General features: G+C 35.9%; 1 protein-coding gene across 11 annotated transcripts; it reads left to right on the forward strand.

Annotated features, from left to right (window-relative positions):
• Window positions 1–6080: 6080 nt before the first annotated feature.
• UBE3A (ubiquitin protein ligase E3A) lies at window positions 6081–108330 on the forward strand. 11 transcript variants are annotated; one of them, XM_072737033.1, is made up of 14 exons: window positions 6081–6296; window positions 31152–31215; window positions 33384–33503; window positions 35002–35202; window positions 36663–36707; window positions 65347–65654; window positions 72191–73434; window positions 82124–82268; window positions 85099–85304; window positions 86007–86171; window positions 87733–87888; window positions 87974–88047; window positions 101548–101691; window positions 102667–108330. In XM_072737033.1, coding segments are annotated over exons 5-14 (2565 nt in total). In that variant the 5' UTR covers window positions 6081–6296; window positions 31152–31215; window positions 33384–33503; window positions 35002–35202; window positions 36663–36705; the 3' UTR covers window positions 102788–108330. The 11 variants fall into 11 exon arrangements, with proteins under 11 accessions (XP_072593134.1, XP_072593135.1, XP_072593133.1 ...); XM_072737034.1 differs by having other exon boundaries at window positions 35053–35202; XM_072737031.1 differs by having other exon boundaries at window positions 6101–6296; window positions 35053–35215.
• The last annotated feature ends 35849 nt before the right edge of the window (window positions 108331–144179 follow it).

Consider the following 144179-nt stretch of genomic DNA (forward strand, 5'->3'; position numbering starts at 1 on the left):
TCTAAGGATGGGTTCATTGATTCCAGTGGAACTGTTTTATTCAGAACAGCTCAGATTAGCAGCAGTAGCAGCAGTAGCAGCAGCTGGTATTCAATGAAACTCTTTTCCACCTACTCTCCAACTGGGTTTAAGGTCGGCACAGAAACTGAAATGACCAAGGTCAAAGCATGATAGTACTTCCAGGCTTTTTTCTTGAATGACTTTTTTTTAAAATCCCAGTAAACATACAGTATTATATTAGTTTCAGTTGTACAATATAGCACTTCATGGGACACCTGGGTGGCTCAGTGGTTGAGCATCTGCCTTCAGTTCAGGGCGTGATCCCAGAGTCCTGGGATCGAGTCCCACATCGGGCTCCCTGCAGGGAGCCTGCTTCTCCTCCTTCTGCCTATGTCTCTGCCTCTCTCTCTGTATCTCTCGTGAATAAATAAAATCTTTTTAAAAAATACAATATAGCAATTCAACACTTCCATACATCACCCTATGCTCATTACAAGTATCCTCCTTAATACCCATCACCAATTTCACCATCTGCACACCCCCCTCCCCTCTGGTAACTTACAGTTTGTTCTCTATTGTTAAGTCTGTTTCTTTTCTTTTTTTTTTTTTTTTAAGTCTGTTTCTTGATTTCTCTCTCTCTCTCTCTCTCTTTTTTCCCATTTGTTTCTTAAATTCCATATGAGTGAAATCATATGGTATTTGTCTTTTTTGATTTATTTTGCTTAGCATTATACTCTGTAGCTCCATCCTAGTCATTACAAATGAAAGATTTCTTGCTTTTTTAATGGTTGAATAATATTCATATACGTATATATCACCTCTTCTTTATTCATTCATCTATCCATGAACCCACTTATGCTATTTCCATAGTTTGGCTACTGTAAATAATGCGATAAACATAGGGTGCATGTATCCCTTTGAATTAGTGTTTTCCCATTTTTTTGATAAATAGTAATGCAATTACCGGATCATATGGTAATTCTAACTTCCTGAGGAACGTCCACACTGTTTCCTATAGTAGCTGCACAATTTGCATTCCCACCAGAGGCACAGGAGTGTTTTTCTCCACATTCTTGCCAATACTTGTTTCTTATGTTGTTAATTTTAGCCATTCTGACAGGTGTGACGCAATACCTCGTTGTGGCTTTGATTTGCATTTTCCTGATTGTGAGTTATGTTGAGCATATTTTCAGTGTCTATTGGTCATCTGTAGGTCTTCTTTGAAGAAATGTCTATGCATGTCTTCTGCTCATTTGTTTATTGGATTACTTGGTTTTTGGTGTTGAGTTGTAGAAGTTCTTTGTATATTTTAGATGCTAACCCTTTATCAGATATATCATTTGTAAATATCTTCCATTCCCAGGTGGTCTTTAGTTTTGGTGTTGAAGGGGATTAGGAGTGCATCTGTCTTGATGAGTACTAATACATGGAATTGTTGAATCACTATATGGTACACCTGAAACAAATATAACACTGTTAACTACATTGCAATCGGAAAATTAAAAAAAAACAACAACAACAAGAAATTGCATGTAAAAGGGCTTCAAATGACTTTTTGAAAGTGTTTAGAGAACTGCTCCAGCAATGGATTCATGTGCGGAGTGGAAGAAGTTGGTGCTGGAAGGGAAAGCAGGGCCCACATCCAATGGGGCTTGGTCTTGGAGTTTGGACATTTTCCAGAAAGCTGTAAAGAACCAGTGACAGATTCAGGCAAGGATGCAATGAAATCATATTTGTTTCCTTAAAAAACATTCCACAGTGAGATTCAGTAGCGAAGTACTGTAATATGGACCAGCATTGTGTTGCATTTGGAAGATATAATAATGAATAAGGTAGTATGATCTTGCTTTTCCAGGGCTTACATTTGAGTTCAAGCGAGAAACACTAAGGATCTAAATTAAGGTAGTATCCGTGGGATTGTATAAAAGGAAATGGATGCTATAATAATAATAACCATCATAGGTAGTAATAATAATAGTGTTTATTACCACTTATCGAACATGTCCTATATGTCAGGCACTGAACACTTCACACGTGCTGTCTGCCCATTTCCACACAATAGCCAGAATGATTCCAATGGGTTAAGTTTGTTGTAACTCTCTCAAATACTTCTAGGATGTCTCCACCTCATTCAGTGCAAATACCCATGTCCTCAGGATGAGGTACATAGCCTGGACTGTGGCCCACTCTGACTTCCCTGAGCTCATCTCAACTCTCTCACTTTGTTTCAGATACTGTGTATGTGTGTATGTGGAGGAATATACAAATTTTCTAGGGAGTCCTAGGCTGCTGTAGGCACCTTTCTGCTTCAGGGCCCTCTCTGCCTGGAATGCTCTTTCCCTTATACCCTACATCTCATTCTGTCACTTCTGTCAAGCTTAAATGTCACCTTTTCAATGACACCACTCTGGCCATCCTGTGGCATTCTCTGTCGTCCTCACCTTGTTCTACAGTTCTCCTTAGCATTTATCACTTCTGATATACCAGATTTGTTGTTTTTCTCTACTAGATCCTAAATCCCATGAGGACAGGCTTTGTTTACTGCTGTATTATTGACACCTAGAACAGTGCTGGTCATTGTATCTGTCTGATAAACATATATTAAAAGGATGCATGAAGACTTACAGTGGCCCTATGAGATTAGTATTATTATTTTACCCACTTCATTGGTGAGGAAACAAAGACATTAATTGGAGGTTTATTTAACTGAAGGTTCTGTGTCTAGTAATTGTCAGAACTGGGATTTGCATCAGATAAAAAAATTAAGTGCTGGGCACTTTAATTATGCACCCAGCACTATTCTAAAACCTTTACATATATTAACACTTAATCCTCACAATAACCCCATTTTCAGATGAGAAAAATAAATCCAGGGAGGGATTTATGATTTTGCCTGGCATTTTTGCATTTGCTAATAAATTTGGAGCCTGTGCTCTTAAACATTTTGCTATGCTACCTATTTTTAAAACTGGTGCTTTAAGGAGTATGTGACTTTCCATCCTAATTTGCCAGGAGAGTGAGGAAGAGGAAGAAATCCTGGATTACTAACATTATTGTAATTGAGGACTGCCACAGATGAGAGTCATCAAGTCAGGAAATGTAGGATGAGTTGGTTTCATTCTCCCTTAACTCCAGATATCCACATCCAAACGCCTCCTTGATTTCTTCATTTGGATATTAGGATACGAGTTCAGCTTCAGTAAAAGGTATCTAGAATAACCATGCAGATTATAGAAGTTAGCTGTCTCACACTAAAGCTCTGTGACTCACGAAGTCTTCAGGGATCCACCTTGTACCTACAAAATAGCTCACATTCCCATCATCAGAAAGGGACAAAGGGAAAAGAGGCATCCCATTTATTTTAGAGTATCATCTAGAAATTGCTCACATCGTTTCAATGGCCAGAACCTACTGACATGGCCACATTTAGAGAGTTTATTATAGGCAACCATGTGTCTGGCTAGATAAATCCATTATCATGAATGAATAGGAGAATGTATATTAGGGGTCAACTAGCAGTCAATCTCTATTACAGATATCCACTACAAGGATACAGGCATCTCTAACTTAACATTTGCAAAACCCAATTCCTGCTTTTTCTTCCAAAATCTGCTCTTCTCCAAAATTATTCCTGTTCTAGTTAGTGGTGGAAAATGAACAAATGAGTAGTTTGATTTTAGACATGCCGAGTTTTGAGGTGCTATAGAACATCCAGTATAGATTTCCAATAAGGGGTTGAAGATATGTCTGGTTCTGAGTGAGATCAATATTCAAGATTCAGACTTGATCCCTGACTGAAGTAAATTAAGAGGAAGAGTATATGTATATGGAACTGTCGGAGACTGCATAATACAGATGGCAAAAAGAAGCAAGGATGGAAAGGAAGAACATTCTGCAAAGAAGACTTCAAGAAGAGGGCCCAAGACACAGGGGAAGAGGCTGGAGAATGTGGGGTGATGGAACCAGTGTGTGAGCCTGCAACAAGGTCAGATACCATGAACACTGAGAAGCAACTTTCAGATTTGGCCATTGTGCTATTACAGACATTAACACAAGCAGTGTATACAGTAAAATGGGGGCAGATGCTAATGTAAAGAGGGACTTAGAAATGACAAGTAGAGAGAGCTCTTCCAAATAGAAGGAACAGAATTAGTAGAGGGAGAATTTATGAAGAAGAGAGGGAACAACTAAGGGATTAAGAGTCTTGAGATTCTTTCCCACCTCCCACCGAAGGGGGAAAAAAGGCTGTAGAAAAAAGGATGGCTCACACTTTACGCATAAGACAACATAAAGACTCCTAACTCTGGGAAAGGAACTAGGGGTGGTGGAAGGGGAGGAGGGCGGGGGGTAGGGGTGAATGGGTGACGGGCACTGAGGGGGGGCACTTGACGGGATGAGCACTGGGTGTTATTCTGTATGTTGGTAAATTGAACACCAATAAAAATAAATTTATTATTAAAAAAAAAGACAGGAGATCAGGGTGAGTGCAAATTAGGTAAATCTGCAGGAATAAGGGTGAAGGTGTGGAGTTCATGAAGTGTGTAATGCTAATCAACGGTATTGATAATACTATTATTACTAAGCCCTAACATTTACTAAGCACCTCTCATGTCAGTCAATTTGACACAGGCAGAGGGAGAAACAGGCTCCTCACAGGGCGCCTGATAAGGGACTCTATTCCCGGACCCGGGATCACGCCCTCAGCCAAAGGCAGGCGCTTAACCACTGAGGGGATCCCTAGGTGGCGCAGCGGTTTGGCGCCTGCCTTTGGCCCAGGGCCCGATCCTGGAGACCCGGGATTGAGTCCCAAGTCGGGCTCCCGGTGCATGGAGCCTGCTTCTGCTTCTCCCTCTGCCTATGTCTCTGCCTCTCTCTCTCTGTGTGTGACTATCATAAATAAATAAAAAATACCTTTAAAAAAAAAAAGAGAGACCCGGGATCGAGTCCCACGTCGGGCTCCCGGCATGGAGTCTGTCTCTCCCTCTGCCTGTGTCTCTGCCTCTCTCTCTATGTCTATCATAAATAAATAAAATATTTAAAATAAATAAATAAATAAAAATTAAAAAAAAAATGTGTTTAACCACTGAGCCACCAAGACGTCCCCACAGTGGGTTCTTGAATCAGGTCTGACACTAATGTCACACAAAATACCAATTCATGAACTAAAAAGGCCTATGTGCAATTTCTCCATATTCAAAGGATGACTTGAGATCCTTTATTTTAAAGACCTAGATAGTCATTCCGAAGTTTAAGAGCAGATTTATTTCTCTTCAGTTTTTAACTTTTTGAGACTCAGGAATTTGTTCCATTTTGATGCACCAGGTTATATAAAATCACATTTCATTTATTCGGGCAATTTCTACTTAAGAATAGTTAGAAGTATCTTCACAAGCCAGGTACTGCAGGAACATTTTGCTTTGATTATTCTAACAAAAATCTTTAAAGATTTTCATCTTATTTGCTCATTTTATAGGCAAAGAAACTCCTTAAAAGATTACGATTTTAACTATCCCATTAAATACAACTGCAAATTGTTTTCAAATGAGGATCTGTTAATGGGAGAAAATGAAAAAAAGAGTGAGGAACCGAGTTAAAAATCGGACATGATTTAATACTGTCATTTATCATTAATTGTTCTGGAATAATTTAAATTCCACTAGCTTATTTTTTACGTTTTTTTGTTTTTTTTTTTTACAGGTTATAATTGGGAAGCCGTATACATATATCTGACTTATAATGTTCTAAGAATGGCAGTTAAATACGGTGCTATGTAAGACTGTTGATTTAAAAAAAATTGAATATCAGATGAATGGGATCTATATAGTATTTCGGGGCTTAGCGAAGTCGCAAGCCATTAGGAATATTGTTTGTTAGTGATCCCACTACAGCTTTGCTAAGTGTCGCAGAGCCATAAAATAAGCCCTTTTAAATAAAAAGGTGACCTTGATAGTATGAAGACGCATGGCTTTAAGTGGCTTCAATTGTCACGGGGTGGAATCAGCATCCCCCCGGCTGGTGTGGACCACGAGGCCACCATCTCCTAACAACCTGCCAAGGGATGGGCTTTCACCTTCTACTACAGTGATGACATTGTGTCGGCGGGAGGCCCAAGCAGATGACCTTGTCCCCTGAAGGTGGCTCACGCTCTCGGGGTACCTCTGCAGGACCTACACAGGCCGCCTGACGCGAAGGGGCTGAGATCGAAGGCCGGTGTCCGGAGGCGTCGGCCCCGCTATGCGGGGCTGGAAGCCATCACAGCCCCCGCCCCCCGGCGGACCCATCCCGGCTAACATCGGGTGCGTTTCTGTCCTAGCACGTCCCCGGACTTGGGTATAACAGGGGGCCGTCCAGCCCTCCCAGGGGCTCCAGGGGGCTCCCGGCGTTACCCCCTTCTTTCCGCGGGGGTAGAGCCACCACAGACAGAGGTGGCTCCATGGAAACGCGAACTCCTCTGCCTCGTCCCAAGATGGCGACCAGCCCTGGTAGGACTCCAGGGAGCCCCGAGCCACTTCCCCTTCCCAGCAGGCCCTGCGCGGGCGACGACGGCCAGAAGGCAGGGGGCAGAGCCGGCGTGAGAGGGCGGGGCACAGCGCTGCGCCCGCCCGCGCGCACCCCAGCCCCGCCTCACGTCGCTGCGTCCCGGCTCGGAGCTCTCGCCCGGCCGGGCGGCGCGCGCTGCCTGCTGGGATACTCGGCCCGCCCAGCCAGTCCTCCCGGCTTGCGCTGCGGCCGCGAGATCCGCGTTTTTTTCCAAGATGGTGGCGCTGGGTTCGGGGTGACTGGCAGTAGACGACAGAGCCTGAATCCCCTTCGCTGGAACCTCGACACACCGCCTTCCCCCCGCTCACGCACCCCGCTGCCACTTAGCCATCCGCCGGCCTGCGCGCTCGCCTTCCGCCGCCGCCTCGGACTTGGGCTTCATCTTTGCGGACCCAACGCTTCGGGCAGCGGGCGGCGGCGCCTCCCTCGGCGCGTCTCGGGGTCGCGCTCGGAGCAGTCCGCAGCCCAGCCCCGGCTCGGCGGGCCCCGCAGCTCCCCAGCGCGGACAGGCGGCGGCTGGCGGCGAGCCTCGGGGTCTCTTGCGGCCCCGGCGCCCCCTTTCCCGGCCTCCGTCTCCGGAGAAGGAAGCGCGGGTCCCGCATGAGCCCCGGCGGTGGCGGCAGCGACAGGGAACGAGGCGGTGGCGGGCGGAGGCGGCGAGCGAAGGCTACTGCGACCAGTGAGGCAGCCGCGGCTGCGAGGGCCACGGCCCGGGCGCGGGGGCGACCGCAGGTCAGTGTGGCCGGGGGCCGTTCCCGACGTCGTCTGTGTCGCCGAGCCGCCTTCCGGGGCTTGGGAGGGAGGGTGGGAGGCTCCCGGACCGCGCGGCGGTAGGGGCGTGGGGGGGGGGGGCGGCTGCTGCCAGGACTAGGCCTCTGGTGGCGGCGGCGGCGGCTGCCTCCGTAACTGTCAGTCCTGGCCGAGGGCCGGAGGGAGGGTGGTGTGGCCGGAGGGGACGCGAGCGGGCCCGGGGCGGGGCGTGCAGGGCGTCGAGAGTTGGCCTCGGTGGAAGGGCTCGCGGAGCAGGCCGGACCCGGGCTGGTAGGGCCGGCCCTTTCCTCCCGAGGGGAGAGTTTTTCTTGAGGGCTCGGCCCGGTGGGTGAAAAATGCTGAGCCTGGCGCTGGGGTGGGTTGGGATTTGGGGGTGGACAGTGGCGGGGGTGGGGTTGGGGGGGGGGGGAGGGTGGATGAAGTGGGAAATCAAGCCCCGGGTCGCGTCCACAGATTTTCCGCGTTTTCATGTTAAACGTGAGTTACCGGGTTTGCCAGAAATTCCCTAAAATGCAAACCTGCAAACAGTTGGCATTTTTTACTTTCCCTTTTCAGTTGAGAAAATGAAAAGGACTCTTCGTCATGGCGTGGAGGTTTTGTTGGTAAAGTGAGAATTGAACGTGGCAAATGCTTTAGTCAATAAAATTGTTAGAAATGATTTTAATGTAGACTTAGACTCCTTCAAAGATAATTTAGTCTCTGAATTTTTAAAAACGACCAATGGGCATACTAAAATAGAAACATTACTAAATCTGTCTGGGATTCTATTTATTAAGTGGCTAGGGTGCTGTTGAAATGTGAAAGAATAGTAATATGGGATTTACAGTCCATAGTTACCTTCCGTAAATATGAGGGGAATATGGATATAACCCATAATTTTGGAGGATTCCACTGCCTGCAATATTGAAAGAAGCAAGAAATTATTCCAGAATATTCTGGGGGGAAGAAAAGGGCCTGAAATGGAAAGGACCTAGAGTTTGGAAGTATAACTGTTAAAAAGTTACCTGTCAGAGTCACTGTGTGGATACCCAATAAATATCTTGAGTGAATTAGACAAGAAGGATAAGAAGTGTTTATTCATAATCTCTGACTAATAAGTACTCAGATTATTGTGTAAGCCATGTAAAAATTTAGAATTTAGAAAGATAAAAATATGATTTTGTCATGATGTATATAGAAATAATTTGAGGTAGATAGTGCTTATAAATCGGGTTATCACGTTTGTAATAAAATGAATACAATATTCACGATGATGCTGATAAGACCAAAGAATGAACCTGAAGCCATTTAAAGAAACTAATAATCATGACAACAAAAGCAAGAAATAAATTCAAGAAATAATGACCTTCTCCTTACAAGAATGGGATTGGAAACTAAGGAAGTCTTGTATCAATATATATTACCTAGTATGTTAAGTATTATGTACACTGTTGTCTGGACATTGCCTAGTTCTTGACTTTACAGAGTAAATTACAATATTACAATGTTTTGGTTCCTTTTCAGGGGTTTTGTAAGCTGTTTTTGTTTTACTTCTCTGAAATTGTACATTTTTTTCATGGCTTAAAAAATACCTTCTTAAGTATGCTTAATAGAAGTGTGAGGAAGACACATTCTCATCCCACTTGCCCAGCTCATGTAATAAGGTTTATTGGGTATTTAAAATTGGATTTTAACATTTAATCAGTTGTATTTCTTAAACTTTAGATCATTTTTAAAGTGGTATTCCTCTCTCCCCTCCAAAAAAGAAAAAAAAAAATCACCTCACACATCTGAAATGATTTGCCATTTCAAATAAGCAGTCAGTGGAATAATCCAAAACTATGCATCATATCTAAATTTTTCAACCCAAACACTTGAAATATTTACAGATGTTTATTTTCTTAAATGATTATTGGTTATGTTCTTGTCATGTTGCACGTTTTTGTTTATATCTAAACTAGTATCGGTCAAAACAGGGACATTACATTAAGTACATAGGTATCTGTTAAGAAATTAGTTTTTTGGTTTTTTATGAGCGAAGACAAATTTTCTCTTTTTAGGATAATTCGGGATAACAGAGTTTTGGCTGATTTTTGACATTCCCGCTCTGCCCCCACTGCAAATGAAAAGATAAATTCAGACATTATAGTGTATACAGGGAAGATAGCTTTGGAATTAGATTCCATTTTTAGTTCTGGGCTCAACCTTACTTGTTTGATCTTAGAAAGTTACTTAGTCTTGGTGAACTGCAGTTTTGTCATCTGTAAAATGGGGTGGTGAAACTAACTCAGTTTCAAGGATTAGAGTTCGTAAAATGTCTGACACTTCAGCCCTCAATAAGTATTATCATTTGAAGTCTTCCTGAAACGCCGTTTTTTTATTGTTCTTAATATTATTCTCACCTTACACACAGTGAACTCTTACCATGTTATCTTTTACAGTATTTTCATTCTCACTACCTATGAATTCACTTTAAGGGCAGGGACTTCTAGTGTTTACTAGAAAGTGTGTTGCCAGAGTATGGATGAATTAGTTACCAGTAAATAGCTAACGTAATTGGGTACCTACTGTGACTGCTGTGAGGGTTAGGTGTAGGAGCTACAAAGACAGGAAACTGTGTGTCCTTTGGAGGCTTATAGTCTAGAGGACTTTCTCCACTTAACACCATGTTTTGTGAAGTCTATCACACAAGGGAGCCTCATCTGTGCTTTCGGTCATAGGGCAGTTCTGTGGACCCAACACTTCCTGCCTGCAGCTGCTATTCTAAAGAATATTGTTTTACGCTTTTATACAACTATTTGGCACATGTGATATACTTTATATGTCTTTATACCTTGGTCCTACTCCATAACCCAAAATCGGGCACAGTATGTGTGTGTATGCGTGTGTGTGTGTGTGTGTATGAAATTTACTTTGGTAGTTGTCTATAAAGACTTTGATATTTTTCTGGGGTGATTGTCTTCTGGTTCTAGATTTATAGAAGTTTCAAAGGTGAGTAGGACTGTTCTTGAGGCCAGGCACTCCATTTTACACCTGAAGAATTTGAACTGCAAAGCTTTAAAATGATTTTTCAAGGCCACCTGGGTAGCAGAGCTAGAACCACAGTCTGAGTCTCTGGACTAGAGTTCAGGACTCTTTGTACACAGTGGCACATGTTCTCTCCTACCTAATGGGAATAGTTTGCTTCTATTTGAGTGTTTTCTACACTATTATAGGAAGACAGACTTCATAAGATGCCATCTTTGGGCCTTCTCTGAGCATAACAGTGCAGGAAATGGGGCTTTTTCTTCTAATAAAGGAAGTCAATTAAAACTACAGTAAATAGAAATGATGTTAATGTACAAACATATCTTGTGTATGGAACAGGTGTTTAAAATATTTAAAAGTGCTATATAATGTCATAACTTAAATACATAAATACATATTTATAAATAATAAATGTTTATATCAGTTTTCATTTTCATTTACTCTCAGAAATGTTACCTATAGTGTGCTTTTATCTAAGTTATTTTTAATAAGTAAACACCATTATGGATAATAAGTTAAAGTTTTTTTTAAGTTTAAGGCCAATCTGAGAATGAAATAAAACTAATACTTTTTTTTTTGTAATATTGCTGTTTGCAAATGAGATTAAGCTGACAGTTGTTACTGTTTGATTCTAAGCTTCATGACTGTGAACTCCCTAAATTATATACAAATTTTAAGTTTCAGAGTCTCAACAGGTTCAGTGAACAAAAGCCACCAAGAACCACTGATGTGGAGGAAGAAGCACTTACTTTGGTGTCAGAAGATCATGGGTTCATCCTTCCCATCTAGCTTCCTATCTGGTCCCTAGCAGGTCATTTATCTTTCAAAGCCTATGTTCTGTTAACTTCTGTTAAATAGGGTGATACTTGCTTTGTCTGTTTCAAAGGATTGTTTTTCAGATGTGGTCATTCTCAAACATTGGGATAATACTGTATAAAGTGACCTTATACATGATTTAGTGACTTGCCCAAGAAAACCAAGTTGGTTAGTGGTAAACACATGATTGGAACCTTGGTATATTTACATGCTTTTCTCTATAAACATTTTTAAACTTTTCATACTTCTAGAAGTATTATTTTGGGAAATATTTAGTGCATGAATTTATTTTAAATTTGTTAACTACATTTGAAATAAACAATAGATCTTAATAATTAGCGATGCGGGGGCAGCCCGGGTGGCTCAGTGGTTTAGTGCGCCTTCAGCCTGGGGCGTGATCCTGGAGACCCGGGGTCGAGTCCCACGTCAGGCTCCCCGCATGGAGCCTGCTTCTCCCTCTGCCTGTGTCTCTGCCTCTCTCTATGTCTCTCATGAATAAATAAATAAAATCTTTAAAAAAAAATTGTTGATGCACTATTTGGTATCATTAATCCTTAGTCAGATTCCTTCTGTGATTACCTTTACTTCTTGACCTCTTGTTAATTTGATAAATGGCAGGTGAATCATAAGGTTGACATAGATTCTTACTTGGTAAGATTATTCCTGAAGTCAAACCTAGGAAGTCTGCTGGAATCTACAAGATCAATTGGATCACATTGGATCATAGAAAAAAATCCTATATAAGACTTTATTAAAGTCAGCATCTGTGCCACAAATAAAAGCATGGAAGTTGCATTTGATCCCTTGACACTTATTATACAAATAGGATAAAATGTTCCTTAAATGAAACTCCTTGGCCAGTATGGAGCTTAATGTGACTAAGATCTTAACCGTTAAGTGTGTTACAGAAGTTGACTTTCTATACTCTTCCAGATTAGTTGAGGTTAGTCAAGCACAGATCCTTTTATATTACAGAAATAAAACGAAAAAAAAAATTGACCTGTCTCTGCAGTATGCAGGCTTGTAACTCTTTGTTGCTAATGCGATGACTTCTTGTATCAAGAGGGATATCTTATCCATTTCAAGCTTCTAATATAATAGACTTCTATTCTTGGATGTGAGAGGATAGTTTTAGAATTGTTTTTGTGGCCTGTAACTACTATCCTAATATATTTACTTTTATATTCTTTGTAATTCAGAATAAATTCTGAATTTTTCCTCTGAATTAAATATGCAGACAGTACAGAGAATAATGTAACAATCATGTATCTACCATTCAATATGGATAAATGTCACATTTTGTCTCTTGTACTCTTTAGCTCCATCTTTAAAACTGGTGTTATTCATTTTCTTCTGAGATGATACTTCTAGCACTGTAGATACCACTATGGGAATTTTCTTCGTACTGCCAACAAATACTTCCTTTCTCTTGTCAGATGTAAAACATAATCCTTTTCCTTGGAAGGGAAAGAATGAAATGCCCACCAATGTTTTCTCTATAAAGGTAATGGGTCATAGGGAGAAACATGAGTATTTCCAGCTTATTAATTATTTTAGTATTTTTTCTTATGGATTCTATTTATTGTGCTTCTGTGTGTGTATATGTGCCAATATTGATTACCTTATAATGTGCCGTAAATGAGGATGTTGATTATTTACCCTTGTTAAATAAAGTTTTTGGGGAAAAATATAATCTTTTGAGCACCTGTTGTATGTGATATGTATACTGATCTATTTCACACAAAGAGTAATTGGGTAACATTTTTCTTTTACAGTTTTTTTTTTTTTTTAGATTTTATTTATTTATTCACAAGATACACAGAGAGAGACAGAGACATAGGAAGAGGGAGGAGAAGGAGGCTCCATGCAGGGAGCCTGATGGGACTCGATCCCAGGACTCCGGGATCATGCCCTGAGCAGAAGGCAGATGCTCAGCCACTGAGCCACCCAGGCATCCCCTCTTGCAGTTTTCTGAAGTGAGCTGAAATTGCATTATATTCCATGTTGATGATAGAAACTATGCTGTTTAAGATATTCTAAATTTAAAACTTCTAAGAAATGAAAGTTTCCCTAATTAAGCTGTTTCATTCATATTCAATTTCTTACACATTTTTCTATATCTGTGACATATTACTATAGACTGAAAGATTATGTCCTTACAAAATTTAATATGTTGGTATTGTAACGCCCATTTAAATGGTGTTAGGTGGTGAGGCCTTATAGAAGTGAGATCATGAGAGTAGAGTCTTCTTGAATGGGATTAGTGCCTTATAAAAGATTTCAGAGTTCCCTCTTCCGCCATATGAGGACCCAGCCAGCAGACGGACAGCTAGCTGTCTGTAAACCAGGAAGGTGGTTCTTGTCAGATACTGAATTTGCCAGTTTCTTAGGCCCTAGGAATTTGAGAAAGAAGTTTGTTTATAAGCCACCCAGCCTGTGGTATTTTGTTTTAGCAGCCTGAAATGGACCAGGACACATTAAATATATTTAAAAAAACAGAGAGGGAAAGTAGGAAATTAAATGGATAAAGTTTGGTAGGTAAGGTAAGGTAGGGATACATTCTGCTTGACAGAATGGAAATGCTTAAAAAGTGGAGGATAGTATTGAAATGTGAATGCTTAAGGAAATATATTAGAAAAACCAAGCTAATTTTAGTTTTAAGTACATAAAACTAGATTTCTGCATTTCAGATATTATTGTATATTTCTTTACTGCCCAGAGTACTGTATTTCAAATTATCAACATGAAAAAGTCTAACTGGTCTCATTTAACTTTAGAAGGGAGTCAGTTCACTCCTAAAATTCTTCTTATAACTTGTGGGCTAGATGAAAGGCAAGGAGGGGTGAACTTAAAAATAGTTGGATCTCAACTGGAAAATAGGTAAGTCACTTATCTCAACTGAAATTAAATCTTTTCTTTCCTCTTGGATTGAAGATTCTATGAGAACAATAAACATTTGCTGCCTGTCTCATTTTTTTCTTTTCATGTATAGTTTTATATATTTGTAGGTGCTTGATGAGTTCAGGACTACTTTTAGATATCTACTGTGGGTTGATGAACTAAGAAAGAATGGTCAGGAACAAAATCCTCTAGGCTTCAGAACTTTAATTAATTTTAAGTAGATATAGGACTAGGGGTCAGCCTAGATAATGGGCCAAAGACCTATCTATGTATGGCCCCACTTTACTGCCTCTGCCTGTACTGAATTTGACAAGGTTTTCCTAGTAGGAAGGGTATGTTTGTGTTTTCCATAATTCTAGCTGACATCAGACTTTGAGAAATTGAGGCTTATCCCTACCTTACAAGTTTCTCTTAAGTGATCAAGATTTAATTCCTCTAAGTGCTATATTAGACATGTAGCATGTGTTTAAAACTGCCATGAGTACAATAGTATTTATTTTATGTTCTTATCTCAATATCTTCCTTTAATAAGAGTAGATTGGGTTAGATGATCTCAGAGGTAACTTTCAGTTTAGATACTATATATATTCATTTTTTCTCTTTGAATATATGTTTTAATTATTATACTTAACACATACAGTAAATAATATAGGAAATATTCATTCCATTCAGAACTGAATTCTTCCACTTTCGATTCTTTGAGAAGTAAATGCAGTCTTACGTATTCACTTACAGCAACATCGTCCTAATCTTTCCCAGTCCTATTACCCTCTTTCTACTTAGATAATAACAATCCTGAGGTTGAGTATACATCATATTGTTTATACTTTTACTGTACCCCTGTACGAGTATCTATAAGTGATAGATGTTCTGTTTTAAATTTTTACAAATGGTACTGTATTGTACAGAATCTTTCATCAGATTCTTTAAAAAAATTTTTTTTTTTTGAGATACATATATTGGTGGATGTGTGTCTAGTTTATTCAGTTTGCCATATGGTACTCCATCGTATGGCTATATAAAATGTATTTCACTATTGATGGATATTTTGAGGTATTTCCCGTTTTGTTATAAAGAATGCTGCAGTGATTGCGTTTACACATTTATTTGGTTGAGATACTGGGCAGACTCATTAAAGTGAAATTGCCTGGGAATAGGTTGTGAACAACTTTTACTTTATTAGATATTTTTAAATTCTTCAATAAAATCAATACGCCAGTGTATCCTTTACTACCAATATATGTGTATTTTGTTTTCCACCATCCTAGCCCATACTTGGGATTGTCCGATTTTAAAATTTTTGCAAATTAAAAAAAAAAATTTTTTTTGCAAATTTGATGGCTGTGAAATGATACCTTTTTTTTTCCTACCTCACTTTAATTTGCATTGAATGGTGAAAATTGTGGGTAAATGGATATTAATTTTACTATTTTTGGTATCTTTTAAGTTTTGTAAATTAAAGAATTGTTTTAAAAGAATGAGCCATTTTCATACAGTATATTTGTTGTAAGGGACCTTGAGGATCATCTCATACAACCTTCTTATTTTGCAGTGCAGCCATGGAAATTATCAGAATAAAATATTGCTTTTTGCCCATTATGGTATTCTCTTTTGGGATATAGAATCTCAAGTTTCACTGTTGAAATCATGAGTCTTTAACTTTATGATTTGTATTTTTTGTTAAAATCCTCTTTTATATTGTCTGCTAGGGGTTGAGAGGTTCATGTTATTTGGGATTTTGTGGGTTTTTTCTTTTTTAAGATATTTTATTTATTCATAGAGACACAGACAGGCAGAGACAGAGGCAGAGGGAGAAGCAGGCTCCACGCAGGGAACCTGACATGGGACTTGATCCCGGGTCTCCAGGATCACGCCCTGGGCTGCAGGCGGCACTAAACCGCTGTGCCACCGGGGCTGCCCGGGATTTTGTGTTCTTGTGAGTTTTTTTTTTTCTTTTTTTCATATAGGTCCATGTGGGAGGGAGTCAGAAATCAGATTTTTTTTCATATGATAAGCTAGTTGTTCCAACATTAAATATTGAATTCTTCCCTCTTTTTTTTTTTTTTTGGTCTGTATCACCTGCCATGTACTTGGGTTTTAGTTTCTTTTTTTTTTTTTTTGCTTTTTAAAAATTTTTTGATCTTTCTCTTTAAAACACCAGTACTACATTGTTTCATTTCAAATAGGTTTATATTAAGCTTTGAAATCTGAGAATATAGGCCTCTCTTTTATTAATTTTCAGAACTATCCTGGCTCTTAGACTTTCATTCTTTCATAATCATTTAAAACTGGTTTATCAGATTCCTTTGGAGATATTATTTGGAATTGCATTGAATATATATTGAGAATTGATGTGGTTTATCTTGTTATTTATTTGATTCTTCTGTATTTTGCATTTTTCTACATAAGTGCCTTTTACACATATCTTATGTTTGTTCTTAGATATTTGATTAATGTTTTTACATTTAAATAGCATCTTTTAATGACATTTGGTTGTTGCTGGTATTGATTTTGTATCCATCAATTTGGATGAACTCCATCATTTCTAATAGTTTGTAATTCTTTTGGATTATTGTGAACAAATTACAATTCTGTCTTTTCAAGTGATCTTTTAAAAATATAATTTTAACCTTGTTACTTTCTATTTAAAATTTTTCTTTGACTTTCCATTGCTTTTAGAGTAAAATTCAAAAACCATTATTAGTTAACAAAGTCCCGCGTGATCTAGATTTTCTATTTCTTCAGCCTTACCTTTCTCCACACTCCTTATTGAACAGAACCATCCAACAGTACTGACCTTTTCAGTGTTTTGAGCTGTCCAACCTGTTTCTTTGCCAAACCCTTTGCCACTGCACATTTGGGCAACAAATTTCACCCATCCTTTAGGTCTCAGGGAATACTGCTAAATATTCCAAAGTATTACTCAGGGAAGCCTTCTCTGAAGAAGAATCCTCTTGTACTCACTGATTTTAGTGCTTCCTTGTATTATGCTGTTATTGAATCCTGCTTTTTCTAAGTACATAATAATTTCAACTGCAATTATGTAATTTCTTTACTATTGAGTTGATTGTATGAGAAAAGTGGTTCTCTATTTAAATGATTTTTTAACAGTAATCTTTAAACCAAATATGGGGCTCCCACAACCCCAAGATCAAGAGTCGGTGTTCCACGTTACTGAGCCAGCGAGTTGTTCCCTCTTTTTTTTTAATGTGCAATTTCAAGCATTTGTGAGTGTTGGGTGAATGAATGAATGTACTGGTTCTAGAAATATTACTCCAGTTGGTAGCTAATCAAAAGAATGAAGCTACTTTGAGGTATTTTACTGCATATTAATAGAAAATTAAATGCCCTCAATTTTTACTATTTATGTCCTTCAAGTATGGATGGTCTTTAGAACAACAATTTTCTGTTTTTAATAGAAGCAGTCTAGTTCACTTAAAATTATATGTGGTAAGTTTTCTTAAAAGCAGTTTGAAGTTAAATTAGAAGCCAGTGGTCTTTTGTTATCCTTAAGTCAGATTTTATGAGTTTGATACACAGGTGAAATAAAATAAACCTGCAAGTACGTGTTCATGATTATTTCAAGGAAAACCCACCTACCTTTAGTTATTTTAGTATCTTGTACTATGCATCTTTGTGTGTGTGTGTGTGTGTGCGCGTGCGTGCGTGTATAACACAGGCTAAAAGCTAGCATAATTCTGGGTTTAATTTTAGGTTAGGCGCTATATAAGATTGAACTCAAATGAACTATAGTGCAAAAAGAACCCAGGGGAAAATTTCACAGTAGCAAGCCCTTGGGACTACGTGGCACATTTGCTTCTATTTTCATTTCATAGAATAGTTGACCAGAATGAGTGATTTTATCATTAAAACTAGGAAATTGAAATAATTCTGGTGACTTAGAATTTCTAAAGGATCTCTGTAGATGACACTTGATCTACACTTAGGTAAGATATGCTCACTGCTGGTAAGTCATGTGATAAAATAAGTGTGTAAAGATAACCTTATTGGGGGAAAATAACATTTTATTATTGACCAATCATGAGTCTCCTTTCTATAGTTATTCAGATAGGTAAATAAGCATAATTTAATTAATTTCTAAAATGTTCACAGAACCCAGAGGGAGGGCAGACCAGTTGTTCTTTTAGAGAGTTCATTTCTTTTCCAGTGCACAGTGATTGTGATCCCAGAGTTCTCCTACGTATAACTGATTGTACAACGTAGATTTGCAGCACACTCTCAATTTTAAGTATTAGATTATTCCTATAAATCATAAAACCAAAAATTCCAACATTTTCATATTTCCAGAGAGCCTCCTTTATTTCCTGGTTGGTTGTCCCCCTCCCCCCATATTGGTGTGTAGAATTATTTTCGACTGAGGAAATACAGGTAGATAGCTGTATATTTTTAAGTACAAAAATAAATGAACGTTTCCTCTCCCTTTCTTAGCTAATTCTAAAACATAACAGTTGTTCAATGTAAGTGTGGAAAAACATAAAATTGCCTGGCAAATACCAAACAAGTATATCCGTAACTACAGGTACATGCAGCTTTTATCCTTTCTTGAGAAATTAAAAGACAAAACAACACTGTAGTTTTTACAGTTTCTAGCTTTATTGAGATATAATTCACATAACCATAAGATTCACCCTTTATTTTTTATACAGATTTTATTTATTCATGAGAGACAGAGGCAGAGATACAGGCAGAGGGAGAAGCAGGCTCAGTGCAGGGAGCCTGACATGGGACTTGATCCCGGGACCCCAGGACCACACCCTGAGCCAAAGGCAAACACTCAACAGCTGAGCCACCCAGGCATCCCAGATTCACCCTTTTAAAGCATACATTTCAGTTTTAGTATATTTGGGTTGTAGTATATTCAGTATATTTGGGTTTTAGTATATTCACTGCCACTAATAGAACATTTTCATGATCCCCAAAAGAAACCCTGTACCTGTTAGTAGTCATTCCCTATTCCCTTGTTCTCCAGCCTCTTACAAACACTAATCTGCATGTTTTCTATGAATTTGCCTGTTCTAGACATTTCATATACAAGAAATCATGAAATACGAGCCCTTTTGTGTATGTATGGTTTCTTTTTACATAGTATTTTTAACTTTTTTTTATGGCTGAATAGTATTATACTATGAATATACGAACTGTTCAGCCATCAGTTGATAAATATATTTGGTTTGTGTCTTTTTTCGTATGAATCACATTGCTATAAACATTCATATACAAACTTTTGTGTGAACATATGTGTTCAGCTCTCTTTGGTATATATATCTAGAGATACTGCTGGGTCATGAGATATCTATGTTTAATATTTTGAAGAGCTACCAAAATCCTCCAAAATGACTGCATCATTTTACAGTTGCATCAGTAATGTATGGAGGTTCTTTCTGATAGCTCTACTTCCATGCCAAAGATGATTGTCTCTATTTTAGTAAGTTTTGTGTGTGAAGGTTTTTCTTTGTGGTTTTGATTTGCATTTGCTTAATGATTAATGATAACATTTCATGTGCTGATTGGCCCTCTTTGGAGAAGATCTACTCAAATCCTTTCCTGTCTTTTAATTGGGTCATTTTTTCTTTTTACTGGGCTTTAAGCATTTTTTATATGTTCAGATGCAAGTCCCTTATCAGATAGATGATTTCCAACTATTTCTCCTCATGCTATAGGCTGTCTTTTCACTTTCATGATTGTTTCCTTGAAGCACCCAAGTTTTAATTTTTGATGAAGTCCAACTTACATATTTTTCTTTTGTTGTCTTTGGTGTTAAGAAATCATTGCCTAATCTGAGGTCATAAAGGTTTATGTCTGTTTTCTCTAAGACTTTTTAGTTTTAGTTCTACATTTAGGTCTGTCACCTGTTCTAAGTGAATTTTTGGATATGGTATGATAAGTTTAGAACTGGAATGCATTTGGGATGTTTTTGGATATGGTATACAAATACCTATCTTTCATTTTTTTCCACTTGGGTAGCCAATTTTTTAGACCACTTGAGGGATCCTTTGCTCATTGATTTAAAATGCTGCCTTTTTATTTTATTCTTTTTTTTTTTTTTTTAAGATTATTTATTTTAGAGTAGTGGAGGAGCATAGGAAGAGGGAGAGGAATTTCAAGCAGACTCTGTTGAGCATGTAGCCCAGTTTGGGGCCCAATTCCACGACCCTGAGATCATGACCTAAACTAAAACCAAGAGTTGTATGCTTAACCAACTCAACCACCCAGGAACTCCAAAATGCCACGTTTTTTATAAACTAAAAAAACGAAGTATAATTTGTATCCTATAATGTATACATTTTTTAAGTATACAGTTTTATGTATTTTGATGCATGTATATACTGTAACAACTACCACAGTTAAGATACAGAACATTTGAGTTACTCCCCAAAAATGTTACTTTGGTAGTCATTCTTCCCTTTTTTTCTTTAATTTTTTTTTTTCATTCTTCCCTTTTGGCTCCGGGCAACCATTGATCTGCTTGCTAGTTTTCCCTTTTCTAGAATTGCATATAAATAATATGGTAAGTTATGTACTCTTTTTTTGTTTGTTTGGCTTTGTTCCTTCAATACATATTTGAGATTCCTCCATTTTGTGTTTATCAGTCTTTTTTTTTTTTTTTTTCAAATATAGTGTGGCTGTGCCACAGTTTACTTATTTATTTGGTGAACATTTAGATTTTTTCCACCACTAGGCTGTTGTGAGAAAAGGTACTGTTTACATGTGTCTTTGTGTGAACATACTTTATCAGGGTAAACAACTTAAACTGGAATTACTAGATCATATAATAAATTTATGTTTGAATTTATAAGGAATTATTTTCCAAATAGGTATGCTATTTTGCATTCCCACCAGCACTGTTCTTTCAAATCCTTGTCAGCATTTGATATTCTCAAATGGCAGACATTCTGATGGTTGTGTAATCCCATTGCAGTTTTTTTTTCTTTAACTGTAAAATACACATAACATAAAATCCACCATATTACACCATTTTTATGTGTACAGTTCAGTGGCATAAAATACATGCATGCTGTTTTGCAGCCATCACTCTTACTTATGTCTGGAACTTTCTCATCATCCCAAATTCAAATAGTAACACTCCCTCGCCTCCTTGTCTTTTCCCTCTCTCCAGCCTCTGGTGACCACTGTTCTACTTTCTGTCTCTAAAAATTAGACTGTTCTAGCTACTTACATAAGTGTGATCATATAATATTTGTCCTTTTGCTTCTGGCTTGTTTCACTTACTGTGATATTGTCAAGGCTCACTTATGTTACAGCATGTATCAGAATTTCTATTTTTCTTTTAAGTTTGATTTATTTTTGAGGGGGGGAGCATGAATGCTGGAGGAGAGGGGAGAGGAAGGTGCAAAGCAGACTCCCAGCACAGAGCTGGGCTCCATCTATCTCATGGCTCTGAGATCATGACCTGAGCTGAAATCAAGTCAGGTGGTCAAATCACTCTGCCACCCAGGAGCTCCTCCTTCCTTTTAAGGCTGAATGTTATTTCCTTGTATGTAAAAATACCACATTTTGTTTAGCCATTCATTCACTGGACACTTGGATTGCTCTTCTTGTATGTTTAGCTCTTGGGTATATACCTAGGAATGATATTGCTTGGTCATATGGTAATTCTGTTTAATTTTTGGGGGAAATCAGTGTATCATTTTCCATGAAAGCTGTACCCATTTTTCATTCCTACCAGCAATCAGAAAAAGATTCCAGTTTCTCCACATCCTTGCTAACACTTGTTATTTTGTTATTTTTTAAAAATAATTTTCATACTAAAGGGTGTGAAGTATCATGGTTTTTACATTTCCCTGATGAAGAATGTTGTTGAGAAGTTGTCATGTGTTTATTGGCCATCTGTGTATTACCTTTTGCGAGTACCCAAATACTTTGCTCATTCTTTTCGGGATACAAATGCTTTATTAGATACATGTATTTCTTCTGTGTCATTACTGATTTTTTTTTTGGTCAATTATTTTATTAATTACTAAGAATATTGAAACCTTCAACCATAATTGTGAACTTGCTGTCTTTTCTTTCAGGACTGTCCATTTGGTCTCATGTATTTTGAAGCTCCGGCTGTCATGTGCATTCATATTTAGGACTGTTACATACCTTTGAATTGATTCTTTATTGTTATGAAATATCTCTGTGGTCCTCTATTGTTCATTGTCCTAAGGTTTACTTCATCTGGTATTAGTATAACCACTCTTCCTTGTGATGATTCATGTTTACATATTACATCTTTTCCAACTTCTCTGTATAGTGTCTTTCTTTTAGACTGTGTATAGTTTCATCTTTTTGATTTTTACAATTTCTTGCTTTCTGAGTGTTTCGTCAATTTACATTTATTATACTTGACTACATGATTGGGTTTAAGACTACCAAGTTACTATTCATTTCTATTCCATCTACGTTCTTTTTTCTCCTCTTTCCTGTTTTCTTTTGGATTGAGCATTTTTATAGAAGTCTGTTTGATCTTTGCTATTAGCTTATACCTTCTCTGCCCCCAGAGTTTGTACTAGTATTTACAGTATATCCCTTAATTGATATCAATCTATTTTCAGAAATATACTTCTTAGAGTATATTGTGAGAATTCTAATAGAGTATAAATTTGTTTACCCTCCTCTGTCATCCTTTGGGTATTGTTGTCTTATATTTTACTTCTATGTAAGTTATAAATTTCACAATCTTACTTGTAATTATTTATTTTTAAAAATTTTATTTATTTATTCATGAAGGACCCAGACAGAGAGGCAGAGACATAGGCAGAGGGAAAAGCAGGCTCTGCAAAGGGAGCCTGATGCGGTGCTTGATCCCAGAACCCTAGGATCACACCCTGAGCCAAAGGCAGAAGCTCAACCACTGAGCCACCCAGGCATCCCTGTAATCATTTCTTTTATTTTTTATTTTTTTAATTAGTTCTTTTAAATGGCCAGTTGTTTTGTAAAGAAATTTAAAAATTAAAAATTAAAAAAAAAACAGGTTATTAAACCAGATTTATCAACTTTTTTTTGGTATTTATGCTCATCTTTGCCATTTTTATTTTCCTTTGTGTAGATTTCTTTATGTAGATGCTGTTTTCCTATCTTGTGTTATTTCTCTTCTACTTGAAGAATTTAAAATTTTTTGAAGTGCAAATACATGAGCCAGAAAACTTTCAGGTTTTATTAGCATGAAAATGCCTTAATTTCTTTATTATTTTATTAGGAAAATACTCCAACTCAAGTGTGAAATAATTGTAGAATATAATTCCACAATTAACATTTTTCTTTGTGTTGTATCTGTCCATTATTTGTTTTAATTCTTAGAGGCTTTTCAAAGTAAGTTGCAGTTATTTTTCCTCATCCTTAACTTCAGCATGTATGTTGTTAACTAAAGCTTAGTAATTTATTATTAGATAACTTTAGTATATTGAATTTAACTGATTTTAGTATATTATTCCAGTTATTTATTTCTGTGTAATAAATCACCCTTAAACATCAGCATTTAGTTTGCTTATGAGTCTGTGCTTTGTGCGTACTGGAAGGCACAGCTTTGTCTTGGCTTCAAGTATGTCACAGTGGCTTGATAACTGGTGTAACTTGATAACTGGAGGCTAGAATTATCTGAAGGATGGTTCACAAATCTGGAGATTGATGCTGGCTGTTAGGACTTCAGCTAGAGTTCAGATCTAGAACACTTAAATGTTGCCTTTATATGTGGTTGCTTGGCTTCCTTACCAGGTGGCTGACTTATTCAATATATGGTGACTAAATTCTAAGAGTATCTTAAAAGAGCAAGGCAGAAGTACATGGCATTTTTATAACCTAGCATTAAGTCACACAGCACCATACTCTTGATTCAAAGATCGCAGAGGCCACTCATATTCAAGAAGAAGGGACATAGACCCCACCACCTGATGGGAGAATGTCAGTGTTAAGCTTGTAAGAATAGCATGTGTTATGGATTATATTGTGTGGTGACCATATTTGGAAAATAAAATCTGCCAAATATACATAGCATTCCATGAGAGTTTTGACAAACGTGTACACCTTTGCAATCCAACCTATACCCATTTCTAGTCAGTTTTTTCCTCCAAATCAACCATTGTTCTGATAACTTTCATCTTAGATTAGTTTAGCTTGCATTAGAATTTCATATGAATGGTATATTAATTCATACAAATTATTTTACTCAGCATAGTATTTTTGAGATTCATCCGTGTTACTGCATGTATAAGTTGTTTGTACCTTCATTCTTATACTGTTTTCAGTTCTTTTTTTTTTTGTTTTCAGTTCTTAGCTGTTATGAATAAAGCTAAAATGAATAATTCTTTAAAGTTTGTGTGAATATAATATCTTTTCTCTTGGGTAAATGCCTAGGAATGTAATTTTTGGGTTATAGGGTAATTATAATGCCAGATCTTTTCCCCAAATTCATTTGTTTTGTTTTATACTCCTACTAACAATCAATGAGATTTCCTGTTGCCTAGTGTTGTTAACATTTAGTTGTTTTGATATAGCCATTCTAGTAGTTGTATAGTAGTTTCTCTTCATTATTTTGGAGGGCAGTTTCACTTGATACATAATTCTAGATTGACTTTTTTTTCAGTCTTTGTTTCTTTTTTTTAAAAAAAATTTATATACATTTTTAAAGATTTTATTTATTTATTTATTTTAGAGCATGTGTGCATAAGCTGGGGGAGGGCAGTGGAGGAGGAAGAGAGAGGGGGAAAGAATCTCAAGCTGACTTCACAGTGAGTGAGCCTGGAGCCCAGTGCAGGGCTTGATCCTGTGTCCCCAAGATCACGACCTGAGCCAGAAACCAAGTCAGACACTTAACCAACTTAGCAACCTAGGTGCTCCATGTTAGCCTTTGTTTCTGATGAGAAGTCTGTGGTTATGCTTACCTTCTTTCCCTGTATTTGAAGTCTTTTCTTCCCCTCCCTCCCCCTTTTAAGATTTTCTCTTTATCACTGATTTAATTTGTGACTATCCTGCTTAGGATTTGCTCAGTTTTTCTTTTTGCATGTGTTTTTTTGATCTGTACATTTATAGTTTTATCAAATTTGAAGTGCCAGTCATTGTTTCTTTTTTAAATCACCTCCCCTCCTCTTACACAGTCTCTTTTTCTTGGGACTCCAGTTACATGTGTATTAGACCAATTGATCTTGTCTCAGGTCATTAACATTTTTAGTCTTTGTGTCTCTCTGCTTCAGTTTGCTTTGTTTTCGGTTTCATTGTTTTTTTTCTTCCTACAGTGTCAAATACTTTCAGATATCTTAGTTTGTATTTCTAAAACTTCCATTTGGTTTTTATGTTTTCTGTTTCTTACTCATTCAGCCTTCAATTTTTGAGCATATTTATAATAGTATTTGAAAATCTTTACTGGTTCCATCAGTTCTTTCATTTCAGGATCCATTGATTATCGGTTTTTCTTTTGGTTCTAGGTCATTTCTGTTTTCATAGTTACTTATTGGATGCTGCGCACTGTAGTCCCCCCCCCCCCCCTTTTTTTTTTTAAGATTTTATGTATTCATGAGAGACAGAGAGGCAGAGGGAGAAGCAGGCTACATGCAGGGAGCCTGATGTGGGACTTGATCCCGGGACTCCAGGATCATCATGCCCTGAACTGAAGACAGACGCCCAACCGCTGAGCCACCCATGCATCCCAAGGATGCTGCACATTGTAATAGTCTGTTGTTGAGTGACTGGGTTTTGTTGCCTTTTTAGAGTATTAAATTTTGTTTTGGCAGCCAGCAAAGTAACTTGCTGGCCACTTTGATCAAGGCTGTATTAGGGTGTGTCTACAGAAGGCTATATTTAAGGCTAGTAGCTACTATAAAGGCATGGCCCTTTTAAGTTCTTTACAAAATGTCCCCAGTGTTAGTATGTTCTCTTCACTATGGTTGGGGGGGTGGGGTGGAGGTGGAGTTTAGGGATTTCCCAGTCCTGTATGAGCTGGGAATATTTCAACTCACTACTCTTCTTTGTCTAGCTTCAGGGAATCTTTTGCTTTACAGTTCAGGTGCAGAACCAAAGGACTGCCAAGTGGCAGATTTCTGGAACGTTTTTTCTTTGTAGCTGCTCTCTTCTCACTCGGTTTTGCGAATTCTATCCTTCAGCCTCTGGAATGCTTGAGTTCTTGGTTTTCACTTTAGTGATACTGTTGTCCTCTGATTAGGTTTTCCCTACATTGGCTACATATTGAAAAGTGCCTCTAGGCAGAAATCTGAGCACGGAGTGAGGGGGCTCATTTTATTTCTGTTGGTTCTCTCTTGAATCACAGTCCTGCACTGCCTGTTATCCAGTGCAGGGTCTGAAAACAGGAGTTTCATATAGGTTGTCCAGTTGTTGTTTTCGCGTTTTGTTTTGACAAGAAGCAATTGTTAACATACTTTTGGATATTTCTCTAGGCCTACCTTCTGTTCCACTTACCTATTTATCTAAAGCTTGTACTTTACTGGGTTTTTAAAATAAACATTTGATTGAAATATACATAGAGAAGAGAGCACATAAAATGTACGTATAGCTTGTGAATTTTCACACACTAAACATATGTTTAGCCAGCATCCAGATCAAGAAATAACAGCAGCAGCAACTCTGAAGCCTCTTACACTGTTTATTACCTCTCTTCCTCTGGGAGTAACTGCTATCCTATTATTAATTCTAATAGCATAAATTAGATTTGCCTGTTTTTATGCAGTATATCATTAGAATCCACATTTAGTTGTGTCTAGCTTCTCTCACTTAATATATTTGTGACATTCATCCACATTGTTGGTTGTAGTCATTGGTAGTTTATGGTAGTTGCTGTATAGTATTCCACTTTAGGAATATACCAGAATTTATTCATTTTACTGTTGGTGGGCATATAATTTTGTTACTCTTGGTCTGAGACTACTTAAAATATTGCTATGCTAAACATTCCACTAAATATGTACTCATTTCTGTTTGATGCATACTTAGGAATGGAATTTTTAAGTCCCCGAGTATGCATGCACTTAATTTTAGTAAATATTGTCAGTCTTTTGAGAGTTGTACTGATTGTAATTACACTATTTAATATTCTGTGGTTTAATCTCTGGTAGAATGATTTTCTTGATTATTCTGGTATGCTTGGTCTTTAGAATTTTATTAAATTGGCATTGGATTAAACTTGTGTTGATCGGGAAAAAAATAATACCCTTGTTTGTTTCTACATGAATTCCATTTGGAACTAGCCCAAAATTCTTCAGCAGGCCATGGATCCTGATTTTTTTTTTTTTTTTTTTTTGAGTTGAGGGGAGATATGTTGTCAGGAGAACATACTCTCCATTACTATAAGAATAAAAATTTAGATAAAGATGAGCCCTATCATGAACCAGTTTACAGCTGGAAGGACTGATATATGTACACAGATAGCTATAAGGTAGAAAATTATACGTATAGGATAGAAATTAATGTGTGTATAGTAAGACCCAAAAGACAGTGGTTATTTACAGAAGAGTTTAGAGAACCCTGTGAGATACAACCTTTAGAGTGAATAGAGTTTTTAATAAGGTATGATAGATTGTTGGGGGCTGGAGTTTAGTTAGCAAAGGATAGGGAAATATGGAGTGAAGTGACCTGAAAAACAAAAGCTTTGAAGTCAGAACTACCAATGGACAGTATGTAATAACCAGTAATCCAGTGATAGTACTAGATCATCAAGTAACCTGGTAATAATATTATGTAGTGGGCAGTAAGACTTATATGAATGGGTCGGGGTCAGTGGCAAGGATTTCATATGATATGTGGAGTTTGAAATTTATCTTCTAGGTATTGGGGAAGCATAGAATATTTTGAGCTTTACAGTGATATGGCCTAAGTCTGGAAGATAATTCCAGTAGAGGGAGTAAAGGATAAAGGCAAATAGGAAACCAGATGAAGTAATGAGGGTCTGTACTGTTTTGGTGTGCATGGAGAAAAAAAAAGGAAGAGTGATTTCAAAGATAAAATTTATAGGGTTTGATTTTAAATTAGAAGGGTGGTACAAGGGAAGGAGTATGGCTAAGACAACTTGGGTTTGAATCATAACCTTATATTTACTAGTTAAATGACCTAAAGCAAATCACCAAAGAGAAAACTCCTCTTTTGTAAGATGTTTATTCTGTGAGCATCTTCAAGCATTAGAAGTGTAACAATGAATGGTCTAGTCTGGACTGACAAGTTTGGGCCAAATTGTGTATAGTTTGGTCTGAAATGTTTGGGAGATTTGGCTTTATTTTGAAAGTGTTGAAATATAGGGGATTTCTGAGGTAGAATTGGTAGCATTGGGTGAGCAATTTACTATACTGGGAAAGGGGCCTTTGGAGTATGACTCAAAATTTTCCAATTTGGGTGACTGGACTGGCAGAGCCATTATCATCTCACTGGGTTTTTCTTAATATGTGTGATAAATGTCTTACAGCTTAGTTTATATGTCACCTCATGAAGAATACCTTTCCTGTCCTCCCAAATTAAGTGAGAACTCTGTATACACTTATCATATCCTATGTTTCTCCCTCAGAACAGCATTATCCATTGCAGTTGCATAATTTATTGTGGTTTTTATTAATAGTGCCCAGTTTGCCCATTACATGAGGATAAGAGATTATGTCTAGTTTCTTTCACTGTTTTTATCCACTTCATAGGCACTCAAAATCTCTTACACTTTTTAAAATTGAGATATACTTGATGTATAACATTGTATTCGTTTCCACTAGTGGACATTTTTTTGAATGAATGATTAAGAATTTGAAGGTTAAATTATCAACTGATGGTTAGGCTAAATAAATATAAAGGCTAAATAAAAATGAGAGGGAAAAAATAAAGAGTGGCAACAAATTTAGTTTGTAACTAGAAGAACAGCAAGATCAGGCACATTTAGGGTGGAGTGAGTTTTTTGGGAAATAACTGAGTTTGATTTTAATGCTAATAATATATCCGAATATCTGTGTACGATTGGTAATTGAGAGTAGCAGTCTTATAACTCAAGAGATAAAGGCATAAAGATGTAGAGTTAAGGGTACTAAGTATAGGGGAGTTATAGAAATAGATGACATTGCACAGATAATTAATTTAGGTTAAGAAAAGGGGCTAGTGCAAGAAACTTGGGTGACCAAGAATGAAAGGTAGGAAGATGAACTAGCAGAAGACCTAGTTGCTGTGACAGGTAGAAGAATATGGGGCCGGGGGGGGCGGGGGTACAGCATTATGGAAGTGAGAGGCAGATGAGGAGTGATTAGTGGTGTGAAATGCTATAGAAATAAAGTAGGATTGGGGCCACTGGATTTAGAATACACAGGAATGATGATGACTTCTATAAGAAATGTTAGGTGAAAGGTTTTGTATGTTAGCAGCTGAGCTCATGGTTTTCAGGTCTTTCGGAGGGGTTGTGTTGATTCACAGCTCAACAGGGGTTAATGAAGTTGAGGGTATTATGTGGGGATTATATATGAAAGGAGTATTTAAACATTTTAGTTTACAGAATGGATGAGAGCAGTCTTCGGTGAGTTGTGATATTTATAAATCTACAAAGCTACAAGTAGCTTTACCTATAAATTTAAGACATAACCATGGTGCAAAGGAGAAGAGAAGTGCTGAGGGAACACAACAAAAAAGTAATAGAAAAGGTAGTCCTTGAAATTAAGTTTTGACCTAGGCTTAGAAGGAGGTGAAGGAAATAGGCTGTTGGAGAGGAGTTGAAGCACATACCAGATGTAGTAATAATAATATAGAGACATATGTATATGTGTGTTGTGCATATATAGTGTGAGAGTAGGCAGATGGACCATTGTAAGAATAATGAAAATATTAGAGGGGCAGATGAATGTATACCAGTAAAGGCATTTCTTAATTAGATTGGATTTCTTAGATTATTAATTATTAGACTGAGCCATCTGTTGAAGAGGGACACAGATACAAAAATAAAGTCGTTAGGGTGCTAATGGTTTGCAAAGAGACTAACATTTCTGGTTCTAACAGTTTGTCTTATTTATCCTGTATCATTCTAGATTTGGTATATTTCCCTGTGATTTTGTGTTCTTAATCTTCTAAGGCAAGGTTTTTCAAATTGAGATCTGTGTATTGCCTGAAATATATGTTAAAAATACAATTCATGCTTTCTACAATTCTACTTTGTGTACTGAATCCGTCTCTGAAAGTAAAGATCAAGTATCCACTTTTTACAGATTTCCCCAGCTGATTCTATTCCTGAATAGATTGAGACTTGGTCCTCTAAGGTCTTAAAACTTGGGTAATTGAAAAAAGATGTGTTTATATGCTGTGCATTCATTTTCTACCATCAACCTATAGGCCACTGAGTGATTTTCTTAGTCTTTGGGAGTTGGTTTCTTCTTATATGATTAAAGGAGATGGATTAAAAGATTGTAGTTCTTATTCCACTGAGAAATGCTCTGATCATTAACAAATGAGTTAAGAATTTATAGTGATTGTTTGGACACATGCTTTAAGCTCAGAATTTGGTTTTTTAATCAAGTTTTGATAGACATGTTAAATATTTGATTTAAAGAAATAATCATTGCTGTGTATTGAGCTTCTTTTAAGTACCAGTAAGCATTGTCCTACATACTTTGAAAACATTTTCTCTAAAATTCACAACAACCTGAGGCCTGAGACTGACTCAAAAGACAAAAGGACTTGCCCAAGGTTTCTAATCTAGGAGGCAGGGGGCAGATGCCTGTATAATGTACCTAACATAACAGATGCTCAGCATAGAGAATTTAAATAAAAGCTAAATGGTTATAGGTGTCTAAAGGAATTAGAGGCATATAGTCAAACAGTTTTTATATATTCTCAGCCCTTTTGGAGGGAGGAAAGAATAAAGAAATGGTATGCTGTCAGCTCTGTGGATGAATATGGAAAATATGGCTCTGCCAGCTGAAAGCACCAAGGCAACAGAACCTGTCTAACCACTCTTGCATGTGTCCTGGCAACAGCATTAGGGACACTTGTATGGTTTTGGATATTCATAAATATTACAAAAAATGAATTTCCTTTCAATGGATTTTTTGGGGATTTTTTTTTTTTTTTTTTTTTTTTTTTTTTTTAGTTTATCCAGTTTTTGTGAAAAGAATTGAGTGAGGTGTTTTATATTTTAGGTTAAAAATCTGTAAGAACCTGATTTTAGAATTCACCAGCTCCTCAGAAGTTTGGCGAAATATGGTATGTTGCTATTTTTATATTTTGGAATTCAAAACTGCATGTATATCTTAATGTCATGGTTAGAATAGTGACAAACATTTTCAGCAAATTTGGGTGCCTACCATTTTTAAAGCATTGTGCTAGGTGTTAAGTCACTGTGCTACCAGGTAGACTATGAGGGACATAAGTGGGATCCTGAAAGAAATCAGAAGAGGTTAGTGTGTTAGGAGAAGTGAAATCTTACGTATGAGAAGATTGAAGGGGGCAGGTTTGGCTGTTAGACGATATGAGTTAATAGTAGCTTCAATTTGTTGAGCTCTTACTATGTGCCAGGTACTGTTCTGAGCAAATTATGTGTTGGTTTGTTCATCTTCAGGACAGCCCTCTGAAAAAGACACTACTCTCATCTTAGTTTTCCCTATGAATGCAGTGAGGCTCAGAATGGTTAAGGAACTTGGCCAAGAATTGCCATCTAGGAAATAACCAAACAGGAACTTGAATCCAGGTTGGCTCTGGAGCTTGAGCTTGTTTGTGCTCTGTTGGAATACTGGACCTCATAAAAGAGGAGCCTAGAACTTGACTCAATAATTTTCAAAATACATGTTGGTCTTTAATGAATTAATTTACCTCAATTGATTAGTCAAGAGATTTTAACTTTATTATTTTTATGGTGACATGTTAGAAAGTTAGACTTCTTTGAATCTTTTAAATCTACATACACATTTAGTCTAGTCTTATGAGAGAGAACCCAAGAGAGGACATTGTTCATTTCAGGGATGCCAATGCCTCTTCCTTATTTGACTTCAGGAATGTCTTAGGCTCTCATTAGGAGACTGGTAGCTCTGATTGGGAAATTATTTCTTTCAGGGGTAATAAGTCTTACTTACTGTAGTCTCCTAAAGTTATTTATATAGACTAAAGAGACTAAGGCCAGTCTTCACCCTTATCTGAATTTGAAGCCAAGTTTTTAGGCTGCTGCAACACTGAACATTTTGACTCTTCTCTTGGTATTTTCAGATACTTTACTATTTTATATTGGGTTTTGGGTCCATGCCAGTAACCACCTTCTATGATTGTCTCTTGTCACTTTGAAAGTGTTAATTATCAAGGGTATTTTTTTCTCATTTTTCCTCAATTCACTTTTCAGATTTGGCCTTGGCTATACAGTTTGATAGGGAAATAATCAAGGGGAAGAACTACTTACACAAAGAGTTCTCGATTCTGGGTTATTTCAGATCTTTGCCAGAACTATATATAGGATTAGGATGCTTGGTAAGTTTGAACCATGACAATCAAGAAAGTTCAGATAAGGCCAAGTAAAGGGATCAAAAGATAACTAGATTGAGGGAGGAGGACGTATTTTTATATTTTGCCAATCTCTTTCATGGAATTGAGTATTAGTGGGTTTATGGTTGAGAAAGAATAGAACACATTTTCATGAAGTACCCCAAGAGGTTTGGGCTAATGTTTGATTACCCTACTAAATATAGAATAAGTGGGACTAGACTTGAGTGTGTGTGTGTGTGTGTGTGTGTGTGTGTGTGTGTGTGTATATATATATATATATATATATATATATAATTATCTGTTAAGCATTTAGCTACCTGGAAAACCCTATGACTGTTAGTCTCATTTAAACAATTGCCAAAAAGTGGGATCTCAGTCCATATTCTAAATATTTGCTCAGTTACATACATATACTTAATGAAACTCTGTATAGTAAAAACTAAAACCAAAAAATTCCAACCCTGGATAGCAGGTCAGTAGATCTGAGTTTTAATCCAAGGTTCAACACTAATTCTAAAATCTTGAGTGAGTCCATTAATCACTCTCAGTCTGCTTAATTTGTTTTTTTGTTTTTCTTAAATTCTTATTCTAGTATCTTTCATGATCAGGTAGAGCCAAAGTTGTCATGAGACTCAAGCAAGATAACTCTTCACCAAAGTGCTTTTGTAAACTGTAGCACTCCATAAAAGTATAAGAGATTATCACCACATTTTCTCAAGAGATCATTTAAGGGGGAAAAAAATAATGCTGGAAAACAGTCTTTAAAAGCATTTCTATAATAATTACTCTTCTGAAGAATGTTGCATTGACACCTAATTTAAAGCTTTGAAGATTATGTTTTGAACAATGGATTGGGTTTATATATTAAAGTTTTCTAACTAAAGGTTTGTTTAATTTATTAGAGTTATTAAACCTACGATCAGATCAAGTTAGCAGCTAAACTGGTGTGACAACCTGTTTTTAATCAGTGACTCAAAGCTGTGATCACCCTGATGTCACCGAATGGCCACAGCTTGTAAAAGGTAATTTTGAATGTTATTTTACAGCCTTTAAAAGGCTGTTACTGTAAAGTAAAATACATACTGTACAAAATGAAGAAAATGTATAGTTGGCAGGAATAAGTAGTATACCTAAGTGTTGATGTGCTTCTCCATTTAATATCCTTCCTGAAATATTTTATGCTCCCCCCCCCCCCAGATCTATCTGTATAAGTAAACAGGAAAGTATTTTTCAAGAATGTCAAGCTTTTAAATAAAAAATATCATTCTGAACATTATAAAAGCTATGAAAAAATGCTCAATGTGCATTTAATGTGGTGAGAGTTTTAACTCAAATGCTGCTTTAGAAATTTTTACAGGTTTAATAAAACTGATGTAATTTACTCTCGTAGAGCATTACAGTGGAGGTAAAAGGAGTGGCTTGCATGCTGGATAAGCTACACCTGTTATTATTGGAAGTGAGCCTCCATTTGAATGTTCTGGCTCATACTGCAGTATTTAGAGTAGGAAGTATTTTGTGATTACTTTTCTATAATCCAAATCAAGACCTAAAATAGAGACTCTTCTAAGATTTATTTTTTATTTTTTAATGTTACTTATTGTTTGTTTTAAAATTCCTTTTCTGGTTTGTTACTGTGACAAACTTTAGGTTAACCTAAATCTGTACTTTTGAGTTTTTTTTCCCCTTTGATTATATCCTGAATTTGGTAAAACAATGAACATGTACTAGACCCTTACTTCCAAAAACTGGACAGTAACGAATAAAGAGACTCTATAGTGGGGCCAAAGTAAAGCTTGGAAACTATTGCTAGATGTTAATTTAATAGTTTTGGGAATCTGAATGGTAACTAAGATATGTTTAGGTAAGCTATTCATAATATTACAGAAATATAAGCAGAATGACTAGAAATTTATTCAACTGTGTACTTTAGCATATTAGTGTAAGAAAAGTGTTTCTCTTAGTTATTTGTATATTCACTTTTCTCTTAATTAAAAATAATTTCCATTTTGAGTAGAAAACAACTTGCGCTAATAACAATGTTTAAGAGGCCCAGGATAGACCTCTTTTAGGGTAATATCTCTTTCAATTCTTTCATATTCTATCCTTCTGTTAGACTGAATTTGTTTAAATTACTTGGTTTGACATATAAATGGTTTTTTGAAGCTCACTTGAATATATGTTAATATTAAATGATAATCCACTTATATATTTACAATAATTTGGTGACAGTTTGATGCTAATGTTTACATACTCTTTTGTTTAGGGAACAGAAATTGGAAAACTACCATTTGATGATGTATTTAATTTCAATCCCATTTCTTAAAACTTTGTAGTGTATATTGTGCTTTTAAGACTCCCAATTTGTTTTCCTTCTTGCTTATGTCTTACCTTTTTGCAGTAGTATTTTAATTTTCCTGTCATTGTGTCCTCATTTTTTTCCCTCTCTCTCTTTCCCTATTAATTTTGAAAGTTTTGCCGCCTGCGTGTTTGAAAGCTTCTAATCTGCCTTTCTTCCCTTAGTGCCAGCAGGTTTATTTTTTGTTTTGCAAGCCTGCTCTGCCTCCTTTACAGTATGACATCTGATGCTGGAGGGTCGCACTTTCAAAAATGAGTCAGCTGGTACATGGGGTTATCATCAGTTTTTAGCTCTTCTGTCTGAGACATACAAACAAGTTTGGAAGCAATCTTGGGGTACTTACCCACAAGGCTGGTGGAGACCAGGTGTGTCACAAAGGTGATTTGCTTGCTCCCTGGGGGAGAGGGTGGAGTGAAATTTTTGCATTTGTGTCAGTGCCAAGTCACCTGCCACCTCCAGCATGCCCCAGTTTTTAGTTCTAATATAACTATGCAAAATTGAAAATAAATATACTGCAAAGAGGTTCTAAAATATTTGAGCTGCTGGAGTCTCTTTTTTTTTTTTCTTTTTTTTTGCATTCTTGGCCTTGGACTCTGAATGAACTGCAATGAGGGGTAATTTTCATAGTCTAATAAATCAGATTTTTAACAGCTAAGAAATGTGGAAAACAGTTTTTGTTACCTTTTTTTTTTGATGTGGCTCTGATTTTAAGATTCTTTAGTTAAAATTGTTCAAGATTAGTCTCAAGTCAGTGATAGATTTAGAAATCAGGTTATTGTAAATGTCATTTAGCTTTTGATCTCTTAAAAAAATTGAGAATTTGAGTGTTAGCAATCAGTATTCTATTGATTTAATATACTGATGCTGTTTATAAAACTGAATAGGGTAACAGGAGTTTATTTTTTTAACACCATAGTAGAAATAGGCAAAATTGATTCATACCCCAAAATAAAAATAACAGACTTTTTAGTGCCTAAGAGTTTTGAATATTTCTATGCAAGATAGTATATTTAAAAAATAATAGAAAACAACTGGCAACTATTAATAACAAATCAGTTCATAATTATCCGTAGTAAAATTTTAATACCCCAGCTTGGTATACTTTTGATATGTAGTGCATCTTGCCCCAGGATATTTTCAGGGAAAGTTAATTTCATTGTTGAACCAAGATAATAATGATTAGAATGATAAATCTCACTTAAAGTGTCTCAAAATTCATTAAGGCTATTAGATTTAAATTTGAATTACTTAGAGCATAAGTTGGCAAACTTTTTCTTAATGGTCCAGATAATGAATACTTAATGGTCCACAAATACTTTGTGGGGCATAGCTGTATTCTAATAATACAACAAAAATAGGTGACTGACCCAGGCCCTACCTTGTTGTCCAGGAAATAGTTTGCTGACCCCTGATCTAAGTACAGTTTGGGACTGTGAATACCAGTAAATGAATACTTGGAATATTTTGGATAACCAGTATTTGACTGTAGAAAGTTTCATAGTTGTATGTTTTTATTATAAATATTTGACTTTGTGAATAACTGTGATTTATTATACATTATATTGCTTTGTATGTTGGTATCTAAATACAGTGTTTACAGTTACCTTAAAAAAATGCACTGACTTTTATATTAGTCCAGCTTTTATAATAAACGTGTTGAATGGCAATCTCATTTGATAACTTTTTCTTCTGTTAAAATCTTTAGTTACTTTTAAAATTGTTAACAGTTAAATCTTGTTTTCTAATTTGTCTTCTAATATAATATGTCTGCCCCTTTTTGGAATATGGAATATTTTGCTTAATTTTCCTCAATTGCATTTTACAGATCGCCAGGAGAACCTCAGTCTGACGACATCGAAGCTAGCCGAATGTAAGTGTATCTTGGTTGTAGCTGTGGTGTCTTTTAAGTTACCCTAGATTGCTTTAAAGGTGTTATATTATTTGAAAATAATTTCCAAATATAAGAGTAATACAATTTAAAAAAACCAATTGCGAGAGAGGAACTTTCTTATATTTTTCCTACCAAAAAAATTCCTTTAAACTTTGGTACCATATCATTAGATTTCTACTTTTAGGTAGGTAGTTGTATACTCCTGGATTCTAATGTCTTTTTGGTTACCTAGCAGTTGTGGGAAAATAGGGGAAAGAATTCAGGTTAATAATCACTTATTAAATATTTACTATATATAAGGCAGCTGGTGATGTGTTGTGGATACAAAGATGCTTCATGGGGTATTCCTGGGTAGCTCAGCAGTTTAGTGCCTGCCTTCGGCCCAGGATGTGATCCTGGGGTCCTGGGACTGAGTCCCACATCAGGCTTCATGCATGGAGCCTGCTTCTCCCTCTGCCTGTGTCTCTGCCTTTCTCCCTCTCTGTGTCTCTCGTGAATGAATAAATAAAATCTTTTTAAAAAATCCAAAAAACAAACCAAAGTTGCTTCATAATAAGTTCCTAGCCCACAGAATAGTCTAATCACTGTGAAGGACAGGAAAGCAAATCATCAATCATCATAGTAGAAGGATACTTAGGATGCAACAGGAACATAAAGGAGTATTGAGTTACCTAGGTATATAGTAGGAGCCTAATGCAGGGAAGTAGGGGTGGCCAGGGACGGCCAAATTAAATCTTGAAGTGTAATTGGGAGTTAAGTAGCAGAAAGCATTGGCAGGGTTGTTCTAGGCAGAAGTTTGGGTAAAGTTATAAATCGGCACAGTGAGCTTAGGGAACAGTAGGTAGTTGAGGATTTTTAAATCATAAACTGATTGAAAGACAGGAAATTGAAAGGAGATAAGACTTGATAGGGTTAAAGCCTTGCATGCTATGTGAAGGGCCTAGGCCTGTTTCATAGGTATTTGGGGGTCAAAAAAGAATTTGCTAAGGAGAGTGTAGTAATCTTGTTAGACATAAAATTTTAATAGTATTGGCAGCAGAGAAACACAATTGAAGAGAAGTGTTTAATGGTCAAGAGAAGTGTGTGGTGGTAGGGTGATCAGGGCTTCAGTAGTTCAGTCCATGAAAGCCGTAAGAAGGACAGTGATAGGAATTCAGGATAACATTCCCTGGATGTAAGAAAAATATTTGGAAAGTGAAATAGTTAAGACTTCAGTGATTGGTTGTAGGAATTTAAGAAGTTTAAGTTAATAGGAAAATGGTAATTACTGAAGCAAGGTTTTTAAGGTAGTAAGGGTTGGAAAGAAGAAATAGGTATAGGGATCGCTTTTGAATAAGAGCGAAGGCCCCTATCTTCCGAAACTACTAGAAGGAGCTAAAGATGGATATGTGATGTTAACTATGTTTGTAGGTGTGAATGAGGAAGTCAAGTCATTCCCAAAGAATTTTCTCAGTAAATTCGTTTAGATCTGCTGTACCACTGTTTGTCTCCTTTGAGATGATATGACACATTTCTTGAAAAGGAGGTTCAATTGTTGAGTAAGTTTGGAAACTGTAAAGTTAAACAGGTTTCTTTACTGAAAATGGTGGAAATATACTTTAAAGTGGTGTTATACATTGTGAATCTCCAAGAAGGGACTGTAAGATGTATTTCTCAAATTTATGTGTCCATGTAACCTTTTTTTTTTCATTTGGCAAAAAAAAAAATTTTTGTGGTAAAATACACATAACTTATCATCTTTATTATTTTTAACTGTGCAGTTCAATGATGCATGCAACCATTTGCCACCATCATCTCTACAGTTCTCTTCGTCTTGCAATACTGAAACTATCTTTTAAACAATAACTCCCAATTCCCCCTTCTCCCCATCTGCCAGCAACCATCATTCTATTTTTTGTGTCTGATTTTCACACTGATTAGACTATTAAATTCTGCCTCATACAAAGGGAATCATATATATTTGTCTTTTTGTGATGCTTTATTTCATTTAGTGTAATGTCCTCGAGGTTCATCCACACCGTGACATGTGTCAGAATTTTCTTCCTTTTTAAGGCCAAATAATATTCATGTGTGTGTGTGTGTATATGGCATTTTATTCATCCTTTCACCCATCGATGGACAGTTGGATTACTTTCATGTTTTTGCGATTTTTTTTTTTTTTAAAGATTTTATTTATTTATTCCTGAGAGACACAGATAGAGACAGAGACAAAGACAGAGGGAGAAGCAGGCTGCCCATAGGGAGCCCGACGTGGGATCCAATCCCTGGATTGGGATCACGCCCTGAATCAAAGGCAGACGCCCAACTGCTGAGCCATCCAGGCGTCCCGTTTTTGCTATTGTTAATCTGTCATGAACATGGGTGTCTAAATTGCTCTGAGACTCTACTTTATTTCCTTGGATAGATACCCACAAGTAGAATTGCTGGATCATATGGTAATTCTTTGTTTAATTTTTTGAAGAAACTTCGTACTGTTTTTCATAGGGATTGTACCATTTTACATTCCAAGCAAGGGTTATAATTTTTCCACATTCTCATCAGTACTTGTAATTATCTGTTTTTGATAGTTAACCATCCTAATTAAGTGATTTTTAAAAACTGTAACTTTGTGATCATGTAACTTTTTAAGAAAAATGTTTTAATATTGTTTTGTGGGACACAGGGTTTGATTAGGGAACTGAGGAGACTATGAAAACTTTGAAAGTGACTAGGGGGAATGAATGAAGAAATAGACCAAATATTGAGTCTTATGCTACTGAGCAGCTAGTTGAAGTTAGGAAACTTATCATAGTTGGAGTTTAAAGACCCTTTACTAGCCAGAAAAGTGGCATGGTATTTCAAGGTTGGGTGTTAGCAGATGGGGCAGTATGCTAATGGCATGTGCATAGGTTGTTAACACTGAAGGAGTTGAATTTATATGTCATTGGTGAATACCATGATTGGATAGGTTGTGGGGCCAGGCACAAGAGTTGGGTTGGTTACAAAAAGCCTGATAGGTCATAGAGATAGTTCAGTGTAAATGAAATTTTTAGAAGGGTGGATGGTGATGATCATGGGATGGGTGTTTAATATGCCTGCAGTCATGGTTGGCTGACAGAGGAGGTGAACCTTTTTGAAGAAAGTCAAGTATTTTGGATAAGAGGGAGCTAAAGTGTTGGGATAGATTGTGAACACCGGCATCGAAGTCGGCATCCAGGTGACTCAGTCACCTGGGTGCAAAATGAAGCTGTTAGTATAATGGGTATAATTTACCAGAAGAGAGAGGAAAGGTATTCACATAGATAACATGACTTTCAAAGTACAAGTTCTGTTTGTGTTATATTTTGTTTTAATGGATATTGCTTTAAATATAAGGAATTAGAAGAATAATGGGTTTTAGTTGTCAGTTCACAGAAAAGGTAAAAGATAGGCAGTGCCTTTTGGGGTATGCCAGGCTTTAGTGAAAGCTAAGAGATGGAGGGACCAGGACCATTATATAAAGCAGTTGCAGATTAAGGACAACCTGTATTATAAATGTTTTTTTCTAGAGATTGTAGTAGAGTAGATTAGTGGGATGAAGTAATAATAGTAAAGAATAGAAAAGGGTAGGTGAAGTTTGGCACTATGTAGTAAGAATCAAGGATGACAAGAATGCGAGGCATAATAGGATATTTCTCACAAGATTCCAGATCAAACTCTGGAGTTCTGGTTGAGTTCAGTGAACTGTTAAACTGTTTAACTTGGCCATGTTAACATGGACTAGCAGGAAATTATGATGTCTTGATAACGGTATGTAAGGTTCCACACATAATCGCTGGAATGTAGTTCTGAGTCTTCATTTCTGCCCCCATTTCTCAAATTCCTATACCTGTGGAAACCATAATCAGGCAGTAGTTTAGTAAGGTAAATAGGTCCAGGTTCTATAATTTTCTGAGTCTGGATTTACAAAATAGATAATGAAGGATTCTTGGCTTTACCTAAGAATTAACGAGGGTCTTTGATTAATGGCAGCATCTTACATTTATTGAAGTATGATTTTTTGGGGGCACTTGGAGACGCATTTGCATTTGACATCCTTTAACTAGGGAGGAGGGTGCATTTTAAATGGCAATTATATAAAAGTAAAGAAGTTACCCATTTGTTTTTAGGTATTCTTAGTGTTTTCTATTCTCCATGGTGCATAAAAACAGTACAAATTTCTAACATTTGCATATCATTCTGTAGTTGAGCCTAGAAATAGAACTAACACAATAACCCAGATCTTTTTATCCAATTGTATTATATTGTCTCGGTATTTTGTGTAAGCTTATATATTATTATTTTTTTGTAAGCTTATATATTATTAGAATCTTTTTGCACATACTAATTTAGACTTTAATTTTTTTTTTTTTTTTTAATGATTTCAAAGCAGTTTCTAATAACTTCAATTTCTCCTCCTTTGGTCTTTACTCTCCACCCCTATCTTTAATGCTTAGGATATGTTTTCAGGTGTATAACCAAGACAATAAGTGGAACATGGGTAAACATATTAAGTGATTTATGGTTCAGTGCATATCAAGGCTATTTCTGTTAAGTACTTAGTTTTCTCTACATGTTGGTATGAGCTAGCACTCAGGTCTCAGGCCCATCATTATCTCTTATCTCTAGATAGTTCTCATATTTCTGTCTCCAACTCTAACTTACCCTCTAAGTTGTAGACTTCATATATCCAATAATTGAATGTCTGATTGATTCTCTTAACATGTCCAAAGTAGCTCTTGATTTTTATCCTCTTAAATCTACTTGTCTTGTATCTTTTTGCCATCTCAGTTGGTAGCAGCTCTTTTTTTTTTCTTCCACTTTATCTAAAACTTTGGAAGCATCTTTGATTTCTGTTTCTCACTTAAGTTATCAGCAAATCATGTTGACTCCACCTTTAAAATACCGTAATTCAACCACTTGTCCTTTTACACCATTTCTACCTCTATCACTCTAATTAAAGCCATCATCTTTTGCCAAGAGAATGAAATTGTTCCTCAGTAGTTTTGCTGCTTCCATTCTTGGGCCTTTCAGTATATTTTCTATGTAGCAGCCAGATTGATCTTTCCTAAGATTTATTTATTTTAGAGAAAGAGAGAGCATGAGTGAGAGGGGCAGAGTGAGAGAGAATCTGGAGCAGACTTCATGCTAAGCACAGGAGCCTGACAGGGCTGGATCCCACAACGCTTGAGATCACAACCTGAGCCAAAACCAAGAGGCAGATGCTTAACCAACTATACCACCCAGGCAGGTTTCTTCAGAGTGATCTTTTTAAAATCAAAGTTAAACCATGTTATTTATGCTCAGAACTTTCAAGGGCGTTCCATCTAAGAGCAAAATCTGAGGATCTGCTAGGACCTGTATGAGCTCCCTTGCACTTGTGTGGCCTTTCCATTTCTCTTGCTTGTCTTTACACTGGCTTTATGGTCTTGCACTTATGTTTCAATGTTCTTAACACTCGTGTCTACTGTTTGTGACCCTTCTCTAATATCCACATGGCTTCCTTTTAGTTACCTCAGTGATGCCTTATCAGAGAGGCCTTCCTTGACCAAGTTCATCAAAGAATGGTCATGTGTTGTGTTCTCGATTACCCTGTTAGATTTATCATCATAGGATTTAATGTCAGTTGACTTGTTTCACTTTGATTTTTTTGTTGTCTTGTTCATTTAATACTAGAGTGGAAACCTAATGAGAGTGCCTGGTCTATAATAGGTAGTAAATACTTATATATGAAAGAGTGAAATTACTAAATTAATGTAAAATGTTTGTTTCAACCCTTTTAATTCCTTTGCAGAAGTGTAGGAAGAATTTTCTAGCATCAGTGTATGTGTAAATAAATGATAAATATGTACACAGCCCATAGACCTTGTGTAGTTATTTAGCGCCTAACATCTTGAACACTTACCATAGGACAAGCCACTATGCTCCGTACTCTACATGCATTCTATCATTTGATAGGAAAGGTGAGCCTTTTTAAAAAACAAACAATAATGAAAATATTTATTTCTTTAGGTATATAAGGTTTAATTTCTTGAATTTGCATTTTATACGTTTTTTGACATCTAGCTGGCACATAGTGTTACATTAGATTCAGGTATACAGCATAGTCATTCACAACTTTCTACATTATGCCATGCTCACCACAAGTGTAGCTACCATCTGTCACCATACAATGTTATTACAGTACCACTGAATATATTCCCTGTGTGTACCTTTCATCCCTGTGACTTCTTCATTCCATAACTGGAATCCTGTACCTCCCACTCCCCTATACTCATTTTGCCCCTCCTACTATCCTGCCCCCACTCCCTCCCCCTCAGCAGCCATCAGTTCTCTGTATTTATGAATCTGTTTCTGCTTTTTGCCTGATTTATGTGTTGTTCTTTTTTTTTTTTTTTAAGATTATAGATGTAAGTTAAATCATATGGTCTTTGTCTTCCTCTGTCTTATCTCACTTAGCATAGTGCCTTCTAGATCTATCAGCATTGTCTTAAGTGGAAAGATCTTACTGCTTTTAAAGCTGGGCCTTTTAATCAGATTAGACTATAGACACACAGCTTGGATCCTTTGAGACTGTAGAGAACTGGTGCAATTTCTTAAATTTTTGACAAAATTCCCCAGTGAACCTAATCTGGTTCTGGCACTTTCTGTTTTAGAAGGTTATTTATTCAGTTTTCATATCAGATTGTCTTTCTTCTTGTGAGTTTTGGCGTATTGTGTCTTTCAAGGAATTAGTTCATTGCATCTAAGTTATCAAACTTGTGGGCATAGAGTTATTCATAGTATATCTTTTTTACCCTTTTAATGTTCATGGGATCTGTTGTGATGTCCCTTTACTTCATTTGCGATAGGAGTAATTTATGTCTTTTTTTTCCCTTAGCCTGGCTAGAAGAGTACTGATTTTATTAATCTTTTCAAAGAACCAGCTTTGGACGTTGATTTTTCTCTGTTGGTTTCTGTTTTTCAATTCATGGACTTCTGTTAGCATATTTCTTTTCTTTTCCTTACTTTGGATTTAATTTCGTTTTCTGGATTATTAAAGTGGGAATGTAGATGATTAATTTTTTATCTTTGTTTATGCATTCAAAGTATAAATTTTCCTCTGAGCACTGTTTTTGCTGCATCCTGCAAATTTTGATAAATTGTTTTCATTTTTACTTAGTTCAAAAGGTTTTTAGTTTCTCTTGTGATTTTTTTTATTGACTTGCTTTGTTTAATCTCCATGTATTTTTAGATTTTCCAGTTATCTTTCTGTTACTGATTTTTTTTTTTAAGATTTTATTTATTTATTCATGATCGACAGAGAGAAAGAGGCAGAGACATAGGCAGAGGGAGAAGTAGCCTCTCTATGGGACACCTGATGTGGGACTTGATCCTAGGACCCCAGAGTCATGACCTGAACCAAAGTGAGACACTCATCTACTGAGCCACCCAGGTGTTCTGATTCTGGTTTAATTCTGTTGTAATCTGAGAGTAGACATTGTATGATTTCTATTCTTTTACATTTGTTACGGTGTATTTTATGGCCCAGCATGTCATATATCTTGATGCATGTTCCATGTTAACTTGAGTAGAATGTGTAATCTGTTGTTGGATGAAGTATTCTATTGATGTTGATTCTATCTAGTTGATTGATGGTGCTGTTGAGTTCAACTGTGTCTTTACTGATTTTCTGCCTGTTGGTTCTGTCCAGTTCTGATAGAGGGGTATTGAAGTCTGCAATTATGTTCGTTAATTTTTTTTTTTTTTTTTTTTTTTTTTTTTTTTGTAGTTCTCTCAGTTTTTGCCTTGTCGAGTTTGACACTGTTATGTTTTGAGGATTGTTATGTCTTGGAGAATTGATGTATTGATCATTACATTGTGCCACTCTTTAACTCTGATGATTTACCTTGCTTTGAAGTTGGCTGTCTGAAATTAATAGCTACTCTAGCTTGCTTTTGATTATTGTTAGCATGATACATTTTTCCTCTTTATTTTTCATCTGTATCTTTATATTTAAATGTAAATAATATGTGGTTGGATCTTATTTTTTGACCCACTCTGGTAATCTGTGCTTTCAATTTAGACCACTAACGTTTAAAGTGATTATTGATATAGTTAGATTAATATCTAACAGTTTTGTTACTATTTTCTATTTGTTGCCCTTGTTCTTTTCCCTGTTTCTGTCTTCTGTTCTTTCTTCCTTTGAGTGCTGAGCCTGACTGGGCTCGATCTCACCACCCTTAGAGCTTGGCTTGAGCCAAAATCAAGAGTTGGCTGCTTAACTGACTGAGCTACCCAGCTGCCCTTAGAGTTTTTATATCTTAACCTTGTCTACTTTTAAATAACATTGTATCATATCACAGGGAATATGAGTACTTTATAACAACAAAATAATCCTAATTTCTTGCTTCTGTCCTTGTATCACTGCTGTTGTTTCACGTATGTATATATAAGTGCATATACATATTTAAAATTATACACACATAAGTATTTCATAACTAAATACATTGTGTTATTATTTTGAACAAACTTATCTGTTAGATCAGTGATTATTAAGAAAAATAAGCTATTTTATTTTTACTCATTCCTTCCTCAGTAGTTTGTCATTATATAGGTTTGAGTTTCTGATCTATATAATTTTCTTTCTAAAGAAGTTCTTTTAATATTTCTTGCAAGTTACGTTCACTGACAATAGACTGCCCTCACAACAGATTGCCCTCAATTTTTTATTTGTCTAAGAGTCTTTCTCTTCTCTTAAAGAATAATTTCACAAGGTACAGAATTCTTAGTTTGATGAGGTTTTTTTTTTTTCTTTAAATTTTGATACTTTAGCTAATTCATTCTATTCTTGTATGCACGGTTTCTGAAAAGTCAGATGTAATATTTATTTTTGTTCTTCTGTAGGTGTTTTTCTCCTGGCTTCTTTCAAAAATTTTTCTTTATCCTTGGTTTTCTGTAGTTTGAAAATGATATTCCTAGGCATAGTTTTTTGGTTTGGTGTGCTTTTTTTGGTGGGTTTTGGTGGGTTTTTGTTTATTTTATTTTTGACATTTATCCTTCTTGATGTTTTTTGAGTTTCCTGGATCTGTGGTTTGGTGTCTAATATTAATTAAAAAGGGGGTACTCTCAATCTTTATTTTCAGATATATCTTCTGATTCTGTCTTCAAGTTCTTCTGATAGTCCCATTACGCGTTATACTTCTGTAGTTTTTCCACAGTGCTTGCATATTCTGTTTTGTATTTTTTTCTCTTTGCTTTTCAGTTGTCACAGTTTCTTTTGATCTGTCTTCAAGTTCAGTTTCTTTCTTCAGTTTCCAGTTCACTGTTAAGCTCATTAAAGACATTTTACATTTTTGTTATGGTGCTTTTGAACTTGGGCTTTTTTTGTTTGGGTCTTTGGTTTTTTTCTGCTTACGTTGTTCAACTGTTCTTTCATGCTGTCTACTTTATCCATTAGAACCCTTAGCATTTTAATCATAGTTGTTTTAAATTTCTGGTGTGCTAATTCTAACATCCCTATTTAGTCCTTTTGTTTGCTGTCTTTTCAGTATTTTTTCCCTTTGGTATGCCTTGTAATTTTTCTTGATAACTGGGTATGATTTTCTAGCTAAAAGGAATTGCTATATATAGGCCTTTGGTAATATGGTAGTGAGGTGTAGGGAGGAAGGGAAACATTTTATATTCCTGTGTATAGGTCTCAGTCTTCTAGTGAGCCTGCCTGTGCCTCTGGATTGTGAACTTCACAAATATTTCTCCTTTTTTTATTTCCCTCTTAAGTGGAACAGGATGACTAGAGTGGGCTGGAGTTGGATATATCTTACACAGGTCAGTTAGGCTCTGAGAATACCTGGCAGATTAGGCTTGGGTTAACTAGTTTCTTCTGAGGCCAAGCCTTGTTAAGAATAAAGTGCTCTGGTATATTTCATTATAGTTCCTTTTTCCCTCTCCTGCTTGAATATGAGGGGATTTTTCTCCAACATGGGCTATGAGAACCTGGTTGAGCTTCTTGACATAAATATCACAAAATTGTGGACACTCTGGTGGGACTAGGTCCCCCTGGAGTTTTTAATGGTTAGACTTCTACGTGCTGACCTTCCAGGAATTTGTCCATGATAGTTTAGGTTTCCCTGTCCTGTTATAGGTTCCTTTGGCAATAGCCTGCTCTCTGCTTCAGTAAGCCATGGCTCCCTGTATTTGCCTCTCTCTCCAGTCTTTGGGGCAGCAGTTTGTTCTATATTCTTCTCTCAGTAATCCAAGAAAAGTTGTTCATTTTTTAGTCTGTTCAGCTTTTTACTTGTTTTTAGATTAGAGTAGCAGCTTCCTAGCTCTTCCATGTGGAACTAGAAATCAGAAATTGAGATATAGCATAGATTGGATGCTTTTATTTTCTATATGGAATGGGAGTCAGTATTTCGGTATGACTTGAATTTAGGTGTACTTAGTGTGTATGATTGCATTTGTGGATTAAATAACATCTTGAAGTATATTTTACGTAAAATATATAAATCCCTTTAATCAGATGGAGTCTCTTTTCAAGATCCTCTGCTATAGGTTCTGATATCATGTTCTTTGCATATTCTTTTTATACCTCTGATATACCTATGAAACTGGGAAGTTTTTTCAGAAAACAGTGATTTTTATTTTTTGTTCCATTTTATTTTAAATTCCAGTATAATTAACTGTTACGTTAGTTATGTTAGTTTCAGGTGTGAGTATAGTGATTCAATAGTTCTTTGTGTTACTCAGTGCTCATCACAGTAAGGATACTCGTAATGCCCTTTGTGTATTTCACCTATCTCTTTACCTGTGGTTATTATCCCCTCTGGTATCCATCAGTTCTCTGTAGTTATGAGTCTGTTTTTTGGTTTGTGTCTTTTTTTTCTTTGTTTGGTTCTTAAATTCTGCATATGAGTGAAGTCATATAGTATTTGTTTCTCTTTGACTAATTGCACTTAGCATTATACCCTTTAGATCCATCTATGTTGTTGCAAATGGCAAGATTTCTTTTTTTTAATGGCTGAGTAATACTCTGTATATGTATATGTACATGTACACACACACACCACATCTTCTTTATCTGTTTGTTAATGGACACTGGGATTGCTTCCATATCTTCGCTATTATAAATAGTGCTGCAGTAAACATAAAATGAGAATATCTTTTTGAATTAATGTTTTCATATTCTTTGGTAAATACCCAGTAGTGGAATTATGGGATCATAGGGTAATTCTATTTTAAACTTTTTGAGGAACCTCCATACTGTATTCTATAAGTGGTTGCACAGTTTGCATTTCAACCAACAGTGCATGATGAGAATTCCTTTTTCTGAAACTGGGAAGTGTTCTGACAGTTATTTCCCTTTATGGTTAAATACTGGAAAAAGGTAGGATTAATTGACACTGTTATATAGTTACTATCAGAAATTGAAGGATCTTTATTAACATTTCATAATTTGCTAGGTTCTGAGAACATAATTGTAAGGAAGCTATTTAGTCGTGTCTCTTAGGGAGCTTACCATTTAAATAATAGTTATAAGATGTACTGAGAGTAGGTACAGGTTGCTGTGGGAGCAAAGATGGAATATGAAATCATCTTGGAAATGGTATGTAAGCTGAGTCTTTGAGGATGACTCAGTATAAAAAGGGATCATTGTATTCTAGCCTAGAAGAAAACTTTTCTATAGACTTGGAGCCAAAGAAGAGAGCAAAACAAACTCTTTGAACTCTAGGAAGTTCAATATTGATTGAATGTAGATTTGGGTGGTGGGAGGAAATGTGCTAAAAAAAATGTGGCGGGAAGTAGGAAGCCTTCATAGATAGTGAAAGGCCATGACACTACTGAAAAGTCCTGGGTTTTCTCCTGATAGACATAGGAAGTAATGAAAGTGTTAGGCATAGAACTGGCCTGAGTCATAGTCTACCTCCTTTTTTTAAAAAAAACAAAAACAAATGAAGTATCATATAAACTTCTATAAAATTCTCTTCTATCTTTTTTTTTTTTTTTTTTTTTTTGAGAGGGGCAAGTGGCAGAAGGGAGAGGGAGAATCTTAAGCAGGCTTTGTGCCCAGTACAGAGCCTGCAGGCTGGATCTCACAACCCTGAGATCATGACCTGAGCTGAGATCCAGAGTCAGACACTTAACCGACTGAGCCACCCAGGAGCCCTATACATTCTATTTTAAGTAGAAAGTATCACTCTTCTTGTTTATGGTGGAGATGGAGGAGAAGATGAGCTGCCTCTAGTTGAGTCTATGAGAGAAGAATGAGCAGAATCTAGCTATTTTTGTTGAGGTACTCTAATAAGAGGGTTTTTAGAATCAATGTCAATTAATTACACGTTTTATTCATTTTATCTTATGTGTCCCTAAAAAGGTTTTAAGAAATATTAATGGAAATGGTGTACTTTATTAGATAGAATTTGTTAGCTGTAAATGGGATTCAAAGCTAAAAGAGGTCAGTGAAAATAAAAAGGATGCTGTTCTCCCTAAATTATTTAAAAGCAGGATTTTCTGATGTACTAGGTCCTTTATTGGCTTCTCCATTCTCCTTTCTAGAATAATTGTATTAGAGGCACAATAAACTGTGTTTGTTCACTGTAGGTTAATAAATGCTCATTGTTTTTGTTATCATTTCACTTTGTAGCACTACCTTCTACCCAGTTGCCCATGACAGAAACTTAGGCACCTACAAACTACATCTTTTAAACATTTCTTGCATTAGTTTCCTTTTATTCATTCCTGCTATTATTACTTTCTTTCCCTGGTCTTTTACAATACTCATTACCTAGATTGCCTTCCTCAACTTTTGCCAGCTTTGATCCCAGTTTACAAAATGGAATTAATCATAAAGGCAGATTTGACTTAGTCACTTACTTGCTTAAATTCTTTTGTGATTTGTATTGCAGATATTCTTATGTCGTGGTTTATGAATGGTATATAAATCTTCGGAAATTTTTTGTAAGATTGGAGTACATGTGCATTTTTATGGGGAGAAAATCAGTCACTTTTATTAGATTACTCCTCTGCTGACTAAAATCAGAATTCTTATTTTTTATAAAGTCTCATAATCTGGCTCCTTCCTGCCACTTCATATTTTCGAGTCCTTTTTTAAACTTTATACTGTTGAACTTAAGTTGTCATAAGATGTTCTCAGGCTCCTGTGCCTTTACTCACTCATTTCCTTCTTACCTTGTCCTAGGTTGCCTTTCTTTATATTGCCATAACTCTTTATTTCCTATGATATTAAAATCCTCTGGCTTTCAAAAGCTCCTTTAAACAGTAAGTTTCGGACAGCCCTGGTGCCTCAGTGGTTTAGCGCCGCCTTCGGCCCAGGGTGTGATCCTGGAGGCCCCCTGGATCAAGTCCCACGTCGGGCTCCCTGCGTGGAGCCTGCTTCACCCTCTGCCTGTGTCTCTGCCTCTCTCTCTCTCTGTCTCTCTCTCTGTCTCTTATGAATGAATAAATAAAATCTTTAGAAACAATAGTAAGTTTCTTGAAGAAAAGAGCCCATATGAAAACAGAGGACCTAGAATAGGACTAGATTTTCAAGCAGAATTTGAACTATGCTGAAGGAGACATTTGGAAGTCATCAGGTATTGCTTTGAAGGAAGAAGGAAACTGTCCAAAGAGAATTTAAAAGAGAAAGTGTCTAATGGCTGGTCCCTGGAGAGTATAAACATTTCTAGATTAAGAAGGGAACTCTGAAGAACAACCAGAGAGAAAGGAGGAAATCAGAAAATGGTGTCCTGAAAGCCCACAGTAAATTTCCAGAAGGTCTACATTTCTCAGCAAGGCTAAACCAAATAAGAAGTGAAAAATGATGACTTGGCGAGATTATTTTCTACATCACTAGATACTGAAGCTAGGTTATAAGGTGCAGTAAGCCTTGACCTGTTCCTTTCCCACACACTGTTATTCTTGTTCTCAGCTGATGCTTCTGGATTATTCTCTCAGTATGCTGCTCTTTTGAAGCTGTGCATTCTCAGTATGTCATCCTCTGTCTTTCTTGTTTAGTCTCTCAGTCACTTCTCAGTCTTTGAATTCATACTCTTCCACTCTACCCCAGATCTGTGATGTCTTTGTTTATATGCTTAACTTCCAACTCCCTAGCATCACAATTCCCTAACCATTTTATCTTTGATAGTCTTCACCTCTGCTTTGCTGTGTCTTCCCATTCCCTTGGGCATGCTAATGTTTATTGTTTAATGTTAATTAAAACACTCACCACAGGTTGTAGTCTTTGCTTTCTTACTTGCTTTCTCTCATCTCATGTTTTTACTTGTCTTTGAGAGGTATCCTGTTGCCCCTGTAATTGTCTTCCAGTCTCAGCCCTCTAGTTTCTCTATTTCCTGACATTTAGTGTTCAGATCCAGAAGATTGAATAGATCATATTCTGTAGTCTTTTCACTCAATTGATTGTTTTCTTTGCTGTACACAAGTTAAGTTCACTGTAGTCCCATTTGTTTTATGTGCTTTTGGTGTTATATTGAAGATGCATTGCCAAGTCCAATGTCCTGAAGCTATTTCCCTGTGTTTATTTTGGGAGTTTTTTTAATGTCAGATTTTATGTATATGTCTTTAATCCATTTTAACTTTTTTTTTTTTTTGTAATGTAACATAAGATGTAGAGGTCAGGGGCACCTGGGTGGCTCAGTCCGTTAAACATCTGCCTTCAGCTTAGGTCATGATTCTGGGTACTAGGACATAGCCCCACATCAGGCTCTCTACTCAGTGGGGAGCCTGCTCCCTCTCCTGCTGCTGCTCCCCCTGCTTGCACTCTTGTGTGCTCTCTCTCTGTCAAATAAATAAATTTAAAAAAATCAACTGCAGCATGTCTATTAAAAAAAAGATATAAGGGTCTAACCTCATTCTTTTGCATATGGATATCCAGTTTTCCCAGTACCATTTGTGGAAGAGACTCTCCTTGCCACCTGTGCTAAAGCTCATTTGACCGTATATGTGAAGGTTTATTTCTGGCTTCTCTGATGTGTTCCATTGGTCTGTGTCTTATCTGACGTACTGTTCTGATTTCTTTAGCTTTGTAAGATGTTTTGAAATCAGGAAGTGTGAGACTGGCTTTGTTTTTCTTTTTCAAGATGGTTTTTGCTGTTTGGGTTCCATTGAGATCCCATATCCAGGAATTTTGTTTTTTGGATTTCAACTAAAAAATGCCATTGAGATTTCAGTACGGATTGAATTGAATATATAGATTGCTTTGGGTATTATGGACATTTTAACATTATTGTCTTATAATCCATGAACACAGGATCTTTACATTGGTTTCTTTCAACAGTGTTTTGTAATTTTCATCATACAGTAGTTTTTCCTTATCTGTGGTTTTGCTTTTAGTGGTTTCAATTAACCATAGTGAAATGTGATCTGGAAGCAGGTAATGCTTATAAATTTTATATATTGTTAGAATTTGATCACTAGTAGTCTAGCATTACATCACAATGCCTATGTCATTCACCTCACTTGATTTCATCATATAGGCATTTTATCATCTCACATCATCATAAGGGTGAGTATATAAGATATTTTGAGAGACCATATTCACATAACTTTTATTGTAATATATTGTTGTAATTGTTTTGTTTCATTATTATTTGTCTCTTAACTATGCTTAATTTATAAATTAAATTTTATCATAAGTATGTATGTATAGGGAAAAAACATTATATATAGGGTTTGGTACTATTATGGTTTCAGGCTTCCATTAGGAAGGGGCTTTGGAATGTATCCTGCATGGACAAGGAGCACTGTTTGGATACAAGTCTTCCACCTCCTCAATTAAGTTTATTAGTAAAGTATTTTATTCCCTTTGATGCTATTGTAAATAGGAGTATTTTTTTTTTTGAAGTGAAAAGTTCACTAATTTTATTTTAATTTTTTAATTTTTATTTATTTATTTTTATTGGTGTTCAATTTGCCAACATCTAGAATAACACCCGTGCTCATCCCATCAAGTGCCCCCCCTCAGTGCCTGTCACCCAGTCACCCCCCCCCCCCACCTCCCTTTCTACCACCCCTTGTTTGTTTCCCAGAGTTAGGAGTCTCTCATGTTCTGTCTCCCTTTCTGATATTTCCCACTCATTTTTTCTCCTTTCCCCTTTATTCCCTTTCACTATTTTTTATATTCCCCAAATGAATGAGACAATACAATGTTTGTCCTTCTCCGATTGACTTATTTCACTCAGCATAATACCCTCCAGTTCCGTCCACGTCGAAGCAAATGGTGGGTATTTGTCATTTCTAATGGCTGAGTAATATTAATAGGAGTATTTTTAAATTTTCCTTTTGTTCATTGTTCATAGAAACACAACTTGTTTTTGCATTGGCTGACTTTTGTACCCTGCAACTTTGTTAAATTTTGTTTATTAGTTTCAATATATATATTTTTTTATTTGTGGAGCCTTTGGGGTTTTCTACATATGAGATCCTGTCATCTGCAAACAGGTAATTTTGTTTCTTCCTTTCAAGTCTGGATGCCTGTATTTATTTCTCTTGCCTGATTGCTCTAACTAGGATTTCCAGTACTGTTCTAAAAAGAAATGGTAAGAGCAGGCATCCTTGCATAGTTCCTGATTTTAGAGGGAAAGCTTTCAGCTTTATACCATTAGGTATAATCTTAGCTTTTCGTATATGGCTTTCATTATGTTGAGGTAATTTTCTTTGTGTTGTTTCTTGAGTGTTTTTATTATGAAAAGATGTTAATTTTTGTCAGATGTTTTCTCTGCATCAGTTGAGGTGATCATGTTATTTTTGTCCTTTGTTTTGGTTGAGTGTGTTTGATTGATTTTTGTATTGTGAAGCATTCTAACATTCTAGGAATAAATCCCACTTGGTAATGATAAAACTCTTCTGATGTGTTAATTGAATTCTACTTGACTAGTATTTTATTGAGGATTTTTACATCACTAATCAGGGATATTGGTCTGTATTTTTCTTTTCTTTGTCTCATTTTGGTATCCGGGTAATGCTGGCTTCATGGGATGAGTTTGGAAGTGTTTTCAGTTTTTTGGAGAAATTAGAGATGGATTCTTATTAATCCCTTTTTAAATCATTGGTGGAATTCTCCACTGAAACTGTCTGGTCCTGTGTTTTTCTTTGTTGGTAGGTTTTGGATTACTGATTCGATATCTTTACTTAGGTTGCTTCAGATTTTTTATTTACTTATGATTCTGTTCTGTTAGATTATATGTTTTACAAGTGTATTCATGTCTTCTAGATTATTCAGTTTGTTGGCATATATTGTCAACAACAGTCTCTTACGATCCTTTTTATTCTTGTGGCATCAATGTTGATATTCCCCATTATTGAAAGTGGAGTATGGAAATGTCCTACTATTATTGTGTTACTATTTGTCTCTCTTTAGTTCTTTTTTGGTGTTTAAAATATCCGGGTGCTCTTCTGTTAGGTGCACATATATTTATAATTGTAGTATATTTCTTGTGAATTAACCCTTTAATTATTTGATGTGTTGTTTCTTACTATAGTTTTTAACTTGAAGGTTTTTTTTCTGGTGTATGTGTATATGTCTATCATATACATATTTAATATATATGTATGAGACTAGTCCCTCTCTTTTTTGGTTATTTGCATATGATCTCTTTTTCAATCCTTTCACACTGAGTATATCCCTATATCTAATGTGAGTCCCTTATAGGTAGCATATAGCTGTTTCTTTTTTTTTTAAAAATCCATTCAGCCACTCTGTGTCTTTTGATTGAGGAGTTTAATCCACTTATATTTAAAGTTATTACTAATGGGAAAAATTATTGCCATTTTTTGTTTTTTGTATGTTTTTAAATTAATTTTTCCTTGTCTGTGGGGTCTTCCTTTGTGTTTCGTTGGTATTTTTTTGTCATATTTAGTGACATATTTGGATTCCTGTCTCTCTTTTGTGTATCTTCTATAAGCATTTTCTTTCTGGTTACCATGGAGATTACATAAGCCATCTTATAGTTGTAATCTGTTAGCAATTTCAATTGCATACAAAAACAGCTCCTTTACATCTCTCCCCTTTTTGTTATTATTGACACCAATTATGTCTTTTTATGTTTTATAACATCTAGCATATATTTACAATTCTAAAAAATGTTTTCATCTTTCAGATCTGCCTGAATTGATTTACTCACCACTATTACAGTATTAGAAGATTCTGTATTTTCCTATATATTTAACTTTACCAAATATCTTTATATTTTTGCATGATTTTATATTGTTTACAGTCCTTTTTTATTGTTATTGTTGTTGAAAGAATTTTTGTATTTTTTGTAAGGCAGGTCTAGTAATGATGAAGTGTCAGCTTTTGTTTATCCTTGGAGGTCTTTATTCTCCATTTTTGAGGGTCAGTTTTTCTATATATGGTACTTTTGGTTTGTAGTTCTTTTTTTCAGTACCTTGCATAGATTGTCCCACTTTCTGGTCTTTCTTGGAGACTTCTGCCTTGTACAAGACTAATCATTTTCCTTTTGCTGCTTTCAAGATTCTGTCTTTGACTTTTGACAGTGATTATAGTGCATTTTAGTATCTGCCTCTGGGTTCATTATAGTTGAGAGTCCTTCAAACCTCTTAAAATTAGATGTCCATTTCCTTCCTCATATTTGGGAAGTGTTTGACCATTGTTTTTTCAGGTAAGCTGTCTGCCACATCCTCTCTTCTAGGGTTCCTCTAGTTCATCTATTGGTCAACTTGGTGGTATCCTAAAAATGTGTTAGGCTTTCTTCACTTTATTTTTTAAAATTTCCCTCTGACTCAGTAATTTCAAGTGGGGCCTGCCTTTGATTTTATTTTCTTTCTTCTGTTTGGTTTAAGTCTTCTGTGGATCCTCTCTCATGAATTTTCAATCCACTTATTGTATTATTTATCTCTAGAATTTTTGTTTGGTTCTTTTTTATATTTTCTTTTTGTTGATACTCTGATCTTGCTTATGAGTGGTGATTTCATCTAGTTGTCTCCTATGTTCTCTTGTAGCAAATTAGTTTTCCTTAGGCAATTATATTGCATTTTTGTCAGGTTAATTCATAGATCTCTGCTGTTTTTGTTTTGTTTTGTTTTTGTTTTTTTTTTTGAGAGAGGGAGAGTGAGAGTGTGTGTGAGAGCAGGAGCCAAGAGAGGGGCAGAGGGAGAAGCCAACTCCCTTTTGAGCAGGGAGCCTGGGACCATGACCTGATCTGAAGGCAGAAGCTTAACTGACTAAGCCATCCAGGTGTGCCAGATCTCTTCTTTAAGGTTAAGGTCATTTCTAGAGCTTCATTTTGTTCCTTTGATTGGAATTAGACTGTGATTCCCTGTTTTTATTTTTCATACGCCTTAATTTTTTTGTGTGGATTTCATTTTTGAAAAAACAGCCATACCAGTCTCTATGAACTGGCTTCATTAGATTCTTGGTACTTCTAGAACCTTTTATTAGAGTGTATCTCCTTGGGCTTAATGCTTATAGTTTCCCAAATGAAGAGGTTTGTTGATTTCTTTTCCAAGAGCTTACATATAGTCTTGTAGCCTCTTAGGTCTTTCTGTAGTACTTCAGGTTCTCTGGTGCTGCAAGAAGCCAGTGAACTGTCTTGTTTTCTATAGCCTCTAGGCATCTAGTGTATGCTGGTTCCAGCCATGCTCCAAGTCAGGTGAGATAGAAACTAGTTGCTTCAGTAGCTCCTTTTACCCCCAAAAAACAGGAATGTTGGACATAATTACAATGGGTGAAGCTGCAGGTTGGGCTTTTCATCATGATTACAAACTGTGCCAGTTTGGGGAGGTATTAAAGGAATTGAAATAACACAGCTTTCTGTACATGTTTTTGGCTTTGAGCTTATGTGGGTTGCTGTAACTTTCTAACTGGTTTCTAGAGGTCTCATAAAGGGTTTTCAAACCATGTGTAAGTTAGTGTTTTTGTGAGGGAATAAATTCTGGGGCCTTATTTTCCTCTGTTGCTGACGTCATTCCTTGGTTAGCTTTTTATCTTTGTTCAGATAAATTTAGTATATCTCCAGTTCACTTGGTAGGAGAAAATGCTAGAAGAGTCATTTATCCCCTATACAGAGCTAACTTTAATGAATAGTAACTAATCCTTAGTATAAGTTCAAAGATCTCTTTTAAGGGTTTTCTCATAACACTGGAAGAACTCTACTTGTTTCTCAGCAGTATCTATAAAAGCTCTTATGTTTCCAAAGTTTACTCAGCTCTCTAAACCCCTAAAAAAGATGATTTTTTAAGAGTGATCCAGATATTTGTAATGCAAAATAATCAGTTAACCAGACCTTCTTTTATCACAGAATTTATAACATTGCCTGGTCAGTGGTAGACACTCAAGTATAAATTAACCAAGGAATACATTTTGTCTTGATTATATGTGAATCAGAAAGAAATGAAAGACTATTTCATGATTATCACAGAGAATTGATAGATGCACTACACTAATGGCAACAACTCTTTTGTGTTTCTATCCTTTTAGGATCTTAATTGGAGGAAGCAGATGGATATAATTTGTGTTTAGTTCATTATAACCTCACTGTAAAATGTGACACTTTTAAAGAAAAAAACAGGTTAAAGTTGAATAATTTTATCAGTTTTACAATTTTAATTCATGTTTAATGTATAAGAGGTACTTTGGGCAGATTATAAACCTCAATAAAATAATGCTTAGAGATTATTATGGTAAACATATTTTTTATTAGTAAAAATACTGACTTATAATTAGTTTTTTCCCCTGAAAAATGTATCTTATTTTATAGTTAATGGCTTATTGGTTAAATATGGTAATAATGACTTTCTAATCATAGTGTCAATCTTGAAATAATATAATATTTCCTGCAGTTCCTCTGTAAACAACAGATCCAACCTTAAACCTACCATAACCATGTCACAGACGTCTTATGTCATCCATTTATATAAGTTGTACGATCTAGGATACCGTTGTTCACTCTTCCAAAATTTTTATGTTTAATGTAACTTTGGGGGAGGGAGTGGAGTGTTTACAGAGGTAACATCCCAGAAGGAACAAAAAGATGTCCTTACTTTGAGAAACCACTAAGTAAATGGTGATGGCTTTATAGACATTATGTAATAAGTCTTTTATTTCTGGCTTCTTAATTCCTCACATCTTCATTTAACTTGATCTTCAGTTAAAGTCACTCACATTGATGCTTTTTGATCTTTGCCTTTTTATCTCCTTTATTCTTTACTTTATCTACCATTAGTTTTGCATGTCATAGTTACTATTTCTTATATCATTGTTTTTAATTCTAATTCCACTAATTCCAAATGTGTTGTTCACTAACACATTTTCACTTTCTGATGGTATCAATTGTTGTGGCTTCCTTATCTTCATTCCTATATTCATTACTTATTTTCCAACTACTTGTTATGTTTAAGATTTTTTCTCTCTCTCTTTTTAAGATTTTATTTATTCATGAAAGACACAGAGAAAGAGGTAGAGACATAGGTAGAGGGCGAAGCAGGTTCCTCACAGGGAGCTGGATGTAGGATTTGATCTCCAGATCTGGAGATCGTGCCCTGAGCTGAAGGCAGATGCTCAACTGCTGAGCCACCTATGTGTCCCAAGATCTTTTTTCAACTTTAATCATCTGTGTTGTTGGGCCATCTCAGTCTTCTAATCCTAATGGCTTGCCATTGGTATAGGAATATTAAACATACTTTCCTAGTATTTATCTCCTTGATAGGTAAATTAAGCTGCTATACATAGTTATGGTTAGCTTATAACTTTTATCATTAGTACAGGCATTTTGTTTTGTTTTGTTTTGTTTTGTTCTGTTGAATACTGGATTGATTCAAAAACTAGATTTGAAGTCAGAAAACATGGTATTAGTGCCATTGATGACACCTTGGTTTTCCTTTTTCAGCTACTGATGACTGAAACCATTTCTTCTGCCAGTTGATTGACTGTTCTAAAAAGTTATAGTATGGTGACAGTATTTTCTTGTAGTGTTTTATTTTGAAAACTTCTATACATGTAGCAAAGTTGAAAGATTTTTGCAATTGACGCAATATGTCTATCTAGATTTTACTAATAATATTTACCTTGTTTTATCACATCATTTTGCCCATGATTCCATCTTTTATTTTTCATGCATTTCAAATTGCTGACTTCAGTGCCCTTCCCCCTAGGTGAAACTATTTTTTAAAATATTTCTGTCAACTTTTCTAGAGTAACTTTGGCCTACCACATGTAATTCATTTGTAGAACTGTCTCACTTAACCGAGCCTTAGAAATAAAATAAGTAGATAATATTACCTGTTTTAAATGCATACTTTCAGGTGTCTACTTTGACTTTGAGAGCTTTCACTTGCCCTCCTACATTATTGACTCAGTAAGAAAAATCTGTGATATGTGAGGAAATTATAAAAAGTAAGCTATATTTTTAATTTTTTGAGGAACTGCCATATTGTTTTCTAGGGTGGCTGTACCAGTTTGCATTCCTACCAACAGTGCAAGAGGGATTTGCCTTTCTCCACATCCTCACCAACAGCTGTTATTCCTTGTTTTGTTGATTTTAGCCATTCTGACATGTGTGAATTGCTATCTCCTTGTAGTTTTGGTTTATTGCCCTTATGATGGGTGGTATGGAGCATCTTTTCATGTGTCTGCTGGCCATCTGTATTTCTTTGAAAATATACCTCTTCGTCTTCTCATTTTTAAATTGGATTATTGTTTTTTTGGGTGTTTTATAAGTTCTTTGTATATTTTGAATACTAACCTTTTATTAGATATGTTGTTTGCAAATATTTTCTCCTATTCTGTAAGTTGCCTTTTAGTTTTGTTGATTGTTTGCTTTGCTGTGCAGAAGCTTTTTATCTTGATGAAGTCCTAGTAGTTTATTTTTGCTCTTGTTTCTCTTTCCTCAGGAGACATATCTAGAAAGAAGTTGGTATGGCCAATGTCAGTAGTTTTGGTTGCACTACCAAGTATTTACCCAAAGATTAAAAAAAATACTAATTCAGAGAGATACATGCACCTCGGTATTTATAGTAGCATTATCTACAGTAGATATGAAACAGCCCAAGTATTCCAGCTGATGAGTGGATAAGGAAGATGTGGTATATACACACAATGGAATAAAGCCATAAAAACAATAAAATCTTGCCATTTGCAACGTCGTGAATGGAGCTAGAGAGTATTACACTAAGTGAAATTAAGTCAGAGAAAGACAAATACCGCATAATTTCACTCGTGAAATTTAAGAAACAAAACTAATGAACATAAGGGGCAAACTCTGGAAAACCAAGAGATAAACTCTTAACTATAGATATCAGAGAAAGACAAATACTATATAGTTTCGCTCATAAGTGGAATTTAAGAAACAAAACCAATGAACGTGGGGGGGCCGGGCAGGGGGAATGTGGAAAACCAAGAAACAAACTCTTAACTATAGAGAACAAACTGATGGTTACCAGTAGGGAGATGGGCGGGGGAAGGGATGGGTTAAATAGGTGACGGGAATTAAGGAATATACATTTGATGAGCACTGAGTATTGTGTGGAAGTGTTGAATCCCTATATTGTATATTAGACTGTATGTTAACTAATTGGAATTTAAATAAAAACTTTTAGAAAAAGAAAGTAAGCCGTAGTTGTCCTCTTGTAGTTTTGATTGAGTGGCAGATAAGGTTGTCCCTAAAGGGATCTGATTAGGAAAGGAGTCTGTCTTCATTTCCTTCCTTTTTTCTATATCTTTCCTATATCTTTTTGTTCTTTTTCTTTTTATCTCTTTACTACTTTTTCTTTCTCTCTCCTTTAATATAATCATAATTGATAAAGTGCACATTTTGCTGCATTGATTTGCTGAGGAGAGTGAGCAGGCCTTGTGCTTAGATGGAAATGTCATTGGAGAGCAAGGAACACAGACTCTAAATTGAGAGTTGGGAAATTTTTCCTGTGAAGGGCCAGGTGGTATTTATTTTAGGATTTGCAAGCTGTACAGTCTCTTAAAAGTACTCAACTCTGCTGTTGTAGTGCGAAAACAGCCATAGACAATAATTAAATTAATGAGCTTGGTTATGTTTTAATAAGACTTTTAGTCACCGGAACTTGAATTTCATATAATTTTTGCACAAAATAATTTCTTTTTTGACTTTGTCAACCATTTAAAATAGAACCATTTTGGGGGCTATAAAAACCAAGTGTCTGGCTAGATTTGGCTCATGAGCCTAGATTTGGTGACTGCTACTGTATAGCAATAACTTTGCACAACTTATTTATAAAAATGTTATTTTTAGTGTATGCATTCCCAACATGGAGGCCTTTTATATGCTCTAAATTAGATGGGGATACAGAATTGTACAGAGATAATTCAAGGTGTCACTGGTGTGAGGAAGAAGAAAAATGTTTATATTAAACATATATATTAACCATATTGGTTGATTGCACGGATAACATGGAGGTTCTGGCATGGCCTCCTTTCAGTCCTTTCTCATCTGTGTGACTGTTTTTTCTAGGTCTTGGGCAGAGAAGCAGACTGAATAGTAGGATCTAATTTCCTTTGGTATTAAATCTCCCCTTCGTGGTGTTAAAAACCCAAGTTTTGAGTCTGTCTTGGGCTCAAATCTCTTATGAGATGTGTGACTTGTTATGTAACAGCTCTGAGCATCAGTAGAATGATGGTTTATATAGCTAATTCATAGACTTATGAGTATCTTAGTAATAACTAGGTGCCAGGCAGTGTTATAACTATGTATATTAATTCATTTAATTCTCTCACAGCCATGGTAATTGTCATGTATACCATCACTTTAATGATGAGGGATCTGAGACACAGAAATGTTAAGGAACTCATTCAAAGTCCCATAGTTTTGTTTTGTTTTAAGATTTTATTTATTTATGACACACACACGTAGAGAGAGAGAGGCAGAGACACAAGCAGAGGGAGAAGCAGGCTCCATGCAGGGAGCCTGACATGGGACTCGATCCCAGGTCTCCAGGATCAGGCCCTGGGCTGAAGGCGGTGCCAAACCACTGAGCCACCTGGGCTGCCCAAGGTCCAGTAGTTAATAAGTGGTAGAGCCAACATGTGAATTTGGGCAGTCTGGCTTCAGAGTGCAAGCTCTTAGCTGGTAGGGTTTACAGCCTTCCAAAGTGGGAACATCTGTAGCATGTAGGTTCTCAAGAAATTACAGATACATTAAGTTTATAGAATTTTGTGGCACGTTTCCTCTCAGAAAAGTTGGTATACTTGTGAGATAGCAGATATCCATAAATGTAAGATTCAGATTTTGATTTTTCAGGTGTTTTTCTCTTTTTTCAATTACATAGTATTTGTGGAAATTTTTTTGGTAGGACTTTTTAGTACTACTATTGTTAAGAATTATTTTGAAATGAATCACTTTCTGTGAGACAGTATAGTGGAAATGACTTAGACTCCAGAGCAAAAAAAAACCCATGATTCCTTTTCTTATCCTGATTGTGCATTTTCCTTTGTGTGATCTTGGATATATGATTTTACTCTTTCAGTTCTGTCTCTTTTAGCTGTGAACTGAAGATATCTTCAAAGTCATGGGATTCAAATGAGAGATAACTATGCCAGAGTGCCCAGGCACAGTATGTCTATCTAGTATGTTATCAGACATTCCTCAAACACTAGTACCTTGTTTGCCTACCTATTACATAGAATAACCTAAACCTTAGAACTGAAAGATGGGAAAACTGAGGCTCAGACCATTACTTGTTGAGGGTTGCACAGGTTATTAGAGGCAGAAGGAGCTGTCATTTAATGCAGTTCATCTAATTTCTCAGTCTTGTTTTTACTGTTCATACTCCTTTATACATTACATACAGAGGCATTATGTAATATGATTGGGCTTGGGGGTATTTTCCTTAGGACAAAACCTGACATTCTTATTGAGAAAATAATTAGTGTTTGGTATTTTGGATTTTGATAATTAATCATTAAAGAGTCATATGGACAATTTAGCCTCAAGGCTATTCAATCATGTATATGAAATTATAAAACTAACATTTTCTCTATTTATATATGCAAGTAGCATGTTTATTATAGAAAAAATGAATTAGAAGCAAAAACATAGAAGAATTTTAAAAAACCCATTCAAATACTGATGAATGAGGAAGGCTATTCCTTGCCAAATTTAGATCTTGGTAATTTTCATTTATTCCATTCTGACATTTAATGCAGGTCATCTAATTTCTGCATGAATGCATATCAGTTCATTTACGTAATCCCCTATTGTTGGGCATGTCATTTTTTGCAGATTTCATAGAAACAATGCATTTTTGCAAAATTGTCCCAATTATTTTAATTTGATCTCTGATTGTATGATTTATTCTCTGTTCATTTTTAAAACTTTTGATATGTGTTCATAATTTTCCTCCAGAGTAGAAATACATATCCGTTAACATTTTCTCTAGGGAAAGCTACTGTATTTTGGGAGAGGATGGTATTAATATTTCATTCTTTTCTAGAGGATAGCAACATACAGTATAAATGTTCTAAATTCTTATTCTCTTTACATGTTGTCACTTAAAAGTTTTATGTAATGATAAATCTGGAATAGTAATCTTTAATTTTCAAAAAGTTGGGTTGTTTGTAGCTGTATGTAATATAGTAACTATTAAGTGATTCCCATGCAGTTTTTAAGTGTGTTTTTGTAAGTTTTTTTTTCTCCCTCTATTTTGCATGCATGTATTTGCATGGAACATTTTAAAAATAGAAGCATCAGAATGAATTGAATGTTTTGAATTACAGTTGACCCTTGAACAACATAGGTTTGAACTGTGCAGGTCCACTTAAATGTCTTTTTTTTTTTTTTTTTAAATAGATATATAAACTTGGGTACTGATAAATACCAGTACAGTACTGTAAATGTATTTTGTCTTAAGATTTTTTAAATATTTTTTCTAGCTTACGTTAATGTAAGAATATAATATAAAATACATAAACATGAAACGTGTTAATCACCTCTTTATGTTATTGGTAAATCTTCTGGTCAATGGTAAGCTATTTGTAGTTAAGCTATAGGTTACTCTAAAGTTATATGTAGATTTTCAATGATGCAAGGGGGTGGCACCTCTAATGCCAACATTGTTCAAGGGTTAATTGTGCTAGCTAATCTTTGTCACTTACCTTGATAGTTTAGAGACAAAATTAGACTTAATTAGTATGTCCCTTATCTACTACTCATTTGCCTTCTTGTTCAGTTTCTCATGATTAACAAGATACCTCTCACGGTTAACAAAATGTGAACTCTATTGCCATTTGCCATTTACACGTTAGTAAGATAATTGTACTAACATTTTGAGAGTTAGGTAAATTTTTTTAATAGTTTTGATTCTGTTCCTTAGGAATAGCTGTGAATTATGGTTTTTTGGATTCAGTAGACCACTTCCCTTAAATTATGTAATCTCGCATCATCAGATAGTAGAAGCATAGATCTTAAGAGTTGAATAAACCATAGAGATAGATATTGTAGTCCAGCTTCTTGCTTGATGAAACCATCTCTTCTTCAGTATCTTTGGAACCCCTGCTGGAACAGCCAATTAGGAATGTGAATCTACATATTTTAGGTTCACAAAGTAAGTGAAACATAAGATTTTGCCCTAAGAGAACTTAAAATATTCCATGTTCTTACGACATGGGATTGATAAGCAAGTTCAGTGACATGTTTTAAGTTCAAGATGTATGTTCAGAATCATTTTCTTGTAATATAACACAGCTTTGGATATTTCATTTATAAGTTTATTTTTAAATCCCTTGTATGGTAGATAATTGGAGAAAAAACTTTCTCTGTTCCAGATATAAGTTCTGTGTTAACTATAAATCAAGTATTTATAAACTATTAAAATTGTAATTACATAAAAGGAAGCTGGGATGATACTTTAACTAGACTTTCATTTTCTTAATGTTATTTTTTTTTAGGGCAGCCCTGGTGGCACAGCGGTTTAGCGCCGCCTTCAGCCCAGGGTGTGATCCTGGAGACCCGGGATCGAGTCCCACATCAGGCTCCCTGCATGGAGCCTGCTTCTCCCTTGGCCTGTATCTCTGCCTCTCTGCCTCCCTCCCTCTCTCACTCATGAATCAATAAATAAAATATTTTTAAAAAATGTTATTTTTTTAATGCTAAAATACTAAAACTCTTGGCCATAAACCTTTGATTTTCATCTGTTGTGCTAAATAATTTTTTTTTAAAGATTGTATTTATTCATTCATGAGACACAGAGAGAGGCAGAGGGAGAAGCAGACTCCCTGTGGGCAGCCTGATTCAGGGACTGGATTCCAGGATCCCAGGATCCCAGGATCAGGACCTGAGCCAAAGGCAAATGCTCAACCACTGAGCAACCCAGGCGCTCTGTGCTAAAAAATTTAAGCACGTATAACATTGAACAAGTTTTTTCCTCCTCTTTTTTTTTTTTAAACCAAAGAAAAGCATATTTTTAAACAATGATTTTGATACGTGGTGCTGTTCCTTATCATAGTATGTTGGGCAGTATTTATCAAACATTTCAGTAGCTAAAAGTTTTATATACACAGTGAATCTCCATTTTCTGCACTTCATCTTAATATCCAAGTTTATTACTTTAGTGCTTGACTAATTTGCCTTGCCTCATGATCTGTTGAGCTTTTTATGTGAGAGCTGTACTAATCTTAATCACTGTGCTTATTGTTTGAATGCTACAGGAAGCGAGCAGCTGCAAAGCATCTAATAGAACGCTACTACCACCAGTTAACTGAGGGCTGTGGAAATGAGGCCTGCACGAATGAGTTTTGTGCTTCCTGTCCAACTTTTCTTCGTATGGATAACAATGCAGCAGCTATTAAAGCCCTCGAGCTTTATAAGATTAATGCAAAACTCTGTGATCCTCATCCCTCCAAGAAAGGAGCAAGTTCAGCTTACCTTGAAAACTCGAAAGGTGCCCCTAACAACTCCTGCTCTGACATAAAAATGAACAAGAAGGAAGGACAAGGAGCAAGAGATGATTTTAGAGGTAAGATGTTCTATTTTTTTTTAAGATGTTCTATTTTTAACTGAGAATTTTGGATTGAATCTGATTGTAAATTTAAATAAAATGTATGAGGTTTTTGTTTGTTTTGTCTAATTGTGTGACATTAGGACAAGATAGTATAGTGGTGTTTATTACCATTATATTTATTTATTGTGGTAAAGGACAGAACTTATAATGGAACTAATAACTTAATGGTATCTTACGGTATCTTATTGTTCTAATGGTCTCTAATTAGAAGCAGATTATATTCCAAAAGTTGCTTTGTTAATGGATTGGAACTTTTGAACATTTTCCACTAAGAAGAATGTGTATTAAGTGGTAATCCCCGAAATTAGACCACAAAATCTAACTAAATTATCAAATAACTGGGCTGAATATGTAGAATGAGTTGTGAAACCCCAGCACTATGAGGGTGAAAGAAGCAGAAAAAAATGGTGGCAGTCCTTTCCATTTCCAAGAGCAAAGCATAATTTTGTAGCCATCACTTGAGAAATAATTCAGTTTTCTTTTCAATATTCGTCCCATATTATGCTCAGCTTCTTCTAGGCATTTGGCTCACTCATACTGCCAAGAATCATCACCTACCAATGGCAGTCTTCACCCAAACACTTGTTTTCTAAATGATCCTGTATTTCAAAATTGTTTTAAAAATATATATATTTTTAGATCTTCAAATCTAAGGTTTCTTTTCCTTAAGTGAAGATAATCATTGTTAGTAACAAGGTAATTGAATTTCTAAATAACTGACCGGGCTCAGCCCATCAGAGGTAATTGTACTTTAAAAGAGGAAGCTTTTTGTTTAAGGCATGTATAAGTTGGAGAACACCTCTAAAGTTTTCAGTAGCATGATTTGAATGTAGGTTTAATTGGTTATATGGAATTGTGTTATATCTTTCACTCTAATTTCACAGTAAAGGTGTTTTCATAACTTGATAACAACTTTATACTGTTTCAAAATGTATGATTCTGTTATATGATTTAATCTCACACTGGATAAGTCTGTGGATGTTTGTCATTATATGTAATAGGGAAGTTACAGTTGACTCCATTATACACATTTTCCAGCAAGTGTGTACCACAGAGTTAACAGTTAATAAATGTAGAATGTGCTGGTGCAATTGAATGCAGCCACCTATGGGGAATTATAGTACAGGGTAGATGGACACATGTTTTTGTCTCTGTGCTTCATCATAGGTGCTTATTGAGTAGTTATCACTAATCTTTGCTTCCTGTTTTTGCTCAAGTCTGTGTAATTTAGCAGCTCCTTATACTTTCTTCGAATATGCTACTCTGTCCTCCTACTCCCTTTTTCCTACAACTTTCTACTTACTATAGTATTTTTCCTATTAGGAATTAACAAATGCATTAAGTACACTTGTGCTTTTGATTGTTAATTATATTTGTTAATTCTGATTACAAAGTTCTATATGTATTAAGTAGCCTACCCCAAACTCTGTTTTTGCATAAAAATTTTCTTAAGTATAAAATTTTATAGACTGAGTGTATTTTCAGGAGCATGTATACATTGTAAAATATACAGATAGACCATACAGAAATGTTTCTTCGTTCAGCATTTTTTCAGTAGAACATCTAAACATTGTGAATGTTTATGTCTCTTATTATAATGGTTTTTAAAGTAATTTATGTCTGTTCAACATTTTAAGTGAAACACCAAATAGGAAAAGTACGGGCACATTTTATATAGAATTAGTAGAATGTCAGAAACACTTGAAGGCATTCTGAACAGCGCATCAACAAAGGGTATCTGGGTGTTGCTGTCCTTTGAGATAGGTCATATTACTGCATTAAAAAAAAAAAAAACCACTTTGTTAATAAGTTTATGATTTGATGATTTAGGAAGCAGAGTGTTTTATGTTTTTTTAAAAATCTTTTTAAAAAATTTTTTTAAAAGATTTTTTATTGATTTGAGAGAAAGAGCACAAGCACGGGGAGGGGCAGAGGAAGAAGCAGGCTCTGATATGGGACTCAGTCCCAGGACCCTAAGATCATGATCTGAGCCGAAGGCAGATGCTTAACCGACTGAGCCACCCAGACATCCATAATGTGTTATGTCCTTTAGTTACTTATAGTAGGTATATATTCTATTTTGGTTACATTTTAGGGAACAAGGGGTTTTTCGTTGTTTTGTAAGAAGGTGTTATAATTTTTTCCAATTAAAATAATGGGAAATAAGCTCCCAGTTAGCAGTTTCACACTTTTCAGAAAGAGATTACTGATGTTTAGCAGAAGATGCCTATATGACTTCCCCCACTATCTGAAAGTAGAGCATTCCAATGAAACTTTCGTGAGCCAGGATGGCAAATAAAGTGAAAAAGCAATTACCATTAATTTCTGTGAAAACAATTTAGAGGTTCCCTTATCTAAAAAATATCCTCTCAGGCTGTTCTGATACCTTAGGACACATCTTGCTAATGGATGTACAAAATTGAGATAAACACAGATGCCTACATAGTTGAAAGTTGTGGTGACTTAAAGCTGAGATATTGAGTGTAATTCCTGGGGAAGGAGCTCGGCAATGCCACTCTTGCTCCTCAGGGTATATGCTGCCTCTGTAATGGCTTGCTGTATAACAAATACTAAATGTTTTTTTGCTTTTTAACTTTCTTAGTATAAGTGAAGTAGCCTCATGGGAACTGTCAAAAAGCAAGGTATACCTATATATTTAATAGAACAAACCTAAAAAGATTAACTCTTTATTAAAGAGTTAAAACCCATAAAAGAAACTAGGTATTGACAGTCTGATAGTAGGGGCCAAAGATCAGATTCACATTGTGTGGTAAAATTTGGTATTTTTCTGGTTGAACTTTTACAGCTGTTCATTTTATGATCACTTGAATGTAATACTGTCTTTTACTGTGGAACAAATATACAAAGAGGTAGAAATTGTAGTAAGAAATTTTATATGTTGTACAGTACATGTATATGAGTCCATTTGTCACAATGAAGATTGAATTACCTACATGTGTCTAAATTATCCTCTGCCTAATTTATTTGTTGACATGTCGGTCTGCTGCTTCCTTTATTAAAGGGATAGATTAAGACCTTTGTCAGTATTATATCATATTTGACCAATATAATCTCCATAAAATTAATAGACAAAATATATCATTTGTTCTCTTTCCTGTAAAGTAACATATCCAAATAGTTTATTCAAAACCTAGAAACTATTTGGGGTGCTCCACTTTTATTTCTTACACAATTTGATAGTGTTTTTATTGACCTATATAGTACTACCTTATGGAAAAATGGTTTTGAAATATTAGTAAATACTGTTTTATATTTTTTAATTTGAAAGACAATATTTTGTAATTTCTAGAGATATGCATGCTTTTGCTTAGATAATTTGAAGATACTATCTTTTTTCACATATCTGCTGATTAGCAGATTCTTTTGTTGTACTACAATATGAGTTAATCAATTTTGCCCCTATTTATCAGGAAAATAAACACTTAGAAATTCATCAGTGGACTTCTACTTAGGTAACTGGCCAACCTGTGCTATATGCCATCACCCAGGTATAAATGAGGATTGGAATACTGGTGTTTAGTTTTTATAGTTTCTATTATGATGGCGTGTCAGAGAAGAAGTGATGAATAGATTTGGAGTTAGCCAGCCTACAGTGTCTATCCAGATGACGCTGTAGAGAGTTGGAGGGAAGACCAGAGTTTTCATAAGATCCCCTTTTAGACACAGAATGATTGATAATTCTAATTTGGAGTTAGAAATAATCTCAGTAGAAAATTTAAGTTGATGTATTCACATGAACCAAACTAGTATAATTCAGGACACAAAACCTTTGGGGTACTGTCCAGCAGTGAATGTAGACATCTTTGTATCCGTTGAGATATATAGAGCTTTCATGGTTTTTAAATTATCTTTCCCCAGATCATTCATTCTTCCCTTAGCTATTAGAACAGGTAATATAGTTGGTTTGTAAAGTGAAAGTTGATTATCTAATGTTTAAAGGATATTTTCACGTCATTTATTTAATGAAGTTGTTTGGCTGTCAAGTCGGAATATTTTTATTTCTGTGTTTTCATTTGAAATACAGCCATTTATGTTCTTGTTAAAACAATTTATTATATCCCCAGTTACCTGATATTCATGCAAGTCATAAGAGAAAAAATAAGTGTTCAGGTATGTTTCTCAGTTTCAGTAAGGTGAAATTTTGCGATTATTTTTACCTTAGATTATAAATGAAGGATGTGTTTTTTTGTTTTTCTTTTAGAGTAGATCATGAGAGTGAGTACATTAGAGCTAAGCTATTTTTAATTTTAAAATGTTTTTTTTTCCTTTTTTTTTTAAGTTGGATTCATGCTAAGTACCAGGGAGTTCATTATTTGAGGTGTTGAATCTATGAGTTGTCAATTGTGTGATGTCTCCAGCCATGGAGATTTACTACTCTTTGAGTTGGAATTTTCTTTTTTTTAAGATCTTATTTATTTATTCATGAGAGAGAGAGAGGCAGAGACAAACGCAGAGGGAGAAGCAGGCTCTCTGTGGGAAGCCTGATGCAGGACTCCATCCTAGGACCCCCGGATCAGGGATCACAACCTGAGCCAAAGGCAGAGGTGCTCAACCACTAAGCCACCCAGGAGATCCTTGGTTGGAATGTTTTTACAGGGTTTTCCTTTTCAGTCACTGTACTCCGTGCTTTCTAATGAAAAAGTCAAATGTTATGAAAGGTCAGATTAAATTGCATGAAATAAATTAATATTTGAGTAGAAGATGACAACCTGGAGTTTTAGAAAGCAGCATGTAAAATTCTTTTCTGTTGGAGGTGGTGAGTAAGCAAATTGTTAAGAGGAGAACACAGAGTTTTTCTTTGTTCTAATGTGTTTCATCTAGTGGCATTCCATTTTGGGAGTGGAATGCTTATGCATTCCATAACCTCCAAATTTACTCTTCATTCCTCTCAAGGGGATATATGTATAGATTTAAATTTTGTTGGTGAAGAGAATGAGAGCCGTATGTTTTTGTCTGAAGGAGCATAATAGCAAATACAGAAAATTTTTAAAAGGTGATAATGGAGGTCTAAGCTACTGTTTAGACAGATGTGAGAGGAAAGGAAGATGCATGCCAGCAAACTGCGACAGACTCTTTCACCCCCACATTAGTAGTCCCTGACTCCAGAGATTTTTATCTCAAAAATCCTTGAAATGTTTTCTTTTTTGTTTCTTCTGTGAATTCATTCGAATTTCAACTTGTTAACATTACTATAACTCTGAAAATGTATAATAAATTGATATTTGGTCTTTCATTGCCTCCTGTCATTTTTGCCTCTTATGAAGTTATTTCTTTATGGAGGAGAATGGATGTGATAGAAAAACATAATAAAACTCCCTTGGATTTAAATAATACAGATTGCAAAAACAGTCAGATACTCTTACTTATAAGATTTATATTACAAGAGAAGTACCAAGAAGGATTAAACATAATTAAACAGTCTCCTGGCATTCTAAAGGCTTTGAAGGCAAGATAGGGAAAGGTGAAAAGCTTCTTTCTACGTTAGCAAGGATCAACTAAACTGCAATATTGAGTACATACCAAAAAGAGCATTAGCTTATAAACAAAGTGGAAATTTATTTCTAGCTTATCTAACAGCCATCATATTCTAGGTTGGCAAAGTTCTACTTCACATAGTCTTTCAGAAATGCTTCTGTAGTGGCATTGTTATCTTCAACACATGGCTTCCAGAGCATCCTGGGAGCATCATCCCATTAGCCAGAAGGAAAAGCCTTGGCCCTTAACCTCAAAAACCAGGGAAAGCTGGGAGATGGAGTCCAAATCTGCCCAGAAAGGAGAGGAAAAAGATTTTGGTGACTACATAGTAATCTGTTTTACTTGTCTGCTTTTATATCCGTTCTTACCCCACTGTATTTTTTATTACTCTGTAACAATATCCTGTTACTCTATAAAGTTTCTTCTAATCTGACTACCCTGGAAAAAAACTAAAAAGGAGGATTCAAAGGAAGCAGTTGGATTTTAAGATGTATAAAAATAAGACAAGGGCTATTTCCCAAAGAGGATGCTGAAGGAACCTCTGTTGCCTTCTCAGTCTTTTGAGAAGAGTAGTGAGATAAGAAACCTCTCAGAAGAACAGTAGTTTCTGCTCTGAAGTGAGGTTGTAAGAAGTGTATCGTTATGAATTAAATCAGCACATGGTTATCTTGGTTCATATTTATAAATTAAAGCTACATGTTAATTTCTACTGTGATTTCGAAAAGAGTTCAAGCTCATTAAACGCTATATATTATGAAGGAATATAAAAGATGAGATTGTTAAAAGATGAGATTGTTGCTATTAGTAGTAGTTCATTGAAAAAATAGGAAAATATATTTTGTTTGTTGAATCTAAATATTAGATATGTTTTTAAAGGAGTTGTAATTCAACTGGTATTGAGTACAAAAGGGCTGTTTTACTTTTCACTAGAACTTAAGACAAAATAAACATACTTCTAAAAATAAATGTTCTCCTTTTTTCTCTTAATTTTCTAGATGTGACTTACCTAACAGAAGAGACGGTGTATGAAATTCTTGAATTATGTAGAGAGAGAGAGGATTATTCCCCTTTAATCCGTGTTATTGGAAGAGTTTTTTCTAGTGCTGAGGCATTGGTACAGAGCTTTCGGAAAGTCAAACAACACACCAAGGAAGAACTGAAATCTCTTCAAGGAAAGGATGAAGACAAGGATGAAGATGAAAAGGAAAAAGCTGCATGTTCTGCTGCTATGGAAGAAGATTCAGAAGCATCTTCTTCAAGGATAAGTGATAGTTCACAAGGAGATAACAACTTACAAAAATTAGGCCCTGATGATGTGTCTGTGGATATTGAGGCCATTAGAAGGGTCTATACCAGATTACTCTCTAATGAAAAAATAGAAACTGCTTTTCTCAATGCACTTGTGTATTTGTCACCTAATGTGGAATGTGACTTGACGTATCACAATGTATACTCTCGAGATCCTAATTATCTGAATTTATTCATTATTGTAATGGAGAATAGAAATCTACACAGTCCTGAATATCTGGAAATGGCTTTGCCATTGTTTTGCAAAGCAATGAGTAAGCTACCCCTTGCAGCCCAAGGAAAATTGGTTAGACTGTGGTCTAAATACAGTGCAGACCAAATTCGTAGAATGATGGAAACATTTCAGCAACTTATTACTTACAAAGTCATAAGCAATGAATTTAACAGTCGGAATCTAGTGAATGATGATGATGCTATTGTTGCTGCTTCAAAGTGCTTGAAAATGGTTTACTATGCAAATGTAGTGGGTGGGGAAGTGGACACAAATCACAATGAAGAAGATGATGAAGAGCCCATCCCTGAATCCAGTGAATTGACACTTCAGGAGCTTTTGGGAGAGGAAAGAAGAAATAAGAAAGGTCCTCGAGTGGACCCATTGGAAACTGAACTTGGTGTTAAAACTCTGGATTGTCGAAAACCACTTATCCCTTTTGAAGAGTTTATTAATGAACCACTGAATGATGTTCTAGAAATGGATAAAGATTATACTTTTTTCAAAGTAGAAACAGAGAACAAATTCTCTTTCATGACATGTCCCTTTATATTGAATGCTGTCACAAAGAATTTGGGATTATATTATGACAATAGAATTCGCATGTACAGTGAACGAAGAATCACTGTTCTCTACAGCTTAGTTCAAGGACAGCAGTTGAATCCATATTTGAGACTCAAAGTCAGACGTGACCATATCATAGATGATGCACTTGTCCGGGTAAGTTGGGCTAATGCTTAAAAACTAGTATTAGAATAAATACCTAATGCTGGGGAGATTGTAATACAGTTCAGTGAATTCATTTTATAAGTAGACTGCTTAAAAAAATTACATGGCATTACGTGGTATAGAAACATTTGGGCATTTTGTATTATAAGTGTAAATATTATACGTTTGTTGTTCCTGTACAAATTTATAAATGTGTTCCACAAAGTATTGGTTGTCTTGAATAATGATCACTCTCTCTTTGGGAAAAACAAACAAACAAACAGATTTCCTAAGTATCAACAACTAACTCTAAAAGTTTCTTCTCTGTTCAGAAGACAAATGGATGTTGGAAAAAGACCTGAGCTCAGGAACACGGGGGAATGTGGACATACCAATAAGTATGAATGTCAAATCTTAACTGGGAAAAGTGGTATAATAAAATCATACCGTAAAGTAATAAGTAGTATCCAAAAAAATTCCGTGACTTAAAATTTAGAGTTAGTGTGAAGTTGAAATGATCTGGGCAGTTTGGTGTGCTGCTCTAGTAAGTGTTCTGTTCATTCTGGATCATTTACAGGAGCCCCTGTATAGCACTACCTGACTGTGGTATTTTCTTACCACTTAAATATTTTGGAGTTGGTTGGAACTACTGGGAAAACATCAGCCATTCCAGGAATCTAAATTAATGGTGCTTTGTCATCAACCCAGTCCAGGGAGCTTGAGCTGGGAGAATATTGGGAACACAAGTACCCACTTCTAACTTCCTGTTTTTCCAGATTTGCTGCCTTTTGTTCATTCCTTGCTTCTACAAAAATTAAAAATTTTAGTGCCCCCATTTAAGAACGGAGGCCTGGCCAGAAGACAGAAACCAATTGCCAATCACATACCAGCAACTTATTTTCCATAGTTTAGCAGAATGGTGTAGAGTATCTGTATGACATGAGTGATGTGTTGTGAAAAATGTGTTGAAAATCTTGTAAATTTCAGTTGTTAGAGTAGAATTGCATATCCTAAGACTATACACTTTATGGTTGGCTTCTTGGGTTAGGATCCTTTCATCTATCTCCAATAAAAACTATGCCTAGCCTTTAAAAAGCAGTGAAGTTATTCTCCATAAGATTCAATCCAGAGTTAGAAATTTAAAAAAAAAAAAAATAATAATTGTCCACCTTCCTAATCCGCCTTCAGCTAAGAAATCTACCCAACTTTATTTTCCTTCCCCTCGTTTCCCACCACCACCTCCTCTTAGTAAAGCAAGGCTAAGAACCAATAAAAGTTTAAGTACTTGTTGTATACTTATTTTGTCATCTAGAATTTTGAGGAAACAGTCATTTTTGTTTATAAGGCCTTTTTAAAAGCAGGTTTTTCGGGTAAAACTGAACTTTTTAATTATGCTAACAGTGAGGTTTTTTAGTGAGTTCTGCTTAATTATGTCAAGCCAGAATATTATATTTGACCAATTTTAAACCAGTATTCACTAAATAATAAATGTACTTAACTGTTACCAGTCCATGAAAGTTCACTTCAGAAATCTTATGTATGAGGCACTTTGCTAAGCAGTAGAGATATAAAAATGAATTATGATACTAAGACGCTTCTTAGGGACTAAAATACTCATGTTAAGCAAATTTATTCTTCCCTTTTTTCTTTTTTTTAATGACAGTGAGAAAAGGTTAGGAGAAAAACATCAAAAATAGGCCTTGTGAGACAGTCAAATTGATTCTATTTTAAAAAACATTCATAGCTGGTATGGTTATGATAAAGTCCTAGTATTTTAGGACAAAGAGTACGTTCACAACAAAAAGTAGTTTAAGGTCGTCCTCTTAGCTGAACTCTGAAAAGTACTGATGGATTTTTAATATCTTACTCTTCAAGGATCTACTTTACTTTTTTTTTTAAAGCCTTATTCTTCCTCCTGTATCAGTTTGACAAAATAAAGCTATTGACCACTTTCTTATGACCTGCTAATTGGAACTAGAGGTTGGGAAGAGAAAAAGAAATGAGAATTGTGGTGAGTTCAGTGTTAATAAGTAATTAAGGTTATAGGATCATATACTTTTTTTTTTTAAGATTTTATTTATTTATTCATGAGAGACACACACAGAGAGAGAGAGAGAGAGGCAGAGACCCAGGCAGAGGGAGAAGTAGGCTCCATGCAGGGAGCCCTATGTGGGACTCCATCCCAGGTCTCCTGAATCACACCCTTGGCTGCAGGCTGCGCTAAACCGCTGCGCCACCAGGGCTGCCCCAGGATCATATACTTTAAAAGCTAAAAGGAGCCTTGCAGTTCATCTACTCATTAGTTTACAAATGAGGCCCAGAAAATAGTGACTACATATATGGCACTCTAGGGTATGTTTCTGTGTTAGTTCTTATTTTTTAGTTATGAATTGTAAGGCTGACTGGCATGGTAGAAAAGAGGAGGAGTGGAGGAGTACCTTCAGTTAATAATTACAGTTTTGCTTTTTTTTTTTTTTTAAAGAAAAATATGTTCCTTCACTTTCGTGTACCATGTAATTCAAAGACTAGCAAATTATGTCCTACGTAGGGTTTTTAGAGTAACTGGGTTTTGTTTGTTTTAAAGATTTATTTATTTATTTATTTATTTATTTATTTATTTATTTGAGAGAGAGCATGAGAGGGGGGTGGCGCAGAAGAAGTGGGAAAGTGAATCTCAAGCAGGCTCAGCACAGAGCCCGATGCAGGGCTCGAGATCACAACCTTGAGATGAGGACCTGAGCTGAAACCAACAGTTGGGCCCTTAACCAACTGAGCCACCCAAGCGCTCCAGAGGAGCTGTTTCTGAAGGCAGCTAAAGAATACTGTTTACAGTATTTTATTGAACCTTAGATATTATTGATTGGAGGACACACTATTATTTTCTTAGTACTAAAGAGGAAAAAAATAAAAGCTGCCAATTAGTTGTGAGATGCCACCGATTTTATGGTATATCCTGATTTCAGAGATGTTAAAATGTGAAAAAGGAATTTTAGAACCAATAAAATAATGGTAAAATATAAGTTGTCTGGTCACAAGTAGGCATCTCAGAATCATTTAAGAACTACCCACACCTCTAAGTTACTGGAGTATTTCTCCCTGTGACTTTGATTAGTTCTTGTTGTTTCTTAGAAAATCGTACAGTGATACTCATGAGCTCACTTGAATTAAAACAATCCAAACTCATAAGGTTTTTACAATATTTTACTAATAACATTTACCTATTTGTGTATTCTTTTAAAAGTAGATGATTTGTCATTTTTCTTAGCATTCCCAGGGGAAAGGGGTATGAGATTTTATTTTACTTTTTATTTTAGGAGATTATGTTAGGAGAATATGAATATCGTGAAAGACAGTATGACCACCTGTCATGTACCCTAAAACTGTCTTCACATCTGCATGTTTAAAAAAAAAAAAATCCAAGCTTCTACCTTCTAGAGATTCAGATTAGGAGCTCTGATATTAGAACCTAGGAATTCTATTTCTGGTAGTGCCCCCAGATATTCTGATAAAGGCAGACTACAAATCGATATTTGGGAAGATGGCTGTTGGTACAGTTTATATATACATATTTATTGAGGCCATTTTTAACTTTTTTTTTTTTTTAAGATTTTATTTATTCATGAGAAATAAAGAGAGAGAGGCAGAGACATAGGCAGAGGGAGAAGCAGGCTCCATGCCAGAAATCCAATGTGGAACTCAATCCCGCATCTCCAGGATCATGCCCTGGGCTGAAGGCAGATGCCCAACCACTGCGCCACCCAGGTTGAGGCCACTTCTATATACAAGTACATATTTAGGAAACTAGCAATCTTTGAGAGCAGGTTTAGAATAAGGATTGACAATGGTATGCGACTTGTTCATAGTAGGCAGGCAGGTCCTAGAATTCTGGATTGGGATCTAAAGACTGAAAGGAATGGCTGAAATGTAAACTGAGTAGGAAAGTCCAAAAATACGAACTAGAGCTGATCAAGGTGATAGGCACAAATGAATAACCCTACTATCAACTGGCTCCCTCAGTTCCATTCATTTTTTTTCTGAGCTGTGACAGGGCTATCTAACCGAGGCCCCAGCATTTTCCTTGGCAAACACCCTTAGTTATAATTTAAATAAAACTTGATTCTTTTCTTCTTCACAATTGATTACTTTAAGAATAATATCCTGTGCTGCTCTGAGTATGATTGATTTTATCTTGTACATTCAGTATATTGTGCTTAATGCAATGACCATTATTGTTTTTTATGATTTATTCTAAATGAAATGAAGAACTTCATACCTGATTTATGTCCTCAAAAGAAATAAAAAGAATGAAGTAGATCTGCATAGATTCTCAGCATCATAGAATAATCTAAGAAAATGAAACTTGTCAAACTTATTAGTTTTATGTGTGAGACGAATAAAACTCAGATTCTGGCCTATAGAAATTAATGGCAGAATTGGAAATAGAACTCTGCGTTCCTGGTCTCACAAGCAGATGTGATTATATGATATGGCTGTTACTCAAACATCTAAATTTTATATGTAAGATATAAAAAACTTCAACTGTTTATAGAGAAATGAAAATGAACAAATGTATCTGGATAATCTAAAGATCTTGTTCTAGTCAGTAGCTTGAAAGTGTAAACTAAGTGTTTAACCCTAGAGTCTAATAAGTTGAAGTTGCTTAAGCCAAACATTCTTCGAGATCTTAGGTATTCTTAAGTATTAGAGAGGTCTATTTTATGTGACTACTACTTCTACTTAAATATCTGTACTATTAAGGAATTTTTTTCAGTTATGGATAAAGATGACTTTATCATAAGTAATAGTAGCCCAGAATACTATAAGATTTTAAAGGATGGGGTTTTTCTTTTGACTCTTGTAAATCTGGCAAGTATGATATTTTTATAATAAGATGTCATCCTACCTAGGTATTCTGGGAATGCTTTGATACCAGATCAATTTTTTAAAAAATGATCTCTCTAGGATTTCATCATCATGGCCAATTAAAAGTTCAGAAATTGAAAATCGTTTTGTCCAACAATTGATGAAATCAAGAGTCTTAGTAAGAAGAGGAAGTCATATAAGGAAGAGGTAGATTTCATTACATCCAGTCTACTTTTGTTTATTTTCCCCCAGCAATCTGTCTTTTTCCAGTCTCCTTATTAAATTAATATAAAATATATTCTACTGTAAGAAAATCTGTATATAAAAATACAGCTCTATGTACTATAAATGATTTCAATTCAAGGATGCATACAGATTCTCATTTTCACAATGTTCACTAACATAGTCTTTAAGTTTCCAAATATTCTGCATTCAAGGCAGCTTTTGATTTTCAAAATTCTGTTTTAAAGGTATATATGTATTACAGAGAGTTATACACCTTTACTGTTCTTAAATCATTCTCCAGTTGAACATTGAGCCAGAAGTGGTTGTTTTAAGAAAAATAAAAATTAGTGCAGTTCCTTAATATCAATAGCCTTTGTCAAAATGATAACTGGTAAATTTTAATGTTAAAATTAAAAGTAAAAGTTGTTTTTTAAAGGTAGGCTACCCTTGTATATTATATGTAAATGATAAAATATTATAGAACCACTTAATAGATACTCGAGAATAATAATCTAACAGATAATAACGGGACATTTTTAATTGTAGAGTTCATTTGCTTCAAATACCTATTTTTCAAATCATTCTTTTTCATGTTTGCATTTGACATCCTGATTCTAAATTACATTTATTGTAAAAAATAATATGTAGAAAAGCGTAAAGAAGAAAATAAGTCACTTGTAATCTCAAAAAAGATTTTTGCTAATTGTTGAGAGCAGGAAGGCCTAGTATAGTAGTTAAGAGCTTGTTGCCTGGATTAGAATCTCTGTCTACTATTTACTCATATTGAAAACAAGTATTGAATCTCTCATTATTTTGGGATCTTCATCTGTAAAATGGGAGTGATAATATTACTGGCCATATAAGACTGTTGTGCAAATGAAGTGAATTGGTAAATGTAAAGTGCTTAGAAGAGTGCCCTGGCACATAAGTGCTATATATTATTTTTGTGTTGTTGTTATTGAAATATTTTTGTTCTATACTGCCTGGGTTGTTTGGTTTTCAGGCAAGCTTGAAAAAAATTTTAGTACAAATAAAAGTAACAATAACAACAAAAGCTAGTAGGTATATGGTGTTATTGTACAGGGAATTCATCTAAGTGCTTCGCATGTGTTAATTTTTGCTTAATATATCATTCTCATTTTATAGATGAAATTAGCAGAAAGATAAAGCTACATGATTATGATTAATTATAGAACATTGCAGTAAATTATTTTGGCACTTGGGTGGGGAGCAGATTGGAGATTGGTGGAGATGGATAGACGTAATATTTTATTAATAATGAAGATAAAATTGTTTCAGTATCATACAAAGTGTCTTAGGTGTAGCTAAGACTATAACACATGGTCTCTGAATCCTGTAGAAATGACGCCAAATCCTTTAAAAGATATAATCACATTGATAATGGAGTCTGCTCTCATTTGTGAATATGAATGAGGAAGAACTATAGGATGCATAATTAAATACCAGTTAATTTTTTTTCACCTTGGAATGCATTATACTTTTGATATAAGCAGGTTTGTCTTTGTATTATAAGGGCATACATAAATATTGACTTATATTCCTTTAACACCTAGGCAGGTGGGAACTGGACGAAGGAAACTAGGAATGCGTTCCATGGCAATATGGGATGTTGGCGTGATGGGTAAACCACATTGGAGCTGACAATTCTATTTTAGTTCTCAGCATTCTTTATTTTCTGTGGCTTGAAACAGGTTTCCAACTGGAACTATTTTTCCCCAAGTTTATTTTCAAAACTTGGGACAGGCTGTAAAACCAGATAGTGAATCTTTTGTTCAGAGATCAAAGTTGTTTTAAAAGGTTGCAACATAATGTGTTATCTTAATAATATTGCCCACTCTAGAACTGTTACATATTTTTATTAAGCCTTCACATCTTTTTAGTATGAAGAATACTATCCCTTTTTTTTCTTTGCAGATGAGGAAACAGGCTTACTAGAGTTGCTTGCTAAAATTTTAAGTTTAAAAGTTAAGTGATAGTTGGAACTAGCAGAATGTTCTGTCTCAGTCTTCACAACAGTCTGTCACAAAAATAAGTTATCCTAATACAACTTGGCATAAAAAGGATTTTGTAAACATCAGAGACCACTGTTGTACGGGATATTTTTTAAAGCTAAAGATTTTAAATTCACAGTATTATAGAACCCAGAAGTTGAAGATACCTAAGATCATTTCAGCCTTTGTTCTTAAAACCTTTTTGACTGCAGTACCAAGTAAGGTATTTTGCATAGCATAGATACATATATGCGTATCTGTCAGTACATATAATTAGGTGCCATTACTATGTGGAATACTTTCTGACTTTCTCCCCTGATAGTTGGTTTGAAACCACTAAATGAATTGGGCTACCCCCTAACAAGTTGCAGATGGCAGTTTGAAAAACATTGATCTAGGACAACTGACTTGATTCATGAATTCATGAGATTTTTATTTTAGTTTTTATAGACCTCCAAGAATATCCAAACTTTACCTAAAGTCACTACTTTAGGACTGTAGTATAGTTATTTCAATGATGTTTGCATTGCTCAAATCCATTTTTAAAATCCTAGTTGTAATCATTAGGCATGAACAACTAGTTGTTGCAGTAATTGAACACCCTTAAATATTCTGTTCCTTCAAAGTTAAAGTTTTTTAACAGCCAAATGGCATTTAAAGTCAATGTATGTAGGAAATAACGCGGGTGATAGTGAGGGAATGCTGTTAGTAAATTTCAGATACATTAAAAAAGGGGGGGGGCAGTATAAATATTTCACATTAGAATTTAGTGTGGATTTTTCTGATCTCTTAGTGACTGAGATCAGTTATTATGTATCTTATTATTTCTGTAGACACAAATATTTGGTAGAGATTTGTAGTTGAAAAATGCTCAATACTAGGGTTTTTGATAACTGTTAGTAAGAAATTAAAAGTAAGGATATGAGCAAGCGTATGTCTCATCTGCTTTCAAAAAAAAGTGTATATGAGATGTGTTGTGTGATCCATTAAGTGGCAATTTATACTAAGCACTTGTAAGAGACCACAAATTGTTTCCCTATTTATTGTGGTTTTTTCTCTTAATTGAGGTTATTTTATTTATGGCTGATTGGATAATAGGACTTAATTCCTTAGTTTCTGTTCTATTAAACATAAAGAATTACTAGTGAACAAATTAGAAGTTATACTTCTATACTCCATTATTTTTTGTTGAAGTGATTTAGATTGAGTAGTCACTTATGTGTTTGGCTGTCATGACTTCTTTCCCTGTCCTAAACTTACAGCCCAGGTTTGTTATAAAGAAGTAACAAAATATCTAATTTTAATTTTCTACTGTATGTTAACTTCATGACAAATCAGTAGTTAGAAAGTAACCTTTTAATAATTCTATGCTGGCTTATTTTCTGTCTTATTTTTCCATTATCTGTGAGACTGAATCTTTGCCTTTACTGGCTTTTTACCAGTTTGCTTCCTGTTTCCATTTAAAACAAATCAAGTCAGTATCTTTTATTTGCTCCATAGCCCTACTCCTTATTTTTATTTTTTGCTTCTCCTTAGTTTTATTTTGCTTTCATCTTTAAACTGGCAGTCATCTTCTTTTCACTTTATCTTTTCACCACTAGCTAGAGATGATCGCTATGGAAAATCCTGCAGACTTGAAGAAACAGTTGTATGTGGAATTTGAAGGAGAACAAGGAGTTGATGAGGGAGGTGTTTCCAAAGAATTTTTTCAGCTGGTTGTGGAGGAAATCTTCAATCCAGATATTGGTAAATATTTTAGTGATATGATCATGATGTCATATCTTTTCAAATTAAGATTTACCAGGGTTTATAGGTATTCTCAGTTACAAAGAGCAATAATAGGTTTTGGTATGTATTTCTTGGAGTCACAGATAATGACTGAATGTGTGGGTTTGGGGGACTGATTTGCATTACTCGTTTATTCAAGTTCTCATTTAGATTACTTAGTCAAATATTTTACTACAGGAAACTATCTCTTAGGTAAATGAAACTGAAAACACTTTAAAATGGTATATTAGAACAATTGAAAGATTTCTTTGCTCTTTTTACTCTAAAACATTTCGTCACACTCCTACCATTTCTGAAACGAGTTTCATACAATAGTGGTCTTAAGAATGTTCAATGTCTCACAAGTGTATCATGCTCAAAGTTTGGAAATCTTGCCTGGTATCAAATTAAGTTTTTATTTGCTGCAGGATTTCTTGGATCTTAATATTATAACATTTTTACAAACTTTTTGAACTCCAGAACCCTTTTTCCACCCCACGTCTAATAACATTTGCTCCCAGAAATGTTTTTGATGAACAGTTCTGGAAAACACTAATGTACATATACCAGTCTGAAAGTGATGGATTTGAGTTTTATCGATGGACAAAGTAGAATGGGTATAAGACTGCAACTTCTTGGATAGTGTTCTTAACTGGGTCAATCTGAACTGATTGATTGGGTTCCTAAAATATAACCACTAACTTGGTTACTAGGTTTGCTGATTTTTAAAACTGAATGTATGGCAATTAATAGGAAAAGGATTCCATGAAAGGTACCGTCAGAATTGTGAAGAATGGCACGTAGAATAATGCATATGTCATTTCCATTAACCTGTGGATTCTCAGTGTGTACATTGGATTGACTTTTCTGTTATTAGGTGGTCATATATATGCATATATGTAAACAGAAGTAGACATGTTGAGTTCATAATATAAATATAGTTAAGGCTATATATTTTAGCTAGCATTTATTAATCAGAAGGCTATGAAATTTGTTCAGAGTAAACCTACAGACATCTAAAATCATGCCTTTTTTGAGAAAATTAATTTGTGAGCTTCATAGTTTTGGTAGACCTTAGATCTAGGTTCTTTTGTATCTCGACACATTAAACATTAGCTGTAAAGCATGCTTACGTTATATGCAGAAATACTTACAAGAGAAAAACATTCATTAAACAGTTCCACTTGATAGTAAGGTAATTGAAATGATAGCAGTTAAAACTATCAAAAGGAATATCTTAGAAGAGTCATCCTTTACAGTGCATTTCTTCCAGGGACTGGCAAAAATATGCCCAAGATGGAATCACTTTGAACCTTAAAGTTACTATCTTTGATATACAGAGATGAGGGTAATGACCTGTGTAATTTATATTCTGATTAATTTGTAGTGTATTGCTCTTGAGACCAAAGACATCTGTGTGATTTCATCAAATGTATTAATTAATTGTAATTATTTTTGACTGTTCTTAACTCTGTTAATAACAACTTTATAACTAAGTGAATTTTTTAGCACTTCAGTGAATCTTGTAACTTGGGCCTATAAAAAAAGTTTAGCTCTTAACTGTGAAATTCAGGGAACAATTGTATAATTTTCAAACTTCATTTCATGAACATTAACTTTCACGAGAAAATTCTAGTTTACTTTATACTGTTATGATCCAGGGGATATTTTACACTTCCTTTTGTATTTAACTTAATCTAAATGTGAAAATAAACATTTTTAAAGCTTTCAAAAATCATATAAATTGATGTACTTATGTGTCCTATTGATTTCTAAAGTTCTATTGGAAACTGCCCGTTTTTTCAGACCTAATTTTTAAAAAAATTTTTTAAGATTATTTATTTATTCATGAGATGTGGTGAGGCAGAGACATAGGCAGAGGGAGAAAGAGGCTCCCTGTGGCAACCCCCATGTGGGACTCAATCCCAGGACTCCCAAGATCAGGGCATCAGCAGATGCTCAACCACTGAGCCAAGATCAGAGCATCAGCAGATGCTCAACCACTGAGCCACCCAGGCTTCCCAGACCTAATTTTTAAAATATTTTCATTCAGTTACCCAGTAGCAACTGAAAAACATTTTAGTAAATTGAGAAAAGTCAGAAATTCATAAAATAACATATAACCTTTTCCTTAGATATTCTGTTCACCTAAAGGGAAGAAGGTAATTCTGCCTTAGTAATGGTATTCAGATAGGTAAAACCAAACATTCCTACTTTTTAAAATGAATGATACAAAAAAGATCTCCAAGCTCAGGTTTTAAATAGCGAAGGCCATGTGAAATTGAAAGAAGACTACAGATACAGACTACTTTTGTTTTACATACGGGCTCATAATTAATGTGTGTATTAAATAGTTTTGTGTTTTAGATATAATCTGACTTGACCAAATTTACATAGGCTTACATGCTTGGCTTTATCTGACTTTGTCAGAAAGGTGCTAGAAAAACTTCATGGGATCATTGTACAGTTTTGAAAAAACAAAAACTTCCTTGAAATTAAAAATTGTTTTTTGAAAACAGCACATATAGATTAAATCTGTGTTAATAAGTTTTTATAAAGCTTTTTTCCCTTCAATTTTACATTTATTTTTCTATCATATCATTTGTATGAATACAAATTAATTTATCATTTGTATTAGTAGGAGATAAGAGAACTTGAATTTAGTGAACATTTTCCCTAACTTCTTGGAAAATGCAACCGAAATTGCTTTATTGCCACTACATACAAGTTTGTGTAATTATTTTATATTTATATTTGTATCGTTTATCAGTCTTTAATATTACTGTATTTTTTAAATCATTTTTTATAGGTATGTTCACATATGATGAATCTACAAAATTATTTTGGTTTAATCCATCCTCTTTTGAAACTGAGGGTCAGTTCACTCTGATTGGCATAGTGCTGGGTCTGGCTATTTACAATAACTGTATACTGGATGTACATTTTCCCATGGTTGTCTACAGGAAGCTAATGGGGAAAAAAGGAACTTTTCGTGACCTAGGAGACTCTCACCCTGTAAGTCTGCTATTTTTTTATTTGATGTTGTAGATTTTATTTAAACGTAAAACTATGGTTTATGTAAAAAAGTTTTCATTTGGAATTATTTTCATTTGTTAATATTATACCTAGTAAGATACAGTTGTTTTAATTTGTTGAAGTACCATGGACACTAAAAACTCAAAGGAGAAATTTATTGTAACTATCAGCAAGCAGATTTTGTAGTATTGATACTGTAGAAAAGGGCTTTTAAACATGTTGTTTTGGTTTTTTGGTTTTCGGTGTGGGATTTTTTTTTTTTTTCTTTTATAAATGAAACCACATGAGATCGCCAGGTGAAATCAGAGCTACTCTGGATAAGGGGCTTGGTGGCTACAGTTAGTATGTCTGTTTCTGTCTCCAACCCCTCCATTACTGTTAGACACCTCTGAGGTTCTCTCATAGGAGCACAGTGTAAAATCCATTGCTAAATCAATGCTGTGGTTTTCTTAGCAGAGAATTGGACAGATCAGTGACTGTCAATGTCAATCTTTCTGTATTGTAAACTATTTGAGGGACAGAAGAGATACTTTCTATGCTTCAGGGTTTTTGTTTTTTCTTTTTTGTTGTTGTTTGTTGTCTGTGCTTTAGTTCTTATTGTCTTTTTTTTTCTTCCTAAGAAGAGGGAAACTTGTATTTTATAGTTTTGTGGTAGCCTAATTTTTCATTTCTGGTTGTTAGGTCCTCTATCAGAGTTTAAAAGATTTATTGGAATATGAAGGGAATGTGGAAGATGACATGATGATCACTTTCCAGATATCTCAGACAGACCTCTTTGGTAATCCCATGATGTATGATTTAAAGGAAAATGGTGATAAAATTCCAATTACAAATGAAAATAGGAAGGTAATAAGTGTTTAATATCATCGTTTCTTTATTAACAGTTTTAAAGCATATATGCTTGTAATTTTTAAAGGAGTATCTAAACTAGTTCATACAGAAAATCAAGAAATTAGGTAATCAAATTCTTATAAGTGAAAGCCACAGTTTTCTAAATCTTTGGTGTAAGCTGGTATGAGTCTGTAGTTGGGCTTAAACTTGCCCTTTTTATTTTTAAGAAAAAGGACAGGAGTAGGAGATAGTGACACAATGTGGCTGTAATAAAAAGCAGAAACAAAGTATTTATGATACTGAACTGTACAGGGGAGAGAAACAAGGACCTCATGATTAGGATCCTTATCACCCAACAAATTATCATTGCCTTTAATGTGTGTGTGTATATATATATATATATATATATATGACTTAAAAATACTAGTGAAAAGTGTTTTTTAAGTTAGATACATGTTTTCTGTAAGCATCTGGAAACAGAGGGGAATAACCCAGAACGTGACAGGAAACTTAAGATAAACTATATAGTAAACCTTTAAAAAACATAGTTTTATAATATAATTTTTGATAAAATATTATAATCTCTAAGTTAGGATACAAAATGCATTTAGCGTTTATGATTTAGTACCAACATCTTTATCAAGTAAAACACCAACATTTTGGCTGAACTGATTAACAGTAGGCAACTTCCCAAATATTCTAGCATAAACAATATGAGGCGTCCTGGTTTGCTCCGATCTAGTACATTGCAGTTGTTCGTTTTGCAAATAGATATATACATGATTTAAATGGCTCTGTGTTCACACACCTGGTTGACGGACTCAAAATTGTATTGATGCCTGCTTTTGTATTCAGTCTTACTAAATATAAAATCAAAATTGAAACACATATAATTAGTTTATGTACATGGCCTTTTAGAGTTCGATATTTGCTATTGCAGAGAGCTGTGAAATTGTTAAAGGTACAGACATACCTTGTTTTATTGTACTTTACTGCACTTTGCAGATGTTGCATTTTTTTATACATTAAAGTTTTATGGCAACCCTGTATTGAGCAAATCTGTCAGCACCATTTTCTAACAGCATTTGCTCACTCTGTGTCTCTTTGTCACACTTGTTTAATTCACATTTTTCAAACTTTTTCATCATTATTGTATTTATTATGATCTATGCTCAATGACTCTGACTCATTGAAAACTCAAAATGATGGTTAGCAATTTTTAGCAATATTTTAAAAATTAAGGTACATACATTTTTTGAGACATACTATTATTACAAACATCAGTTACAGTGTAGTGTAAACATAACTTTTCTATGCACTGAGAAACCAAAAACTTCATTTGACTCGCTTTATTGCAGTATTCACTTTATTGTAATGAACTGAAACCAGCCTCACAGTATCTCTGAGGTATGCCTGTATTTTCTTTTCTATGTGTAAAATATGAATCTTTAAAAATATTCATGAATGTTTATTCCTTCTCTGGGAAAATAAAAACAAGCTATGCAGCCCAGTATCTTGTTGTGTTTTACTTGTATAGTATGTTATAAGAAGTTCTTGTGGTTAATGTTTTCTGCAGGAATTTGTCAATCTCTATTCTGACTACATTCTCAATAAATCAGTAGAAAAACAGTTCAAAGCTTTTCGGAGAGGTTTTCATATGGTGACCAACGAATCTCCTTTAAAGTATTTATTCAGACCAGAGGAAATTGAATTGCTTATATGTGGAAGCCGGGTAAGAAAACAAAGTGTCTGAAAAACACCCTATTGTTTGTAATGGTGTGATATATATGTTAAGACATATTTTCTTGAATTTGCAGAATCTAGATTTCCAAGCACTAGAAGAAACTACAGAATATGACGGTGGCTATACCAGGGACTCTGTTCTGATTAGGTGAGGTACTTAATTCTTAAAAGGAAGATGAAATTCATCAAAGGGGTGTGTACTTCATGCTTTAGACCTTCATCTCTAGGTATTACTTAGCACATAAGCAAACTCACAAATTCTTAATCTATATTAGAAGTGTATTTATAATATCACCAATTTTTATTATTATGATTCATTTCTTGAATGAAGTGTTTTATGTAAGTCACATGTTTTATTCTGCATTTGGGGTATAAATGACCTAACATTCCTAGTGATTCTGATTAGCATGTGCTTACGCTTACTGCTGGTTCGAAAATGATGAAAATCATCTCTGAAAGTTTCTCTTTTCTTTTGAACCCTGTGTTAGTGAGCTGTTATTCTTGACCCTATTTGAAGTACCCTTTGTGTGAAATTTACATTCTTTTATTTAATCTTTATAATCAGATGCCAAGGTACATATTAGCATTTGTTTTACACCTGAAGAAACTGAGCCCCAGATTTTCACAGAAAAATGTAGAGATTCCCAATCTTAAGTGCTTCCAAACAGATGCTGTTCAATACCATACTATCTCCTTTTCTGTACTATACTATTCAATCTTAAAAGACAGACTTCTTCCTCCCTTGTGGAGATTGGTAAACGGGGACAAAGGTGCTTTTTTGTTGCCTACTAGTGGGATAAGTTGAGGAATGCAAACATGACTTCTGGAGGTTGTTTCTGAAGGTAATTGCTCTAAGATTACAATATGTGAACACCAGAATTGAGTATCAGCTGTATCTAGAGATGAATAACATTTTATATTACATTATTTTTCTGTTATTTTATTCTTCCTGCTATGTAGGAGGATACTTGTATTTCTTCTTTTTTAGTACACCTGAAGTCATTTCTAGTAGCAATTATATAACTAAGCAACTGCTAATAGCTACTTACCTGAAGTTTCAGATTGACACATGAAAAGGTTGAGGACAAGATAAAACCTCACTGTGAGTCCCAAGGACTTCACAGTAGTATATGTTAGTGATGTTAATCACAGATAGGTTTGTAGCCTCTTAGTTTTTCTTTGAGAATAGTTGGAAATATTTTGTGTGTTCTTTATAGAGAAATTATTTTTTAAAGTTTTTATTTCTAGCTTATAACATAATTCCTACTTGATACTTAAGATCATATGTTAATGTGTGATTTGAAAGGCAAATGAAAAGATGGGTGTAGTAGCTTCCAAATCATTCTCACCATTAACGGTATTCTTAAAACCTTTTTAAACAAAATTCAAACTTCTTATTTTGTCAACATATATAAGAAAATATTCATTGATTAAATAGAATCTACAACTACTAGAAAGTTGAAGACTTAGAATAGTTATTATAATACCAGGAAAAAATTGGCGATATTGTTATCTTGGTTGATATTTATTTCATTTTAAGTGTTCAGACGTTATTGAATTGAAATGAATAAAACATTTTGAAACTGTTTAATACATTTAAGCTAAAAATTAGTAGCTTAACACTTGATGTAATAGAAAAAAACCAATAAAGGTATTTTAGTTTTTATTGTTAAAAATATAATTCTATTACAATTGTTACCACTGATAAAGTTAATGAAAATAAATTTTTCAAAAACAACTAAATGTAAAACATGAACATTTAAGAGTCTAGCATTAATAAAAATAAAGCGTTAAATGTTGACTCTCAAGGAAGTTTTTGTGTATATGTTTTCTAGTTGCTGATAAAGCTCTCCCTGATTTCATTTACTAAGAGACTTAGAGGTATCTTTTTAAATGGCCCTCCTTAGTGTTTTGGGGTGAGAGTCAAGGACTACTGCAGTTTCTTTGTAGTTGATACTGACTTTCTATTTAAAAGGCTTGATCAAGCAACACCTGGGTGGCTCAGTCAGTTATGCATCTGCCTTCAGCTCAGGTCATGTCCCAGAGTCCTGGATCAACCCTCACATCGGGCTCCGAGCCTCCTCCTCTCTCTCACTCTTGCCTGCTGCTCCACCTGCTTGTGCTCTCTCTCTCTCTCTCTCTCTCTCTCTCTGTGTCAAATAAATAAAATCTTATTTAAAAATTAAAAAAAAAATTAAGACTTTATCAAATTCAGATTTAATTATCTTCTCCCCACAGTTAATGTGATTCATTTCATTGAATTTTTCCATATTATATCAGCCTTTTATTTCTAGATAAACCTTACTTAGCCGTGTGGTCTATTAGTTTATAAATGTGTTGCTCTTTTATTTTACTAACATTTTAAGGTCTGTATTCATGAGGAATATTGACCTATAATTACCTTTTTTATACACATCAGGCTTTTGCTACCCTTGTAGTGAGTTGTAAAAGAAAACTGTTCCTTATTTTCAGAAATACTTGCGTAAGATTGGTATTTTTTTCCTCTTAAATATTTGTTCAAATTTACCAGAGGAGACTATCTGGGCCCTGGACATTTCTTTGTTGAAAGTTTTGTTCTTTGGAGTTTTTAAAAATTTTATTTGGAAATAACTGTAGATTATTGGAATTTTCTTTTAAAGTATAGGTTGGTCCTGTAATAGCCTTTCTACTTTCCCACAGTGGTAACATTTTGCATAACTATAGCGCAGTTTCAAATTCAGGAAGTTGATATTGGTTCATCCTGTAGATCATATTCAGATTTCATCAGTGGTTAGGCCCTTATTTCTATGTACGTTCAGTTCGTGTACTTGGATCACATTGTATAGATTCAGATAACCACTGTCCTCATCTTAGTGTACAACTTTTTCATCACCAGAAGGGTCTGTGCTGCTCTCCCTTTCTAGGCATACTTTGCACCCCAGCATGATTACCTTGAGATCCATCAAAATTGTCACATGAATCAGCTAGTCATTCCCTTTTATTGCTGTGTGTAGTATTGCATGGCATACATGTACCAGATTTGGTTTAACCATTCAACTGCTAAAGGACACGGGTTATTGTCAGATTTGGCTATTAGGAATAAAGCTACTAAACATTTAAGCACAGATTTTTGTGTGAACATAAGTTTTCATTTCTCTGGTATAAATGCCCAGGAGTGCAATCCTGGGTCATATGATAAGTACATGTTTAGATTTCTAAGAAACTGCTAAATTATTTTCCAGAGTCCCTGTACCATTTTTCATTTCCCTGGGGTATATGAATGATCCAGTTTCTCCATATTATTGCTAGCATTTGTTGGTGTCAAAATTGTTAACTTTATCCTTTCTCCTAGATAGGTTGTGATGTACCTCATTGTGCTATAATTTGAACTACCCTTGATGGCTATAATGTGGAATATTTTTTCATGTACTTATTTGCCATCTATATATTATTTTTGGTGAAATGTCTGGGGTTTTTTATTGTTGAATTTTGAGTTCTTCATAATTTTTAGTCCTTTTTGAGGTATGTGCCTTGCAAGTACATTCTCCTACTCCTGTAGCTAATCTTTTCATCTTAACAGAATCTTTGCATAGCAGAAGGTTTTCATTTTGATTAACCTTGATTTTTCTTTTATGGATCATGTTTTTGGTAAAGTCAAATCTAAGATTCTTGGCCAGCCTTAGGTCCTAAAGATTTTTTTTTCCTAAAATTTTTTACAGTTTTACATTTTATATTGAAGTGTGTCCATTTTGAGTTAATTTTTATATAACATTTGAGATTTAAGTCAAGATTCACTTTTGGCCTATGGATGTCCATATGTTCCCATATAATTTATTGAAAAGGCTATCCTTCCTTTACTGATTTGTTTTTGCATCTTTGTCAAAAATCAGTGTATAATGTTTATATAAATCTTTTTCTCAATTCCCTATGCTATTCCCTTGATCTGTGTTTCTATCCATCCCTCTGCCAATACTGCACTGTCTGTATTACTATAGGTAAATGGTAAACATTAACATCAGGTAAGAGTGCGAATGAAAGATTTCTTGTCTTTTCCATATTTTAGCTACTCTTTGCTTTAACATACAAATTTTATATTCACTTTGACTATGCTTAAAAAAAAAAACCTTGATGAAATTTTGATAGGAATTACATTAAGATCAAATTGGGGAGAACAGACATTTTTACTAAGTTCACTGTCCAACCTATGAATACAGTATAATTCGTCATTTATTTAGGTCCTTTTATTAAAATGGCATTGTATTTTTTAATTTTGGTTCCCACATGTTGTTAGTATACAGGAATATGATTGATTTTTTTTTTACATGTTGATCTTCTATTTTGGACTTTGATCTTCACTTATTTTAGAAGGTTTTTTAGTTTTTTTTTTTTTTTGAGACCTCTTGGGGTTTTCTTTGTAGACAGTCATGTCATCTGTAAATAGGGATAGTTTTGCTTATTTTTAAGTTTGTATGCCTTTTATTATTTTCTTCCTGCCTTATTTATGCTAAAACTTTTAGCACTGTGCTAAATAAGAGTAGTTAAAGCAAAAGCCTTGAATTGTTCCTGAATTTAGGAGAAAGCATTTATCTTTATCTCTTAAGTTTCATATTAGTGTAGTTGGTGCTCTACAAATTCCAGAGGTTCCAACCTCTGTACCTTGTGGGTTTGTTTTTTTTTTTTTCTTTTTTTTGTCTGCTTGTTTTGTTTTATTGTCTTTTGTTTCTTAAGATTTCATTTATTTATTTAGGAGAGACACAGAGAGCGAGGCAGAGACATAGGCAGAGGGAGAAGCAGGCTCCATGCAGAGAGCCTAATGTGGAACTCGATCCCAGGACTCCAGGATTATGCCCTGGGCCGAAGGCAGACGCTAAACCACTGAGCCACCCAGGGAAGCCCCCCTATACTTTGTTTGTTGAGCTTTGCTGTGAACAGGCTTTTGGCTTTTTGTCAGATGTTTTTTCCACATCTGTTGCTAGAAGCATGGTTTTCTTTATTCGCTATTTGATACAGCACATTGCATTAATGGATTTTCCATTATTGAACCAATGTTCCATATCTCAGTCATTTCCATTTAGTTCATTGTCACATTTGATGTGGTAATGGTGGTTGATTATTTTTGTGTCTTGAGTTCATGAGATATACTGGCCTATAGTTTTTGTCTTTTTTTTATGTTGTCTTGGTCTGGTTTAAACATTAGGATTAATTCTGGCCTCGTAAAAAGTTGGGAAGTGTTCTATTTGTAGGAGAGATTGTGTTAAGGTGGTACTAATTGTTTCTTAAATGTTTCGTGGAATTCTCCAACGAAATCATTTGGGCCTGGAAATTTCCTTTCTTTTTGGGAGAATTTGAAATTCAGTTTCTTCAGTGTTTATAATACGATTAAGATATTCTTTCGTACTGGGTGGGTTATGGTAGTTTGTGTTATTCAAGGAGTTGATCTATTTTATTTAAGTAGTCAAATTTATGTGTGAAGAGTTCATAATATTCCCTTCTTATCCTTTTGATGTCTGCAGGTCTGAACTGATCATACCCTTTTTTATTCCTCATAGTGGTAATTATGGTTTTTTTTTAACTTGTTAGTCTTTGTTGAGAGATTTGAAATTATTGATTATATTGAAAAGCTAGCTTTTTATTTCTCTGTTCTTATTTTCAATTTCATTGATTTCTGCTCTTTATTAGTTTCTTCCTTTGTTTTGGTTTATTTTGCTCTTCTCATTCTAGCTTACTGAGGAGAGAAACAGTGATTGGTTTGAGACCTTTCCTCTTTTCTAATGTAAGCATTTAGTGCTTTAAATTTTATTCTCATTATTGCTTTAGCTTATATCCCATATGTTTTGATATGTTGTGTTTTTCTTTTTTTTCATATCTGTATTTTTTAAAATGTATTTTGAGACTTTTTCTTTGTTAAACAAAATTATGTTTAATTTCCAGGGTTTTTGGATATTTTCTTCTTTCTTCTCATTTATTGATTTCTAGTTTGATTCTTTTATAGTCAGAGAACTTATTCTTGCATGACTGTCAATACTTTTGAATTTGTATATTCTCTGTTGGTGGGTGGAATGTTTGGTGATTGTTAATTTAGATTTTGTTCATTGATGATTTTGTAGATTTTGTGACCAGTAGTTCTGTCAGTCACTCAGAGAGAGGGGTGTTGAATGCTCCATACTGGTGGGTGTGTCCATTCCTCCTTTCAGGTCTATCAGTTTTGACTTTATGTATTTTGAAGATCTTTTGATTGGTGCATAAACCTTGAGCCTCAGTATGTCTTTTTGATAGATTGATCATTTATCATTATGTGGTGTGGTTCTCCGTCTACTGATTTTCTTTCCTCCAGAATCTATTATTTGTCTGATCTATTAATCTTCTTTTACCATTTTTTTTAAATATTTTTTTAAAGATTTTATTTATTTATTCATAGAGAGAGAGAGGCAGAGACACAGGCAGAGGGAGAAGCAGGCATCATACACAGAGCCCGATGTGGGACTCGATCCAAGGTCTCCAGGAGTTGCCAGGATCACACCCTGGGCTGCAGGCGGTGCTAAACCGCTGCGCCACGGGGGCTGCCCTTACCATTTTTTTTTAATTAAACTTCTTATTGTGAGATAATTCTAGATTGGTATGCAGTTGTAAAAAAATCACACAGAGACTCTGTGTACACTTTATCATATTTCACTTAGTAGCAAATTTTTATAAAACATTAGTTACAATATCACAAGTAGGATACAGTCAAAATTCAGAAAAGTTCAATCACCACAAGAATTCCTCCTGTTGCTTTTCTATATTCCGTCAAACCCATATATCTATAGCTTTTCACTATGCCCACTCTGGTCCTTAACCCCTGACAACAACTAATCTGTTGTCTGTTTCTTTAATTTTGTCATTTCAAGAATGTGAAATAAGTGAATCACACCTAATATGTCACATTTTGGGATTTGCCAATGTTTTTTAGCCATTTGCCTGTTGAAAAACTTCATGTTTGTTCCTCATTTGGAGCTGTTATGAATAAAGTTGCTATGAATAATCACATGTAATTTATTTGGTAAACACAAATTTTCGTTTCTCTAAATGCCAAGAATGCACTTAATTGTTTTTTACTATTGAATTTGAGAGTTCTGATACTTTTCTCTTACTCCTTTTATCTCTGTCACGTTTTGCTTCATGTATTTTGAGGCTCTGTCATTTGGTACATATCTTGCATTCTTTCTTTCTTTCATTTATTTTTTTTGTACATACCCATTTATAGTCATTATGTCTTATTGGTGGATTGGTCTTTTTATCATTACATAAAGTCCCTTTTTTTAATTTGTGATTTTCTTTGCTCTAAATCTAATATGAATATAACCATTCCTGGTTTATTTTTAAATGTTTGCATGATATCTTTTTTCTGATGTTTTATTCTCAACCTATCTGTTGCTGAATTTGAAATGAGTTTCTTAGAAATAGCATGTAGTTGAGTCCTTTTTTTCCATCCACTCTGTCTGCCTTGTAATTGATAGTTAGAAAATTCCTATTTAAGGTAATTATTGATACATTAGGGCTTATGTCTACCATTTCATGTTTGCTGTTTCTCCTTTATCATTTTGTTTCCATGGGTTATCTTGTTACTTGAACGTTTTTTTAGGATTCCGTCTTGATTTACTTCTAGTGTTGTTTGGGTTGTATGGTTTAGTATAGTGTTCTTCCTGTTTGCTGTGGTACATTACATTGTACACATGTGAAAGTGGATCAGCATCTCCTCTCTTCCAATGAAGTATGGAAACCTTGCTTTTTTTTTTTTTTTATATAATTTTTTTTTAATTTTTATTTATTTATGACAGTCACAGAGAGAGAGAGAGAGGCAGAGACACAGGCAGAGGGAGAAACAGGCTCCATGCACCGGGAGCCTGACGTGGGATTCGATCCTGGGTCTCCAGGATCACGCCCTGGGTCAAAGGCAGGCGCCAAACCGCTGCGCCACCCAGGGATCCCGGAAACCTTGCTTTCAATTAGGTTTCTTTCCCCACTTTTAAATATTGTTGTGAATATTAATACTGTTATAATTTTTATGTCAGTCATCACATAGGATTTACAAAATTCATGAGAATTTTGTTGTGTATACCTGTATTTCTGCTATTTCAATTCTTCCCTTTTGCTTTAAGAGTCTTTTATGAATTCTCTTAGTCATTCTTCAAAGACAGGTCTACTAATGGCAGATTCTTTTAGTTTTCCTTTGTTTGGGGATGTCTTTATTGCTGAAGAGTAGTTTTGTTTATGCCATTGGGATTTGTTCAGCTTCTTGGATTTGTGGGTTGTTTGTTTATTTTTTTTTGCCCAACATGGAAAATTTTGGGGCACTGTTTCTTCAAATATTTTTTCAGCCCCAGTGTCTCTCCTTTCTTTCTGACCTTCTAGTAGTACCCGTGTTCAGTCATTTATCATCATTACACATGCACCTGAGACTGGTTTGATTTTGGTTTTTGGTGTTTGTTTTTTCTTTTGTTTTCTAGTTTTCTCTAGTTCGGTTTTTTTTTTTTTTTTATCCTCTGTCTTCTTTACTATTGAGCCTATCCAGTATTTTTCTCTATGTTTTTCCAGTTCTATAATTCACATTTGGCTCCTTTTTAAAAATAATTGCTGTTTCTTTCCTGAGATTTTTCTCTTGTTTCATTTCTGAAACAATAGAGCTTGTAATTGTAAAATCATTTTTATGATGAATGCATTAAAATCCTTGTGAGATAATTCCAACATATCCTGTTCATCTCAATGTTGACACCACTTGTTTCTTGTTCTTTCATGTTGTAATTTGGCTTGCATCCTAGACATTGTGTCTGTTAGGAGATCCTGGGTCCTGTTTACATTATTTTACTTTAGTAGGCAATCATCCTATTCAAGTGTAACACACGGGTCGTAGCATACTTTTTGTGGGTTGTGGTTCCAGAGACAATTTTAGTTTTCAGAGCCTTTGCGGCACTATCCTGCTTTGCTTTATGTATCTTATTCCATGAGGGCTCCCACTGATCCATGATGGTGTTGCTTGAGGGAGATGAAATGAACAGCTTCTCCATGCAGACATGTGTGGTATCTTAGCCTCCCATGGGTGGAGAGTTCTTGCTGCGCTCAGTGCCTTTTGTGGCAGATAAATTAGGCCCGAGTTGCCGGCCATTCACGGTCCCTCGGCTAGGAGGGATTCTGGGTCCCTACGAGAAAGACGAGCACTTACCAGGCCAGGACCAATTGTGGCAGAAAAACCCTCCCAGCTGTGACTCTGGGTTGAGAAAGAAAGTCTCAAGTATGACTTATTTTCTTCTTGTTCAATTTAAGTTTATCTTCTGTTTTTGTGGTACTATCATTGTGCTTCATTTATCCTGTGGTTCCTCTAGTTCAGTTTTAGTTTCCTCCATCTGATATGATTTCTTTTCTTTGTATTTCTAGTTATCCCCTGCTCCTGTCATACCTTTCAAGATCTTTTCTTCAGTTTTAGTTATGTTTCTGACTTAATTGTCCTTTCATAGCCTCTACTGTGACTTAAAATTTTTTTTACCTTAATTTGAAATCTGTTTACAGTTTTCATGTGTTTTGTTGGCAGATCTTTGGCGCACTTTTATTCTCTATAAAGACATGATTCTTGCGTGCACACACACACTATTCCTCTCTAGTAACTCTGTGTGTGATCCTTTTCTGTTGCTCTCTTTTTTTCCTTTTTTTAAAGTCAGATGAGTTTTCTCATGCTTAGAAGAGGAAGAGATAGGCCAGAGCAGCTTTTTCATGCTTAAAGAAGGCTCTGTGCATTTTGTTTTTGCAAAATGTTTTTTTTTTTTTTACAGGTACATATATGAGGCTGCCTTTTTTTTTTTTTTTTTTTTTTTTTTTTTAATGAAGCCTTTTCTGAAACTGCCTATTCTACTCTCCCACCTTTATTAGAATTTTCCTAGGCCTTTTTATTCTTGATTTGGTCATTTTGGACCTTATTTCCAGCAGGTTCTCCTCAGTTCTGGAAGGGAATTTTGGTGTTCCAGGGCTTTAAGGACCCAGAACTCTTTACTGTATCATGCTCCCCTTGCATTTAGCTACAAACTGGATAACTCTCTCTTTTGGCTGCCTTCTCATATTGGCCTGGGCTTTCCAGCAGGTTGATGATGGTTTTGAGGTTCCCTGTTCCCTGAGCTGTAAGAAACACAGTTGCCTTCTTTTTGCTTCTACACCCACTGACAGAGATACCAACCAGGTATTCTAGCCGTGTCAAGTGGTGTTTTTCTGTTCATTTACGTGGAAGGATTTATGGGGCGATATCTTGTCACCTGGTTTTGAAGGTGTATCTGTAGGTCTTCCATTTTCCCATCCAGTTAGCTCTGGGTTTATCCAAAAGATTAGGAAGATTGAAAAGAAAAGCAAAAACAAAGTAATTGTGTCATCGCCACCATCATTGTCCCAAAACCTCTTATCTTTCTTATGATTTTTTGTATCTATTAGTATCCTTACCTGAATCCATTGTTTCATTGGAGGTTGCAAAATGGTGATTTGGAAAAAATTTCTTTTTTTTTTTTCATTCTACCTGCTGTTCTTTTTCCTCATCAGTGGCTGCTATTTGATTACTATGTAAAATAGTTTTACTGAAAAGGCACAATAAAATGTAATTAAATAATTTTAGATTAAGGAGTTAATGTAATAGTTTGAATAGTGACAATTGAGTTTGGATTTTGGTTAGTTGTTTTTTTTTTTTTTTTTTTTTTCCGAATACTGTTATGAACTCATAGATTTTTTATATATTGAATGTTTTTCACAATCATTAATCTTCATGATATTGAAACTACTTAGCTTTGATATGCTCTTAACATCACCTCATTACATTTTGAAATTTTGAGCTCACTTTGAGCATTTTTAACTCTAGGCCTGAAATAAACCATTTTCATAAGAAATTATTGGGGAATGTCATTTTTAAAAGTCAGTTTGGAGTACAAGGTGTGACCTTTGTTATTAAATACTAGTGCATTTTCCAGGGGACAGTGTGTGAGGAACAACTTTTTCAATATATCCTGGAAATCACCCCATATCAGTGTAGAGATATCTTCCATGTTCTTTTGTATGGCTAAATACTGTCATTGTGTGGAAGCAGTATAGCTTATTAATATCCACGGACATGATGTTTATTTTTACTGTTTTGGTATGAGATGTCACAATGAGTTATCTCATACATGGATTATTCCATATATATGTGTATATATATATATATATATATATATATATATATATCTTTTTCTTGTTCTATTTCTGATCTCTGTCCCTAGTAGAAATTTTGATCATACTGCTTTTTTTTTTTTTTTTTTTTGGTCACCTTAGAAATTAACCTTCTGTTTCCAAGTTTATTTTGCATATTTCTTGAGTATATTTGAGTATTCTTATTTCTGTTTCAGATTTGTTCATTTTTGAGTTTTGTATTTCTGATTAATGGTTTTCTTTGCTATCTGCTGTTGCATTTTCTCTTCAAGTTGGAATATGGGAATTACAGGTTTTCCATTCTTTATGATCAAATTTTTCAAGTATATTTTTTTCTGCTAGAAAATACAGCTGCTTATTTGCTGAACTTGTTTCATTATATCTTTTTTTGGATTTTGGATTTTGATTTTCCCATTTATGTTTCTGTTGATTTAGTTTTTCTGGACCTGGTATTAGTAGATCTCATGGTAGAGTGGAGAGAAGTTTAAGTGGCTTTAGTGGTCTCTTGATGGAATGGTCCCCTCTTTTGCTCTTACAGTAAGAGTAGTTTCTTTAATACATGGTTATTTGGCCTAGCATCTTCTGATTCTTTAATTCCATCTTGTTTACTTAGGGCCTCTTTGATTAGCTGCTTCCATCCCTTTCATCCCTTTGTAGCCAGAGCTGCTTTGAGGGGACACCTGTCTCCCAAGGTGTTCCTCATCACTTCGAGGCATAATGCCTACCTGTCACTTCTACCCTAGTACTTTGCCCAGGCCCTTCCTTTTAGCCACCTTGTTGCCAGGGCTCTTATCTGTCCTTAGTTGTTCACACTCTTGGGGTAGAGCTCTGCCCTTCTGGGGTGAACTCTAACCGGTATTATTATGCACACCCTCCTCTTCCATATTGCTCCTGTAGGACTCTGCTAGTTCAGGCTCAGGTATTCATGCTCTCAACTTATGTGTCAGTTGGGAGTTTGCCACTCTGTTCCTAGTTTTAATCTAAACTTAAGTTATGGGTGTTTTTATTGGATTTTTCGCTGCTTTTTAATCTGCATAAGTTTTAAGAGAGGTAGATGGAATGTGATTCATACATATGACTTAGGTAGAAATACAGAAGCCTCTTTTTCAGTTTTCTGAATAGTTGCATTCCTAATAAATAAAGAATATAAACAGACTGGTCAGGGTCCTGTCTCTCTGCCTGCGTCTGATTCAGTTAGGATTCAGAGCCCTCCTACAGTGTGAGAAAACCTGATTACCACTCATTTGTAGGGCAGCTCTGCGACCCTGACAGAAGCTCTGGTATACAGGAGACTTATTTTTTCTTGTCAGCACCCAAAAGGAGTGATCTAGACTATGGAATGATTTTGTCCTCCTGAAAGAGGCACCTGGATATTCCATGTCTTACTTCGTGTGATTATGATATAGTTCTCTATTGTTTCTCTAGGTGAATGAGAGGTTTGCCAGAACTAAGGGGTGGGGGAGGATGTTAGAATGTCAGGGAAAAGAAGTAGAAAGACATTGAAGAGAGCCGAGAAATCTAATAAAGCTGCTAGCTCATGTCAGAAGAATTGGCATTGTACCAACAAAAATGCCTGCATTTTAATAATAGAAATTGTATACTGGAATACTAGAATATCAAAAACTAGAATTATAATTACACATGTAGTAAGTGTGATATATTCTCTGCTAAGATTCCGGAAAGAGCTTTTCAAATAAATATTAAAATTATCCTTTGACTAAGTAATATTGTCAATTTTTTTCTGAAATCTTGAAATTTTTTTAGCTGAGAATTAGTGTATATGTTAAATTTATGGATACATCATTATTCAAACAAGCAAGCCAAGATTGCTCTTAATGTACTGCATTTTGTTTTTGGTGTGAGTATAACAAGCATCATTATAACAACATGACTTTTATCACATAGATTTTGGGAATGCCAGGGACTAAATCATTCTCTTAAAATAATTGCATATAGCAGAAATATCAGAATTATCCCCCATCCGCACTTCTACAGTACACAAAATCAAAAGTGTTCTAGTTTATTTTTTAAAAGTATGCTTTTGGATTAGTACTATTAGACGTGTGTTTCTCTGTATTTTGTCCTTAATCTGTATCACCTTTTCCAGCCAAAATCTTGTATTTTCAATTCGCAGGATTTGGGTTTTGGATTTGGTCTTTTGTTTGCTGCTGATTATGTATTATGAGTATACCATAGTTTATATAATTACTTCCTGTTGTTGGACACTTAGGTTTATCAGTTTTTACCATTCTAAATAATGCAGCAGTGGATTACTCTTATATGTTTTTAAGTGTTTCAGTAAGATTAATTAGTATAAGTAATTTGTAGATCCTTGATTACCAGGAATGAATGTTCAGGGTTTCTGATATTAATTTCCAAGTTATCTCTGTAATATGGTTTTAATAAATCATAAACTCTTATTAGTGCTAGTTATAAATGAATGCCAAACTAAAATCAGTATTCTGTCTTTTCTCAGAGAGTTCTGGGAAATCGTTCATTCATTTACAGATGAGCAGAAAAGACTCTTCTTGCAGTTTACAACAGGCACAGACAGAGCACCTGTGGGCGGACTAGGAAAATTAAAGATGATTATAGCCAAAAATGGCCCAGACACAGAAAGGTAATTATTAATTTTTTTGTAGTTTTACATAGAATTATCCAAATCACATGAAATATTAGTTCAGAGAGTATTTTTCTATTACTGTTTGAGGAAATTTTTAACACACTGGCCTAGTTCAAAACTGTTACAGAGCTCACTTGATTTAAAGTTTTGCAAATTGATATGATTCAATTTTTAGTTCATAATTTTTAAATTCAAGACCTTATTATGTATTCTACTTAAAAATGCTTGAATTGAGGCTTGGAAAATTGTTCAGCACTAGGTTTCGTAATCTTAACATTTGAATCCAATTTCATAATCTTGGCATTTAATTTGTTCTCTATTATATAAGTTAATGTTTTTGTTGAGTAAGGATCATTCATGAACAGTAGCATATTTGAGGGTTTAAATATATAGAAATACATAGAAATGTCTGTGCCTCCCTTTATTTCTATTAGCATTCCACATTATTTGATGTATTATTTGATGACTTTAATGTAAATTTGTTTATATTTGTTATTAAGTCATTTATATAACATATTGCCAAGAATATTTCTAACTGGCATTAAAGAACACAGACTTTGAAATCTTAAAAACCAAATTTGGGTATTCTCTCCACTTTAGAGTAAATTTACTTCTCAGTGATGTCAGCTCTGTAGTGGGAATAATGATAGGTTTATTGTTAGATTTAGTTAAGTGGGATCTAACAGTTAAATACCTGAAACAATGTCTGGTTTGTCATAATTCAGTGGATACAATATGTTATCATCAGTCATCACCATCTTCATTATCATCAGTATTGAGTAATACATAAGATAAAGACAAACTGATACTTGATAGCTGTACACAAAAAGCAAAAAGTTTGAGTTGCATTAACGTGTACTCTGCATTGCAAACCGTCTCAACTACAGGTACAATCTAAAAGTAGGACTTTTTAATGATGAGCATGTTCCCCATGATTTATTTTCCTATTTTCCCCCCCTTCTCCCTATTTAGGTTACCTACATCTCATACTTGCTTTAATGTCCTTTTACTGCCGGAATATTCAAGCAAAGAAAAACTTAAAGAAAGATTGTTGAAGGCCATCACTTACGCCAAAGGATTTGGCATGCTGTAAAAAAAAAAAAAAAAAAAAAAAAAAAAAGGAAAAGAAAAGAAAAGAAAAAGAAAAAAAGGAAAAAGAAATTTAAAATTTTAATAAATATAATGAGGGATAAAATTGGTGGTGATAGTGTCCCAGTACAAACAGGCTGTAAGATAGTGAACCACAGTAGTCACCTATGTCTGTGCCTCCCTTCTTTATTGGGGATATGTGGGCTGGAACAGCAGATTTCAGCTACTTATATGAACAAATCCTTTATTATTATTATTTTTTTTTTTTTTGCGTGAAAGTGTTACTTATTCTTTCACTTGTATGTACAGAGAGGTTTTTCTGAATATTTATTTTAAGGGTTAAATCACTTTTGCTTGTGTTTATTACTGCTTGAAGTTGAGCCTTTTTGAGTATTTAAAAAATATATACCAACAAAACTACTCTCCCAAGGAAAATATTGCCACCATTTGTAGACTGTGTAACCTTCAAGTATGTGCTACTTTCGTCCCTGTATCTAACTCCAATCAGGAACTGTGTTTTGTTTTTTTTGTTTTGTTTTGGTTTTTTTTTGTTTTGTTTTGCTTTTTTGTTTTTTTTTTTAAACAATTTGCTTTGAAACTTGAAGTCTTGAAAACAGTGTGATGCAATTGCTGCTGTTCTAGTCCCCAAAGAGTTTTCTGTGCAAAATCTTGAAATCAATAAAGATGGAAGGGAGAACTTGGAATGTTTTAACTGCAGCCCTCAGAACTTTACTTTTAGTGACAGCACAACAAATTAAAAACAACTCATGCCACAGTATGTCGTCTTCATGTGTCTTGCAATGAACTGTTCCAGTAGCCAATCCTTTTTCTAGTATATGAAAGGACAGGGATTATTTTGTTGTTGTTGTTGTTGTTGTTGTTGTTGTTGTTGTTGTTGTTTTAAGTTTACTGGGGAAAAGTGCATTTGGCCAAAAGAAATGGTAATCACGCCTGTTGCAAGAAAGCTAGGAAGTTTGTTGTTTATTATAAACACAAAGCATGTGAAAGTGCACTTAACATAAATTTTTTATTAATTATTACCTGCATTTTAAATAGACAATCCAAAGTCTTCCCTTCATGTTGCCATCATCTTGTCTAATCAGCCATTTTATCAAGGCACATGATCAGTGTTGCAACATAATGGAAAGGATGGCTATTGTGCCTTGTTATTTAATCATACATTAAACAGACCTGGAAGTGAATGGAACTATTATTCTTAAGTCCTACTTACATTGTATATCCCCAAAGATTAAGTTTTACTTCAAAAAGTAAGTGTTAAATATTACTTTCATGTACTATGGAAAAGTACAAATAGGTTTAAATTACTGGGCGTTCAGAAGTAAGTAAGTAGTTTCCCCTTTCTAGTCTTCTGTGTCTGTGATGTTAATTTCTTTTATTGCAATATAAAATAAAAGGATTATGTATTTTTAACTAAGGAGAGACATATGGATATATCCTTTTACTACAAGCTACATACAGCTGATGAGCTGAGCTTGTGCTTTGATGATTGTTTTAACAGACTACGATAGATCAGCCTGATGATTTGTGTGAAATTGGCAGGAAAAATACAGCTTTTCAAATCAGTGGAGGGGAAAATGGATGTCTTTCAGGATTATTTTAATTATTTTAGTAATTGAGACAGATCTGTTATGTACCATAATGCTAAATAAAACAGTGACATTTTTCATCATATTTTAGTGGAAAAAGAAAACAGTGCTTTCCATCTTGTGATAAGGTAACCTTTTTTTGTTGTTGTTTTTTCTGGGCCAGCCTTTAGAAACACTGTTAAGGTATGTACACTACCTTGATGCAAGGGACTCTCATGATACTACAGTCATCTTAAAGAGTGTCTCATCCATGTGCTTGTGTATAATGAAAGGAGAGAAATCAAATACTCTGGGGACATTTTATATAATAAATTCGTGAAGAAATGTGTGCTCTTCAGTTCTCAAGTTCTATTATCACAGTATTGAAGTTCTATAATTGTATTAACATATCTGTATGAAGTTTGTGAATGGTAATTGAGTATAGGTTATCAGATATAGAATTCACATCAAATAGACTTTTAACAAACAGTTCAAAATAAACCTACCCTTAAAAATATTTTAAGAGAAAAAGTCATTGGTTGTCCATACTAGCTGCTCTCACTTGCATAGTTATTTTCCTGGGCATGTTACCACTTCTTTTACTACTGCCTCCTATTCATGACTGTTTACTAGAATGCCATTGAACAATATCTCAAGGAAGAGGAAAACAAATTTTGACTATGGTGATTACTTCTACCCTAAAGTCTTACTAGTAAAGTACTTTTTTTGTCTGGATACTCTTACATATTTTGATTATCTGTGAATCAGCCCACAGTCTGCAGGAAGCTCTGCCAAAAACATGAACCATAAACTAAAATAATTAGCTTTCCAAATGAAATAGAAACTTGCTCTTACATTTTATTGTTTTAGAAAACTTCAAACATGCAACATAAAAATACAACCTGCTGCCAAACTTTTCTGGAACCTGACAGCTTCAGCAAATGAGTTGGATTTCCTCACCCTATATACCACCATCCCAGGTTGTGGTTAATTTTATGATAAAATACAACTACAATTTCCCTAGTTTTATTTTGGGGTGCATACCTGTGTAGGAAGATGAATATCCAAAAAACAAAGCCTTAAAAATGAGGCTTCAAACTGAATTTGCTGATGTTCATTCATTCATGATTTTGACCTAGCAATATTACTCTGTTCTCCTTATACAGCTGCTGAGATTTCAGACCCCTTTTGGGGTTTTTCTCAAGAATTTCTTAGTCTGTTAGAAGGATTGTTTTCCCAAAGCTACTTTATTTGTAGTCTTGATTTCCCTTACCTGCTCATGCACTTTCCATACATATTTTTTTTTAACTTCTACTAGCTCCTTAAGGATCATGTACCCTTTCCACCTTTTCTGTGAGCCACCAAAGAATTAAAAAACAAACTTCAGTTTTCTCCCTCTTTTGCCTTCTACTCAATGTTATTAGTCTATAATTTCCTGGGGAAGACTGTTAACAAAATGCAAAGTCCCAAGGCTTTCCCCCTTCTCTGTTCAGATCCAGTAAGTTGGCATTTGTTAACCACTGCAAGATTTTGATGCAATGTCTCACTGTGAGAACTGCTTAACCCATTTCTGTGCCACTGAAAATGGTCTTCTGTAGAATATTCAAAACCACCCCAATTGCCAGTATGAACCTTGCCAGCACCTTGAACTTAATTTGGCTGCTACTCTGTTTTTCAGTTGGATGTATACTATCCACATCTTGGATGGATGCTATAATTCTACTTAAAGTTTTTTGTCTTTACTTGTCCAGTTCTCTCTGGTCAACCTCAACCACTCCTGGAGATTCTTGTATAAATCCATATTTTTTGCTCAGACTCTAGCTCCAGGAGATCTTTCTGGTACCTCAAAGTTTATACCAAAACTTCATCTTGCATTGCTACCTACTGTTAATTTGTTTCTTCCTTAAAAGGATCACTTTCAGCCCTGTCCTTGAAATCCTTCATGTCTCAGTTGTCACAGCTTATATCAATTATTTTCCCCTCCAGTCTTCCCAGTTGGTTGTTGTCCTTCATCATTCTTTCAGGGCCTGGTTGCTTTTAATAGTTTCCTAAAACTACCCTGACTGTAACCTCTTCCAGTCTTTTTCATTCTGCTAAAACAGTTTTGTTAATTTTTCAATATCCCCTGCTTCAAAATTTGTTCCCCTTTGAATATTCTTCAAGCTTGGCAGCCAAAGCTCTCCATAAACTGGGCTCCAAATGGTTTTCCAATTTTGCCATCTGTTACAGGCACTTCTCTCCCTGCATGCTCACCCAACATCTTCATTTTGTGCTTAATTATTTCATATTTCTCAAGGACCCTTCAAAACCAAAATTTAAAACACTTCACCCATGAAGATTTTGTTGATCCCTGACACGGACTCCCCTCTCCCCCAGGTGCCTGTCACAGCAATTCACACTTCCCATAATAGCTCAGCTTGGTGGAGCACATTACTTATTTAAACAGCAAAGGAATCCCCAGGGGGTTTTCCCCCATAACCATTACCTAGGATGTGAACAGATTCATGAAAAGGTTATGTTTGTCATCTTCCCACCAGTTTGTCACTACTCGAATGATTGAAAATGACTCAGCATGCAACAATGTTCAGTGAAGCTTCCTGTTTTTTTCACTAAAAATGGCCTCTGTCTCCTTGTCTCCTCCCCACAGTCTCCCCCCCCAATGCACACACACCCTGAATTCTTTATTACTATTAAGCATTGAATGTAGCTAAAGGACTTGCCTCTTGAAGTGACTCCGGATCAATGACTGAATGACAGATAAATGACAGATTTCCTTGAGAGCAATATTGTGTGACTTCCCCAGCCCTACCTTTTGGATGTGCTCTTGAACCAGGAGCCTCTGAGCAGTCCTGCTGTCTGGCCGCACTCCTCATGGAGATGCGGGCAAGCATCTTACACCATCTCACTGTTGCCAGCCCTTCATGTCTGTCAAAGAACAATCCTCTGCCAAACACTATGCTTTTACACTAAATGAAGCACCATGATGAATTCCTGTTTATCCAGAACCTCATTACCATTACTACAAATCAATTCTCAAATCAGGATTCATGGATTCATTTGAACAGGACCTGGAGTAGTTATCCTAGCTATCATCTGGTCTTTAGCAAACTAGAAAATGGGATAAGCATGTGTCTGGTACATGATACACAGCTGTTGATGCAGTCTACAGAGTCAGATGACTGGGTTTCAGTCCTGACCCTGCCTTTCCCTCAGCTTATATTATATCCAAGCGTATCTCATTGCTGGCTATCAGGATTCAGTGAAGTCGAGGTACAGATGCTAGACAACCTGGTGCAAGACCTCCTGAGAGAGACTGAGATAGGTACTTTGAATATTTGCCAGTTAAAGGAAGAATCCATTGAGAGGTTGGAGATAATTACAATGAATTTCTTTTGCAGGAGTTGACCCTCCCTCATCCACCTCAAAGTAGAGGAAGGGTACTTCCCTCATCTTTTTGTTTTTTGTTTTTTCTAATTCAGGTAAAATTCATGTAACAAAATTCACCACTTTAAAGTTGTATAATTAGTGGCTTTTGAAATATTCATGAAATTGTACAACCATCACCATTGCATACAGAGCATTTTTATCACTGTAAAAAAAAAAAATTTCTGTGCCCATTAGGAGTGACTTTATTCTCCCCTCAGTAATTCTACTCCCCCCCCCCCCCCAATTCTCCTACACAAACCAAAACCCCTGGTAATCACTAATCTTTCTGTCTGTAGATTCGCCTATTTGGGACATTTCATATCAATGGAATCGTGCAATATGTGGCCTTTTGTATCTGACTTTTTACTTAGAACTATGTTTTCAAGGTGCATCTATGTTGTAGCATGTATCAGTACTTCATTTCTTTTTATGGCTGAATAATATTTCACTGTATAGATATACCATATTTTTGTTCATTTGATGGATATTTGTGTTATTTCTGCTTTTTGGCTATTATAAATGCTACTACTATGAACATTTGTGTACAGGTTTCTATGTGAATATGTTTTTATTTCTCTTGGTTATGTGCATAGGAGTGAAATTGTTGAGTCATATGCTTACTCCTTTCTAGGAACTATCAAACTTTTCCAGACTACTTTTTGGCATTTCCACCAACAGTGTGTGAGTGAGAGTTCCAATTTCTCTACATCCTGGCTAACACTTATTATTGACATTTTTATTCTAGCCATCCTTGTAAGAGTGAAGTATTACATGGTTTTTATTTGCATTTCCCTAATGACTAATAAGGCTGAGCATCTTTTCATGTCCTTTTGGCTATTTGTTCATCTTTGGACAAATGTGTATTCACATCCTTTACCCATATCTTAATCAGGTTCTTTTTATTACTGAGTTCTTTATTCTGGGTGCAAGTTCTTTACCAATTAATTACTTGCAAATATTTCTCGCATTCTTTGGATAGTATTTTCACTTTCTTAATGGTGCTCTTTGAAGCACAAAAGTTTTCAATATAGTGATGTCCAAATTTTCTTTTTTTTTTCTTTTGTGATTTGTGCTTTTGTTATATCTTTTAAAAAAAATTACCTAATCCAAGTCATACCTGTTTTCTTTTAAATGTCTTATAGTAAGGTCTTTGATCCATTTTTGCATACTGTGCACTGTGGAAGTCCAGCTTCATTCTTTGGCTTGTAGATATCCAGTTGTCCAAGCATGGTTGTTCAACAGACTTGTTTCCCTATGAATGGTCTTGGCACCATTATTGAGAAGTAATTGATCATAAATATTAGACTTATTTTTAGGCTTGCAATTTTATTCCATTGATTTTTATGTCTGTCCTAATGCCAGTACCACACTGTCTTGATTATCATAGTTTAATTACTGTAGGTCAGATTTGAATTTGGGATTTGTGAGTCTCCCCAAGTTCCTTTCACAGGCCCTTTTGTCTATTTGAGGTCCCTTGCAGTTCCATTTGAATTTCACAATCAACAAAAGACACAGGTGGAATTTTGATACGGATTGTGTTGTGTTTAGAGGGAATATTGCTATTTTTGACAACATTAAGGTTTCCAATCCATGAACATGGAATATCTCTCCCATTTGTTCAGTCTTTATTTTTTCATTGATGTTTTATAGATTTCAGAGTACAAGTCCTGACTTCTTTGATTAGATATTTTCCTAATTTGTTGTTTTTCATGCTACTATAAACAGAATTGTTTTCTAAATTTCATTTTTGGATTGCTCATTGCTGGTATATAAAATATAAGTAATTTTTATATGATAATCTTGTATCCTGCTTGCTTTTCTTTCCCTCCCTTTTTCTTTCTCTTTCTTTTTTTCTTTTCTTTTCTTTTCTTTTCTTTTTTTCTTTTCTTTTCTTTTCCTTTTCCTTTTCCTCTTTCTTTCTTTCTTTCTTTCTTTCTTTCTCTCCTTCCTTCCTTCCTTCCTTCCTTCCTTCCTTCCTTCCTTCCTCCCTTGTTTCTTTTTTCTTTCTTTCTTTCATTCCTTAGGAGATTTTACATCTAGCACCATGCATTTGTGAAGAGAAATGATTTTATTTCTTCCTTTCCACTCTGGATTCTTTTTGCTTGTTCTTCTTGCCTAAGTGCCCTGGCTAGCTCTTCTAGTACAATATTGAATAGAAGTGGCAGGAACAGACATCTCTTCTTGTCCTTGATTTTAAGAGGAAAGCATTTAGTCTTTCACCATCATGTGTAACGTTAGCTGTTTTTCGTAGATTCTTCAGGTTGAGGAAATTTTCCTCTATTCCTAGTTTGTTGAGTGTTTTCACAAGAAAGGATATTGGAATTTTGTCAAATGCTTCTGCATCCAATAGAGTATATTATTACATTGATGGATTGAACCAACCTTGCATTCATGAGCTAATCCTACTTGCCCATAGTACACAAACCTTTTTAGATGCTGCTGGATTTGGTTTTAGTATTAGAATATTTGTGTTGATAAGAAATATTGGTCTGTAGTTTTCTTATCTGATTTTGATACCAGAATAATACTGTTTTCATAGAATGAGTTGTAGGTTTTCCTTCATCTTTAACTCAGTGAGGTATGTTTCAAAATGAACTACTTGGAGACCTTGATCCTGTGATCTTTAGATTTGGGGGAACACAGGGATGGTACATGACTCTTCCTGGAAAGGGTCCTTGAGTAAGGTTTGACTGAAGGAGTCTGTGACGACTGAATAAAGGACACATTCACCAATAATGGGGCTGAGCTGTATGTTTCCTGTGTGCCACATGTGGTGTAAGAGATGATCCGTCTTGAAAATTACCCTACACATGTGAGCTTCTTGCATGTGGCCAGGTACCCAGCATCTGAGAACCATCAAATATAGAAGCTGTGAGGGGTGGAAAATGGGAAGCTGCCAGCCAAACTAGAGGTTCTCAGTTGGGGTTCCCAGCAGGGCATATTTCACGAAAGAAAGCTATTAACCCCCACCTCTGAAGGTTCAATACCCTATTACAGCTGCACAAACCAGATAAGGTGGAATCCTTTTCTATCTTCAGGCTTTCCATCTAGAGGAAGGTATGAGTGAGAGTTGTTTTCAGTTAAGACAATTTTGTTAGTGTGGACTTAATATCCAGAAATGTCACATCACCTGAGATTTATTTCATCCCTGTAAAAATAATTCAGAGCCAGAGAGAAAGTTTGGTAAAAGAAAGTTGTCTTTTGCTGCTCCACATTCCCTTTCCCATATACACCTACAGTACTCATTATTTAGTAAATCAGACCTATGGAAAGAACTTAGGACACATAAGACGATGATGATATGATAAGGAAAGATTTGTATAAGAGATTTCAAAACCTGCCTCTTACCCTTTTCCAACTGGAGTGTGAAATGTTTTCCTTTCATTAACATTTACTAGACAAATACCAATTGAATGCCACATTGCAGGTTTGCTGGAAATTTTTAATTGACTCAAAACTGCTTTGGTCATTCAAGAAGTCTATTATGGGGAGACAATCGAATCGACCAGACATGTACAAACCACTAAGGGTAATAGAAGTATCTCAAGGCACCATTTGGGCAGAGAATTAAGATCCAAAAAAAATTTCAGGTAGGATTTAAAGGTTTAGCTCTTTTTTTCTGTGTTCATATCTTTTTATTTTTATTTGTATATTTTACTGAGTTCGATTTGCCAACATATAGTATAACATCCAGTGCCCCCCCGCCTCAGTACCCATCACCCAGTCACCTCATCCCCTTCCCCACCTCAGATTCCCTTATTTCCCAGAGTTAGGAGTCTCTCATGTTCTGTCACCATTTCTGATTTTTCCCACTCATTTTCTCTCCTTTCCCCTTTATGCCCTTTCACTATTTTTCATATTCCTCAAGTGAGTGAACCCATATAATGATTGTCCTTCTGATTGACTTACTTCACTCAGAATACCATCCAGTTCCATCCACATCAAAGCAAATCGTGGGTATTGTCTCTTCTGATGGTTGAGTAATATTCCATTGTATACATATGCCACATCTTCTTTATCCATTTATCTTTAGATGGACACTGAGGCTCCTTCCACAGTTTTGCTATTGTGAATATTGCTCCTATAAAATTGGGGTGCAGGTGTCTTGGCTTTTCACTGTATCTGTATCTTTGGGTTAAATCCCCAGCAGTGCAGTTGCTGGGTTGTAGGGTAGCTCTATTTTTAACTCTTTGAGGAACCTCCACACAGTTAGCCAAGGTGGCTGTACCAGTTCACATTCCCACCAACAGTGTAAGAGGGTTCCACTTTCTCCACATCCTCTCCAACATTTCTTGTTTCTTGTCTTGTGAGTTTTCACCATTATCACTGGTGTGAGGTGGTATCTCATTGTGGTTTTGATTTGTATTTCCCTGATGGTAGGTGATGAGGAGCATTTTATCATGTTCTCGGTGGCCATGTCTATGTCTTCTTTAGTGAATTTTCTGTTCATGTCTTTTGCCCATTTCATGATTGGATTGTATGTTTCTTGGGTGTTGAGTTTAATAAATTCTTTATAGATCTTGGATGCTAGCTCTTTATCTGATAGGTCATAAGCAAATATCTTCTCCCATTCTGTAGGTTGTCTCTTAGTTTTGTTGACTGTTTTTTTGGCTCTGCAGAAGCTTTTCATCTTAACTCCCAATAGTTCATTTTTGCTTTTGTTTCCCTTGCCTTCATGGATGTATCTTGCAAGAAGTTGCTGTGGCCAAGTTCAACAAGGGTGCTGCCTGTGTTCTCCTCTAGGATTTTGATGGATTTTTGTCTCACATGTAGATCTTTCATCCATTTTGAGTTTATCTTTGTGTATGGTGCAAGAGAATGGCCTAGTTTCAATCTTCTGCACGTGGCTGTCCAATTTTCCCAGCACCATTTATTGAAGAGACTGTCCTTTTTCGAGTGGATATTCTTTCCTGCTTTGTCAAATTATTAGCTGGCCATAGAGTTGAGGGACCATTTCTGGGTTCTCTGTTCTGTGCCATTGATCTATGTGTCTGTTTTTGTGCCAGTACCACACTGTCTTGATGATCACAGCTTTGTAGTAAAACTTGAAATCTGGCATTGTGATGCTCCTGGCGCTGGTTTTCTTTTTCAATATTCCCCTGGATATTCAGGATCTTTTCTGATTCCACACAAATCTTAAGATGATTTGTTCCAATTCTCTGAAGAAAGTCTGTGGTATTTTGATAGGGATTGCATTGAATGTGTAAATTGCCCTGGGTAGCATAGACATTTTCACAATGTTAATTCTTCCAATCCATGAGCATGGAATATTTTTCCAACTCTTTGTGTCTTTTTTTCCCCCCTGCTTTTTTTCTTTTTAAGATTTTATTTATTTATTTTAATTTTATTTTTTATTGATGTTCAATTTACCAAAATACAGAATAACACCCAGTGCTCATCCCGTCAAGTGCCCCCCTCAGTGCCCGTCACCCATTCACCCCCACCCCCCGCCCTCCTCCACTTCCACCACCCCTAGTTCGTTTCCCAGAGTTAGGAGTCTTTATGTTCTGTCTCCCTTTCTGATATTTCCCACACATTTCTTCTCCCTTCCCTTATATTCCCTTTCACTATTATTTATATTCCCCAAATGAATGAGAACATATAATGTTTGTCCTTCTCCGATTGACTTACTTCACTCAGCATAATACCCTCCAGTTCCATCCATTTTGAAGCAAATAGAAACGACAAACTCTTTGTGTCTTGCTCAATTTCTTCAGAAGTGTTCTGTAGTTTTTAGGGTATAAATCCTTTACCTCTTTGGTTAGGTTTATTCCTAGGTATCTTATGCTTTTGGGTGCAGTAGTAAATTGGGCAATCTAGAAGAAATGGACACATTTCTGGAAAACCACAAATTACCAAAACTGGAACAGGAAGAAATAGAAAACCTGAACAGGACAATAACCAGGGAGGAAATTGAAGCAGTCATCCAAACCTCTCAAGACAGAAAAGTCCAGGGCCAGATGGCTTCCCAGGGGAATTCTATCAATAGTTTAAAGAAGAAATAATACCTATCCTACTAAATTGTTCTGAAAGATAGAAAGGGATGGAATACTTCCAAATTCATTCTATGAGGCCAGCACCACCTTGATGCCAAAATACAGTCAAAGACCTCACCGAAAAGGAGAATTATAGACCAATATCCCTGATGAACACAGATGCAGAAATTCTCAGCAAGATATTAGCCAATAGGATCCACCAATACATTAAGATTATTCACCATGACCAAGTGGGATTTATCCCCAGGATGCAAGGTTGGTTCAACACTCGTAAAACAATCAACATGATAGATCACATCAACAAGAGAAAAAAGAAGAACCATATGATCCTCTCAATAGATACAGATAAAGCATTTGACAACATGCAGCATCCATTCCTGATCAAAACTCTTCAGAGTGTAGTGATAGAGGGAACATTCCTCAGCATCTTAAAAGGCACCTGTGAAAAGCCCACAGCAAAAATCATTCTCAATGGGGAAAAACTGAGAGCCTTTCCCCTAACATCGGCAACATGATAGGGATGTCCACTCTCACCACTGTTATTCAACATAGTACTAGAAGTCCTAGCCTCAGCTCTCAGACAACAGAAAGAAATTAAAGGCATTCAAATTGGCTAAGTCAAACTCTCTTCACAGATGACATGATACTGTACATAGAAAATCCAAAATACTGCACCCCAAGATTGCTACAACTCATATAGCAATTCAGCAATGTGGCAGGATACAGAATTAATGGCCAGAAATCTGGCATTTCCATATACTAACAATGAGACTGAAGAAAGAGAAATTAAGGTTTAGCTCTATCTTGACAGATGGGTAGGTGTATACTAGGCAGTGAAAGGTGTTCAATATGCCTGAGTGTGAGCCATAAAAGGGTCAAGATGGAGTTGGAAAAGACTATGATAGATCAGATCATGGAGGGCCTGGCAGACCATATCCAACACTTGGGACTTTATTTTACAGACATTAAGTAGCAAGGATAATCAGTTTTTCATTCTATATCTATTTTATGGTATAAACTGAAGGAGCATAAGTGCCATTTTTTTTTGTTTTGTTTGTAGTTAGGAGACTATTGATATAATGCTATAAATACATTTAAGAGCTGAGGAGAGAAGAGAGGGAACAATCTAAGACATGTTAGGGACTGGAGCCAGGTGACAGGTTAGATATTCTTGCATGGGACAGAGAGGAGTCCTAAAAACTACATTTTTGGTTTGGGTAATTGGGTAGATAGTGGGTCTAGAGAAAAGCATACTCAGAAGATAAAAATTTTGGATCTTCAGCCTATAGATCATATGGGTCATAGCTGAACCCATAGGTAGAAACCAGGGAAAGGGAATAAAGGGAGGGAAGAAGACCACAGTATCCCTGGGAAATGGTATCATTTGACATACACATGGAACTTTCAGTAAGGAAAATTGTCAATGGTGGTGTTTGCTCGTTTTTATCTGTGCTCCACTAGAAACCAAGCCCAATGAAGGCACAGATCTTGTCTTGTTCACGGCTGTGTCCCCAGTGCCAGCATCAGAATGTAAACATGATTTATGGAGCTACGCAGCAACCTGGGTATCTCAGAAAATCCCTTCCATCCTCCTTGCTGTACCTTTGCACACGACTGACTGACACCCTACCCTCAATTGCAGCTCTTCATGCAGCTTTTAAGAAGGATATATATGTACATCACATGAAGATAAATCAGCTAAGTGAAAATATTTCAAAAGTTTTGAAATGTGATAAACTCCGAAATCAATTATACCAATTGTCCACCTATCATTGCCTGACACTGCTGGGTTTGATCCACTTCTCAGTAGGTCCTAAATGGGACAGTAGTGATATCAAATCTGTTGCTTGAGGTGAATAAGAAGATAGGCTTGCTCCAGAGATAACACCAAGGGCAAGAAGATAACCTTCAAGTGCTTTAAGGTGAGATTGAGACAGTCCCAGCTCACCACAACTAGACAGTGTATAGTTGGGCCTGTCAAATATGGAAGTTATCAAAAAAAAATGCATTTCAAAATTGCCCACAATGTGGTTGCATTCAGCACCCAATCCAGTGAAAATGCCATTTGCCTTCAATATATATTCATAGGACTCACATATTTTTTCAAATTTAAATTGTGTTCTCCAAAACATCCATAGTGCCTATCACAATATATTCTTTTGTTTGCTTCCTTAACTGCCTAACTCCCTTCTTAAATGTAATCTCCAGGAAAGTAGGAACATGTCTGTTTTCCTTGCCTCAATGTCCAGTACATAACTGTTGAAGGGATGTATGAATGAAACTATATTTGCAAACCTGAAGGGCCTGATTTGTCAACTGGACTTCCAGATCTCTATAGAAACTACCAGTAAAAGGTAGTGTAAGAATTATTCCTGAATGTGAAGAAGGATTTTCAGCTTTTCTGGTGTTCAGGTGCTTCTCACACTTTCTTTCCATTTTTCAGAGACAACACAACCCTTCTAAATGTAGCTGGCTTGGGAAAGCAATAAAAGGAAAACAGTTTATTTTCCATATGTTGTTATGAAGGTGGTGAGTAAATAGATCATCTTTTCCCAAGTGACTTTAAAGACAGCTGCTTTATTCCTCTCTACTCCAATTTTTCATCTACCCCATTCCAAAATCATTCTTGTAATTACAGTATTTATTTAAAGATAGCTTTTTTTTTCTCCTGATAACCATCTGTGTGTTTTCAATGCTTCTACTCAAGTAAGCCAATAAAATTCACACTGAACCCACATGAAGTAGGTCATTTGGGATAGCACAGATCACTGCAATGTGTGACAGGAGTAGGCTCTGCCTCATTTCAGCCATCTGATTTCACAGGTGACACTAAACCTGTGATTAATTAGCCATGTGCTTAATAACATGAATTCCACTTTCTTAGGTTTCTTTTGCTGTTTATCATGGGACTTATTTAGAAAATACTCAGAAATAATATTTAAAGAGAGACTTAACATTACTTAAGTGTAAAATCACCACCATATATTTATCTCACTACTATCTAATTGATAATAAAAAATTTAACTGCCTTATGTTACTTAAGAAAAAAGTCTGAAATATTAACTTACTGGCCTTATCATAAGGCCACTGGAGGGACAAGACTGAAGATGTTTTATTTTGCTCAAGGGCAGCCATCCAGTATCTGTTTTTGTGACAAGTCAAATATTGGACTGAAGAAGTTTACAGGTAAAGTAACCTAAAAGATCATATTGTATAACCCTTATAGATGAGGAAACAAGTTGGAAGAGTTGGAAGAGTAATCTTGAAAGAGAAGATGTGTGGGCTGTAGAAGCACTGTGAAGCACCTGTGAAGCACTTTGCCCAAGATTACTCTGGCCATTGCATTTATATAAGTTTAAATACATAAAGGTAGAAACCAGAGCTTCTGACTCTTGCTCCATGCTCTTTTCACATTATCATGCCAGTTAACTTCAACTTGCTTCAGTCAGCACTATATTGTTTAACTACATGTAGGGAGGCTCCCTATAAGGCTCTCAACCTGGGAAGAAGGGTTGGGAGAGGAAAAGAGAGAAAGATTTCCCCTAGTTTTCAAGTCAACTAGTTTTCATTTGTTGAAATTAGAGTTAAGTTCCCATTTCCACTCCCTTTCCATGCCGCCGAAGAAGAAAATTTGCCAACATTTCCCAAATTATTGTCTTTAACTCTCTTTTTACAGTAAAAGTTATATTGGCAAAGAATTTCCCAGAATCATGTTCCTCTTAGATATTACTCCTTAAAAAGTGTTGTTTGGTGTGGAGATGATGCCCGGTATGGAAAATTCAAGATGCCCTGGTTCCAGGACAGCCTGATCTTCCTTTGTTGCCTGTGCTCTCAGCTTGTCTCTCTGTCTTCAAATTCACAGGCAGCAGAGCCAGTCATGACCCAAGTCCACTTTCTTACTGTTAAATCCTGCCTTGATTGTCATGTTTTTATAGAAGAGGAAAAAAAAAGTTTCTCCCTGAGTTCGGAAGCACTTTGAGGTCATGGGTAATATTTTTCTTTGTTAAGAATAAAGAAATTGTTACTGAATGATAAATGGGTAGAAAGGAGAAAGGTATCTTAAAAAAAAAAAGTTTGTTCTTGGTGATGGAATTACTTCAAATTTGTTTTCTGATCTCTTCAAGTATGAGTTTCTGTCCTCTTCCTACAGTGTGCATTCTGATTACTGGAGCATACAGTATTTCCTCACTTCCTTTCTCCAAGGGACTGTTGGAAGAGTAATCTTGAAAGAGAAGATGTGTGGGCCGTAGCAGACCTTGGATTCTGTCCTCCAGATACATAGCTCTTTCATTCATGAAAAACTCTTGCCTTAGGAGGGCTTGGATCTGGGTCAGGGATGCTGTGTCCATTTGCGCACTTCCCAGGCCATGGGGGTTATTCCTAGGTCTTGGCATTTTCTTTTTAGGGTGTTCCACACTTCTGTCTCCATACACTATGTATTTAAGAAGTTTGCCTTTTGATTTCCTGCCAATGGGTGGATCTTGAAAAAAACTCTGCACAATACTTGATGGTTTACTGGAGAAGTCCCTCATGATTCCTTCCCCTTCCAGTGACAGACTGCCTTCTATGGGAAGCTTTTTCTGTTTTGCTTCCTGCTGTGGCCTATCCAGAGACTCTAAAGATAAAACCAGAGTTGGCTTGCCCTCTTCTCTGGAAGGAGACCTGCTGGTTTTTACAGTTGCCCTTACGTTCTCTTTTTTGGAGTCTGCCTTTAAAGTTGCCCTGGAAGTTGACTGGACCTCTACCTTTTTCAGCAGACTACTGCTGAGGGGGTGGGTAGAGTCTGTTTTTATCCAGGCTAAGTCTGAAGATCATCTTGTTCTTCTCCCACCCTCTCCTATCCTGGACTATCGCCTTCACTGCTACCTCACTCTCATCCCCCGAGGTGGAGGTGTAGTTGGACAACAAGTTCTTGGAGGTGAGTGTTTTGACCAGGTCCTGGTTTCCTAGCAACTGGGTACGTGCCAGCTCTGATCTTCGAAGCTTTAAGTAGCATTGTTTATAAAAGCCTTTTTGTTCCATTAGTCAGGCATTAGCTTCATATTTCTTCATGGACTCCAGAAAACTGAGTTTCTTTTTCAGCAAGTTCTCTTCTTTCCAGTTGAGGGACAGAATTGAGTAGGACTTCTCTGTTTCCATAAGCTTTCTGTTCTCTCCAAATGTGGAATAGTGTCTGTTTCCCAGATTGCTGATGCTGTCCAACAAGTTCTGACGGTTGCTGTGCTGGTGGTTTCTCCCTAAGATGTCCAGCTGAATCTGGGGATCAGACATTTCTCTGCCTACCTGGGACATGGCAGCTAGTGTTCTGTCAGCAGACCTCTGAGGAGGCTTAGTGACATGTGGACACTATAACCAAAGAGTTCTATTCCAGGATTCAGTGTTTGTTTTTAAGAACTCTGTGGGTCATCGGGGTACACAGTCTGGTGATCAAGTGCTTCTCCCAAGAACAGAGGTCCTGGGACACATATTCACTGGCCTGTTTACAGTAGCCCAGTTTCCACTTGACAACTATTCCTTTTCCAAGGGGAAGGAGGCTTGGAGGATATATATCCTGTCTCTGTGTGACTGGACTGAATTAGCAAGGGCAGGGCTGAAAAATCCATATGCTTACTTTTTATTAACTTATGGGTGTTAAAGATTTCTTGAATTTAGTTCCTTCTATCTCCCTGGCAGGTGATGATAGGGAACTTTTTATTTTTTTTAAGATTTTATTTATTTATTCATGAGAGACACACAGAGAGAGACAGAGAGACAGAGACAGAGAAAGAGAGAGAGAGACAAAGAGAGAGACAGAGACACAGGCAGAGGGAGAAGCAGGCTCCATGCAGGAAGCCTGATGCGGAACTTGATCCTGGGACTCCAGGATCATGCCCTGGGCCGAAGGCAGGCACTAAACTGCTGAGCCACTCAGGGATCGATAGAGAAGTTTTTAATACGATTTTAACAGAGATAGGAGATTTAGAAGTATAATCCAATTAAAAAAAAACCATTTATGTAAGTGGTTGAAAAGTTACTTTATATAATTTTATTTTGTGAACCTCTCGAGGATAGAATTGGTCAGTTGGTTGAAGTTGGGCCTCTTCACTAATTGTGATATATAAGAACTTTATTCAAAGTTGAGACTTCCCAAAAGCCAAAAAGAGGGTAGGGGGTATGGGAGAGCTGGAGATGGAGGAAGAAGAGAAGAGATAAATGAGGATACTCTTGTTGAAGGCACATCAACTGTTAACAGTCTGCCCCTGGATGCTGAGCACAGAAGATGTGGCCCTAACTGGATGTGACCTTCTCTAGACAGCCTCAGACAGGGTAACAGAAGGGTAGGCGACAGAAGCCCCAAATATTTTGGTGCCAGCCTGCAGAATCTCTAAATTTTTAACCCTAGTTATTATCCCTCAATCTGTATCCCCACTTATGTAAGTACCTTCAAGCAAGCTGCTACATTTGTTCTACCAGGAATTTAGTATAATTGTCACCCAGCCACTGCAGCTCAAGACTATTACCTGTAAAGGTTCCCTTCCTCCTTTCCTCTGTCTCTTCCTCCCTTTCTTCTTTTTTTAACTACTAAGTTTTTAAAACAACTATAATTTTCCTTAGGGCCCATTAAGTGTTGCCCATATAGTATATAAATCACCTGTACCCATCCTTATTTTCCCCAGTCCCTCTTGCTACTGCCTTCTAGTACCTTCTGAATTCTCAAGAAAGCAGATGCCGACTTCTGCTTGAGATTTTCTCTCCCTAACCCTCTACCTCAATCACCTCTCTCTCTCTCTCTCAAATAAATACATCTAAAAAAAAAAGCATACTATTTCCAAGCCATAGTAAACATCCTGTCATATCTTACAGGTTCACAGTGGTTTGGGCCAGCCCAGACTCAAACCAGTCACTATGGCAAGGCAAGTTTAGCATTGCCTCGATTGGTTTAGAAAAATTTTCCTATCCCTATATTTTAGAAAAATATTCCTATTTTGGGGGCAAACCCTCCAAATTACATGTAGCCATTCAGAGGGAAAGTGTGGCCTGGATGTTTGGGGGCAATCTACATTTATGAAACTCACCTAGATTTATATACTATTTTCTAATTAATAAGCCCAAAGTGGGCTCCATCTCAGGATCTCAATATCATGAACTGAGTCAAAATCAATAGTTGAACACTTAACAGACTGAGCCACTCAGACGCTTCTAAGTATGCTTGCTCTTATGTGAGTTTTGGGAAGCAACACTCTACCTAAACAAGGAAACTTATTTCTCTAGTTGTTCTTGGCTTCAGTTTGTATTGTCAACCTTCCTATCACCAAGGGCATCCAGCCTTGAGATAATGCTGACCCAGGGATAGCTATGTAGAAGGGCAAAACCCAATTTTAAATCATATGGTTGAGCTGTATCATCCAATCATCCCAGAAGCCTTCAACCAACAGTATCTTCACTGATAAACTCCTGTAACTGCTTTTAAGAAAATTTTACTTCTTAACAAAGTACCAGAATTCCTTTGAAGGGAAAAGGAGTGGTCTTGCAAAAATTATGTTGATCTACTGCACGATGTACAGGAGGATCCCTCTTTGACCTCACCAGCCTTAAATAGCAGGATAACCATCATAATGGCTTGGGTGGTTGAGTTGTCTTATTGCAACTGGTGAAGGGGCTGAATTTGCCCAGTTACACCTTTGTTGACTATCTTTCCCTGCCTCCTCATGGTGGTTTCTCCTAGTCTGAGCCTATAGGTGGAGTTAGAAATACTAGTTTGTTTTACAGGCAACAGAGCCCAGCCCCACATTTTTTTTTTCATTTGTTTGTATTGAAGTTTGGTTTGCCAACATATAGTATAGCACCCAGTGCTCATCCCATCAAGTGCCTTCCTCAGTGCCTGTCGCCCAGTTACCCCAACCACCCCCCCGCCCCCGCACACCTCCCCTTCCAGCCCAGGACTTTAAAACAATCAAGGATAATCTCCAAAAATTTGACAATGTAGCATCTACCAACTGGAATAGATGCTAGCTATAAAGAACCATCGCAGCAGAAAACACACCTGCACCTGAAACACTGCCTTTAATTATAGATGTGTCCATATAATAGAACAATTTTACCACTGTAAGGGATCTTAGAGATCAATTAGTTTAATACATGAGGATTAGCTATGCAATGATTTACTGATGTTGTAAAAGAGAAGAAGGGCCCAAAAAGTCCTTGGTGGAGGTTAGCACCACCAAAATGTGGAACAGTACCAAATTCTATATGAATAACCAATAGCACTGTCCCACTATGATTAACTGGTGACATTTACACTTACCATTGATACAGCACCAATCTATGTGATTTTCTCCTAAAGTCATAGGACTATTAGTTGAGATAATCAGGTCACCATACCCTTGAGGTCCGTGAAATAAACACTTTTAAATTAAAATTTAGTTCAGTGACTATACACTATACCTTAATCTGATATTGATGCTTTCTTAAATAATATGTTACTTATGTTGGGATTCTCAAAGACATCTCCACCTCTTTGTTTCTGACCCTTCCTATCTAGTTGTGCCCTTGGTCTTATATATCATCTCAGTTATTGGTCTTAATATCATTTCTTCTCTTTGGCTATCACTCCAGTTATCCTTCACATAGACTAAGGAGCCTTTGTGACCCTTCAATCTATCTTCTATCCTGCTTCTGAGACCTAGGATCTGAGTGCCACAGTGCAGTCACCCTTGATATTTCACTTTCCTGTGGAATTTGGAAATACAGAAATAAGATTACCTTAACAAGGCAGGATTCCCAGGCCTATAATCTGACACAATACCTTGACCCTTCTGTGAAGGCCTGTATCAATGAAATGGATTGACCAGCCTCAGAAATATCTATAGAAATACTGAAAAAGGCTAGCCCTGGAGATGCCAATGGCCAAGGGGACCAACTCCCACCAGTGATGGATATAGCCCAACAATGCGAGGAGTATATGCCTATAAGAACTGGCAACTGGAGTCAATAATACTTGATAGCATCAACCACTAGGATCCTCTGACTCACTCATTTATACCATAGCTGCTTCTGTCTGATACAATAAAAGCTGAGAACTTCCTTGTGGGTTAATTCAGCCTCTGATATTACAGAATATAAAGTACAAAAGGCTTCCAGGGGTCACACAGCTCAAATGATGAGGGGTCTTAAGGCAAAAGAGGATATGGAATTTGTCAAGTTTTCACACAGAGCTAGACCCAGGGGTTGAACCCAGTAGTACCCTGTGGCCTCTGCTTATAATTTTGTTGGGGAGATAGCTAACAAAGTGCAAGACTAAGGTGTGCTCTTTGTGGGCACAGAGGCAGAGAACATTATCCTCCCAATGCGAGTCTACAGCTCCCATATCACTTTCATTCAAACTGAATGGGCATGTTGTTCTCCCTTTCACCATCTACACAGATGCTGCTTCCTTTAGAGGAGAGTAGGCTTCTCCCCTGCTAGCCCTTCTCTTGCTGGGCAAGTGGAGCAGAAATCCCTTCATTTCAAATCGCCTTTAGAGCACAAGTCAAATCAAAGATTATTTTAAAAACCATTTCAAAGACACATTCTCACACTAAACTCTGCTTTCAATGCGTTTTGACCTAACTGGCATATTGACTAGGTACAGCTCTTAGGTTCTTTCGGTAGGTAGCAGTAGATTCCTATTAGGCAAGGAAGGCAGGTAAGAGTTACCTATGCCAAAACACTTTGTTAGGAGGTTATTAAAAAAAAAAAAAGCCAGTGTCAAATCAAATTGTACCATAGACATTAAGGCACATTTCTTAGCAAGCACACATAGGAGTGTTCACATAAGAGTTACTTGTAAGATTTCAATGCATTCAAGATTTGCAACCTTTCAACTTACATGAAGTGTTTATGTGACTCATTTGTAAGTGATTCAGAAAGTCTTTGCCACCTTACCACTAACATCAGTCAAAAGCAAATAACTTCTTATCTGTGGAGAGGGTCTCTAAAGTATTTTAGCTAGGATAGATATCTTGAATACCCTTAATTTTACCAATGCAGGCCAATTTTTTGCATCACACTAATAAGCAAAGCACCATTTTTCTTTTACCAATAAAAACCGTTATAATCATTTATCATGTCACTGTTAAAGCTTCTGGTGTACATTGGATATAAAATTACTGAAGCATCTGTAGTTGCTTCTTGTAGAGCACTGTCATTGAACATAAAGCCAGCTGAATATGTAGGGATAAGTTTCTGGGTGAATACTAGCAACATGTGGGGTATAAGGCCAACAGAAACAGACAATTTCAAGCTTTTTATGCTCTAGTATCTTTATAACAGCTTTCTTAAGATATAATTAGTATACTATGCAACTCCCTTACTTAAAATATTCAGTGGTTTTTAGTATGTTCAGTTTTGCATCCACTGCCACATCAATTTCAGAACATTTTTATCAATGCATAAAGAAACTCTGTACCGTTTTGCTGTCACTTTCCATTAACTGTCTCTCTCCATTAGCGTTTAATCCTTTCAGCCCTAGGCAATCAATGGTCTATTTTTTCTGTGCATGGATATTCTTATTCTGCACATTTCATATAGATGGAATCATAATATGTGGCCTTTACTCTTTAGCTTCTTTCATTTAGCATGATGTTTTCAAGGTTTATTCAGGTAGCATGTGTCAGTTCTTCACTTATTTTTATTAGTGAATAATATTCTGTTGTATGGATATACCACAACTTGCATTCTCATTCATCAGTAGATGGACATTTGGGTGTTTTCAACCATTTTGCTATTATGAATAATGCTGTTGTGATAGCATTCATGTTTTGGATGCACATATGCCTTCATTTCCCTAGATTATATACCTAGGAGTGGATTGTATCTTATATGTATATATGTGTATATGTGTCTGTATATATATATATATATATATATATATATATATCTTATATGGTAACTATATGGTAACTTTCACAGAACTGCCAACGGTTTTCCAAAGTGCTGCGCCATTTCAAATTACCTTTTTTCTGTATATTTTTTATTGGAGTTCAATATGCCAACATATAGCATAACACCCAGTGCTCATCCCGTTGTGCCCCCCTCAATGCCCATCACCCAGTCAACCCCACCGCCCACCCACCTCCCTTTCCACCACCCCTTGTTCATTTCCCAAAGTTAGGAGTCTCTCATGTTCTGTCTCCATTTCTGATATTTCCCACTCATTTTTTTCCTTTCCCCTTTATTCCCTTTCCCTATTTTTTATATTCCCCAAATGAATGAGACCATATAATGTTTGTCCTTCTCTGATTGACTTATTTTACTCAGCATAATATCCTCCAGTTACATCCACCTTGAAGCAAATGGTGAGTATTTGTCATTTCTAATGGCTGAGTAATATTCCATTGTATAAATATACCACATCTTCTCTATCAATTCATCTTTTGATGGACACTGAGACTCCTTCCACAGATTAGCTATTGTGGACATTGCTGCTATAAACATTGGGGTGCAGGTGTCCTGCCATTTCACTGCATCTGTATCTTTGGAATAAATCCCCAGCAGTGCAATTGCTAGGTCGCAGGGCAGTTCTATTTTTAACTCTTTGAGGAACCTCCACACAGTTTTCCAGAGTGGCTGCACCAGTTCACATTCCCAAAAACAGTACAAGAAGATTCTGCTTTCTCCCCACAGGCTCCAACATTTGTTGTTTCTTGTCTTGTGAGTTTTCACCATTCGCACTGGTGTGAGGTGGTATCTCATTGTGGTTTTGATTTGTATTTCCCTGATGGCAAGTGATGCAGAGCATTTTCTCATGTGCTTGTTGGCCATATCTATGTCGTCCTCTGTGAGATTTCTGTTCATGTCTTTTGCCCATTTCATGATTGGATTGTTTGTTTGTTTCTTTGCTGTTGAGATTAATAAGTTCTTTCTTTGTTTTTAATAATAAATTTATTTTTTATTGGTGTTTAATTTGCCAACATACAGAATAACACCCAGTGCTCATCCCGTCAAGTGCCCCCCTCAGTGCCTGCCACCCATTCAAGCCCACCCCCTGCCCTCCTCCCCTTCCACCACCCCTAGTTCGTTCCCCAGAGTTAGGAGTCTTTATGTTCTGTCTCCCTTTCTGATATTTCCTACCAATTTCTTCTCCCTTCCCTTCTATTCCCTTTCACTATTATTTATATTCCCTCAAATGAATGAGACCATATAATGTTTGTCCTTCACCGATTGACTTATTTCACTCAGCATAATACCCTCCAGTTCCATCCACGTTGAAGCAAATGGTGGGTATTTGTCATTTCTAATGGCTGAGTAATATTCCATTGTATACATAAACCACATCTTCTTTATCCATTCATCTTTCGATGGACACCGAGGCTCCTTCCACTGTTTGGCTATTGTGGACATTGCTGCTAGAAACATCGGGGTGCAGGTGTCTCGGGGTTCCATTGCATCTGTATCTTTGGGGTAAATCCCCAGAAGTGCAATTGCTGGGTTGTAGGGCAGGTCTAGTTTTAACTCTTTGAGGAACCTCCACACAGTTTTCCAGAGTGGGTGCACCATTTCACTTTCCCACCAACAGTGCAAGAGGGTTCCCTTTTCTCCACATCCTCTCCAACATTTGTGGTTTCCTGCCTTGTTGATTTTCCCCATTTCTCACTGGTGTGAGATCTCATTCCCCAATGAGTATCTCATTGTGGTTTTGATTTGTATTTCCCTGATGGCAAGTGATGCAAAGCATTTTCTCATGTGCGTGTTGGCCATGTCTTTGTCTTCCTCTGTAAGATTTCTGGTCATGTCTTTTGCCCATTTCATGATTGGATTGTTTGTTTCGTTGCTGTTGAGTTTAAGAAGTTCTTTATAGATCTTAGATACTAGCCCTTTATCTGATAGGTCATTGGAAAATATCTTCTCCCATTCTGCAGCTTGTCTGTTAGTTTTGTTGACTGTTTCTTTTGCTGTGCAGAAGCTTTTTTTATCTTGATTAAGTTCCAATAATTCGTTTTTGCTTTTTTTCCCTTGCCTTCACAGATGTATCTTACAAGAAGTTGCTGTGGCCAAGTTCAACAAGGGTGTTGCCTGTGTTCTTCTCTAGGATTTTGATGGATTCTTGTCTCACATGTAGATCTTTCATCCATTTTGAGTTTATCTTTGTGTATGGTGTAAGAGAATGGCCTAGTTTCAATCTTCTGCATGTGGCTGTCCAATTTTCCCAGCACCATTTATTGAAGAGACTGTCCTTTTTCCAGTGGATAGTATTTCCTGCTTTGTCAAATATTATCTGTCCATAGAGTTGAGGGACAATTTCTGGGTTCTCTATTCTGTTTCATTGATCTATGTGTCTGTTTATGTGCCAGTACCACACTGTCTTGATGACCACAGCTTTGTAGTACAACTTGAAATCCGACATTGTGATGCCCTGACTCTGGTTTTCTTTTTCAATATTCCCCTGGATATTTGGGGTCTTTTCTGATTCTACACAAATCTTAAGATGATTTGTTCCAATTCTCTGAAGAAACTCCATGGTATTTTGATAGGGATTGCATTGAACGTGTAAATTGCCCTGGGTAGCATTGACATTTTCACAATATTACTTCTTCAAATCCATGAGCATGGAATATTTTTCCAACTTTTTGTGTCTTCCTCAATTTCTTTCAGATGTGTTCTGTCATTTTTAGGGTATAGATCCTTTACCTCTCGGACTAGGTTTAATCCTAGGCATCTTATGCTTTTGGGTGCAATTGTAAATGGGATTGACTCCTTAATTTCTCTTTCTTCAAGCTCATTGTTAGTGTATAGAAATGCCACTGAATTCTGGGCATTTATTTTGTATCCTGCCACACTGCCAAATTGCTATAGGAGTTCTAGCAATCTTGGTGTGGAGTCTTTTGGGTTTTCTAAGTACAGTATCACATCATCTACGAAGAGGGAGAGTTTGACTTCTTCTTTGCCAATTTGAATGCTTTTATTTCTTTTTGTTGCCTGATTGCTGAAGCTAGGACTTCTAGTACTATGTTGAATAGCAGTGGTGAGAGTGGACATCCCTGTCGTGTTCCTGATCTTAGGGGAAAGGCTCCCAGTGTTTCCCCATTGAGAATGATATATGCTGTGGGCTTTTCATAGGTGCCTTTTAAGATGCTGAGGAATGTTCCCTGTATCCGTACACTCTGAAGAGTTTTGATCAGGAATGGGTGCTGTATTTAGTCAAATGTTTTCTCTGCAACTGTTGAGAGGATCATATGGTGCTTGTTTTTTCTCTTGTCTATATGATCTATCATATTGATTGCTTTATGAGTGTTGAAGCAGCCTTGCATCCCGGGGATAAATCCCACTTGGTCCCACATGGTAAATAAACTTCTTAATCTACTGATGGATTGCAGAAAGCACTTGTTGAAGTCTCTCAGTATTAGTGTATTATTATCTAAGCATGTCTTTACTTTGGTTATTAATTGATTGATATACTTGGCAGCTCCCACATTAGGGGTATAAATATTCATGATTGTTAGGTCTTCTTGTTGGATAGATCCTTTAAGTATGATATAGTGTCCCTCTTCAACTCTTACTGCACCATTTTAGATTCCATTTAGATTTAGGAATCTAAAGGTCGTGATTTCTCCACGACCTCATTAACACTTATTACTATCTGCCTTTTTGATGACAGTAAGAGTCAAGTGGTAGCTCATGGCTTCAATTTGAATTTATCTGATACCTAATAATGTCAAACATCTTTTTGGGATGACTGGGTGGCTCAACAGTTGAGCATCTGCCTTCAGTCAGAGCATGATCCTGGGGTCCTGGGATCAAGTCCCACATGAGGCTCCCTGTGAAGAGCCTGCTTCTCCCTATGTCTGTGTCTCTGTCTCTCTCTCTGTATCTCTCATGAATAAATAAATAAAATCCTTTTAGAAAATGTCAAACATCTTTTTATGTACTTTTATGTACTATTTTTCGTTGGTATGAAGAAGTGATGTTAGAATTAGCACACAAGAACATTAAAAAAAGTTATTATAACTGTATTTTAGATATTCAGAAGTAGACACGAAAAAGATTTTTAAAAGGATCCAAATAAAACTTTTATAGATTGAAACAATGTTTGAAACGAATGTGGTTAACAACTTATCAGATATTACAAAATAAAATATTAATAAATTTGAAATTGTAGCAGTAGAACTATCTAAAATGAAACAGAAAAAAGAAGTTGTAGAATAACTTCAACCACCCTAATATGGGTAGATGTAAATTAGAGTTCCTTAAGAATAGCAAAGGCAAAGAGAAAACTTAAAAAATATATTTTAAGATATAACAGCCAAAGATTTTGAGATTTGATTTTTAAAGCCCCTAAATTCACAGAATCAAAAACGTCACTGAATTTCAAGTAAAGACAAAAACAATACCAAAAACACATAATAATGAAATGGTTCAAAAACAGTGATAAAGAAAAATCTTATACATAGCTTTCAGGCAGAATGAGTAGGTATCTGTTGGGAATATGGATATGAAAGTAATATTTATACTGAGTAAACATATAAGATGTTTTTATTTAAATTTCTTTAAAAGATAACTGACTTTTCAAGCAAAAATAACATATTGTAGGATTTACAACATAGGTGTAAATCAAATTATGCAAATTATAGACTGAAGCCCAGAGAGAGGAAATGGAATATAGTATTATAAAGTTCATAAACTATACAGACATTATATAGATATAATATATAATATATATTATATATAGGTAGACTGTGATGAGGATGTATAGTATAAACTCTAAAGCAATTGCTAAATTAACAGAGTTGTAACTAATAAGTCAACAAAAGACATAAAATAAATTTATATATGTCATTTATCATAAGTTGAATTGTGTCCCCTAAAAGGATATGTTGAAGAACAAATCCTGGATAACTGAATGTGACCCTTTTTGGAAATAAGATCTTTGCAGATATAATCAACTTAAGGTAAGATCATTAAGTTGGGACTGAATTCAATATGGCTGGTATCCCTGTTAGAAGAAGAAAACAGAAACACACATGGAGAAGATGGGCATATAATGATGAAGGCAGAGATTGGAGAAATACATCTAAAAGATAAAGAATACTATGGATTCCTGAAAAACATTAGAAGCTGGAGGAGACAAGGAAAGATTCTCTCCTATAAGTTTCAGAGAGAGCATGACTTTGCTGACATTTTTATTTCAGATGACTGGCCTCCAAAACTGTGAGACAATGAATTTCTGTTGTTTTAAGCTATTCCATTTGCAGCATTTAGTTACAGAAGCTGTAGGAAACTAATACAAAAGCCAAAAGGATGCAGAAAAGGGAAAAAATAACCTGATGAGACAAGTAGAAGCCAAAAAATAGGATGATAGACTTCGTATTAGACATAACAATAATTATATCAAATATAAATCATATTAGAACTCCAATGAAAGCCAGAGAATATCATATTGTATTAGAAAAAACAAAACACCAACCATATGCATTCTACAGGAAATGCACTTTATTTTATTATTATTATTATTATTTTAAATAATAAATTTATTTTTTATTGGTGTTCAATTTGCCAACATACAGAATAACACCCAGTGCTCATCCTGTCAAGTGCCCCCCTCAGTGCCTGACACCCATTTACCCCCACCCCCTGCCCTCCTCCCCTTCCACCACCCCTACTTTGTTTCTCAGAGTTAGGAGTCTTCATGTTCTGTCTCCCTTTCTGTTATTTCCTACCCATTTTTTCTCCCTTCCCTTCTATTCCCTTTCACTATTATTTATATTCCCCAAATGAATGAGACCATATAATGTTTGTCCTTCTCCGATTGACTTAAGGAAATTCACTTCAAATCTAAAGACACAAATAGGTTAAAGGTAAAAGGATGGAAACATGACAGAATGAGCACTGGGTGTTATGCTATATGTTGGCAAATTGAACTCCAATTAAAAAAAACATATACAAAAAAAAAAGATGGAAATAGATATACCATGCTAACACTACTCAAAGAAATCTGGAATGACTATATTAATACCCACAAAGTATGTTTCAGGGCAAAGAATATAATAAACTTATAGAGATAATTAAATTTAGAGATTTAGAGATAATAAAATTTACTTCAGAATTATAAAGGAACCAATTTAGCATGGCCACAACAATCTGAAGTGTTTGTTCACCTAACTGACCTTTGAAAGACTTGAAGCAAAATTGACAGAAATGTGAGGAAAATGCCATTCCAAAATTAAAGCTAGTTACTGATAGAATAAATGGACATAACATCAGCAAGGTTATAAAAAACTGAACACTATGAATCACCTTGACTTAAGTGACATTTGCAGAATACTCCATACAACAGCAGCAAAGTATATATACTTTTTTAGTGCACATGATATGTTTTTTGAGATAAGTAATATTTGGGGCCATAAAAATAGGTGTAAATATATTGGAAGGTAAATAAATAATAGTGACATCAGCAACATGGTGGACTAGGAATCTCTAAATTGTGGTTTTCCCATGGAGACAACAGAAAACAACCAGAAACTGTCTAAAAAAACTTTTTAGGAGTTATAGAAAACAGACAAAAGTCTATAGTAACCAAGAAAATGCCCAATAAAAAAAATTCCAAATGGTAGGAAGTTCTATAATTTGTTTTTTTTTTTTTTACTCCCACTTGCCCCACTACCTTCCTGGCACAATGTGGTCATGGTCTGGAGAAGGTGAAACTCAGTTCCTAATACCTTCCCTTGAGCCAGGGGCAGCAGAAAAGACCTTATTTGCAACACTCTAACCTGCTGGGAAACTGTTTTATCTAATTCAGATCTCAGATAGGAGAAAACAGCAGCCATTAGTGGTGAAAGCTGCAGTGGTACTACAGATATGGAGACAACTAGGGAAAGAGTTTATAGGTGGAGACATACAATAGACCAAGCAAAGCCTTGAGGAGAAGCTGAGGTGAGATGAAACATTTTGTGAAATTAAGACATTTAAAAAGAGCTGTGTATGTATACAGGGGTATTGAAAAAGTCACACACAGGCAGTGTCAAGAGACACCCTCTGGAAAACTCTAAAGCTTTACCTCAGCTGACCCCTAAACTCAGAGCATCTCCAGCTAATCAGAGGACTGCTTTGGCACAGAAACAGTCCACAAATAATGAGAAAGCTGGCTGTTTTCACAATTGCCGATTTTCAACAACAAAATTGCAAGGCATACATACAAAGAAATGATAAAAACATTGACAATTTAAAAGAAGAAAGCAAGTTTGGCAAAAACTCACTGAAGAAGCACAGACATTAGACTTACTAGATAAATATTTTAAGAGGATTCTGTTAAATATATTCAAATAGTTCAAGGAAAACACTGACCAAAAAATAAGCAAATAAAAGAAATCAGGAAGATTATATATGAACAAAATGAGATTATCAACAAAGGTAGAATTTATAAAGAGGGACCAAACAGAAATTCTGGATCTGAAAAATACAATAAATGAATTGAAAATTTTACTAAGGATTTCAACAGCAGATTTGAGCAGTTAGAAGAAAAAAAAATAGAAAAATTTTATAAAGGACAAGTTAATGATCAAGTCAAGGAGGTAAGATAAAAAGATTGATGGAAAGTGAACAGAGCTTAAAGGACTTGCCAGCCATCATCATGTAAACCAATATAGGCAATATGGGGTTCCCACAGGGAGAAGGGAAATATCATTTAAAAACAACAACATCTGAAAAAGGGGAATATCATTTAAAAACAACAACAACATCTGAAAACTATCCAAACGTGTTGAAAGACATGAATCTATAAAATCTAAGAACCCAACACTCTAAGTAAGATACATTCAAAGAAAGACACCTACATCAAGGCCACATTATAATCTGTCAAAAGGCAAAGACAGAATTTTGAAAGCAGCAAGAGAGAAGCAACACATCATATACAAGTGTACTTCTTTTTTTTTTTTTTTTTTTTTTTTTTTTTTTTTTTTTTTTTTTTTACAAGTGTACTTCAACAAGATTATAAGCAGAATTCTTTCAACAAACATCTTGGTAGCTAGATGGCACTGGGATGATATGACAAAAGGCTAAAAGAAAAGACATTTGTCAACTAACAATTCTATAACCAGCAGAAATAAAGGAGAAATTAAGACATTCCCAAATAAACAAAAGCTGAGGTATTTCATTATCACTAAACTTGCCCTACAAGAATTTCTAAAAGGAGTCTGTCAGGTTGGGCTAAAAAGACACAGTACAGTAATTCACAGCTGTATGAAGATTTAAAAATTCTGGTAAGGGTAAATACATGTACAAACATAAAAATGCCTATCCAGAATATCTAAATAACTCTTAACAATTCTATAATAAAGACAACTTAATTGGATAATGGGCAGAGTACTTAAATAGACTCCCCCAAGTAAGATATACAAGTGGCCAACAACCACATGAATAGATGCTCACCATCATTATTCATTAGGGATAAATCAAAAATCAAAACCACAAGATCACACACCCATGAGATGGCTATAATTGAAAAATGGAAAATAAATGTTTTTGGTGAAGTTGTGGAGAAATTGGAACTTTTATCCATTATGGGTGAGAATATAAAGTGATGCAGCCACTGTGGAAAACAGTTTGGCATTTCTTGAATAAAAAATATATAGAATTACAGAAGAGTTAAGATGGCAGAGTAATAGGAGGACCCTATGCTTGTCTTGACTTGACACAGATTATTATCACATCACTATGAACACCAAAGAAATAGATCTGAGGACTGAGAGAACACACTACACATCTAGAGGGGAAAAAATAGCCACACTTTGGAAGGTAACAGCTGTGAAGAGTGGATTTGGGAGAGAAAAGAGTCACAGTTTCTGTGGAGGGGAGGGAGCCCTGATCACAGAGAAACAAGAGAAAGATAGAGAAAGCAGAACAGAGGGGATTGCACAAGCAAAGCTCTTCCCCAAAACCATAGACTGGGAAAAGGAGAGGAGCTGATTATCACAAGTTTTTACAAGCAGAGGAGTTTAAAGTCTGAAGTTGAAGAAGTTTGTGCCATTGCTGGAGTTGTCTCTGGCAGACTTAACAGTACTCCTGTCAAGAACTAAAAACTAGAGAGGGAGACAAACCACAAGAGTCTCCTAACTCTGGGAAACAAACAAAGGATTGCAGAAGGGGAGGTAGGTGGGGGGATGGGGTAACTGGGTGACAGGCACTGATGGGATGAGTATTGGGTGTTAAACTATATGGCAAATTGAATTAAAATTAAAAAGGTAAAAAAAAGAATTAAAAATTAGGCTGAAATTTAAAAAGCTTCAATTGAGATACAGGATGAACAGAATGTAATAACCACAAGAATGTATGAAGCAGAAGAAAAATCAGTGATACAGAAGATAAGGTTATGGAAAATAGTGAAGCTGAAAGAAGAGGGAAAGAAAAGTATTGGATCACAAATATAGACATAGGGAACTCAGTGACTCCATAAATTACAATAACATTCATATCATAGGAGTCCAAGAAGAAAAAGAGAGGGGTAAAGGGGCAGAAGTTTATTTGAGCAAATTACAGCTAAAAGCTTCCCCTCATCTGGGGATGGAAACAGGCATTGAAATCCAGGAGCCCTAGAGAGCCCCCATCAAATTCAACAAAAGCCAGTCAACACCAACACATATCACAATAAAAACTTTAAAATATAGAGATAAGCACAAGGGCAAAGAAACCCCTAACCTACAGGGAAGACAAAGCAGCTTTACAACATCTCTCCACAGAAATCTGTTAGGCCAGAAGAAAATGTCATGATACATTCAACATGCTAAAGGTGAAAAATATGCAGCCAAGAATACTTTATTCAGCAAAGCTGTCATTCAGAATAAAGGAAAAGATAACTTCCCACACAAACAAAAACTAAAGGATCAGGGAAGATGGTGGAAAAGTAGGGTCCTCACCTCCTCTGGTCCCCCCAACTTACCTAGATAACTTTCAAACCATCCTGAACACCTACAAATTTGACCTGAGATTAATTAAAGAGAGAACAGCTGGAACGCTACAGAGAGAAGGGTTTTCACTTCTAACAAGGTAGGAAGGCGGGAAAAATAAAATAAAAAAGAATCAAGTGGGGGAGGGGTCCTGCGAGGACCTGGGCTAGTGGGGAGAGCCTCTAGGACAGGAAAGCCCAGCCCTGGAGAAGCAGGAACCTTAAAAATCCACACCAGATTCTTCCAGGACGGAAAGGCGCTTAGCAGGGAAATCAGGCAGAAATTCTGGAGGGGCGGGGACTCCTCCGGTCTCCCCAGGTCACTAATAAAGGAAATGCACCTGGGGGAGAGCACACCGCACACTATGGCTGATCTCGGTAAAGGGCTGGGGGCGTATCCAGTGGGGCCCCTGGGAGAAGCCCAGAGGTCAGGCGGGGGCTCCGAATGGAGGGGTCTGCACCCTGCTGCCTTCAGGAGCTGTGGCCAGGAGTGATCCACCAACAGAAGCCCTGGATCCCAGGGCTCAGGGGGACACAGTCCATGATCCTGTGCTCCCTCAGGACAGGCGGAGGCGGGGAGGGCACAGGACAGCAAAGACTCTCCTGCTGCCGGGTGGCCCAAGCTGTGCAGGTCAACACCCCCGCCCTGGGAGCATCTAGGCCAGTGCAGACTGGGAGACTGCGGTAGTTACTGCGGGAGCTGACTCCAGGGCTGGAGAGCTGGCCACCACCAGTGTGATTGTTCCTCCCTGTGTCACCTGTGCCTGGGATGGAGTGGGGCCACCAGGGAATAGGTGCCTCAGGATAAACAGCTCCCACTGAGCCGTGCACCTGGCAGGGGGCAGGGCAGCTCCCCCAGGTGCACACACCTGGGAATCAGCACAGCAGGCCTCTCTCCAAGTGACCAGCTGGAAGGACAGGGGAAGAACAACTTCTTGGCTGAGCAGCACTGGGAAGCTTCCGGGGAAGTCGAGGGATTTATAGTATATAGAACTAGAGAATATCCCTCTTTTCTTTTCTTTACTTTGCTTTATTTTCTTTATTTATATATTTAAATTTTTTTCCTTTTTCCATTACGACTCATTTTTATATCAGACTAAAATCTTCCAATGTTTTTTTCAATTTTCCCGCCTTTATTACAATATTTTACCACCTCTTCATTTTTAAGTTTCTTCCTTTTTGACTCATATTTCTATAATTACATGTCTTAGATATATTTTTCACTTCTGGATTCCCTTCAACATAGTCAATTTAATTTTGGGAGATATACAAGATATGGGTTTTTGTTTTGTGTTTTTTGTTTTCTCTGCCTTGTTTTGTTGTATAATGGCAGAAGTTAATACCTTCCAAAACATGACCATCATGCACCTAGAACCAAGTGGAATACTGTGCTGATTCATTCTGTGAGATTATATTCTCTCTTCATTCCCATTCTGCCCCAATCTTTTATCTCATTTATGTTTTGGAGGTCAATGTTGGGGCTTTCTACAAGAATGGCTGGTTTATATAAATTTGAGACTGAGCATCTTCTAACATACAGAACTTAATAAACTCAGAACCAAGAGTATCACCTTCTGGGACCCCTCATTTGATTACATTCTCAGTCCACTACAACTTCCTCACCACCACCATCTCCCAGAACCCCCCCTTTTTTTCTTTTTCCTCTTTACTTTTTTTTAAATCTTCTATTTTCCTTTTTCTTTTTTTTCTTCTTCCTTGGGATTTTTGGCTTTTATTTTTTTACTACTTTGTTTTAAAATTTGTTGTTCACTTTAATGGACTTTTTGTTGTATTTTGTTTTGATCTACATTTTCATTTTCTGGACTCTGACCTTGTCAGAATTGTCTAGGGTGAAATTTACTTAGGTCATGGCTGATATTCTTGACTTACCCTGCTCATACAGCCACTTTGCATTGAACAAAATGATTAGAAGGAAGAATTCACCACAAAAGAAAGAATCAGAAACAGTACTCTCTGACACAGAGTTACAGAATATGGATTACAATTTGATGGCAGAAACCCAACTCAGATGCACAATTATTAAGCTACTGGTGGCTCTGGAAAAAAGCATAAAGTAATCTAAAGACATTGTTACTGCAGAATTAGGTCTAATCAGGCCAAAATTAAAAATAAATTGAGATGTAATCCAAACTGGATGTCCTAATGGCTGGGGGTAATGGGGTGGATGAAAGTGACATAGAAGACAAATTGATGGTAAGGAAGAAAGCTGAGGAAAAAAGAAAAAAAAAACAATTAAGAGGCCATGAGGAAAGCTAAGGGAAAGAAATGATAGCTTGAGAAGGAAGAATCTACATATAATTGGGGTTCCAGAAGATGGAGAGAGAGAGAGTGAGCGCAAGAGAGAGAGAGCCATAAAGTATATTGGAACAAATCATACCTGAGAACTTCCCGAATTTGGGGAGGGAAACAGGCATTCAGATCCAGGTGATAGACAACTTCCCCCCAAAATCAATGAAAACCATTCAATAACTTGATATTTAATAGTGAAACTTGCAAACACCAAAGAAAAAGAGAAAATCCTTAAAGCAGCAAGAGACAAGAGATTCTTAACTTATACGGGGAGAAATATCAGATTAAGAGCAGACCTATCCACAGAAACCTGTCAAGCCAGAAAAGGCCATGATATGTTCAGGGTACTAAATGAGAAGAATATGCATCCAAGAATATTTTATCCAGCAAGGCTGTCATTCAAAATAAAAGGAGAGATAAAGAGCTTCCAAGATAGGCAGAAACTGATAGAATATGTGACCACCAAACCAGCTCTGCAAGAAATATTAAGGGGGACTCTGTAAAGGAAACAGGAAGCCCAGAGAAATAATCCACAAAACAGGGACTGAATAGGTATTACAATGACATTAAATTCATATCTTTCAATAGTAACTCTGAACGTGAATGGGCTAAATGGTCCCATCAAAAGATGCAATGTATTGGACTGGAAAAAAAAGCAAGACCCATCTATTTGCCATATACAAGAGACTCATTTTAGACCTAAGGACACCAACTGCCTGAAAGTGAAAGGTTGGAGAACCATTTGCCATTCAAATGGTCCTCAAAAGAAAGCAGGGGTAGCAATCCTCATATCAGAGGATTGAACCCTCAATCCCAAATACTGTAGTAAGAGATGAAGAGGGCCACTATATCATACTTAACTGGTCTGTACAACAAGAAGACCTAACAATCATGAATATTTATGCCCCTAATGTGGGAGCTGCCAAGTATATCAATAAATTAATAACCAAAGTAAAGACATACTTAGATAATAATACACTAATCCTGGGAGACTTCAACATGGTGCTTTCTGCAAATGACAGATCTTCTAAGCACAACATCACCAAAGAAACAATGGCCTTGAATGATACACTAGACCAGATGGGTTTCACAGATATATAAGAACTTTCCAACCAAATGCAACTGAATACACATTCTTCTCAAGTGCACATGGAACTTTCTCCAGAGTAGACCACATACTGGGTCACAAATCAGATCTCAACTGATACCAAAAGATTGGGATTGTTCCCTGCATATTTTCAGACCACAGTGCTTTGAAACTTGAATTGAATCACAAGAAGAAATTTGGAAGAAACTCAAACACATGGAGGTTAAAGACTATCCTGCTAAAAGATGAATGGGTCAACCAGAAAATTAGAGAAGAATTAAAAAGATTCATGGGAACTAATGAAAATGAGGATACAACCATTCAAAATCGTTGGGATACAGCAAAAGCAGTCCTAAGAGGAAAATACATCGCATTACAAGTATCCTTCAAAAAAATTGGAAAAAACTCAAATACACAAGCTAACCTTGTGCCTAAAAGAACTGGAGAAAGAACAGCAAGTAAAACCTACACCAAGCAGAAGAAAAGAGATGATAAGATTCAGCAGAACTCAATGAAATAGAGACCAGAAGAACTATAGAACAGATCAACACCACCAGGTGTTGGCTCTTTGAAAGAATTAATAAGATAGATAAATCATTAGCCAGCTTTATTAAAAAGATAAAAGACTCAACTTAATAAAATCATGAATGAAAGAGGGAGATCACAACCAATACCAAAGAAATACAAATGATTTTAAAAGTGTACTATGAGCAGATATATTGCAATAAACTAGGGAATCTAGAAGAAATGAATGCATTTCTGGAAAAACTACAAATTACCAAAAACTGGAACTGGGAGAAATAGAAAGCCTGAACAGGCCAGTAACCAGTGTGGTTAAAGCAATCATCAAAAACCTTCCAAGACAAATAAATTCAGGGCCAGATGGCTTCCCAGGGGAATTCTATCAAACATTTAAGAAGAAATAATACCTATTCTACTAAAGCTGTTCTGAAGGATAGAAAGGGATAGAATACTTCCAAACTCATTTTATGAGGCCAGCATCACCTTGATTCCAAATCCAGACAAAGACCCCACCAAAAAAGATAATTATAGACTAATATCCCTGATGAAAAGAGATGTAAAAGTTCTCAATAAGATACTAGCCAATAGGATCCAACAGTACATTAAGAAGATTATTCACCATGACCAAGCAAGATTTATCCCCAGGATGTAAGAGTGGTTCAACACTCGTGAAACAATCAACATGATTGATCACATCAACAAGAGAAAAAACAAGAACGATATGATCCTCTCAATAGATGCAGAGAAAGCATTTGACAAAATACAGCATCCATTCCTTATCAAAACTCTTCAGAGTGTAGGGATAGAGGGAACATTCCTCAGTATGTATGAGGAAAAAGCCATCTATGAAAAGTCCACAGCAAATGTCACTCTCAATGGGGAAAAACTGAGAGCCTTTCCCCTAAGATCAGCAACACGACAGGGATGTCCACTCTTGCCACTGCTATTCAACATAGTACTAGAGGTCCTAGCCTCAACAACAAGACAAAAAAAAAGAAAAAAAAGTATTCAAATGGGCAAAGAAAAAGTAACATTCTCCCTCTTTAAAAGATGACATGATACTGTTCATATAAAACCCAAAAGATTCCACCCCAAGATTGCTAGAACTCATACAGCAATTGGCAGTATGGCAGGATACAAAATCAGTGCCCAGAAATCAGTTGCATTTCTATACACTAACAATGAGACTGAAGAATTAAGGCATCAATCCCATTTACAACTGCACCCGAAAGCATAAGATACCTAGGAATAAACCCAACCAAAGAGGTAAAGGATCTATGCCATAAAAACTACAGAGCACTTCTGAAGAAATTGAGCAAGACACAAAGAGATGGAAAAATATTCCATGCTCATGGATTGGAAGAATTAACATTCTGAAAATGTCAATGCTACCCAGGGCAATTTACACGTTCAATGCAATCCCTATCAAAATACCATGGACTTTCTTCAGAGAATTGGAACAAATCATCTTAAGATTTGTGTGGAATCAGAAAAGACCCCAAATATCCAGGGGAATATTGAAAAAGAAACCAGCGCCGGGGGCATCACAATGCCAGATTTCAAGTTGTACTACAAAGCTGTGATTATCAAGACAGTGTGGTACTGACACAAAAACAGACACATAGATCAATGAAACAGAATAGAGAACCCAGAAATGGTCCCTCGACTCTATGGCTAGCTAATATTTGACAAAGCAGGAAATACTATCCACTGGAAAAAGGATAGTCTCTTCAATAAATGGTGCTGGGAAAATTGGACAGCCACATGCAGAAGAATGAATCTATGCCATTCTCTTATACCATACACAAAGATAAACTCAAAATGGATGAAAGATCTACATGTGAGACGAGAATCCATCAAAATCCTAGAGAAAAACACAGGTAACACTTGTTGAACTTCCCCTTGTTGAACTTGGCCACAGCAACATCTTGCAAAATACATCCATGAAGGCAAGGGAAACAAAAGCAAAAATGAACTATTGGGACTTAAGATGAAAAAGCAAAAGAAACTGTCAACAAAACTAAAAGACAACCAACTGGGAGAAGATACTTCCCTACTGGGAATGGATGAAGATATTTGCAAATCGCATATCAAATAAATGGCTAGTGTCCAGATCTATAAAGAACTTATTAAACTCAACAGCAAAGAAACAAACAATCCAGTCATGAAATGGGCAAGAGACATGAACAGAAATCTCACAGAAGAAGACATAGACATGGCCAACAAGCGCATGAGAAAATGCTCTGCAGCACTTGCCATCAGGGAAATACGAATCAAAACCACAATGAGATACCACCTCACACCAGTGACAATGATGAAAATTCACAAGATAGGAAACAACAAATGTTGGAGACGGTGGAGACAAAGGGACAACCCTCTTGCACTATTGGTGGAAATGTGAACTGGGGCAGACACTCTGGAAAACTGTGTGAAGATTCCTCAAAGAGTTAAAAATAGAGCTACCCTACAACTCAGAAATTGCACTACTGGGGATTTACCCCAAAGATACAGATGCAGTGAAAAGTTGAGAGTCTTGCACTCCAATGTGTATATCAGCAATGTCCACAATAGCCAAACTGTGGAAGGAGCCTTCGTGTCCATTGAAAGATGAGTAGATAAAGAAGATGTGTCTATATCTACAATGGAATATAGCCATCAGAAATGACGAATACCCACCATTTGCTTTGACATGGATGGAACTGGAGGGTACCATGCTGAGTGAATTAAGTTATTTGGGGAAGGACAATCACTATATGGTTTAACTCATACGGGGAATATAAGAAATAGTGAAAGAGATTATAGGGGAAAGGAGGGAAAATGAGTGGGAAAAATTAGAGGAGTGACAAAATATGAGAGACTCCTAACTCTTGGAAACAAACAAGGAGTAGTGGAAGAGGAGGCGGGTGGGGGGATGGAATGACTGGGTGATGGGCACTGGGGAGTGCACTTGACAGAATGAGCACTGGTTGTCATACTATATGTTGGCAAATAGAACTTCAATTAAAAAACAAAAACAAGCAAACAAACCTAAAGGATTTCATGACCACTAAACCAGCTCTGCAAGAAATATTAGAGGGTACCATTTGAATGGGAGAGAAAGACCCCAAAAAACAATAACTAGAAAGGAACAGTGAAAGTCTCCAGAAACATTGATTTTAAAGGTAATACAATGACACTAAATTCATATCTATCAGTTAACACTGAATGTAAATAGACCAAATGCTCCAACCAAAAGACATAGAGTATCGAAACTCTATGGATAAAAACAAGACCCATCTATATGCTGCTTACAAGAGACTCATTTTATACCTAACATCACCTGCAGTTTGAAAGTGAGGGGATGGAGTAGCATCTATCATTCTAATGAAAATAATAAAGGCAGAAGAGTCATACCAAACTAGATTTTAAACCAAATATTGTAGCAACAGGTGAAGAAGGTTACTATATCATAATAAAGAGGTCTGTCCAACAAGATCTAAAAATTGTAAGTATTTATGCCCCTAATTTGGGAGCACCCAAATATATAAATCAATTAATAACAAATTTAAAGAAATACATTGATAATAATACAATAGGAGGGAACTTTAACACCCAACACCCAACAATGGAAATATCATTTAAGGTGAAAATCAGCAAGGAAATAACGGCTCTAAGTAACACACTGGACCAGATGGACTTCACAGATATATTCAGAACATTTCATCCTAAAGCAGCAGAATGCACTTTCTTTTCAAGGGCACACTGTAAATTCTCCAGAATAGGTCACATACTGGGTCATAAATCAGCCCTCAACAAATACAAAAAGATTGAGATTATAGCGAGATTTTTTTTCTGACTACAATACTTTGCAACTTAAACTGAATCATAAGAGAAAATTTGAAAAGACCTTAATACATGGAGGTTAAAGGACATCCTACTACAGAATAAATAGGGTTAACCAAGAAATTAAAGAAGAAATTTAAAAAATACATGGAATCAAATGAAAATGAATGAAAACACGACTGTCCTAACCCTTTGAGATGCAACAATGGTGGTCCTAAGAGGGAAGTCTATAGAAATACAGGCCTACTTCAAGAAGCAGGAAAAGTCTCAAATACATGCTCTGAATTTACACATAAGGACCTAGAAAAGGAATATAAAATAAAGTCTAAAGCAAGTAGAAGGAAAATAATAAAGGTTAGAGCAGAAATCGATGCTGTAGAAATAAACAAAATTTGAACAGATCAACAAAACTTAAGAGCTCGTTCTTTGAGAGAATTTTTTTAAAAAGATGATCTCCCAGCCAGACTTCTCAAAAAGAAAGATAAAGGACCCAAATTAACAAAATCATGAATGAAAAAGGAGAGATCATAACAAACACCACAGAAATACAATTATAAGAGACTATTATGAAAAATTATATGCCAACAAATTAAGCAATCTGGAAGAAACGGACAAATTCCTAGAAACCTAAAAACTATCAAAACTGAAATGGAATAAATAGAAAATTTCATCAGACTGATAACCAGCAAAGTAATAAAATCAGTAATCAAAAATCTCCCAACTAATAACAGTCCAGGACTGGATGGCTTCCTAGGGGAATACTACCACACATTTAAAGAAGAGTTAATACCTATTCTTCTCCAACTATTCAAAAAAAAAAAAATTGAACTGGAAAGAGAACTTCCAAACTCTTTCTATGAGGCCAGAATCACCTTGATTCCAAAACCAGACAAAGACCGCACTAAAAAGGAGAATTATAGGCCAACATCCCTGATGAACATGGGCTGCAAAAATTCTCAACAAGATACTAGCAAATCAAATCCAACAGTACATAAAACATTATTCACTAGTATCAAGTGGGATTGATGCATAGGCTTCAGAGTTGGTTCAATATTCAAAAATCAATCAATGTGATACAGCACATTAATAAAAGAAAGTATAAGGGATCCCTGGGTGGCTCAGCAGTTGGGCACTTGCCTTCGCTCCAGGGTGTGATCCTGGAGCCCTGGTATTGAGTCCCACATTGGGTTCCCTGCATGGAGCCTGCTTCTCCCTCTACCTGTGTCTCTGCCTCTTTCTCTGTGACTCTCATGGATAAATAAATACATAATTTTTTATAAAAAATAAATAAATAAAAGAAAAGATAAGAACCATATGATCGCGGGGGGTGGGGGTGACTGGGTGGCGGGCACTGAGGTGGGCACTTGACGGGATGAGCACTGGGTGTTATTCTGTATGTTGGCAAATTGAACACCAATAAAAAATAAATTTATTATTAAAAAAATAAAAATAAAAGCAAGTTATACAGCCCTTAAAAAAAAGAACCATATGATCCTGTCAGTAGATGCAGAAAAAGCATTTGACAAAATAGAATACCGATTCTTTATAAAAACCCTCAACAAACTAAGGGTAGACGGAACATACAACATGCAGCATTATAAAGGTCATATATGAAAGACCCACAACTAATATCATCCTCAATGGAGAAAAATTGAGAGCTTTTCCTCTACAGTTAGGAATAAAACAGGGATGTCCACTCTCACTACTATAACTTAACATATAATTGAAAGTCCTAGCCTCAGAAATCAGACAAC

This window comes from Vulpes vulpes, chromosome 14 (assembly GCF_048418805.1).
Source record: "Vulpes vulpes isolate BD-2025 chromosome 14, VulVul3, whole genome shotgun sequence".
Classification (NCBI taxonomy): domain Eukaryota; kingdom Metazoa; phylum Chordata; class Mammalia; order Carnivora; family Canidae; genus Vulpes; species Vulpes vulpes.

Bases quoted from the DNA above. Each gene is read 5' to 3' on its own strand.
- UBE3A (XM_072737031.1), top strand. From the start codon at position 35,064: ATGCTGGAGGGTCGCACTTTCAAAAATGAGTCAGCTGGTACATGGGGT. The intron at 35,216-36,662 runs GTGATTTGCTTG...TGCATTTTACAG, and splicing joins AGACCAGGTGTGTCACAAAG to ATCGCCAGGAGAACCTCAGT. The intron at 101,692-102,666 runs GTAATTATTAAT...CTCCCTATTTAG, and splicing joins AATGGCCCAGACACAGAAAG to GTTACCTACATCTCATACTT.